The 144,179-nt window shown below is 40.7% G+C and overlaps 2 protein-coding genes and 2 long non-coding RNA genes across 7 annotated transcripts in view; all 4 read left to right on the top strand.

The window, feature by feature from the left end:
* Positions 1-1,278, top strand: part of LOC110741747 — a 5,547-nt gene extending 4,269 nt beyond the window's left edge. The window contains exon 3 of the long non-coding RNA XR_002518561.2: positions 591-1,278. This is a non-coding gene — a long non-coding RNA (uncharacterized LOC110741747). The remainder of the gene's footprint in view (positions 1-590) is intronic.
* A 23,803-nt stretch (positions 1,279-25,081) lies between these two features.
* LOC103879346 lies at positions 25,082-28,244 on the top strand. Its single transcript, XR_639941.3, has 3 exons — positions 25,082-25,121; positions 25,861-26,001; positions 27,607-28,244. It is a non-coding gene; the product is annotated as an uncharacterized LOC103879346 (long non-coding RNA).
* Positions 28,245-28,698: 454 nt separating this feature from the next.
* LOC101016732 (transmembrane epididymal protein 1-like) lies at positions 28,699-31,446 on the top strand. Its single transcript, XM_003893434.4, has one exon. It carries the CDS (start codon positions 29,023-29,025, stop codon positions 30,031-30,033), a length of 1,011 nt encoding a protein of 336 aa, XP_003893483.2. The 5' UTR covers positions 28,699-29,022; the 3' UTR covers positions 30,034-31,446.
* Positions 31,447-35,514: 4,068 nt separating this feature from the next.
* On the top strand, positions 35,515-140,198 carry RGSL1 (regulator of G protein signaling like 1). Of its 4 annotated transcripts, none has more exons than XM_009192054.4 (23): positions 35,515-37,387; positions 41,132-41,214; positions 46,227-46,301; positions 51,392-51,521; positions 59,681-59,785; positions 61,323-61,484; positions 62,511-63,478; positions 72,239-72,301; positions 72,720-72,942; positions 76,725-76,832; positions 100,067-100,172; positions 105,617-105,810; positions 108,255-108,372; positions 108,805-108,925; positions 110,704-110,830; positions 119,727-119,901; positions 128,161-128,299; positions 128,544-128,668; positions 130,955-131,064; positions 133,010-133,096; positions 134,183-134,249; positions 135,583-135,784; positions 139,877-140,198. In XM_009192054.4, exons 1-22 carry the CDS (start codon positions 37,375-37,377, stop codon positions 135,617-135,619), a joined length of 3,336 nt encoding a protein of 1,111 aa, XP_009190318.2. In that variant the 5' UTR covers positions 35,515-37,374; the 3' UTR covers positions 135,620-135,784; positions 139,877-140,198. The 4 variants fall into 4 exon arrangements, with proteins under 4 accessions (XP_009190318.2, XP_009190316.2, XP_017807051.1 ...); XM_009192052.4 differs by having other exon boundaries at positions 110,701-110,830; XM_017951562.3 differs by having other exon boundaries at positions 110,701-110,830; positions 140,029-140,114.
* The last annotated feature ends 3,981 nt before the right edge of the window (positions 140,199-144,179 follow it).

Genomic DNA, 144,179 nt, shown 5'->3' with positions numbered 1-144,179 from the left:
GAGCTACTGTAGTAGCACAAACAGAGAAATGTTTTGTTTGCAACTTTAGAACCACCTTCCACCTTTGCCCACCCTCTATGTCTCTGGAGGCCGCACTTTATGGATGGCAATAACAACCTTCTTCACATTCTGGCTTCTGGTTGGGTTTGTTAAAGGAAGGCACAGGAAAGAGGAAGGAGGGAGGTGAGCAGGAGGAGAATGGGTCTGACATATCCATTCCCAGGTAGCCTCTCTGCTGAGTGCAGAGGTTGTTTGCATCACCTATAGAGGGCCCCAGCTCCAGCAGGAGGCCAGCTCCTATAGCTAGAGCTACCCCTCAGGTCTGGTCAGCTGCTTCCCTGTGCCTAGGTGTGGTTAATGGCTCTTCACTGTCGCTAACTCTTGGATATGTTAGCTTTCCTGCCAACAGTGTTTTAAGTGACTCCTTTAGTTAACACGTAATAGTTTTACCCCATGTGAGTGTGCAATTCTAGATCAATGATTGATAGAGTAACAGATATCAAGAGTGGCCTCAGGAGTGGCGTTGAAGATAGAATTCTGGGACTAGGTTGCTCTCACACTTAGAAATGCATGGATAACCTCCTTGCCAGGGAAAAGGAGACATTTCCTTTCTAAGTTATGGTGGCATCACAATCACACCATTATTGCATGGACTGAAGTGCAAGTGGAGGACAAGGGGTTGGGAGAGGAAGTGACTTTGGCAAATTGGTAAGATGATGACAATAGTGATTATAAAAATTTGGGGTCAGCTAACTCCTTTTGGTGCCCTGGAGCTGCACTGTCCAGTCTGGTAGCCACTAACCACATGTGGCTATTTATATTAAAATTAAGATTAATTAAAATTAAATAAAAGTTAAAATTCAGTTCTTCAGTCACACTAGCCACATTTCAAGTGCTCAAAAACCGCATGTGGCTAGTGACTGCTATATTATAGGGCAGCACAGGTAGAGAACACTTTTATCCATGCAGAAGGTTGTATTGGACAGTGCTGCACAAGAGAGTGTACGGAGTGAAAAGAAAAATTGAAGGCCTTAAATACTCAATTCAGAAGATGGGTGGAAAATGAAAGCACTGTTATGCCAACTTTGAAGGAATCCCTCATTTCTTCTAGTTTCATGGCAGATATGGCAAAGATGACATCAAGCGCTGGATTGTATGACTTGCACAGTGGCGGAGCCAATTAAATGCTTGCCCCTGCCAGTCTCTAAGACTAAAAGGGCACTGGTGGGAGAAGGAGGGAGATCCTGAGATATGAGAGGGAGAAAGAGGTGAGGCTGAAAACTTTGGGTTTTTTGGTTTTGTTTTGTTTTGTTTTTTGAGACAGGGTCTCACTGTCACCCAGGCTGGAGTGCAGTGGCACAACCTCAGTTCACTGCAACCTCCACCTCCCAGGCTCAAGTGATCCTCTCACCTCAGCCTCCCGAGTTGCTGGGACTACAGGCCCACACCACCACGCCTAGCTAATTTTTGTATTTTTAGTAGAGATAGGGTTTCACCATGTTGGCCAGGCTGGTCTCGAACTCCTGACCTCAAGCAATCTGCCTGCCTTGGCCTCCCAAAATGCTGGGATTACAGGTGTAAGCCACTGCGCCTGGGCAGGCTGAAAACTGTGAACTCCCCAATTCCGTATGACCTACTTTTTTGATTGAGGAAACCCCTCTTCCCACCAGAGAGGGCACCTTCCTCTGTATAAACACCTTTCAATGACTGCACCTGGGAGAATGCCATCCCTATGGGATGCTGACTTCTGTAGGATCCATTCCCACTTCTCTAAGTACCTCCGGGATCATAACAACAGTAGGTCCCAGGTAAGGATGTACAAGATCTGGTCTGAGGTGGGAGAGGAAACTGACACACTACAATAATTATGAGGCTTTACCAATCAGTTTTGGCCAGAGTTTGGGGAGCACGGCTATGAATGAATCCTAAAGCTATTTAACCATCTAAAGTAAAATTGAAGAGCTGACTTAACCACATTTCTCAATATGAGTTTACTTCCTTGAGATTCTGAATTTAATATGTTGGCTTCAGCAAATAGAAGTAGTACATGCAGTCCGCTAGGTTGGCCAGTTGAAACCTGGACTCAGTGGTGGCCTACAGTCAGTGGAATTGACATTTTGGAATGTCCCTGGCAAACATTAGAGAAGCACTGCCAAACAGAACTTTCTATTTCTATGATGGAATGTTCTGTAGCTTGTGCTGTCCAGCACAATAACTTCCAGCCACCTGTGGCTATTGAGTACTTCAAATGTGGCCAGAACAACTAAGACACTGAATTTTGAATTTTACTTTACTTTAATTAATTAAATTTAGCACTTGGGGCTAGTGGCTACTGTATTGGATAGTGCCACTCTAAGAAGTCTGAAGGCTCAGGGGAATTGGCAATGTGGGATGAACCTATAAGGGGCAACTAGCTCAGCTATCCCTTACTCATAATCCCTGGAGGGTTTGGAGGAGACTTCCTTTCTCTCCTGATTCTACTCTGGCTGCAATCTAGAGTCTCTGACACATGGAGTTACCATTCACTTCTTACTAGTTTTTCCAGGTTTATTTTTATTTTCTCTTTAACACAAAAGTTATCTAGAAGAATGTCTTAATTTCCAAATATATTGTTTTGTTTCCTTTTACCATTCTTTTTATGTTGATGTTATTTCTGATTTGAGTGGAGTGGGGGAGAGCAAGGGGATGTATTTTTTTCTTAATAAATGTTCCTTGAGCAGTGTTCAAATCTTCAAAATAATTAATTCAAATCTTTAAAATTAATTCAAACACAATTAATTTTTATTAATTTTATATATGATATGATTATTTCTGAAACGAATGTATTATGTTGTTTGACCATGGCTCTGTATTATTTCTCTTTATTTCTATCAGCATTTATTTAGTGCATATGTTTATATATACAAAAATATAATGCCACATTGTCAATGCATTAAGATTCATAACTGTTTTATCTTCTTGGTGAATTGAATACAATTGAAAGACAAATATCTTTGCCCCTCTTAATTTTTAATGCTTCTCATTTCATTTTCTTTTGTCAGATATTAGCATTATAGCATGTGCTTTCTTTTATTATTTATCTAGTATACTTTAATGCCTGTTTTTCAGCCTTTTTGTGCCCCCTTAGTTTAAGAATATGTCTTTTAAATACTATATAGTTTAACACTATAGTTTAGGGTATTCAGAAGATCTGTGTTACTTTGACAAAGGAATTTAAGATACTTAAATTTAATGTGATCATTAATGTATTTAGACTTACTGATATATTTCGGACCCCAGTTCTTCCTTTAAAAAGAATTCCTTAAGAATGAGTAACTTACACTTACTAGAATTAAAATTTCCCCTAAAAAAAGATAAGTGTGTTAGAATGGAATATTAGAGAAGCCTGAGATTGGGGACAATTTACCATATTTCTGTGTTCTCCAGCTTTCCTCACTCCTCCAGCTCCAGCTTTGTCAAACTTTACAAACAATCCCATTGGATCTTAAGAGCCTTGACATGCAATAGAGGCATGTCACAGGCAAAGATGTCCTTGGTTTCTCGTAGCACCAATAGTTTGTGTGAAGCCCCTACTCTTTTGTTCCTCAAATAAATGAATTTTATATATGAGATTTAATTAACATCAAGGCCTCACCTCACTGGTATCTCACTCAGAGCAGCACCATCTAATGCAGCAGTTATTGGCTAGTGTCTTTTCTTCCTGTTAAGAAGGACAAGGTGTAATTCCAGCACTTTGGGAGGCCGAGGCAGGCAGGTCATGAGGTCAGGAGATCAAGACCATCCTGGCTAACACAGTGAAACCCCATCTCTACTAAAAATACAAAAAATTAGCCAGGTGTGGTGGCAGGCACCTGTAGTCCCAGCTACTCAGGAGGCGGAGGCAGGAGAATGGCGTGAACCCAGGAGGCGGAGCTTGCAGTGAGCAGAGGTCGCACCACTGCACTCCAGCCTGGGTGACAGAGCGAGACTCTGTCTCAAAAGAAAAGAAAGAAAAGGACATTATGAGATACCCTAACAAGCAACACAGTGAGGCGTTTAATGGTACAGACTCTAGGACTACTCTGCCATGGTGGGAGCCTCACCTTTGTCATGTTTTCTGCCATTCAGTAGTTACAAGAGCTCAAGCCAATAGCTTAACTTCTCTCACTTCAGAGGGTTACTGTTACTGTATGGATTAGAAAACATAATTTATGTAAAAATACTCAGCACAATCCTTGTAATAACTCAGAAAATGGTAGCTAATATTAATAATTGGTATCTTAGTCCTTTTCCAGGACTCTCAATGAGACTTTTTACAATAATTGTCGTTTCTCTTCCTCTTCCTCTTCTTCTTCTTTTTTTTTTTTTTTTTTTTTTGAGACAGGTTCTCACTGTGTCACCCAGGCTGGAGTGCAGTGGCACAATCAGCTCACTGCAACCTCTGACTCCTGGGTTCAAGTGATTATCCTGCCTCAGTCTCCCGAGTAGCTGGGACTACAAGCGTGCGCCACCATGCCTGGCTAATTTTTGTATTTTTGCTAGAGATGGGGTTTCACCGTGTTGTCCAGGTGGGTCTCGAACTCCTGACCTGAAGTGATCAGCCCGCCTCGGCCTCCCAAAGGGCTGAGATTACAGGTGTGAGCCACTGCACCTGGCCTGTTATTTCTTTAATACCTCAAGAATGAGAACTGAGGAGCTCCTTGAATATTTAAAATTTCTCTATAAAGAGACATAATTGGCTTCCCTTGATATTCTCAGCATCCCCCAAGCTGACTGAAGATATCAGTCCATGAACAGAGGGCCTGAGGTTTAAACAGGTGCCACATTTGCTGGCCTCATACTCAGAAGCTCTGCCCTATTTTTACCTGTTTTGTCTGCAGTTGCTGCATTAAGACCTGGACTTAATGAAATATTTGGTTCTGGATCTTTTCATGTCCCAAATTAACTTTAATGAGCAAATAGGGAAAGATCAAGAGAGCTGCGGCTGGGACTTAGGAGAAACTTTGAAGCAGAAGCCAGGATGGGGTAGATGCCCTCTGGCAACTGGCCAGCGTTTGCTTTTGATGACAGCGAACCCTCAGATCTAGTTCATCTGAGCTGCAAACAAGGGGCTGTGGTACCAGCATACCTGAGATTTCATCTTTTGCAATGCCTCTGTGTTTCTCATGCAACAAACATGTGTCAAACACCTACAGTGAACAAGAAACTTCTCTAATGCTCCTATGAAATTCTTTGGGTTGTACCTAGTTGAATAAGACACTGTCACTGTTCTTAAGGATTTCACATTCTAGGAGAGGAAATAAGATGTACACAGGTGGCCACATTAGGAGAAGACTGTGACACGTCATAAAAGAGGTACAAAGTCCCATCTGATAGAGGAAGATGCGCTTGCTTCCACCTTGGAGTCATCTGAAATGGCCAGATGCAAGAGTTAGATGAGAGCTGCCCTTTTAAGAATAATGGGGATTGGATGCAGTGGCTGACACCTGTAATCTCAGCACTTTGGGAGGCTGGGGCAGGAGGATCACTTGAACCCACGAGTTTGAGACCAACGGGGCAACATAGTGAGACCTTCTCCCTACAAAAAATAAATAAAAAATTAGCGGGGTGAGCGTGGTGATGCACGCCTGTAGTCCCAGGTACTTGGAAGGCTGAGGCAGGAGGATCACTTGAGCCCAGGAGGTTGAGATCGAACCGTGATCACACCACTGCACACCAGCCAGAGCAATGGAGCAAGACTCTATGTCAAAAAAAAAAAAATAGTAGCCCTTTAGGTGGAACACACAGTGTGAGCACGGGCAGGAAAGACCAGGGAATGTTCTGGGGGAAGCAAGTTGTACTCACCCTGTTTCTTCCATCTGTGTTTTCATGGGAAAATCTCCCAATCAATTTGAGCCTTTTTCCCTATAAGTTAAATGAAGCTAGTTCCATCCACTCCTCAGAATTGTAAAGGTCAAATGATTTGTATTGTAATAGGCTAGCGAGTTAGATCATTGTATGTGCTCAAATAATGGTGGTTACTGTCTCTCACATCTATTTCTGTTTCTCCTTCTTTATTCTAGTCCTCAAGCTGGTAAGAAGCAGATCTCTGAGACTTTCTACTGGGATATGGAATTTTGGGGCAAAAAGGAGAATGGAGATCAACACTGATATTTATTTATTCATTTTTAAATATACACTTTCAGGTAGAAGTTGAGAAGTACTGATCTTTAACTAAGGAGGGTTGGGATTGCCAAAGGCAGCCCCCAGCAGGGGCAGTTCCCTTCTGTCATAAAAGACCTTAGCGTCCTGGGGAGAATGAATTCTGGACTGGAACCTCCAGGCTGAATTCCCCCACTGTTCCCCTCCTTGTTACAACCTCCTGAGTGGTGTGATCTTTTTTTCCCAGTGTCCTGCCATATCCACATCCCCAAAGAACTCTTTTTTCAAAAACATTTATTTCCCTGCCTCCCCAGTCTGAAGATATTCCCAGCAAGCTTAAGAATTCATCAGATGCTCAGTTCTTGGCAGCACTGGTCTTCTGGGCATGGCTCGGGAGCAGCAGACCTCCTTTGGAGCTGTACCTTGTCATTTTCCATTTTTAGAATTCATTTCAACAAACATTTGAAACAAGATCTTCACAGTAGCCAACCCTCTTGTCTCTGAGTTTCAGCAGAAGCTAGTAATGAAAGTGTTGGTGGAAAGTCCCACCGTCATTCCAAGGCGTGGTGCTGGAGCGCCCATACAGGAGGTTGAAATGGAGGCGAGAGTCAATGCCGCCATTAGTCTTTGGTCATCCCCAGCTTTAGCCTATGTAAGGAATAGAGGTTGGCAAGAGGTTGACAAAGGAGATTTCTCTGCAAAGAACTATCAGTGTCCTGTGCACTCTCTGCAGCCCACCCTTCCCCTGATAGTGGGAAAGATGAAGGATACCCACCCCTGCCCTTCAGCCATGTGAGAAAGGCTTCAAGGATGCTGTGTGGAGAACAGGTGTGTGTTCTTCGGGGTCTGAGGGACCGAGAGGCTGTGTCTGACCCTTATGTGGGGCTGGGCCTGCCTGGTCAGAGAGAGGAGGGGCTCAGAGTGGGAGCTGGGCACACACCCACTGATGGGAGAAGGGCAGTGGCAGTTGTCTGTAGGGTGTACGTATGAACCCCAGGAAAGCCAGCCGCACTGGGATCTTCTTCATGGGTTCTTCCCCCAGAAGACATCCTGGAGGGATAAAAGGGACCTTTGGAGGTAAAGGAGGAGTAGAAGTCTCCTTCTCCTATTTCACTGTCTGGAAGAGGGGCATTGTAGACATCCAGGATGCCTCAGTGCTTGATCTCAGGATCTCTGCAGCAGCCACAGAGACACCTCTGGAGAGAGATGACTCAGAGGACATGAGCAAATCCATCAGCCACAGAAGACAGTGCTGTTTCCCCAGTCTCTCCTCCCTGGGCCCCAGGGGAGCAGGATAACAGGGAGCAGTTACAGAGTGGGTAGGAGGTGAAGCCAGGAAGAGAGAAGCTGACCAAGGCCCTGTCACAGCCACCTCCAACCTCTGCAGACTCCTCAGCCTGAAGCAGTCCAGCAAGGGGGAGGGGAGTATTAAGTTGGAAAGATGTTTATAGTTTAGATATTACCTTGAATTGGGATGAATTATTTGATAACTATACTGGACTGGGCCTTTGTTATCTGAGTGACTGAGGTTTTTGTCCAAGAGCAAAGAAAATTAGTTCCACAGGGCAGGTTTACAGGGGGCTGCGGTAAGAAAGATAAACTGCTTCCAGCTTGCACTGGGATGGGTTGAGCTCATTTCGTTAGCCACAGCTTGTGTCATCTACCATACCTTTCGGAGCTGTCTGAGCCACAAAGACAAGACCCAATACGTGCAATTTAGGAGCTAGTAGAGAACAGTGACAACTTTAATAAAAGGCACACCCTTGGGGAGAAAAGAATTTTGGGAAAAGACTAGGAGTTTACTTGGGGGCATTTAAAGTTTGAGGTGTTCAGAATAGTAGGAGTGATAAAAAAAATTAAAATAAAAAATTTGAGATGCCCGAATGATGTTTAAGTATTAATGGCCATTGCTGGTTATAAAAGTCTGGAGTTCAAGGAAAGGTCAGGAGGAGAGTATAGATAGATTTGGGAGTTAGCATATAGTTCTGGTGATTTTCAGTGGAGTAGGTATGAAGAGCGATGAAGAAACTGAGATTCTTCTCCAATCTGCATGCTAACAAGTTAGCCTGCCACAGGGTCATTAATGCTGCAGAAGATGTAAGACTCTCAGCTCACAGACCAAGGGCTTTACTGCAGCAATAGCAGGAGCCAGAGTATCTGCAGTTTGCTATTCCAGATCCCAGGGTCTCAATTCCTCAAGCAGCATGAAGAGTGCAGATGTCCGCACATGCAGTAAGTCGCATTAGAGGAAAGGACCCCAGGCTTAGGAGGCCTGAACTTTTTCCAATGAGCAAGAAACATACCTACCTTTTGCTCCAATGGCTCCACTCTTTCCACGTCCCAACGCTTTTTGCTATACAGTTATCCTTGAAAAGACAGTCCAGAATAAAGTCAGTCAGTGGCCCTGCTCATGAGCCATGCAGAAATGAGACAGATCTGTGGGAAATTGTCTCTCAACAAAGTATTACCTTCCTGAGGAGCACTGTGGAAATTTTAAAGGGCATTTTTGATTTTCACAATGACTGACAGTGCCACTGTCATTTCATGGGCCAGGGCCAGGTATATTAGATATTCCACAATGTATGAGAGAGTATCAAGCAAAATGAATTATCTCGTGCCCCACACAAGTTTTGAATGTTCTGGTAAGCATTTACTTAAGTGGGGAAAACAAAAACTCTGTAATTTTTTTTAATGTTCTGTTTTTTGAGACAGGGTCTCACTCTGTCGCCCAGGCTGGAGTGGAGTGGTGCAATCTCAGTTCACTGCAACCTCCATCTCCCAGGTTCAAGCGATCCTCCACCTCAGCCTTCCTAGTAGCTGGTACTACAGGTGTGCACCATCATGCCTGGCTAATTTGTGTATTTTTTGGTAGAAACTGGGTTTTGCCATATTGGCCAGGCTGGTCTTGAATACCTGACCTCAAGTGATCCACCCTCCTCGGCCTGCCAACATGCTGGGTTTACAGGCAAAACACCTGTAATTTCTGAGCCTACACCCTGTCTCCACTGTACAAAGTATTCTTAGTACATCTTAATATACACTTAAAATTAAATCATTTAAATCAAAGAAACATTGTACTTTGTTTTGTTCAGAATTCTATCAAAAGTTATTCAACACTGGGGAAAAAATACATTGCTAGCAGCAATACCAGTTGTTTGAATCACCACACTTGTATCAGACTCCAATTATAGCTGATATAATTATAGTGATTTTGTATATATATAAAAAAATGTATGGGCGCGGTGGCTCAAGCCTGTAATCCCAGCACTTTGGGAGGCCGAGACGGGCAGATCACGAGGTCAGGAGATCGAGACCATCCTGGCTAACATGGTGAAACCCTGTCTCTACTAAAAATACAAAAAACTAGCCGGGCGAGGTGGTGGGCGCCTGTAGTCCCAGCTACTCGGGAGGCTGAGGCAGGAGAATGGCATAAACCCGGGAGGCGGAGCTTGCAGTGAGCTGAGATCTGGCCACTGCACTCCAGCCTGGGCGACAGAGCGAGACTCTGTCTCAAAAAAAAAAAAAAAAAAAAAGTACTTATTCAGCCTTTAGTTCATAAGGTGAAATATAAAGAAAAATATTTTCTTGAACATTATCTTACTTCTCTTAAATAACACTTCTTCATTAAAATAACATGTTGTCAGATGCTTGTATCAAATATTGTTGAGAGGTTAATGAAGAAGAGGATTAAAAATTGACCACTGGATTTAGCAGTGTAGAAATCATTACCAACTTTGAACAATTTCAGTGGAGAGGAGGGGTCAAGACTCTGTTTGAAGTTGGTTCAAACAGCATGGAAAGACAGGAATTGAGAAATGACTATAAATGGCATATCTGAGATTTCCTGTAAAGAGGAGCAGAGAAACAAGGTGGTATGCAAGGCAGTTGGTGCCTAGCACATAAAAAAAGCTCAATAAATGTTGTCCAAAGAGGAGCTCCATGACCCATGGGAGGTGTCCAGTAACTGTAGGCCTACTGAATAAGTGTTAGTAAAAAGGACTGCAGGGATAGGAGCATCGTTTCATTTGGGTTTTAAAAGAAATGATGATGTTAGAGGAGGAACATAGAGGTGAAAGGGTGTGTTAAGCATAAGCCAAAGCATAGAGATGGGAGGGAGAGGGGTTTGGGGAGGAGCAGTTTGCCTGCCAAAGTTGCAGGGGGAAGAGGGGTTGATATAAGGGGAGGTGAAGGGGTGGGAGGACCAGAAGGCTTGAATAGAGGGACCCGGAGACACAGCTGACAAAAGACCTTGAAGGCCCAATTGTGGCGTTTATGTTGGGTCTGATCAATAACAAACAAGCCAGAGGTCTCGAGCAGTCAGGGACATAATGAGAATGTAGCAGTAGTTCTATTTTTCTGTGCTGTGCTTCTGTTCCAAGTGTTGAAAAGGGGTAGGTTACAACTGACACTCTGGACAATCTAATGAGAAGTGCATGTTTTTATGCTAACTCCAACCTTCAGTTTCTTCTCTGAGTTAGGGCAATCTTGAGAGTAAAATCCTGGAGATAAAGAGTAATAGGAAATAGAAACTCGCTTTAGGCATTTAAGGGTGGGCTGGGGAGAAAGGGTCCTCCTGAATGAGAGTATTGGATGCTGGCTTTACAACATACTGTGCAGAAAGCCAGGCACCATCCTTTCACCTGGCTGTCAGCAGCAAGCTCTGTTTTCTTTGACAGGGGCATGTATGCCTTAATGGTCCTCTCCCATTTCCATGGATCCGGGTGAACACACAGTGAAAACTCAGACCTAATTGAGTAGCTTAGAGGCACAGTAATTCATCTTGTCACATATGATATTGAGATTGGCCAGACGCGCTGGCGAAGTCCATTTACCCAGAGGATAGAGTGGTGAGGATGGGTCCGAGAGATAGTGAGTATGGCATGCCACAAGCAAACCAGGCTTTGGCCCCAGCTGGACCTGGCTTTGAATCCCAATTCCATCTCCTGGCTGCATGGCCTTTGACAAGTTGTTGAGCCTCAATCTCTTTGCATGTCAAATAAGAATGATGCTGATTATGAGGATTAACTATCTACAGTGTTTGTTGCATAAGAAGAATGTTTATCACCAATGCTGATTTTTAAAAATATCATCCTGTTCAGGCCAGTCGGTAACTGAAGGAGCAAGTGGAGAACTGCGGGAGAAACAGTGATGTTTTCTGGCCCAAGCTTGCCAATTCTGCCTGGTGAAGTCCACTCAGCTGCAGATGATAGTCTACTCTTTGACAATCCTATTTTGTTCATATGGTCCAGGTTATCAGGAAAGCTCTAACAGGAGGATGCCATCATTTCGGAATTCTTCAGACTATGACTCAATATTCTTTTTGATCTTGGGGATTCTGTTTGAACTTTTAGATTCAGGGGTATATGTGCAGGTTTGTTACATGGGTATATTGTGTGACACTGAGGTTTAGGGTACGAACGATCCTGTCACCCAGGGAGTGAGCGTAGCACCCAATAGGCAGTTTTCCAGCCTTTGTCTCCCTATCTTCCTCTCGCTTCTAGTAGTCCCCACTGTCTATTGTTTCCATCTTTATGTCCATGAATTCCCTATGTTTAGCTCCTACTTATAAGTGAGAATATATGGTATTTAGTTTTCTCTTCCTGCATTAATTAGCTTAGGATAATGGCTTCTAGATGAACCCATGTTGCTACAAAGGACATAATTTCATTCTTTTTTATGGCTGTGTAGTATTCCATGGTGTATATGTACCACATTTTCTTTTTCCAGCCCGCACTGATGGGCACCTAAGTTCATTCCATCTCTTTGCTATTGTGAATGGTGCTGTGATGAACATACAAGTGCATGTGACTTTTTGGAAAAATGATTTATTTTCTTTTGGGCATATACCCAGTAATGGGATTACTCTGTTTTAAGTTCTTTGAAAAATCTCCAAACTGCTTTCCACAGTGGCTGAACTCATTTACATTCCCAACAGTGCATAAGTGTTCCCTTTTCTCTGCAGCATCACCAGCATCTGTTATTTTTTTAGTTTTCAACAATAGCCATTCTGACTAGTGCGAGATGGTATCTTGTGATTCTGATCTGCATTTATCTGATGATTAGTGACATTGAGCATTTTTTTATACATTTCTTGGCCCCATGTATGTCTTATTTTGGGAAGTGTCTGTTCATGTCCTTTGTCCACATTTTAATGGGGTTATATTTTTGATTGTCAAATTTCTTTTTTTTCTTTTTGAGACAGAGGTCTCACTCTGTCGCCCAGGCTGGAGTGCAGTGGTGCAATCTCGGCTCACTGCAACCTCCACCTCCCAGGTTTAAGCAATTCTCCTACCTCAGCCTCCTGAGTAGCAGGGATTACAGGACTGAACCACCACACCCAGATAATTTTTTTGTATTTTTAGTAGAGACAATGTTTCACCACCTTGGTCGGGCTGGTCTCGAACTCCTGACCTCAAGTGACCCACCCACCTGGGCCTCTCAAAGTGCTGGGATTACAGGTGTGAGCCACCATGCCCAGCCGGCTTGTTGAATTGTTCAACTTCCTCGTAGATTCTGGATATTAGACCTTTGTCAGATGCAAAGTTTATAAATATTTTCTCCCATTGTCTGTTTACTCTGTTGATAGGTTATTTTGCTGTGCAGAGCTCTTTAGTTTAATTAGGTCTCATTTATCAATTTTTTATTTTGTTGCCATTGCTTTTGAGGACTCAGTCAGGAATTCTTTGCCAAGGCCAGTATCCAGAATTGTATTTCCTAGGCTTTTTTCTGGGACTTTTATAGTTTGAGGTCTTAATCTAAATCTTTAATTCATCTTGAGTTAATTTTTGTATATGGTGAAAGGTAGGGGTCCAGTCTCATTCATCTGCATATGGCTAGCTAGCTATCCCTGCACCATTTGTTAAACAAGAAGTCTTTTTCCCATTGCTTATTTTTGGCAATTTTGTTAAAGGTCAGATGATTGCAGCTGTGTGGCTTTATTTCTGGGTCATTGGTCTCTGTGTCTGTTTTGGTTACTCTAGCCTTATAGTATAACTTGAAGTCAGGTAATGTGATACCCCAACTTTGTTCATTTTGCTTTGGCTATTTGAGCTCTTTTTGGTTCCATATGAATTTTAAAATACCTTCTTCATTTAAAAAATTTTTAGTAGCCCGGCGTGGTGGCTCACGCCTGTAAGCCTGTAATCCCAGCACTTTGGGAGGCCGAGGCAGGTGGATCACCTGAGGTCAGGAGATCAAGACCAGCCTGACCAATATTATGAACCCCTACCTCTACTGAAAATACAAATCTTAGCTGGGCGTGGTGGCGGGCACCTGTAATCCCAGCTACTCAGGAGGCTGAGGCAGGAGAATCGCTTGAACCCAGTAAGCACAAGTTGCAGTGAGCCAAGATCACGCCATTGCACTCCAGCCTGGACAATAAGGGTGAAACTTTGTCTCAAAAAAAAAAAAAAAAAAAAAAAATTAATAGAGATGAAGTCTCACTATGTTGCCCACACTGGTCTTGAACTCCTGGGCTCAAGTGACCCTCCTACCTCAGCCTCTGAAAATGCTGGGATTACAGGCATCAGCCACTGTGCCTGGCTGAATTTTTTCTAATTCTGTGGAAAATGACATTGGTAGTTTAATAGAAATAGCACTGGAATCTGTAGATTGCTATGACCATCTTAGTAATATTGATTATTCCAATTCATGAGCATGGAAGGTTTTCCCTTAGTTTGTGTCATCTATGATTTCTTTCAGCAATGTTTCGTAGTTCTCCTTGTAGAGATATTTCACCTCCTTGGTTAGATGTATTCCTAGGTATTTTTTGTGTATGTGGATATTGTAAATGGAATTGTTTTCTTGATTTGACTATCAGCTTGATTATTATTGATGTTAGAAATACTGCTGATTTTTTACACTGATTTTATACCTTGAAATTTTACTAAATTTATTAGTTATAGGAGCCTTTTGGCAAAGTCTTTAGTGCTTTCTAAGTATATATTCATATCATCAGTGAAGAGACATAATTTGACTTCTTCTTTACCTATTCAAATGTCTTTTATTTCCCTCTCTTGCCTGATTGCTCTGGCTGGGACTTCCAGTACTATGTTGAATAGGAGCAGTGAGAGTGGGCATCGTTGTCTTGTTCCTCTTCTCAAGGGGAATGCTTCCAGCTTTTGCCCATTTAGTATGATGTTGGCTGTGGGTTTGTCATAGACAGCTCTTATTATTTTGAGATAAGTTCCTTCAATGCCTACTTTGTTAAGGGTTTTTAATCATGAAGCAATGTTGGATTTTATTAAAAGCTTTTTCTGCATCTATTGAGATGATCATATGGGTTTTGTTTTTAATTCTTGTTATGTGGTGAATCACATTTATTGATTTGTGTGTTTAACCAATCTTGCATTCCAGGAATAAAGCCTACTTTGATCTTGGGGCTTTTGATACTGAGAGGTTGGGCAGGCGCATGGGCAGAGGGAACAAGTAGGCAAAGAAAATATTTGTAAACTGGTGAGTTTGGGCTCTATCAGCAGCTCAAAACTACAGCTTTCTATTGGATTATTAACTGTTTTTTACTTTTCTATTCAAATAAACCTGTTTGACTTGGAATGAAATATCTAAAGCTACAAATTCTTATTGCAAATAAAAAAAAAAATCTGAAGTTTGGTTAGTAGCTGGGCTGTGAAGAGGTCTTAGGCCCTGGCTGGGATTATCTAGACATCAGATATATTTCCCTGAGTGCTATGGCCTTGCTTGTTTCATTCTGCCATGGAGAAGTTGCAGTGTCAGCTACATATGGGCAGGCATAGAAGCCCACCATGCCCTATGAGGGAAGAAAGTCTGACACCTCCTTCTAGAAGGGAGTTTGAATTCCTTCAAAGTGGAACTCTGAAGGCTGACTATGGGAACCAGCAGCCAGGACTGCCTCTGGGATGTGATCTGAGGGGCCTTTGCAAATTTCATCCCCTAAATCACCTCTTCTCTTTCCCTGATCCCCAGCCCCAACACCCCCAGCCAAGATATCTGAATTCTGTCATTATGCGGAGACTTGGGGTTGGGGTCTGGAATTGGTCTGCCTGAACTTAAACCCTGACTGTAATGTGTATTAACTGCATGAACTTTGGGTTAATTACTTAGGCTTTCTAAGCTTCAGTTTCCTCATTCTCAAAATGAAGATACTAATTGGCATTATTATTAACATAAATTAGGATTTCTTGTAAGATTAAATGAGAAAAAACATATAAAACCTAACTTAGCATCTGTCACAGAGTAACTCACAATAAACCTTGGCAAAGTAGCACTATATGCTTAAAGAATAAAACAGATAAATAGATAAAAAAGAAAGAATAAAATAGATAGAACATGGACATGTGAAAATGTTACCTTGGATAATGATAATATGTTTAGAAAATACTCTTACTAGCATTATTATTTTCCATTTTGACAACCCCCTAGTGACTAAGAAGAATTATCAATCTTCGAAAATAGATGATGATTTTTGAGGTTCAGAGTAGCTATGTGACTTTCCAAGTTTATGTAGTGAGAAAAATTAGGAATTCAACTGGATGGCCCAACTTTGAAAGCCAATTTTTTTATTACAATATGCTGCCAGCATGAATGCTTAGAGAGGAGAGGACAGGGCAATATTTGATGTCACACAAGAAGGAAATGCGAAAGGGTGCCCAGATTGACACTTTTGTGCATGGAATTAGGTGTTATCGTGGAATCGCTGAGAATCCACATTCAGTTGCACTCTACTATCTTTTAAAAAATCATATATAAGAAACTTCAATTATCCAAAATATAGAGAATGTTCAAGAAAGGACAGGCCAGACGCAGTGGCTCATGCCTGTAATCCCAGCACTTTGGGAGGCCAAGGTGGGTGGATCACCTGAGGTCAGGAGTTCGAGACCAGTCTGGTCAACATGGTGGAACTCCATCTCTACTAAATTAGCTGGGCGTGGTGGTATGCGCCTGTAATTTCAGCTACTGGGGAGGCTGAGGCAGGAGAATCGATTGAACCTGGAAGGCAGAGGTTGTAGTTTGCTGAGATCGCGCCACTACACTCCAGCCTGGGCGACAGAGCAAGACTCTGTCTTAAAAAAAAAAAGAAAAAAGAACAAAAGATTATCCTTAAAAACTTCAGCTAGATTCAATGTTCTAAAGTTTCAGGCAGTGAAAATTATGCAGAGAGCCACTTTACTCAGAGCCAATTTACTTTCTTTAGACACAACGTTAACCAGTTTGCCTAACTGACTCATTCCCTACATAATAGGAGATTATAAGAAACATACTAATGGAAGAAGAAATTTGGCAATGACAGCGGAGAGAACTAGACAGCAGTCTGACGAGAGAATAAACTCTGACAAGCAGAACAGAATCCTAAAAAATCTTAACAGTTTGGGGCTAAGTGTAAATAATCACAGCACTCACCCTATATCCTCCTCCCACCACTCATGGTGCTCCTGTATGATGTGGGACAGGACAAGTAAGTGAGAAATAAACAATTAAAAGTTAAGTAAATTCAACATACTTTATCAAAGATGGCAGGATAGCTTACACACTTTAACAATATTAATGTCTAAAATGGTTTTAAGACTAAAAAAACAAAAACTATTTTCATTCCAGATTCCTAAACAATTTGATGGAAGGTAAATTGAGGTTTCACTGTCACTAAAAAGTGATTCGTGTGCATAACCATTATTAAGCTCAGAGGACTAGCAGAAGACTCAAATCTCAAAGTCATCACACCTCATTTTCTGGTGTAATAAAGTGAATCACCAAAAACTTAACTTTAAATCAATACGATATTTCAAAAATAAATAAATAAAAATTTAGCAGAAATGGCTATTATGCCATCAAAGCATAAGTGGCACAGTATATTATATTTGATTTTTTTTTTTTTTTTTTTTTGTGAGACAGAGTCTTGTGCTATCAGCCAGGCTGGAGTGCAGTGGAACAATCACAGCTCACTGCAGCCATGACTTCCCAGACTCAAGCGATGATGCTCCCACCTCAGCCTCCTAAGTTGGTGGGACTACAGGCATGCACCACCACACCCAGCTAATTTTTTACTTTTTGTAGAGATGGGGTCTTGCCATGTTGCCCAGGCTAGTCTTGAACTTCTGGGCTGAAGAAGCCATCCTCCCATCTTGGCTTCCCAGAGTGCTGGGATTAAAGGTGTGAGCAACCATGCCTGGCCTATGTATGATACTTAAAAAAATTTTTTTTTTCTTTTTTGAGACAGAGTCTCCCTCTGTCACCCAGGCCGGAGTGGAGAGCCACTATCTTGTCTTGCAACCTCTGCCTCCCGGGTTCAAGCGATTCTCCTTCCTCAGCCTCCTGAGTAGCTGGATTATAGGCGCCTGCCACCACACCTGGCTAATTTTTGTATTTTTGGTAGAGACAGGGTTTCACCATGTTGGCCAGGCTGGTCTTGAACTCCTGACCTCAGGTGATCCACCTGCCTTGACCTCTCAAAGTGCTGGGATTACAGGCATGAGCTACCGCGCCCGGCCAAAAAAAATTAATTTAAAAAAACTGAAAAACTGAAAAACAAAAAGAAAGAAAGAATGAAAGGTCTTGTCCTGGGTATATCAAAAGGGTGGCAAATAGGCCTTTGTGTTCCTGAAGTCTGGATCCTTCCAGTCACCCAGTAGAGAAGACAGATTTTTTTGTTTTGTTTTGTTTTCTGTTTTTTCCCTAAAATGCAAGCCCCTTCTGGTGGTACAGTACTCAAACTATTGAAGAAAGGTCAAGATGGACATTTTGGGTTTTAGGAGTTTAAAAAGCAAACAGCAGTCTGCCCTGCAAGAAATCCCAAAGATTGGGAAGGCCACAAGACTGCGGGTTTGACTGACAGTAGATGCACTCACTCATTCTGAGCAAGACCTCAGAGGAAAGAGCAAGAGCTGATGGGATCCAGTGGGACAGAAGGCCCTGAGGCCCATGCAAGGAGCACTGGTGTCAGAGGTGGCCCAGGGTGAATGTGGTCACTCAGAGAGCTGTCCTCCTTCAAAAGCCCCTGTTGACTTGAGCAGGGACCAAGCTGTGGCAGTCCCTTTATTTCAGTGGGCTACCTCACTAGGGAGGTGCCCCGTGGTAGATGAGGGTGAGAGGTGGAGGGGAAGTGGGGTGGGGGCTTGTTACCGTAGCAACAACAAGAGCACTAATCATGCCTGTCCCTTTTCTAAGAATGGCTGGCTATTCAACAGATTTTGAGACTGTATTAGCTGTGGGTTTCTTAGAGAAAAGGGGAAATCGAGGTGGGATGATGAAGGGTCCATTTCCTGACAGTCTTGGGAGCTAAAGACTGAACCCGAGAGGCAGAGGTTACAGTGAGCCGAGATTGGGCCACTGCATTCCAGCTTTGGTGACAGAGTGAGACCCCACCTCAAAAAAAAAAAAAAAAGGTAAGTGACATTACTTCTGCTCAGAAAGTGTGAAAATGTTTATGTATAAGTTTTACATCTGCATAGGCAGAAAATCAGGAAAAACAGCTATGTCCTCTCTTGCCTGATGTTCACGTAGCCAAGCTGTTGATTCTTATGACCATTCAAATGATGAGAGTTATTTTGATGCACCTGAGTCAGCTTTCAGAATGACCCCAGTAACTACAAATTGTTGCTCTGGGTAATATGGAAGCTCTCACTTCTCTTGATGGGAAACTCAAGCAAGTTTCCTCTCGCAGTGGCGTATTCAGGGCCCAGGCCTGATTTTCAATGTGGTGTGGCACAAGGCTGTTCTGGAACATCTTGGGCTGGGTAACTATTAATACTTGGCTAAAGCATCACAGTACCGAATCTTGTTGATGCAGGGGAACTGTTAAGACCACCTAGGAGGGACTTCGGGTTCTCAGAGGCCTTAAAGTAGCAGACCCTCATCTGTTTCCCTCACCTGAGAAACTGGGCTGTCTCTTACGGTTAAGTCCGTGGTGGAAATAATGCTAAGGAGAGTGGGCAGGTAATCTTACTTTTGATCTGAAAAGGGTTTAGCAGGTTAAACCTTACACTGAAAAGGGTTTAGCGGGCGATTTCTCGTGCTCTAACCTTGACTTAAGTAGTCTGGATTTTCTGTACTTGGCTGTCTTATGTCTCTCCTTCCAAGGAGAGGACAAATGGAAATCCTTTTCAGGTGGCCCAGGAGTCCATTCCAGTCCAGCAATGTTCTCTAATTTGTCCTGAGTGTTAAAGGTTCCTGATGAGAATGGACAGGAGGAAAGAAAGTCACACTAAGGACCCTCCTGTGGGAGGAAACTTAGCCTCCAGGAGTAGCTCTTTCCATATTGTGGAACACCCCCTCCCCACCACATGCTCACAATGGCTTGACTGAACCATGCTCTAAGAAGAATGCAAAGCACCCATCTAGATGTGAGAGCTGCCCTGACTCAAACGCCCTTACTTTCTCTAGAAAACAGACTTTTCTGTAATACCTACTCCAAGGACTTCCATTTTCGGCAACATGGCTGGCTGATTTAGTCCCCTACCTCCCACCCCTGCAGGAAAAGACATACTGGATAAAATAAATAAGACGGTTTTAGTCAAGATCTAAAGAAGAAAACCAAAATCCCCAGGTGATGAACTATAACATGTGACTCATAGCTAGAAGACAAGTTCATGAGTTGATCCTGTGACTGGCAGGGTGAGACTGGCCCCAGATGTAAGTCCTAACAGCTGGGGTTTCCCTTCAAAAATGGGGACGGGCAGGAGATATGGTCTTAGAGAACTAAATCTCAGATTCCTGCATAACAGCTGGATTAGGAAATTTGGAAATGGGGCCCCTTCTTCGTAAGGGAGACTGAATGAACTCCTCTCACCAGCTCAAGAGATAGAAGAGAAACTGCTCTCTGCTAAGAGCTCCAGGTGGAAAATAAAACAAAGCTCCCATGAGAATCTGAAACCTCTCTGAATTCACACTCCATGTACAGGGAGTGCATACATCCTAAACTAAGATATCAATGTAAAATCTGATACTGGATTAGTAAAATCCAGTGGCGTCCAGCACAAGCAGATGAGGCTCCCAAAGGACAAAGCAATCCTGACTGAAGTGTGTTCAAAACTGCATTGAGAGCCCCCTGCCTAAGGAAACTATATTAGCTTGCCGGGACTGCTGTCACAAAGCACCTCAAAAGGAGTGGCTTAAACGGCAGAAAGTTATCGTCTCATGTTCTGGAAGCTAGGATTCTGAGGTCAAGGTGGCAGTGGAATTGGTTCCTTCTGAAGGCTGTGAGGGAGGATCTGTTCCAGGACTCTTCCTCCTTTTCTAGTGCTTTCTGGGCAATCTTTGACATTCCTTGGCTTATAAGCATTATACATATCTCTGCCTTCATTTCATATAACCTGTGTTATAGCTATAACCTGTGTTATAGCTATAGCAATCTACCTGTGTTGTCTACATTCTAAATTTTCCATTTTTATAAAGATACCAGTTGCATTGGATTAGGCACCCACCTACTTCAGTATGCCCTCATCTTAACTTAGATAATTACATTTGCAGTGATACTTTTTCCAAATAGGGTTATATTCTGAGGTACTAGAGGGTTCAACATCTGCATTTGGGAGGAACACAATTGAACCCATAACAGAGGCAATCCCAACAAGAAGGGTCAGTGACACACAAACATGGTAGGAGAGTAGCACCCCAGGAAGTGACAGAACAGTCTGAAAGAGGCAAGGCTCTGAAATTCACTCAGGCTCAGTTGCCCCAGTAGTCACAGGCGGAGAGCATCCTTCATCTAACACGGCTTTTATAAGGATCAGACTAGATAGTGTACTTGCAAGCACCTTGCAAACTGCAACATACTATGCTAACATTAGTTTTCATTTTTATTACTTTAGTTAATTAAAGACACTGTAATAACTCTTATTTATTCAGGGCTATGCTAAACTCACATTATCTCATTCAGTTCTCACCCATAACCCTGTGTGGTAGATATCTTCATTTTGTGGATAACAAGATTACAGTTTAGATAAATTAAGTCATTTGCCTGAAGCCATATGGCTAGTCAGTGGCAGGGCTAGAATTGAAACTTTGGCCTGTCAGGGTCCAAAGTCTCAGCCCTTCTTTATTCTGAATCTTTTCCAGGTGCTAAGGCTAAGTTTTAGGCAGTGGCCAGGGTGAGGAAGAGGCAAAAGAAAGGAGATGTACTCTATCCTGAGAAGCAAAATCCAGTGAGGAGGGTAGATAGAGACTTATTTAAAAAGCAAATAAGTATGATGTTGGGGACACGGGGCAAACAGAAAGAGAATGATGAATGAGACCCAGTCCCTGCCCTGGATGGGCAAACAGTAGATTTGCATGAGTGCTCAAGGGCGCAGGCGAGCCTTGTGACCCTGGAATGAAGAATGGCTTGGAGGTGCAGGTCAGGAGAGCTGCAGGATGAGGTGATGTTGGACCTGATCTGGAATATTCCAGAGTATGGGCTTGTTATGAATCCCAACTCTACTGTTTACAAGTTGTACGACCCTGAACAAGTTACTTAAATTCTCAAAACCGCAGTTTCTTGAGCTGTAAAATGAAAATAATTATTGGCCTTCTTAATAGCCACGTGCCTCTTCTTTCTTCTTATAGAATCCCCATTTTGGTTTTTTGTTTTGTTTTGGTTTGAGACAGGGTTACCCATACTAGAGTGCAGTAGAACAACCTTGGCTTCCTGCAGCCTTGAACTCCTAGGCTCAAGCGATCCTCCCACCTCGGCCTCCCAAGTAGCTGGAACTACAAGTGTGTGCCACCATGGTTCACTACTTAAAAAAAACTTTTTTAAGAGATAGGGTCTCATTCTGTTGCCCAGGCTTGTCTCAAACCCCTGGCCTCAAGCTATCCTCTTGTCTTGGGCTCCCAAAATGCAGGGATTACACCGTGCCTGGCTTACTTATTTATTTATTTATTTTGGTATCTATTCTCCTTCCTCTCCTGTGCCTCAGAGGAGGTGGCCTGGATGCCTGTGTGGCTGCAGAGACTGAAGCAGATGGAGCCCAGTCAATCATGGAGACTCCCCTTTCCTCCCATGGTGATACACTGAGGTGTGGGTGGGAAATCTAGGTCTAGTTAGGGAGATGTGAGAAGGGTTCTGCTGCAGGGTCTCTGGATGAAGTCCTCGCTTGTCATAAATGTGAAGAATATAAAGAAATATACTATCTAGTTTATAGATACAGATATATATTTATAGAATAAAGCTCTCTTTTCTGCCCCTGGACGTCTGTGAGGATGAGGTAACCAGAAGGGTTGCAGCCATCTTGAAACCACATTGTTTGCTAATCTGAAGATAAGGTCAGTGAGAATGACAGAGAGAAAGCCTCAAAGTAACCTGGATCGCTGATGACTTTGTTCAGCCGCTGAATTTAGCAGCTCAGGCTCTGTACTACCTCTAGAGTTCTTGATACATGAGAAAATAAATGTTTTACTGCTTAAGGTCCTCTATTATTTATAGCCAAAAACATCCTAAATGATTTACCTCATATATCTGTAGGGAGTAAATGAAGTAATCCCTATAAAGTGTTCAGCACAGTGAAATGTTAACAACGATCATTAATAGAATATTTTATGATGAAATTATATACTGCTTTCTTCTTTACTAACGTTGGGGCTGGGAAGCTGATGTCCTACAATATGGCACTTTGACATGCTGAACTGAAGAAGCCTCAAGGTTTCTGTGTTCTCCTCCCCACCCCGCTGTCTCTCCCAAAACCTTTATCTGCCTGAGATCCAGACCCAAGAGAAACAATTGTTTCTCCTTCCCCTCCCTGTAAGACCAAGAATGTAACCACACCTGAACAGACTTTTTCACAAGATAATGTACAAGTTAATCTTTGTTCACTGATCCATTCATTCACCTTAGTAATCCCCTCAACAGATCACTCTTCTCTCTGCTCCCATAACCTGTTTTGCCAGGATGGTATATAGGCTTCTGAACCCCGCTGGGAGGTGGACAGTCGCTCTGCGATTCTCACCATGTATACACAGTGAATAAATTTGTATGCCCTTCTATTAATCTGCATCTTGTCAGTGGTTTTTCAGCGAACCTTCAGAGGGCCGCAAGGAACATATTCCTTGCTCCTACACTAATATGTGTCCTATTTCTCCAAATATATGTGAGATTATTTTTGGCCAGAACCCAAGCGGCTGTTTCTTTGATATCCCACTCAGCTGACAAGCAAAATGCATAGTTGATGTTTAATATTTATTTCATCATTAATCACTACATATATATTTTCCCTAAGTAGTATAACCCTGATGGACAATCCAACCCAGATGCTGCCCAATTTTTTTTTTTTTTTTTTTGAGACGGAGTCTTGCTCTGTCGCCCAGGCTGGAGTGCAGTGGCGCGATCTTGGCTTATTGCAAGCTCTGCCTCCCAGGTTCACGGCATTCTCCTGCCTCAGCCTCCCAAGTAGCTGGGATTACAGGTGCCTGCCACCTACCACGCCTGGCTAATTTTTTTGATTGTGTCCCCAAGAATGTTTTATTTTGCCACGGAGAAGTGAATTCCAAGAGAATCAAAGTAGTTTGAAAAAGGGGAAAATGGCAGACCTGTCTTAAACTGGAAGTTGCCAGAATCACAGGTTATCAGGGCTAGAAAGGACTTGGGAATCATTTGGTCCATCCTCATTTTATAGTGGAGGCCCAAAGACTTCCTTAAAGACACAGCAAGGTGCCAGGCTGGGACTCCTAACCCAAACCCTTTTCATTATTTTTCATAACTTCTCTAATTTCTCCAGAGTCAACTTTCCTCACAATCCAAATGAAAGGGAAGCCCTCTCCCCAGAGTGTGTTTGGGCTGCCGGGAATCCCTGGGAATCCATGCATCTACTTCTTACCAAGGTCGCTCTGCAGAGTTACTGCCAGGGATCAGGTGGCCTGGCACGAGATCTGAGATTCGGCATCCTTTGCTGAGTGCAAACATCAGCCCCTCATGCCTGAGGGGTCACTGAGGGCGAGGAGCTGGGAAGAGCCCTCTCCCTGTCCACAAACTGATCAGCTCCTAGTGTGTTCTGGTGACAAGGATCATGAGAGACTCCCCAGCCTCGTCTGTATCAGTGCTAAGGGGAGCGTGGCACTGACAGGCTGGGTGCGACCATCCATCCGTGAGTGAGATCTTGCTCCCTCTGTCCTAGGTTGGCTCCTCAGGGGGCCTGTCTCCCACCTCACAACCAGAATGCTCCTATGCTCACCCGCTCCCCACCCCCAAGTTCTTGGCCTGTTCCACTTAAATTTCAATGCAAATGTCTACTGTTGCATAAGGATTTCCCTAACTTTCCCCCACCAAAATTAACCACATCCTCCTCTGTGTTCCCATTGCACTTTTTAAAAATACCACCATTATAAAATTAAATTCAAGATGATTTTAGTTCAGTCTTTTCTGCTAATCAGTCCTTTTCAAACTTTATATGCATACAAATCAACTAGGGATTTGGTAAAATGCAAATTCAGATTCTGTAGGTCTGGAACGGGGCCTGGGATTCTACATTTTTAACAAGTTCCCAGGTGATACTGGTAGTCTATGGACCATACCTTGGAAGCTGCTATTACAAAGATACATAAAATATGTTACTTAGCCTTAAAGAATTCAAAAGGTACTGTTCTTGAATTCCTGAAGAATATGGGTAACATATTTTATGTATCTTTTTAATGCCAGCTTTTAGTACAGGATCGGGCTGATTATAGTTGGTTAAGAAATATTCGATGAATAGTAGTGGAGTAGGTTAAGGTTTCTGGGGTGTTCCTTTTATACACAAATAAGTAATTTCTTTTCTTTCAAATTAGTTTATCTTTATCTTTATCTTTATTATTTATTTATTTATTTATTGAGACTGGGTTTGGGTGTCACCCAGGCTGGAGTGCAGTGGCAGGATCATGGCTCACTGCAGCCTTGAACTCCTAGACTCAAGGGATCCTCCTACCTCAGCCTCCTAGGACTACAGGCTAGTGTAACCATGCCTGGCTAATTTTTAATTTGTTTTTTGCAGAGATGGGGTTTTGCTTTTTTGTCCAGGCTGATCTTGAACTACTGGCTTCAAGCAATCCTCCCACTTCACACTCCCAAAGTGCTGGAATTACAGGTACGAGCCACTGCACCAGACCCATATTATCTTTAATAACCTGGTGTTGATTTAAAATATGAAGAAAAGAGTCAAACTTGTTCCCTTTATGGGAGATGCTACTATGATTGCCTCACACAAGCATGATCAAAGACCTTGATAAGACTGAATTCCAAAGGGCATGACTGGTAAAAAGGCTTCATGGCTCACTGATTGAAGACTTTGGTTACAGAGTTTCTGAGGGGTAGCAGGCATCAGAAGAAACAGGAAATTTAAGAGATCCTCAGAGGAGAGGTCACAATTATTAGGTCAGGAGCACCTTAAAGTGTTTCTTTTTTTTTTTTGGAGACGGAGTCGCCCATGCTGAAGTGCAGTGGTGCCATCTTGGCTCACTGCAACCTCTGCCTCCTGGGTTGGAGCAATTCTCTTGCCTCATTCTCTCGAGTAGCTGGGATTACAGGTGTGTGCCACCACACCTGGCTAACTTTTGTATTTTTAGTAGAAACGGGGCTTCACCATGTTGGCCAGGCTGGTCTTGAACTCCTGACCTCAGGTGATCCACTCACCTCAGCCTCTCAGCGTACTGGGATTACAGGCGTGAGCCACCGTGCCCGGCCGAAACATTTCTTAATGGTGCTTCGGTGCCACGAGTATTTATCACTTGGGGAGAATCCAGCAGAATGGGTTGAGCATGATTTTGGACTTCCAAGTAAAAAAGTAAAACAATAAGGGTGAGCTGAGCAACTCTGTTGTCCCATAGGGTCAAATTTCTTCGGCTTATAGACCCAGTCTCCCTGCTCATTAAGGTAATATGGAAAAACATGAGAACACTTAAGCCAGAGGTTCCAATTCTGTCTGCAGCTGCATCTGCCAGAGTGCCTCACACGTTTCCACATGTTTTGTAAGTACGTGATTTGAACAGTATTAGATACTGCTGTAGCTTAAATGGCAGAAAGAGGGGTGGGGATGTGGGGATCACAGAAGGCAGGATAAATTCTGAGCAGGACCAAAACCTCAGCTTTATAGCTCCAGAAACTCAATGTTTATCATTTGATTAGGGTTCTGAAGGACTGGCTGACACTAGTATATAAACCAGAAGGCCTGTTTATTCATTAACATTAAAGGAACTGTCTTTCCATGACTGAAATACTCATGCTTGCTTAGAAGACCCCCATCCCCCATTCACACCACCCACACATGCACACCTACCACCCACACTTTCCTCTTCTCATGCCCTGGGATTAGGGTTCCTAGGGACAACTTAATTAGTACCTCCTGGTGAACATTGACTCAGAATATAGACAACTGGGTACATACACAGGAAAAATACAGCAGGTAAAGGAAAAGCTAGACAAATTGTCCCTTCTCCAAAAAGATTTCACTTCTGTAATAATTAGTTTTTTCCTCCCAAATAACATCTTTCTCTTTGGGCAATACTGGATAAAGTCAGGTAAATTTTTACTTTTAAATATCTGTGTTTCTGGACCCCATGTTTATCAGCCTCTTCCCATCTGCCTTCAAAATAACTGGAGATCTTTTCATTCTGCAACTCCGTGCCCAAAGACAAAGGAGTCAAGGTTTGAACTCTCATATCATAGACTCTTCATCTTGTTAACTAAGAATGATCACATATGGCCTGATTCTGCAGTTGGAGTGAGCTCTCTTCTTTAATTGCATAGCTCTGGTCATTTTTTCCTCTCATTTGGCACTTAGCACTTAGCAAACAGTGACCTGGCATTGTTTGTATGTATCTGTTCTGTCTTCATAACTAGATTATAAAGCCTTTTACGGTAGAGACTACATGATAATTTGATAGTTTGCTCACTTATTCATCCATCAAACATTTATTGAGCACCTCCAGGCATGGGGCTAGATACTAAAGAGGCAAAGATGACAAGACATAGTATCTGACTTTACAGCCATCTCCATAAATAAACAGTTATGAAATGGCGTAACCAGCACAATGATACAGATATGTACAAGTTGCAGACAGAAGTATTCTGCCTGGCTGGGAGGAGGCAGTGCTTAAGCTGAACCTTGAAGGAAAAAGGAAGAAGAGGAGTTCTCCAGATATAGATGGTGTAGAGGACAGAAAGAGGATTCCAGGTTGAACTAGAAGCTTCTGATAAGCCTGGGGCAATGGCACATATGGGAAGGGACTGGAAATGAGACCAGGCCAAAGCATAAGGCTCCTTGAAGCTTATTCTAAAGGCATGGATTTTATCTACAAGGCCATGAGATTCCACTGGATAACTTAAATTAGTCAATATTGTGATTAGCTCTCAATTCCCAAAGCTCATCTATCTGTTATTTGGAAAGGAACAGATGAGTATTCGAACCTGATTAGACATGTTTCAATAACTCAGAGTTGGTGATACCTGAACATGGGCAGTGGATGGAGATGGAGTGGAAAGAACTGCCTGGAAAGCTTACTTGTTGTAAACTTAAAGTATTTATTTATTTATTCTTATTTATTTACTTATTCTGTTTTCTGTTGCTATAATAGAATATCACAGACTGGGTAATTTATAAAGAACAAAAGCTTATTTGACTCACAGCTCTGGAGGCTTGGAAGTCCACGAGCATGGGACCAGCATCTGGTGAGTGAGGGACATCACAGAAGGCATCACATGGTGAGTGAGTGCATGACAGAGAGAGAGAGGGGAGATTGGGCAGAACTCATTCTGTTTATGAGGGACCCACTAAGTATCCACTCCTGTAATAATGGCATTAATCCATTCTTGAGAGCAGAACTCTCATTATCTCATTGCCCCTTAAAGGTCCTACCTTTTAATACTGTCACTATGGCAATATTACATTCCAGCATGAGTCTTGGAGTGGGTATTCAAATCACAGTGAAACTGCCTTTGAAAAAATTATGACAGTGAGAGAAATCTAACCTAACTGACTCCATCTTGCATCTAGACTCACAGGCTGACTGTCCTTGCTCATTCCTGGGTATAGGCCAAGCTAATCGTGGGAGGAATTTAGTTTATAGTGTAACTTTGAAGCAAGAAAGATAACAGTCCCTCCCTAAAACTGACTCCCTCCTTGTTTGGAGACTGAAACTACCTTTGTTTTTCTTGTAGTTTTTTTGTTTGTTTGTTTGTTTGTTTGAGACAGAGTCTCACTCTATAGCCCAGGCTGGACTGCAGTAGCGCAATCTCTGCTCACTGCAACCTCCGCCTCCTGGGTTCAGGTGATTCTCCTGCCTCAGCCTCCTGAGTAGCTGGGATTACAGGCATGCACCACCATGCTCAGCTAATTTTTGTACTTTTAGTAGAGATGGGGTTTCACCATGTTGGCCAGGCTGGTCTTGAACTCTGGATCTTAAGTGATCCACCTACCACAGCCTCCCCAAGTGCTGGGATTACAGGCGTGAGACACCCTACCCAGCCTGAAACTACCTTTGTAAGACTAATGAAAGGCCACAAGATTAGGTGATCATGGCTCTCTGCAGCCTTGACCTCCTGGGCTAAAGGGATCCTCCTGCCTCAGCCTCCAGAATAGCTGAGGCTACAGATACACACCACTGCACCCAGCTAATTTTAAAATATTTTTTTTGTTTTTTTATTGGGTAGAGATGAGGTCTCACCATGTTGCCCAGGCTGGTCTCGAACTCCTGGGCTCAAGCAATCCTCCCACCTCAGCTTCCCAAAATGCTGGAATTACAGGCATGAGTCACTGCATCTAGCCAAATTTCTGGTGTTTATAAGTTATAAGTTTATGGTATTTTGTTATAGTAGCCTGAACAGACTAGTACAGGAGTGAGGTAAGGAAGATAGTGATGTGGTCAAGGGTTAGCGGGAGAAGAGGCAAGAGGGGGACCCTCTAAACATGATCTCTGAGAATGGCAGATGCCCAAGCATTATGCTGGAGAATATGCTTATTTCATTGTTTGTCAACGGTTTGCTGATTACCAATGAACCAGAGCAGAAGACCAGACGGAAACCATGACACCCACCCCACCATAGGTTTGGGCCTCCTCCAAAACCATTTCCTTTCTGTATGTGGATTCAGTGGGCTGGATAGAGAATATAAGTCAGCCGCAGGAGGCTCCCTCCACATCCTAGAGCCTGAGGCGGCCCTGAGTGAATGGTCATTCCTGAGCCTTTTGCTTCTGCCTTTGATCAGACCTACTTTCAGTTCAATGGGAGGCTTTGAGGGTCATCTGTACCCAGGGCTGTCTTTCTTCTTCTATGGACTTTATCATGCACAACTTGTCTCCAGAGCCTTGATATGCAATGCCCCTGTCCAGTATCCACCACGCCATCCCTGGAGCAAAGGAAGATGGGCAAGGCTATGGCAAATATACTACATTGGGTTGCTGAAGATACTGAGTGCCTGCATTTTAGTAGCCCAAGAATTGCACAGCATTCCTAGACAGTTTGTACTTATCAGCAAGATGTATCATCAGAGAAACTTTATGTTCCGCAAACAGTGGCAGCATCTCACTCTCTATATGACTTTCTTGCTGAGTGGGTGTGTAGACATGGTGAGCCAGAACCTGCTGCCTAAGAGATGTGCTGCTCTGGAGCAAGGTGCCCAAGCTCTGGGCATGTTCATATTTCTGCCCCTGATGGTGTCTCACCTGCAGGACACAGAAGGAGTGGAGCTTCAGTCTCACGTGCTGCTCACCCAGGCCATGTTCCTGCTGACTCTGGTGGTGACCGCAGAGCTGTGGGCTCCCAACATGCTGCTGCTCTGGATCATGAAGGCCTTTTTGTATATGATCACAGGCTCTTGGCTGATGCACATAGGCTTTATGCTGTTCAAACCAATCTCTGGCTATCAGTGGATGGATGATGACAGAAATGACATTATGTTTGTCACCACCTTCTTCTGCTGGCATGTGATCTTCAGTGCCATTTTGATGATCTGGATCTATGGCTTCTCCTTTTGGTGGTATTGCTACATTTTTGTTAAGGCCTGAACCTGGATGTGCCACTATTGGTTCTCATTGCCTGCATACTCCAGGACATCTGCATGAGAAGTTGTGGGAGATGGAGCTGCCGGAGAGGAGAATCCTGCATCCTTCTTTCAGAGGTGTCTCATCCTGAGGCGTCAGACTCCTATGGGACAGGCATACCCTCCTTCCCCTTCTGGTTTCTCTCAGTCTCATTTCCTGAGCAGTGTGCAGAGGACAGGAGAATGAAACAACTGTGAGCCTCACTCTTAGATCCCCAAGTATTTCCTTCCCCTCCCCTCTGTCCTCAATTCCAGCAACAGTAATCTGTGTGCCCTGCACATCTCTGCATCCCTCATTCTCCTCCCATGAGGACATTAAAATAAATTCATGATATCCTGCCTTTGGGCCTTTTTATAAATATCCTTCACCCAGCACACAGAATTCCTACCACTAGTCATATTTAGTACATAATAATCTACCCATTACAATAACCACTTCTTCATTCTTTCTTGTTCTGGACCTCTTCAATTCTCATATTGAAGAGACTGGTTTTGACTCTACAAAAGTCCTAGAATGTTCTTGAGGTCTTTCCTTTGATTACTTTGTGATTTATCAAATGAAACATCGAACCCTTGAAGGTAACTACTTCTGCAGGATTTTTTGTTTTTGTTTTTGTTTAGACAGGGTCTCACTCAATTGTTCAGTTGGAGTGCAGTGATGCAATCACCACTCACTGCAGCCTCAATCTCCTGGGCTCAAGCAATTCTCCCCTCTCGGCTTCCCCAGTAGCTGGGTCTGCAGGTGCAAACCATCATGCCATGCCCAGCTAATTTTTTATTTTTGTAGAGATGAGTTTTCCCTACGTTGTCCTGGCTGGTCTCGAACTCCTGGGCTCAAGGGATCTGCCTGCTGCTGCCTCCCAAAATGCTGGGATTACAGATGTGAGCCACCATGCCCGGCCCTCTGCAGGGTTTAATAGAGCAAAGCAACACCCTGCATGTAGTGAGAGCTCAGAGGCTCGTCTGCTTCCAGATTTTCCTCAGCCCAGTCTCCCCATGTGTAGAGTCTGGAAAATTCTTCTTCCAGGCCTTTCAGCCCATTGCTCTGTACATATCTTATTGATTCCCAAGCAGTAGACTCTTCTGGAACCACTCCTTTCTGGTTCTCATGTATAATAAAGTTCAATGGCTTGTTTATCCTGCATATTTTTCTTTTTAATCCTCACAAATGTCTTATCAGAGAGGTTTAGAGCTGAGTAATCTGAAACTCAAAAGGGTTAAGAAAGTGGCTTAAGGTAGCTAGATATTTAACTATGTCACATAATGCTATAGCTGGGTGTCAAGGAGGGTAGAACGCCAAATAGAGTTAAATTATTGCGGACTTGCAAAGAGTGCCTTCATGCCTCCCCTTCTGCCTCTCCCCTGCCTTTTTTTTTTTTTTTTTGAGGCAGAGTCTCACCAGGCTGGAGTGCAGTGGCATAGTCTCGGCTCATTGCAACCTCTGCCTCCTGGGTTCAAGGGATTCTCCTGCCTCAGCCTCCCAAGTAGCTGGGATTACAGGCTCCCGCCACCACGCCAGGCTAATTTTTGTATTTTTAGCAGAGGTGGGGTTTCACCATGTTGGCCAGGCTGGTCTTGAACTCTTGACCTCGTGATCCACCTGGCTTCGACCTCCCAAAGCGCTGGGATTACAGGCATGAGCCACTGTACAGGGCCACTCCCCTGCTTTCTCCAGGACATGAAGAATCTGTCAAGCTTCCCTCACTCCTGACAAAACTAAAGCATCCAGTTAGGACAGAAGAGGGTGAGAGCAGGGACTCTCGAGGGTTATCATCCTTCTTGTTTCCTTTTTTTTTTCTAGTTCCTAGAGCAAATGCATCCTTTGGTTCTGGCCTTACTCTTCCTTTTTAATTTTCTCAGTCAAAAGCGAAGGTGCAGCAGGAATGAGTTGTTTGATTGTCAGGGACCTTCACCACCTGGTTTTGGGGGTTGGTGGGCATTCTGAGTTATTGTGGGGGTGCTTCCCAATGTCGTTGAGAGGTGGGGACTCAGCCACGTCTCAGAATGTGGGAGGCATGCGTGTGCTGGATGTTCGGCATGTGACCGGCAGGCAGCTTCCACAGAAAGCTGACACTTGCGTCGTTGGAACAATCAGGCAACAATGCTGCTTCCCGCTGGAGATGAACAGTGGTGCCTGGTGTGGAAATAAAATATGCCTCAGGTGCAGTTCAGCTTCCATGCTTTTCTCTGGTCCTGGGGACCAGTGGAGCTCTGCAGCATCCCCTGTAGGTTCTGCCCTTTTCCTGGTTGTCACCTCTGGCTCCCAGCCCTTTGCTTCTCCCCCACAACCTTGGATATATTTGCCTTGGCCAAGCCTTGCAGCTCCTTCTTCCTCTAGCTTTGTTGAACCTCCTCTAGTACCCTTGAGGCTGAGGGGGCAGGGAATCTGCTCCTCTGTACATGCTTTCCCATTGATATGATAAAGTTGGTTTCTACTTCACTCAGGCCTCCCCCTGACTTTTTTTTTTTTTTTTTTAAGACAGGGTTTTGCTCTATCACCCGGGCTGAAATGCAGTGGCACCATCTCAGCTCACTGTAGCCTCAACCTCCTGGCTCAAGCAGTTCTCCTGCCTCAGCTCCCACACAACCCACAAGTCACCCCCAGTAGCTGGGATTACAGGTGGCACAACCACACCCAGCGATTTTTTTTTTTTTTTTTTTTGTAAAGACTGGGTCTTGTCATGTTACCCAGGCTGGTCTCAAACTCCTGGGCTCAAGTGATCTTCCAGCCTTGGCCTCCCAAAGTGCTATGAGCCACCATGCCTGGTGACATTTCCCCTTTTTGATATTAAGAGCATATTTTAGATTTTTTAACCTAAAATTGACTTCTTGTTTTTTGCTATTATAATCTGACCTCATCTTGATGCAATATCTTTGACTAAATAGAGGAAAAGTCATCTGTAAGGGTTGGGAAGCAAAACCCACCCAAGTATTAGTATTTCAAGATATTATTCCTCCACAAAGATGAAAGTTGAAGAAATACCAAAACCACGTGTTAACCCTTAGAACCGTTCCATTTTGAGCACTTTTGAAGCCTTGTTAAATACTAACAAATTCATCTTTTGTAGTAAATGATTGCCTCTAAATATTATATCTCACAACATGTGTCTTCCGGGTAAAATAATATTAGCAGGGGCCTGCAAAGCCACAAAGAATTATAGTTAAGGCCAGATACGATGGTGGAATAAGCAGATCTACTATTTGGATGATAAGGGCCTTTCTGTACTCCTCATGTCACAGCAGGTGTGAGCACTCTGACAGTGATCCTAATTACTTTGGAAAGTAAAACGAACTGAAGATTATGTTCGGAGAAAAACAAAAACAAAACCTTCAAATTCCAGAGTGGAGTTTTGAAAAGAAAAGTGTAATGTTCAACACCATGCACCAGAGGGCACCATATTCACATGAGCCTGGAAAGGGCACTTGCTCTCCATTTGGTATTGAATGACCCATTTAAACGAAGTGATAGAGGAATAGAGAGAAGAGCAGGAAAAGTATGTAAGTATTGTCCAAGCACCCAGTAAACATCATGTAGTTCTTCTTCCTGTTAAACTTAGATGCATATGACTCAGCACAGAATTCAGTTAACATAGAGATATGTGTGTATATCTCAAAAACCTTTTGGTCACTCACTCTCTGACCATCTGTTTTATTTGGAGTGAAAATGTATTGTGTGAGTCTTGGAGGGACTGTCTCCCACTATGGATGACAGAGGAGACCAGACAGTCCCTCTCTTGGCCCTGGCAGTAAGGACATGGATACCCTGTCCTAGACCAGCAATCAGACCCTCCACTCAGAACTTTTCTTTATGTATGTACATTTATATTTATAAATTCATATTTAATTATATATAATGCATATTTAATTTTTAAAATTAAATATATGATATACAAATTTAATTTTCAAAATTAAATATATGATATATGCATTTAATTTTTATTTTATTTTATTTTATTTTATTTTTTTTGAGACTGAGTCTCGCTCAGTCGCCCAGGCTGGAGTGCAATGGCACGATCTCGGCCCACTGCAAGCTCCGCCTCCAGGGTTCACGCCATTCTCCTGCCTCAGCCTCCCGAGTAGCTGGGACTACAGGCGACCTCCGCCATGCCCGGCTAATTTTTTGCGTTTTTAGTAGAGATGGGGTTTCACCATGTTAGCCAGGATGGTCTCGATCTCCTGACCTCGTGATCCACCCGCCTCGGCCTCCCAAAGTACTGGGATTACAGGCATGAGCCACCCCACCCGGCCTGCATCTAATTTTTAAAATTAAATATATAATATATAATTAAATATAGAATATATATACATTTAATTTTAAAAATCATTTTTTAATAGAGGTGGGGTCTTACTATGTTGCCCAGGCTGGTCTCAAACTCCTGGACTCAAGTGATCCACCAGCCTCAGCCTCCCAAAATGCTGGGATTACAGGCGTGAGTTACCATGACCAGTCCAAAACTTTTCATCTTGAAGGGAGACTCAGAAGTGCAGGAGCAATGAGAGGTTATACACGGCAGTGCCTATGACAACAAACACTCAATAGTGGTGGTGCTAGCAGTAGTGGCACAATGGGGATAACCACAGATGCTGAAAAAGAAGTGTTGTAGTTGAAATTGGCTCTGATTTTTACTGGAGATCGTGTTAACCATCAAAAACAAAATAAGAGTAGTTATCATAATAGGCAGTTGAGCCTGTGCGGATATCTGAATGATCTAACCCATAGATTCTTTGTGGTGGCTATTGGTCATGGGGTTCCTTAAAAAAATGTGTGGTCATTCAATAAGATTCTACTGGAGAGTATAAGCTCTATGATGGCAAGGATTTTAGACTGTTTATTCAGTGATGCATCCCAAACACCTAGAACAGTTTGTGTCACATAGACATGCCCAATAAATATTTGTTGAGTGAATGAATGAATGAATGAACAGGAGCTTAAAATGAGCCATCGTGGCAGAGAATCAGGCCCCTCATCCAATTTTCAGCCCCGAGTCAGACCTAGAAGCTCTGAAATGAAAAAAACATTTTACCCATTAGGAAGAATCTTGCAATATTTTGCAAGTGTTTACTGTGAATATTCTTCCTAATCTTTGCCAAAGAGACCTGCTGTCATTTCCAGGGTAACTGTGCACTTGAGAAAAGGAGATGCCCAGAGTTTTGCATACCAGATCAGATCTAGTAAATGTCAGATCTGAGATGTGAATGCAGCTTTGTTTCAGTTAGAAACCACTTTTTTTTGTTGTTGTTGAGACACAGTCTGGTTCTGTTGCCTGGGCTGGAGTGCAGTGGCGCCATCTCAGCTCACTGCAACCTCTGCCTTCCAGATTCAAGCAATTCTTGTGCCTCAGCCTTCTGCGTAGCTGGGATTACAGGTGTGCACCACCATACCTGGCTAATTTTTTTGTATTTTTAGGAAAGAAGGGGCTTCCCCATGTTGGCCAGTCTGGTCTCAAACTCCTGTCCTCAACTGATCCACCCACCTTGGCCTCCCAAAGTGCTGGGATTATAGATGTGAGCCACTGCATCTGGCCCCAATATTTTCTATATTTGCCTGATGATAATAATTATCTGGGGCACTTGGAAAATATACAGACTCCTGAGCTCCAGCCCTTCTCAATCAGAATTGCCAGGGGAAGGTCCTGGCAGTTTAGGTTTTTAACAACAACCCTATCAATAAGATAACTCTTATTACCACACATTTGGGAGACATCTGGTGCCCTTTTCTTTTGGGAACTAGAAGGTTATGAAAGGGTCAGGGATCTAACCATTATGCATTTCAAGTTTTAGCCAGTGATACTGGCTTTTCCTCTTTACTGATTTTAGAGTGACCCCATTTGGTTGTCAATGGCTCCAATAGTCAGCCTTTTTGAGCAGTGGGAAAGATGGTGGGGCAGCAATTAGGACTCAAGAGTAGGTGCACACAGCTTGATTGAAAACATGCTGAAAGCATTCCGTCTTAAGGAATGTGAGCATATGTTACTACTGTATATGCCATTATTTTAGGAGGAGACCATGACTCTATTTATTTTGCAAAAGAAGTGATAATTCATGGAATTATCCTAAACCTAAACTGCCGGGACCTTCCCCTGGCAATTCTGATTGAGAAGGGGTGGAGTTCAGGAATCTGTATATTTTCCAAGTGCCCCAGATAATTATTATCATCAGGCAATACGATGATATGTAGAATCCATATGTATTGTATGGAATCCGATATTGTAGAACCATGCAGTGCTTCACACTGAACTCTCTTAAGATGTGTGCATGTTAATCTGACTAATGAATAAGGTAACTGATAACAGACTGAAGAAGTATGGTAAGCTACAAACTCATCTTGCAATACATAAAACATCAAGATGTAAAGCAAGAATCTCTTCTCACTAAAATCACTGTAGAATACAGTATTTGGTCTTTATATATTCTAAAGAAAGTATAGCACTTTTTCAAATGTAAGTGATATTTTATTGATGATTCATTATTAACAATAATCCTTCCAGTTTTCAGTTTTCCCCCCACCCCCCATGGAAAGGCCTTTTGGACATTATATAAGCTTCCCTACAATCCCAAGACTTTCAAATTCTTTAAACCCTCTCTGGTTGAAGAATTCTATTCTCAGTAATTCTTGGCTAAATTTTGAAGGGTTATAGGGCTTTTAGTCTTTCATCTTAATATTTACTTCCTATTAGGGAAGAACAGGAGAAATGAAGAGTTGTTTAATGAGAAAACCAAGTGCCTGAAAAGCCTTCAGAGAAAGGGAATTCAAGCCTCTTGGAAGCTGATGTTTTAATTTTAATTTTTTAAAGATGAGGTTTCACTCTGTTGCCCAAGCTGAAGTTCAGTGGTGTGATCATAGCTCACAGCAGCCTTAAACTCCTGGGCTCAAGCAATGGAGGTTGATGTTTTAAATGGGCAGAATATCCAGGAGATACTGCTTATTAAAATTACATCAAATGTAATTGTTTACAAGACCCTTAGGAGCTGGGTTTAGCAATGCAAAAGTCACCTTAGCATGAGAGAGGTTGGAACAGACAAGAGATCTTGGGCACAATTATAAAGAACTTGTCAAATAAAATATTATGAACTAAAGGCTTAAGTATAGGAGGAGTCTTGTATGTCCAAGGGGATTCAGCAGATTAGGTAAGATAAAGACTTATCTTCAGATTAAGGCCTACACCAGAAGTAAGTAGGTCACGCCACATAGAATCTGGAATCCCTTAGAGAAGGCGTCATTACCTGTTCACAATGGATAAAGTTCTGTTGACTGGGAGATAATTCTGCCCCTAACAAATTACTGTGTCAGGAAAAGCATGGCAACATGAGCAGTGCTGGTGAGTCTCTGCGAGGGATGTCTCCAAGGCCTTGAGTCTCTCAAATAAGGCAAACCATTCATCTTCCCAGTGGTTAATAGATCTGAGCCATTCAGGGGCACCATGGGACACTTTTGTGTTATTCATGTGTTTGTTTTCCTTCTCTTTCTCCTTCTTCCCCTTCCTCCTACCTTCTGCCACCAGATCTTTGAGGGTAGGTCAGGGCCTTATTCATAAGACAACTAAGAGGGAGGAAGTAAAATGTGGATTGGGCCACCTCTCCTCCAGAGAGAAGACTGGTATGGGGTTTGAGATTATGCAGTGATTTAATTTGTTGCCAAGTCAATATTATTATGGTGTGGAATGGGTGCTAAAAGCCTTCTCAAATTATTAGGAAGTTTGAAGGCGGAACAGGTAAGAAGGAAAAACAAGAATGGAGAAATGAGAGGATGAGGAAGGGAAGGATGTACAGAGTCTTGTTTCTGTATCTCCTTAAGACTGTCTTGTCAGTGGCATAGTCAAGCCGCTTGCCACCAGCAGTGTGTGTAGCTATGAAAAACAGTCACTGGGGAATTTCTGCCAAACCCCACTGTTCTGCATTCAGATGAGCTCAGTAATGTACTCGTTTAACAAATCCATCTTAGACTCTATGAATGATAAACAAACAAAAGTCCAAAAGATTGAAAATCATCGACTGGGAGCATTGGCTCATCCCTGTAATCCCAGCACTTTGGGAGGCTGAGGCAGGTGGATTGCCTGAGGTCAGGAGTTCAAGACCAGCCTGGCCAACATGGTGAAAGCCATCTCTACTGAAAATACAGAAATTAGCCAGGTATGGTGGCGGGCACCTATAATCCCAGTTACTCGAGAGGTTGAGACACAAGAATCACTTGAATCTGGGAGGCAGAGGTTGCGGTGAGCCAAGATCATGCCACTGCGTTCCAGACTGGGTGACAGAGCGAGACTTTGGCAAAAAAAAAAAAAAAAAATTGAAGATTATCTTTTGAAAGAACAATTTATTCTACATTTACAGAACTTAGACATTGTGGAAACACTTTTAGAGCCTAGAAAAAGGAAGGTGAAAAAACAAAGTCCCTCCTCTCACATGCTCAGTTTGATGAGGAAGACAGATATATCAATGAATGAAAACAGTAAGACTTGTTAATTGTAATAATGGAGGATATACGTGATCGTGTAGGGAGATAGTGATGAATTCTACCATCGTGGTAGATTCTACCATTCTTGGTTCACCAAGAAGATTATATGTAAACCAGTTCTTAATGGATGACTATTAATTTGTGAGCTGAATGTGCTTGAGAAAACATTTTAAGCAATGGGAATATGGGAACAAAGATGTGGAGGTTTCAAGTGAGAGTACCTAGCATATGCAGAAAATAGCAGTGCCTTGGCTTAGCTTGCAAACAGGAGGCAGAGTGTGTGGAGAGGCAGGAAATGAGGCTGGGAGGAAACCCCAGATGGGGTGAAGCCTCAGATACTGCACTAGAAAGTTTGGATTTTACCTTCCAGGACATCGAGGAGATTTTGAAAGACTTTAACAATAATATCAACAGATTGTGGTGGCAGTATGTGGAGGGTGGTTGGAAGGACAAGAAATGGGAGCTAGGGAGACCATTTAAGAAGCTGATGCGATAGTCTAGGTGAGAGAGCATAGAGACCTATAATGGAAGAGTAACTTTATGGATGGAAATGAGGAGACAGATTCCAGAGATAGGTACAAAGAGAAACCATATAGCATGGTCCTCCATTGCATGTGGGGGGTGTGAAGGGGAGAGAGAGAGAACAAGAGAGCAAGAGTGAGAGAGATTGAGAGTGAGAGTGAGACAGGGACAGAGACAGAGAGAAGAGTCTCAGTTTTCTGGATTAGATCATTTATAGAATGATGATTCCAGTAACTGGGACTGGGAATGTAGGAAAAGAAGCAGGTGGGAGGTCTGCACACATTGAACAAGTTGGGATGAAAGTGCCTGCTGGATGTGCACGCAGATCTGGCCCATAGCTCATGTATATTTAAAACCAGAGTCAAGAAGAGAAGTCTGGACTGAAAACATAGATTTTGGAATCATCCATATGGAATAGATTAAATAAATCAAGGACTGCTTATAAAAAGAAGAGCAGAGGGCTTGGGAAGGGTACAGATAAAACACACATAACACTTAACAGCAAGAAAAAAGATGTATGTGAACAGAGGGCAAGTGCTGACACCAGCTCTGTCACTCACGATAGTATTTGTCTGGGTTTCCTTTTTTTTTTTTTTTGAGACAGAATCTCACTCTGTCGCTCAGGCTGGAGTGCAGTGGTGTGATCTCAGCTCACTGCAACCTCCACTTCCTGGCTTTAAGCAATTTTCCTGCTTCAGCCTCCCAAGTAGCTGGGATTATAGGCTCCTGCCACTACCCCTGGCTAATTTTTCTATTTTTAGTAGAGACAGGGTTTCATGTTGGTCAGGCTGGTCTTGAACTCCTGGCCTCAAGCAATCCACCAGCCTCAGCCTCCCAAAGATTACAGGGATAAGCCGCCGTGCCTGACCAGGAGTTTCTAATTCTATTTCTATTATATGAAGCCAACAACCACCCAGTGTCATCAGGAAAAATGATCATTTAGTTTTCTTATGTTATCATAACTACATGTTTGTGACTGTGCATGGCACTTACTGTCCTCATCAGATGCTATCCTCATCAGATGCTTAGATTGAGAGATGAGCTTAGGGCATAATATTCGGACCCATTTTTCAGTCTTTCATTATGAACTTTGGGTATGACTGAGTAATGTTGGGCCATTGATCAAACAATTAGTTTATTATTCACTAGTTGACCATTGTCCTCTAAGGAGCATAGACAGTAAATTAAAGGAAGGAGTTAGTTGCTTTGTTCACTTGGGGTCTCCGTGTTTGGCTTTATGACATTCAACATTCATCTCCTTGATTTAACTTGGGCAGCATGATGATCACACCTGAGAGAAGTAATAAGTATGTTGCATGATGAAATTAACATTCAAGAAAGCTCTTGTCAGGCTGTAATGCTGGACCAAACCTACCAAGCTGAAATTTGACTGGAATAAATGTACATTCCTGCCCCTGGTTTCTGAAATGTGACTGCATAAGTAAAAGCATAATGGAGTTAATAGTGTAATATGAGAGCCCCCAAAGCTAACCCCATTTTAGGCCCCATTACATTAGCATCAGATGCAACCTAGGCAAGAGTTCTCTTATGTTCTGCTCTGGGAAGCAGTTGAAGTGTTTCAGTTGTGAGTGCCACTCCAGCCAATGAGAGAACCAGATGGAGAGAAGGCCGTGTGAGGAATGGGTTGAAGAACTGCTTGGTGACTAGCCAGTGGGGTTGGTGGTAAGCAGACGTCTGTGGTGTCTTTAGAAATACTGGAAGCACTGTCTCTTTTAAGGGGACTTAAGTGAATTCTGTCAAGCTTCAGAGAGCATAATCTTTACATATAGAAGGTAAAGGATTATAGTCACAGTAGGAAAGAAAAAATCTACCACTTCGCCTTCTTCATAAACGGAATGGGCATACCTGTGAGTGAGTGAGCTCCCCACAGCTGGGAGTGTTTAAGCAGAACGATATTGAAAAAGAGAGTCCAGGAGAAGGGGAGAAATTGAATTGGATGACCCTAAAGGCTGTCATCATGGTGAGATTTGGCAATGTGAAATGATCCATTCAATTGCTTCATTTTCTGAACCTGAATGCAATTCTGATTCACGTTTTGGTTTTTTATTTCTCTCTCTCCATGTAGAGATAATCGGTTCTACAAATCTTATAATTCTGCTAGAGGATGAAATCTTTGCCGATTTTTTCAACACATTTCTTTCCCTCCCGGTAAGCATTCTCAGCTTTAAATACAAATATTTCATTAGCAGCTGAATAGTGAATCTCACAGAACTGAGTGACTTTTTTGTTTGCTTATTGTTATTTGGGGTTTTACTAAATTTCTTCTTAAATAAAAAAACTCTTTTAATTTGAGCAAATAAACATGAACCAGAACCACCTTTAAAATCTCCAAAAGCTTCCCATTGTTGATGTCGTCAGATCCTAAATCCCCAGCCTCCTTACTTGCTTTTACCTGTCCAAAGTTACTTCCCATCACACCCTCTGCTGATTCCCAGTGCTCTGGTGACAGAGGCTCTACTCTCACTGGGTATCCCTGGCATTCACCCACCTCTGAATCTCTGCTTGGGCTATGTTTGTTTTCTGCCAGGAATACCTTTCCCATAGTTCCACCTATGAAAATCTTTTTTTTTTTTTTTAATTTATTTATTATTATTATACTTTAAGTTGTAGGGTACATGTGCATAACGTGCAGGTTTGTTACATATGTATACTTGTGCCATGAAAGCTGAAACTGGATCCTTTCCTTACTCCATATACAAAAATTAATTCAAGATGGATTAGAGACTTAAATGTTAGACCTAATACCATAAAAATCCTAGAGGAAAACCTAGGTAGTACCATTCAGGACATAGGCATGGGAAAATCTTAAATATTCTTCAAATACCTGCTTAAATTCCATTCTCCTTAAGGAATTCCTAGGTCCTCAGCATTGGAACCTCCTGATGGGAACTTCTCTGCTTCTGAGCCCCTTGGCACTTTGCAACTCTCTTGAGTTGCGTGTGTGTGTGTGTGTGTGTGGACCCCAGTAGATTATGAGACAGTGAATTCCTGCAGGACAAGGACTGAGGATTATTTATTCTGCTTTACTCCCTTTACTAGGTGTTTAGCACATAGCAACGGTTGTTGACTGGAACAAGCCTATCTATTTCCTTAATCTATGCAACTAAAACAAACCTCAAACATCCAAGTATTCTTAAACCCAAACCTGGACTTATCCTGAATCTGTTTTGGTTTAAATGCTCGGTGACATTTTAACACTGGTGCCTTTTGAATTGTGGCTCCTCTTGATGCACCATTTCCCGTGAGAGGGTATATAGTAAAAGGCGAAATTTCAGTCAAGTGGGAAAAACACCCTCTATATGCCACAAGTGGTTATCGGGTGGTTACTTTGTGCCAGCCCCTGGGCTGGGCTTAGTATTGGGGAGGCACATATTAATGACACCATCCCTGCACCCCTGTCCTCATGGAATTCCCAGTCTAGTGGGAGAGAGATTTAGAAGGTCTGGGTGACATGACAGAAGTTTTCAGGAGGCAGTGAGAGTACAGTATGCACGAGACAGAGATCATCCCTACCTGGAAGAGTCAGGAAAAGCTGACACAAGCCAAATATTAAAAGACAAGGAGGTACTTGGCAGTTAACTGGAAGCAGAAGGTGAGGAGGAAAGGATGCATAAAGAAATAGGAGGAGGCCGGGCACGGTGGCTTATGCCTGTAGTCCCAGCCATTTGGGAGGCCAAGATCAGGGGATCACCTGAGTTCGGGAGTTTGAGACCAGCCTAGCCAACATGGTGAAACCAGTCTCTACTAAAAATACAAAAATTAGCCGGGCGTGGTGGCGGGAGCCTGTAATCCCAGCTACTTGGGAGGCTGAGGCACAAGAATCACCTGAGCCCAGGAGGCGGAGGTTGTAGTGAGCCGAGATCGCACCACTGCACTCCAGCCTAAGTGAGAGCAAGACTCCACCTCAAAAAAATAAAAAATAAATAAAATAAATAAAAATAGGAGGAAAAGACTATGGAGTGAGTAGCAAGAAAAGCAAAAGCCTTATAGACAGAACAGAAAGTAAAGGCACCAAAGAATACAATCCTTTGATACTTTGGGGCAAATCGTAAGTAACTCAGAAAGGCTGAAGAACAGTTGTGAGGGTGAGACACCACAAGAGATCACAAGACACCACAAGCTGCACAGGCAGGCTGCGCCAAGCCCTGGAGATCAGGCAAACTATGCCTAGGAGTTTGGACACTACCCTAAGGCGTTAGAGAGCCATCGAAGGATTTGAAGTAAAGGAGTAACATGTTCAGGCTTTCATTTGAGAAAACTACTCTGCAGAGGTCTGGCCAATGGGTGGGCAGGAGACCTTAAAGGAGGAAGGGAAAGTGGTTAGGAGGTTGTTTCAATCATCTAGGTGGCAAGTAATGAGGGTCTAAAGGGAAAGGGGAGAGGAGGATGGGATAAGTAGAGGAGACTGTTAACAAAACAAAATATAGGACCATGTCACTGTTTAAATATTGGGCGAGGTGTAACAGGAAGAAAGGAAGCAAGGGTAATAGGTTTGGGTGCTTGGATGCATGGTGGTGTCAGGCAACAGGATGAAAATCAGGATAAGGAAGAGGCCTCTCTGAGAGTGGGTCTTTTCTGTGTTTCTCACTCTTACTATTGTCTCTGCCACTGTCTTAATGAAGGTTTCAGAAGTAATCTTTTTTTTTTTTTTGAGACAGATTTTGCTCTTGTTGCCCAAGCTGAAGTACAGTGGCACAATCCTGGCTCACTGCAAACTCCGCCTTCCAGGTTCAAGTGATTCTTCCACCTCAGCCTCCCAAGTAGCTGGGACTACAAGTGTGCACCACCACGCCCAGCTAATTTTTTGTGTTTTTAGTAGAGATGGGGTTTCTCCATGTTGGTCAGGCTGATTTCAAACTCCTGGCCTCAGATGATCTGCCTGCCTCGGCCTCCCAAAGTGCTGGGATTATAGGCGAGAGCCACCACGCCCAGTCAAGAAGTAATCTTAAGACCTGTTAATCAGTCAATTCACCAACACAATTAAAACAGCTCACAATAATGTTCTAGAAATAGAGAGTGATGTGGGGAGGGAGTTCCAGCCAAGAGTATAAGAAAGTCCTGGCCACTTAGGCAGCTATGGCCTATAAAGAGAGACAGCAGTAGTAGTTCATATTGAATACTCCTTAAGTTTACAAATTTCTACCACTTAATTCCCATAGTCACCGTGTGAAGTAGGAAGTATTTTCCCTTTTTACCAATGGATCCCAGAAGTTAAATGATTTGCTGTAATCCCAGCACTTTGGGAGGGCAAGGCAGGTGGATCACTTGAGGTTAAGAGTTCGAGACCAACCTGGCCAACATGGTGAAACCCCATCTCTAATAAAAATATAAAAATTAGCCAGGCGTGATGGCAGCTATTAGGGAGGCTGAGGTAGGAGAATCACTTGAACCCAGGAGGCAGAGGTTGCAGTGAGCCGAGATTGTGCCACTGCACTCCAGCCCAGGTGACAGAGCGAGACTCCATCAAAAAAAAAAAAAAAAAAGTTAAATGATATGCTTAAGATCACACACTGAATCTGGGGCAGTTCTAGGAGCTGACCAGGTCTGCTGGCTCCAGGACTGATGTGTTTTCCACTGTAGCCTCTGCCCTCTGTGGTATAAATGTCGGGTAGTGAAACTGCTTCCAAACCCCATTCCCACATAATCTCACAACTTCACAGTCCTACGGCCACTCCTTAAAGGTAGCTTAACATACCAGTCAGGGTGTATTGTGTTACACACTGAGTGCAGAGCAGAGAGAGATCCCTAAGGACTGAGTCTCCTTTACAGACTTTTAACTGTAAAATGCAGACAGCAACATCACCTTCCTTCAGCACCTCACAGCCAGGGACAAGGGACAAATGGGATTGAGGGAAGAGGGCCATATACTAACAAAAGTGTGGAGCTGTTTACCTGGGGAGATGGTCAGACTGACATGATGTGCTGAGAGTTCAGTTAGGAATTAGAGCTTCAGCCCCTCTAGTTTTCTGCAAATACTTCTGGGACACTTTGAAGACATTTTGTTGTCCATGGTGAGACTGCTTAAGTTTACATAGCTGTAAACACTGAAGTCCTTTCCCATCTATTTCAAAGGTGGTTGCCTAGGTGACAGTCTCTTTTCCATGACAAAGGGGGATGGTATACTAGAATTAACGTTATCAATTTTGGACACTCTCAATGCCTCCCTGCCAAGACCAGCTCGGTCAGGGAGACCCTAACCCAGCAGCACCAGAGGAATTAAAGACACACACACAGAAATATAGAGGTGTGAAGTGGTAAATCAGGGGTCTCACAGCCTTCAGAGCTGAGAGCCCTGAACAGAGATTTACCCAAATATTTATTAACAGCAAACCAGTCATTAGCATTGTTTCTGTAGATATTAAATTAACTAAAATATCCCTCAGGGGAAAAGAAGGGATGGGCCGAATTAAAGGAATAGGTTGGGCTAGTTAACTGCAGCAGGAGCATGTCCTTAAGGTACAGATCGCTCATGCTATTGTTTGTGGCTTAAGAATACCTTTAAGCGATTTCCACCCTGGGCGGGCCAGGTGTTCCTTGCTCTCATTCCAGTATACCCACAACCTTCCAGCATGGGCGTTATAGGGCCATTATGAACATGTGACAGTGCTGCAGAGATTTTGTTTATGGCCAGTTTTAGGGCCAGTTTATGTCCAGATTTTGGGGGGCTTGCTCCCAACACCTCCCTATGTAATCTGTATCCCCAGTCTCCACATCTTTAGTCCTCTCTGTCTTCTCCAGTTTAGGTAAATCCAAAGCTATTTTTCACTGGGAAAACATTTTAGACATTTGCTTTAACTCTCTAAATCCAGGGAGAAAAGTGAATACTGAATACACAAAGTAAATACATTCTAATATCATGGGCCTTGGCCTTTGCACACAAGCAAATAGCTCTCAGGTCGGCTCAGGCTCCAAAGGAAAGACAAGTCCCAGGTTGGGGCATTGTGGAGTCAAAAGATAAATGAATCTTGCAATTCAGTCTGTTTAGAGCTTTTTTGCATGTGTGCAGGGCAAGATGATGCAGTAGAATAAATTTAAGAATTAATGTCCCTTGAAAGAAAAGAGCCGTGGAACCTCCCTTCCTCTGTGGCTGCAGATGGACTGTGTCATATGCATGAAGAGAAGCTCTACTCCCTTGACTGTTTCCTAGCTTTCTTTTGCAGGTTTTTGGTCAGACACCATTTTATACTGTTGAAAATTCACAGTGGAGCTTGTGGCCAGAAATACCTTGTAACTTGGTGAGTAAAATTCTTTAGAGGTACAGGGTTTAGGGTGGAGGATACAGGAACTATATCTGGTTTTTGTTGTTAATTTGTTTTTGTTTTTGAGACGGGAGTCTATTCGGTCATCCAGGCTGCAGTGCAGTGGTGCGATCTTGGTTCACTGCAACCTTTGCCTCCCTGGCTCAAACAATCCTCCCACCTAAGCCTCCCAAGTAGCTGGGACCACACAGGCACATGCCACCATGCCTGGCTAACTTTTTGTATTTTTGGTAGAGACGGAGGGCTGGTCTCAAGCTACTGAGCTCCAGCAATCCACCTGCTTCGGCCTCCCAAATTGCTGGGATTATAGGCATGAGCCACCGTGCCTGGCCTGAGGGAACTATTTGATATGTGAATTGGGAGGGGGAGAAAAAGAGGAACTCCAGAGGGTAACTATAGGAGAAACTAAAGCAGGTGAGTAGAACTAACAACATCAATCCAGGTCGACATTTCTTCTTTTTACATTTTTTACTTCTTATCCAAGGAATTGCTGGTGAATTCTTTCCATTATATTCTAGTCCATAGTTAGCAAATGCAATTCTCACATCTACCATGATAGGTTAGACACTTGGGAAACTGTACTGAGAAGAACTTTAAGGGCACATCTAAGCAAGAAAGAGTCTGGGAATTGACTGGCAATGTCTGCAATGGGTGTGGGATGGAAAGTGGCAGCCTATGGGCCACATAATTATTATCAGTATGCATTATCAGGTGTAGATTAAGATAAGATGCTTCTCTGCAATTTCATTTTTCTTTTTTTTGGCTAAATAGTTTAGCATCTTGTTTTTTATTATTCTACTTTATGTTCTAGGGTACATGTGCACAATGTGCTGGTTTGTTACATATGTATACATGTGCCATGTTGGTGTGCTGCACCCATTAACTCATCATTTACATTAGGTATATCTCCTAATGCTATCCCTCCCCTCTCCTCCCACCCCACAACAGGCCCCGGTGTGTGATGTTCCCCTTCCTGTGTCCAAGTGATCTCATTGTTCAATTCCCACCTATGAGTGAGAACATGCGGTGTTTGGTTTTCTGATCTTGCAATAGTTTGCTGAGAATGATAGTTTCCAGCTGCATCCATGTCCCTACAAAGGACATGAACTCATCCTTTTTTATGGCTGCATAGTATTCCATGGTGTATATGTGCCACGTTTTTTTAATCCAGTCTGTCAGTAATGGACATTTGGGTTGGTTCCAAGCCTTCGCTATTGTGAATAGTGCCGCAATAAACATATGTATGGATGTGTCTTTATAGCAGCATGATTTATAATCCTTTGGGTATATCCCCAGTAATGGAATGGCTGGGTCAAATGGTATTTCTAGTTCTAGATCCTTGAGGAATCCCCATATTGTTTTCCACAATGGTTGAACTAGTTTACAGTCTCCCCAACAGTGTAAAACTGTTCCTATTTCTCCACATCCTCTCCAGCACCTGTTGTTTCCTGACTTTTTAATGACCGCCATTCTAACTAGTGTGAGATGGTATCTCATTGTGGTTTTGATTTGCATTTCTCTGATGGCTAGTGATGATGAGCATTTTTTCATGTGTCTGTTGGCTGCATAAATGTCTTCTTTTGAGAAATGTCTGTTCATATCCTTCACCCACTTTTTGATGGGGTTGTTTGTTTTTTTCTTGTAAATTTGAGTTCTTTGTAGGTTCTGGATATTAACCCTTTGTCAGATGAGTAGATTGCAAAAATTTTCTCCCATTCTGTAGGTTGCCTGTTCACTCTGATGGTAGTTTCTTTTGCTGTGCAGAAGTTCTTTAGTTTAATTAGATCCCATTTGTCAATTTTGGCTTGTGTTGCCATTGCTTCTGGTGTTTTAGACATGAAGTCTTTGCCCATGCCTATGTCCTGAATGGTATTGCCTAGGTTTTCTTCTAGGGTTTTTATGGCTTTAGGTCTAACATTTAAGTCTCTAATCCATCTTGAATTAATTTTTGTATAAGGTGTAAAGAAGAGATCTAGTTTCAGGTTTCTACTTATGGCTAACCAGTTTTGCCGGCACCATTTTTTAAATAGGGAATCCTTTCCCCATTTCTTGTTTCTCTCAGGTTTGTCAAAGATCAGATAGTTGTAGATATGTGGTATTATTTCTGAGGGCTCTGTTCTGTTCCATTGGTCACTATCTCTGTTTTGGTACCAGTACCATGCTGTTTTGGTTACTGTAGCCTTGTAGTATAGTTTGAAATCAGGTAGTGTGAAGCCTCCAGCTTTGTTCTTTTGGCTTAGGATTGACTTGGCAATGTGGGCTCTTTTTTGGTTCCATATGAACTTTAAAGTAGTTCTTTCCAATTCTGTGAAGAAAGTCATTGGTAGCTTAATGGGGATGGCATTGAATCTATAAATTACCTTGGGCAGTATGGCCATTTTCACGATATTGATTCTTCCTATCCATGAGCATGGAATGTTCTTCCATTTGTTTGTGTCCTCTTTTATTTCATTGAGCAGTGGTTTGTAGTTCTCCTTGAAGAGGTCTTTCACATCCCTTGTAAGTTGGATTCCTAGGTATTTTATTCTCTTTGAAGCAATTGTGAATGGGAGATCATTCATGATTTGGCTCTCTGTTTGTCTGTTATTGGTGTATAATAATGCTTGTGATTTTTGCACATTGATTTTATATCCTGAGACTTTGCTGAAGTTGCTTATCAGCTTAAGGAGATTTTGGACTGAGATGATGGGGTTTTCTAAATATACAATCATGTCATCTGCAAACAGGAGCAATTTGACTTCCTCTTTTCTGAATTGAATACCCTTGATTTCTTTCTCTTGCCTGATTGCCCTGGCCAGAACTTCCAACACTATGCTGAATAGGAGTGATGAGAGAGGGTATCCCTGTCTTGTGCCAGTTTTCAAGGGGAATGCTTCCAGTTTTTGCCCATTCAGTATGATATTGGCTGTGGGTTTGTCATAAATAGCTCTTATTATTTTGAGATACGTTCCATCAATACCGAATTTATTGAGAGTTTTTAGCATGAAGGGCTGTTGAATTTTGTCAAAGGCCTTTCCTGCATCTATTGAGATAATCATGTGGTTTTTGTCTTTGGTTCTGCTTATATGCTGGATTACATTTGTTGATTTGCGTATGCTGAACCAGCCTTGCATTCCAGGGATGAAGCCCACTTGCTCATGGTGGATAAGCTTTTTGATGTGCTGCTGGATTCTGTTTGCCAGTATTTTATTAAGGATTTTTGCATTGATGTTCATCAGGGATATTGGTCTAAAATTCTCTTTTTTGGTTGTGTCTCTGCCAGGCTTTGGTATCAGGATGATATTGGCCTCATAAAATGAGTTAGGGAGGATTCCCTGTTTTTCTGTTGATTGGAATAGTTTCAGAAGGAATGGTACCAGCTCCTCCTTGTACCTCTGGTAGAATTTGGCTGTGAATCAGTCTGGTCCAGGACTTTTTTTGGTTGGTAGGCTATTAATTATCACCTCAATTTCAGAGCCTGTTATTGGTCTATTCAGGGATTCAACTTCTTCCTGGTTTAGTCTTGGGAGAGTGTATGTGTCCAGGAATTTATCCATTTCTTCTAGGTTTTCTAGTTTATTTGTGTAGAAGTGTTTATAGTGTTCTCTGATGGTAGTTTGTATTTCTGTGGGGTCGGTGGTGATATCCCCTTTACCATTTTTTATTGCATCTATTTGATTCTTCTCTCTCTTTATTAGTCTTGCTAGCGGTCTATCAATTTTGTTGATCTTTTCAAAAAAACAGCTCCTGGATTTATTGATTTTTTTGAAGGTTTTTTTGTGTCTCTATCTCCTTCAGTTCTGCTCTGATCTTAGTTATTTCTTGCCTTCTGCTAGCTTTTGAATGTGTTTGCTCTTGCTTCTCTAGTTCTTTTAATTGTGATGTTAGGGTGTCAATTTTAGATCTTTCCTGCTTTCTCTTGTGGGCATTTAGTGCTATAAATTTCCCTCTACACACTGCTTTAAATGTGTCCCAGAGATTCTGGTATGTTGTATCTTTATTCTCATTGGTTTCAAAGAACATCTTTATTTCTGCCTTCATTTCATTATGTACCCAGTAGTCATTCAGGGGCAGGTTGTTCAGTTTCCATGTAGTTGAGCGGTTTTGATTGAGTTTCTTCGTCCTGAGTTCTAGTTTGATTGCACTGTGGTCTAAGAGACAGTTTGTTATAATTTCTGTTCTTTTACATTTGCTGAGGAGTGCTTTACTTCCAATTATGTGGTCAATTTTGGAATAAGTGCGATGTGGTGCTGGCTTCTCTGCAATTTCTAATGACTACTTGACTATTCTCCAGAGGCATGTTTTTCTCCCAGTTTTTTTTCTTTATGGCCTTTTTCTTTTTTCTTATTTTTCCCCTTGTCCCCACTCCTGTTTTCCTTTTCCACTATATAGACCTTAGACTTACCAGTGGCCTCCACATCCCCTACAAGGGGCATATAGGATCAGAAAGACCACTCTAAACCCTGATAACAACAAGGTTTTGCTTTCCATGAGTTCTGGAGAGTTGAGAAGAGACATTCTATGCTGATGCTTACATTTGATTTCCCAAGGATAACCCTGAAAACTGAAAAAAAATTACCTCCTTTCTCTGCGGCTTGATCCCTCAGGAATACATCCTGTGTTCTAAATGATGGTATGTGTGAATGTTTGTTTTTGTACATGTTGTGCAATTGATAGGGGTTACGAGCTTGTTAGAAATTATGAGTGTGTTTACAAAGAAGCAAGCTGAATAAAGTTGTGATCTGACACCACAGACCCAAATCTTTTCTGCTTTTCTTCTGTCAAGCAAGACTTAGATTTTTGCTTTAACAACTTCACTCAGGAATAAGAAATAATTTTTTCATGAGAGATGAAGCTTTTTATTTTCTACGGATCCATTTACTTCTTTGCAAATCTCTGCTCCTCTTTGATATTACTTTTTTTTAAGTCCAGGTTCTAGGTTTATAGAAATTATTTTTAATCAACGCACCTCTCCTTCTGGCCAGACACTGCAAGTGTGAGAGGATTAGTTGCCCCTTACTAAGTTGTATTTTTTTTAGCAATTCAGTTTCATTAGCATTTTTGTTTCTATTTTGCTTCGACTCTAGATTGCCAAATACAAAGGGTTATTGACCTGGTTGGAAAAACACCGATTGCCTTTCTTCTGTAAAACAAACTTGTGTTTCCATTACATTCTCTGTCAGGAGCTCATCAGTTTCATCAAGTCCCCAGAAGGAGGTAAGCATTGGTGTGCATGTGTGTGTGTTTGTGTGTGTAGAAATATAGGAAGTCACATTTCATAATGATCTTATGCCTGTCAGTACTATAGTAAGGTATAAATATTGGCTGAATTTATAGATATGTGCATAGCTCAGCCCATGTTATGGCAATAGGTAAACTCTTAGCTGGAAATATTGGTATCTAGAGAAATATGCAGTAATCTGATGGACTGGGCTGTTTATCTCACTGTAGTCAGAAATGAGAAAATTAATGGTGGCCACAGAACATAGTAAAATTGCCTAATCTAGAACCAACAGATTTCACCACCTTCATTACTACCATCTGGTTTAAGCCACCAGAATTTCTTACCTAGTTAATGAAATCATCTCTTAATTTGTCTCCTTGCTTTTACTCTTGCTCTCTTGCTCATAGAAGCCATAGTGAGCCTCTTAAAAATTAATTGGTGGTGGTGCTGGAGGGACTCCTAGGAAGATGATGAAATAGGAAGTGCTAGGAATCTATTTCCTCATCTAGACAACAATTGCACTGGCAGAATCTATATGATGTCAATATTTTGAAACTCTAGAGTCTATTGAAGCTTGAAACTTTCAGGGGGAAAGTTTAGACAGTAAATTGTAGTTGATCTCATTCAGTTTCAGCTCTTTGCACAGTAGTAGCTACTTACGCTCAACCCCAGCCCCATGGCACAGAGTTGTGCACATGTTCCTGGGGCAGCTTACAGGAGCTAGGGTGGGCAAAAAGAACCTTGTCTTCCAAATATTAAGGATCTGTGATTTGATTGCTACTTCTGATCACAGAAGTCCAGGCAAAGATGTTGGCAGTCATTATTGTTGGACTTTCCCATTGTTGTAAGCCCCTCTCCCTCTAGCTGAAATGATTTTTAGGGGATTTACAGAGCTGACATCTTCCCCTTTCTTCATTTTTCTTTTTTTTTTTTTTTTCTTTTGGGAGGCAGATCTTAAGGATTAGGGCATTCAAAAACAACTGCATATATGGAGAAAATTAGAAAGTAACTGCCTATGCTTAAAGAAAGTTGCAGGCTCGGAAAAGATATAGGAAGACAAGTTTACACCTCAAGCCAATTCTTGGCACAGAGATATCCTACAATAATAATAAAAAATTAATAAAAATAACAACAACAACAAAACCCCAGCAAACTCTGTGAAAAGGAGGGAATCTGATTTCCAGAGTTAACACATCATTAGGTTCAAATACTGAGTTTTTAACAACAACAACAACGAAAATCAGAAGGCACACAAAGAGGAAAGTATGGCTAATTTAAAGAAAATAAAGATAAACCTAAAGAAGTTGTCCTTAAGAGAGTTCTGATGGTAGATCTACTAGATAAAGACTTTAAAACAACTGCCTTAAATATGGTCAAAGAGAAAGTCGGGAAAGTGATAAATGAACAAAATGGAAATACTAATACAGATAAAAACCTTAAAAAAAAGTAATTCTGTAGCTGAAAAGCATGACTAAAATGAAAAATCTACTAGAAAGATTTAAAGGCAGATTAGAGCAGGCAAAAGAAAGAATCAGTAAACCTGAAGATAGGACAGTAGAAACTATTAAATCTGACAAACAGAAAGAAAAAGGTTTAAAGAAAATTGAACAAAGCCCCTTGATGGGACTTGTGGGGCACCATCAAGCAGGTCAACACTCACACATTATGGAAGTCTAGAAAAAGAGTAGAGAAAGAAAGGTGCAAAGAGAATATTTGAATATATAATGACTAAAAACCTCTCAAACTTGATGGAAGACATGAATATAGACATTAAAGAGCCCAATGAACTCCAAGTAAGATGAAAGCTGAGGGAGATTTCCTGCAAGAAATGCTCAAGAGAGTCCTACAGGGTGAAATAAAAGAACACTAGACATTAACTTGAAGCCATATGTAGTAAAGATCTCAATAAAAATAAATTTAATACCAACACCATAAAATAATAAAAATAATATTTAAAAGCTATCATCATTATAATATTTATAACTGTACTTTTTTTAAGATTTAAGAGATTAATATATGTTTTAAAAGAATAACTACTAGTCTAAAAGATAGTATTATTGTAACTTTGGTTGGTAACTCCACATTAAATTTTGTTTTCCACATAATTTAGGATGTTAATGCACGTTAATGAATTATTAGTTTATATTTTGGGGAACACAATGTAATTTTGTGACATCGACAACCAAAAGAGGTGGAGATAGAGCTGTCAAAGAAGCAAAGTTTTTTTTTGTGACTGAAATTAAGCTGGTATAAATCAACTTAGAATGTTATAAACTTAAAATGTTAAATGTAATCTTCATGATAACTGCAAGGGAAATAGCTACAGAATTTACACAAAAGGAAATGACAAAGGAATGTAAGTGTTTCACCAAAAAATCAATTAAACACAAAGGAAGACAATAATCCTGGTAATGCAGAACAAAAGAGCTATAAGGTGTACAGAAAGCAAATAGCAGCATGACGTAAGTTTCTTAATAGTAAATTACTTTAACTGTAAATGGATTAAACTCTCCAATAAAAAGACAGAGATTGGCAGAATAAATTTTAAAGCAAGATCCAATTACATATTGTCTGTGTAAGAGACTCACTTTACAGTCAGAGACATAGATTGAAAGTGAATGGACAGAAAAAATATTCCATGTAAATAGTAACCAAAAGAGAGCATGGGTGCCTATAATGATATCAAACAAAACAGACTTTATTTAATTAATTTATTTTTATCCTTTAAAACATAGACTCCCCTTCCAAAGTAGACTTTACATTTTTAAAAAAAGTTTACAAGAGACAAAGAAGGATATTACTGGTTAATGCAAGGTTCAACATATCAAGATGTAACAACTATAAACATCTACACACCTAATGACAGACTCTCAAAATATATGAAGCAAAAATGGACAGAACTGAAGAGAAAATAGACAATCCTAAAATAATCATTGGAGACTTCAATACCTCACTCTTAATAATGAATAGAATAGTAAGACAGAAGATAGGTAAGGAAATAGACACTTAAACAATACATTAAACTAGCTAGATCTAAGACATATACAGGACACTCCACTCAACAACAACAGCATACACATTCTTCTCAAGTGCATATGGAACATTTTCCTGGATATATTATATATTAGGCCAGAAATTCTCAACAGATTTTAAAAGATAGCATACAAAGTATCTTCTCTGACCACAAACGGATGAAATTAGAAATAAATAACAGAAGTTAAAGTAGAAAATTCACAAAATTGTGGAAATTAACACAGTCTTAAACAATGGGTCAAAGAAAAAATTACAAGGGAAATTAGAAAATACTTAGAGATAAATGGAAATGAAAATATAACAAAACTTGTGGGATAAAATAAAAGCAGTACTAATGGGAAAATTTATAGCTATAAATGTTTACATTTTAAAAAGAAAAATCTCAAATAACACAACTTTACAACTTAAGGCTCTAGAAAAAGAACAGCAAATTAAACCCAGAGCTAGCAGAAGAAAAGAAATAAAGATTAGAGCAAATAATGAAATAGAGAAAATCAATGAGATCAAAAATTGGTCCTTTGAAAAAGTCAGCAAAATAAACCTTTAGTTAAGTGGATTAAGAAAAAGAGAAGACTGGCCCAGTGTGGTGGCTCACACCTATAATCCCAGCACTTTGGGAGGCCATGGGGAGACCAGCCTGGCCAACATGGTGAAACCCTGTCTCTACTAAAAATACAAAAATTAGCCAGGCATGATGGTGGGGTCCTTTAATCCCAGCTACTCATGAGGCTGAGGCAGGGGAATCACTTGAACCTGGGAGGCAGAGGTTGCAGTGAGCCGTGGTCATGCCACTGCACTCCAGCCTAGGTGACAGAGCAGGACTCGCTCAGAAGAAGAAGAAGAAAAAAAAAAAAGACTATAAATCACTAAACTCAAAATGAGTCTGGCCATGGTGGTTCATGCCTATGATCCCAGAACTCTACAAAGCCAGGGTGAGAGGATTGCTTGAGGCCACAAGTTCAAGACCAGCTTGGGCAACATAATGAGACCCAGTATCCACAAAAAATGAAAATAAAAAATCCAGACAGGTGTCATGCACCTGTAGTTCTAGCTAATTGGGAAGCTGAGGCAGGAGGATTGCTTGAGCCCAGGAGTTTGAGACTGTAATGAGGAGTTTGATCATGCCACTGGACTCCAGCCTACGTAACAGAGCAAGACCCTATCTTAAAATGAAAATAAAATGAAAGTGGGGACATTACTATCAATTCTACAGAAATAAAAAGGATTATAGAAGAGTACTCTGAACAACTGCACACCAATAAATTTGGTAGCCTAGATGAAATAGAAGGATTCCTAGAAACACAAAATCTACCAATGCTCAATCAAAAGATACAGAAAATCTGAGTAGACCTATAACTAGCAAAGAGATTTAAATGGTAATCTAAAATCTCCTGACAAAGAAAAGTCTTGGACCTGATGGTTTTACTGGTGAGTTTTACCCCAAACACTTAAAGAAGAATTAATGCTAAACTATTCCCAAACTGTTCCAAAAGATTGAAGAGGCAGGACCACTTTCTGACTCATTCTTTGAGGCCAGCATTACTCTGATACTAAAGTCAAACAAGGCATTATAAGAAAAGAAAACTATCGGCCAATATTCCTGATGAACATCAATGCAAAAGTCTGCAATGAAATACTAGCAAATCACATTCAACAGTATATTAAAAGGATTAAACACCATGACCAAAAGGAATTTTTTTTTCCTGGAATGCAAGGACACCTCAATATATGAAAATGAATGAATGTAATATACCACATTAACAGAATGAAAGAAGAAAACTACATAATCATCTCAATAGGTGCAGGAAAAGCATTTGACAAAATCCAACACCTTTTCATTAAAAAAAAAATCCAATAAACTCGGATTAAGAGGAAACTATCTAAACATAATAAAAGCTACATATGAAAAACCCATAGTGAACATCATACTCAATGACAAAAAACTGAAAGCTTTTCCTCTAAGATCAGGAATAGGAAATGCCTGCTTTCACTACTTCTATTTCACACCATACTGGAAACTCTCACCAGAGCAATTTGGCCAAAAGAAGAAGGAAAAATAAGAGACATCGTAATTGGAAAGAAAAAGGTCAAATGATCTTCATTTGCAGATAATTTAGTATTTTATAGAAAAATCCAAAGATCACACACACACACACACACACACGCAACTGTTAGAACTAAGAAATGAATCCAGCAAAGTAGCAGGATACAAAGTCGACAAAAAAGAAAAAAAAAAATCAGTTGCACTTCCATACACTTACAATGAACAATCTGAAAGGAAAATTATAGGAACAATTTCATTAACAATAGCATTAAAAAGAATAAAATACTTAGGAATTCACTTGAGGAGGTGAAAGACTTGCACAATAAAAACTACAAAACATTGCTGAAAGAAATTAAAGAAGACATTAAAAAAATGCCTCCCATGTTTATTTATGGATTAGAAAACTTAATGTTGTTAACATGCCAATACTACCCAAAACAATCTACAGATTCATGCAATCTCTGTCAAAATCCCAATGACATCTTTTGCAGAAATAGAAACGTCAATTCTAAAATTTCCAAGAAACTCCAAACAGCCATAACAGTTTTGAAAAAAAGAACAAAACTGGAGGACTCACCTTCTGATTTCAAAGCTTACTACAAGTTTATAGCAATCAATACAATGTGGTGGCATAAACACAGACATATGAAAAGATGGAATAGAATAAAAAGCCCGGAAATAAACCCTCACATGTATGGTAAAATGATTTTTGACAAGGGTGCCAAGACCATTGCATGGGAAAAGGATCATCTTTTCAACAAATGGTCCTGGGTAAACTGGATGTCCACATGTGAAATAGTGAAATTGGACCCTTACATAACACCATATATGAAAATTTACTCAAAATGGATCAAAGACCTAAATTTAAGGCATAAACTGCAAAACTCATGAAAAAACATACGGAGGGCAAAATCTTCACAACATTGGAATTGGCAGTGATGTCTTGGATATGATAGGAAAGGAAGAAGCAACAACAAAGAATTGGGTTTCATAAAAAATTTAAAAAATTGTGCATGAAAAGATACTATCAAAAGTAAAAAGGCAGCCTAAATAATGGAAGAAAATCTTCAAAATCATATATCTGAGAAAGTATTGATATCCAGAATATACGGAGAACACCTAAAACCAACAACAACAAAGAGCAACATGATTCAAAACTAGGGAAAATACTTAATTAAACAACACATTCCTCCAAAGATGATATACAGATAGCCAATAGCACATGAAAAGATGCTCTACAGGACTAATCATTAGGGAAACACAAATCAAAACTATAATGAGATACCATCACACACCCATTGTGTACCAAGAAAAATAAAATAACAAGCATTGGTGAGGATGTAGAGAAATTGGAACTCTTTTGCATTTGTTGGTGGGACTGTAAAATGGTACAAACTGTGGAAAATAGCATGGAGGTTTCTCAAAAATTAAAAATAGAATTACCATATGGTCCAGCAATTTAACTGCTGAGTATATACTCAAAAGAATTGAAAGCAGGGTCTGGAGAGATATTTGTACATTCATGTACATAGGAGCATTATTTGCAATAGTTAAGTGTGGAAACAGTCCAAGTAACCATCAATGGATGAATGGATAAGCAAAATGTGTGAGAGAGATATATATATATGCAATGAAATATTATTCAGCCATAAAACAGAAATTATGACAGACTATGACATGAATAAAACCTGCAGACATTATGCTTATTGAAGTAAGCCAGTCACAGAAAGACAAATACGGTATGATTTTACTTATATGAGGTACTTAGGATAGTCAAAGTCATAGAAAAAGGAAGTAGAATGGTGATTGTCAGCAGCTGGGAGGAGGGGGGGAACAGGGAGTTACTGTTTAATGAGTAAAGAGTTTCAGTTTTGCAAGATGAAAAGAATTTTGGAGGTGGATGGTCATGATGGTTGTACAAAATTATTAATACACTTAATGCCACTAAACCATGCATTTAAAAATAGTTAAGATGGTAAACTTTATGTTATATGTATTCTCCCACAATAAAAATATTGGAAAAAATGTATTTCAGATCACATTATTTCCTCACTGTCTGCACTGCTTCTCAACACCTCCAATACTACCAATGACTCCTGTGTCAATGAGAAATTCAGCACCCCTACAGTGATCTTCAAGATCCTAGAGAGCTGGCCCTATTTCCTCTCTTACCTCGTCTCCTCCTACTTCCCTCCTCTCACTCATTCCATTCCAGTCACATTGGCCTCCTTGCAGTTCCTCAAACATGCTGGACACATTTCCACTTAAAGGCTTTGCACTGGCTTTTCCCCCTACCTGGAATGCTCTTTCTGTAGATACTCACATGGCTCCTTCTCTCACCTCCTCAACTCTTTGTACAAATCTTGTCTCATCATTGAAGCACTACCAATTTCTTTTATCCTGCTCCACCTTTTTTCTATTCTGATTATAACCTTCAACCTCACTAGATAATGTTCTTATTTATTATGCTTATTGTGTGCCTGTCTCCTTCACAAGAATACAGACTCCTTGGAGGCAGGGATTTTTTGTTCTGTTTGCTGATGTATATCAAGCACCTATATTGGTGCCTGATACTTAGTAGGCATTTAATAAACATGTATTGAAAGAATGAATGAATAAAATTTTCACCTAAAGTTGAATTAGTCACTTTTGGCTCACTAGCCAAAGGAAACTGAATATATTTCACCCCAGGCAAATTTAAGATTCAGGAGTATTCACAGAGTAAAATGTTGTAAGAAATCACCTGCTATATTCAACAGTGTGGATTAAAATGCACACTAAGGGCAAAGTCCCTGTCAGGTTGAGACTGTAGAAGGGAAGGGGCTTTGGTTGGAGGGTGTTTATGAGCTGTGAATTGTGCACATGCTTGTGTGTCCCTCCCCATGAACCTTAACATGTGTCACCGGATGGTGCCTAGCTTCAAAAGCACCACATAATCTGTACCCTATTCATCTAACTGGTCACAATTTGTCCTCACCACATTAAACAAATGGGGGTCTGGCAGTGTGCAAGGCTGGGAGCGGGGCCAGGGGACGAGTTCATTCTTTCTCTCTTATGGTGGAATTTTCCTGGCAGCCAAGATGATGAGATGGAAAAAGGCAGACCAGTGGCTACTCCAGAAATGCATTGGCGGGGTCAGAGGGATGTGGCGCTTCTATTCCTACCTCACAGGCAGTGCAGGTGGGTTCTTGGGTTGTTCCTGGGGCTTTTGCAAGTTCTTAATGGTTTTCAGGTTGCCCTAAGCCCCAGTTAACAGTTATGTGTGCCTATGATGAATATAAAAATGTTTAATAATGCAGTTTGGATAATAATCTTTGAAAACTGAGGTCCATAGTGTAGGTTAAGGGAAAAGCAGTCAGAGACCCTTTTACTCTTTTATTCATTCATTCATTTAACAATATCATTGAGCACTGCTATGTGGCAGCCACTGCACTGGTAGCTTGGGTTACAAAGTTGAACAAGAGCCATAAGTCCTTGCTTCACAAAGCTGCTATTTTGGTGGGGAGACAAACAAGGAACAAGTAAACAAATCCCGGTAATGGGAGTGATGGGAACACTGGCTTCTATGCTATTGAGTCCAGTAGTTTCTGAGTTCTGGGAGACTGGTAGCTGGCCCTGGCTGACACTCCAGCTCAACAACATTAAGTTTTATCCAGGCCTTAGGCCTAATTTTGAGGGTGAAATCCTGGATTTCCAGGGAGCAGGTAGGGAAGATCTAGACGGACTACATCTTTCACTTTGCCACTCAGAGTTCAGGCCTTGCCAAGTTTTAACAAAAGGGGATGTAGTCTTTGACATCTTTTGGCTCCAGTGTCCTTCTGCAGGCCATTCTCAGTCCATGATCTAGGAAATGTGGTTTTTTTTACCCCATCTTCATTTTTTTGGACAAAATTTAATTATTTCATAATCCACCACGAGAGTCTTGCAGTTTTCCCTCCAGTGATGGTTTTTTTGAGGCGGGAATGCAGCTCTGTCGCCCAGGCTGGCGTGCAGTGGCGGATCTCAGCTCTGCAAGCTCCGCCTCCCGGAGTTCACGCCATTCTCCAGCCTCAGCCTCCCGAGTAGCTGGGACTACAGGCGGCTGCCCTCGCCCGTAATTTTTTGTATTGTTTTAGTAGAGGCAGGGTTTCACTGTGTTATGGGATCAGTGATGGCTTTTCTTTTTTTTTTTTTTTTTTTTTTTGAGGCGAGGTCTTGCTCTGTCGCCCAGGCTGGAGGTGCTGTGGCCGGATCTCCAGCTCACTGCAGCTCCAGCCTCCCGGTTCCCGTATTCTCCTGCCTCCAGCCTCCCGAGTAGCTGGGACTACAGGCGCCAGCCACCTCGCCCGGCTAGTTTTTTGTATTTTTAGTAGGAGGCGGGGTTTCACCGTGTTAGCCAGGATGGTCTCGATCTCCTGACCTCGTGATCCGCCCGTCTCGGCCTCCCAAAGATGCTGGGATTACAGGCGAGCCACCCGGCGCCCGACCAGTGATGGCTTTTCTAACACCAGCAACAAAAAGTCAAAGGATTCCCATGCATTAAGCCTCTTCTCCCCATGCCTCCAATTCTCCCCCACAGTAGAACTTTTCTAGAGATGATACCTTGAACCAATCACCAGGAATGATGATTGATGCAGTGGAACAGGCTGGTGGGGGATGTCAGCTGATTCACCCAGATGCAACCACCAAAGGGGCAAAACTAGGGTATAGCTCTGTGCCTCTTTTGTCTCACCTGTAGGTGAAGAATTGGTGGATTTCTGGATCCTTGCTGAGAAGATCCTGAGCATAGATGAGATGGACCTGGAAGTGAGAGACTACTATCTGTCCCTCCTCCTCATGCTGAGGGCCACCCATCTGCAGGAGGGCTCCAGGGTGGTAACCCTCTGCAACATGAACATCAGTAAGAATTATAAAGCATATTTTGGGGGGGATGCAACAAAAAAGTAAATCCAGTGTCTGATAATCCTCAGTCTCCTTCTTTGCAGGAAACCCCACCTTCTTTCCATCTTTGATGTATCAGAGATGCTAGTGGCAACGCCAACCCTTAACCAGGAAAGTGTTGAAAGACACCAGTTGTCTTTAAACTGGCACTTGCCTTTCTGTGAGATATTACCTGCCAATGAAGGCTGATTGGAAGAAAAGAGGAGGAATTGGGGCAGGATACTTGAAAAGCACCTGTAACATTTAAGCCTACATACTTTTGTATTTTATTTTTTTAATTGGGATTCTCTAGAACAAACTGCAACCCACCAGCCAAATGCAGTGTACGTGGCCTGTGAGCTAAGACCATTTTTACATTTTTATAGGGCTTTTAAAAAAAGAAGGAAATTTTATGTGATTTACAGAGCCAAAATATTTACCAGCTGGCCCTTTACATAAAAAGTTTGTCAACTTCTTCTATAGAACATAAGATTTATTTATATTTGTTTGTTCATTGATTAACTGAGGAGGCATTCCGAACTTGAATACAGATATGTTCCAAAAGATGTGCAGTTTGGGATTATTCACACTCCTCTCTACTCACATAGGTAATTGAGAATTGACAACATTAAATCAGGGCTAGTTCTACTTATCCAAACCTCTTCATCAAAAATCCTGTTCAGACATAGATATCTCTTGTTCTTAATCATTTTTCTTGTGCTTTTGCTCTTCTTTGAAGTAACATTTAATAGTCTAAAAAGCAACTAGAAGAATCCCGTAACATGGCTTATTTCTATGGAGAATAAGATAAAGGGATCACTGTGTGCCGAGAAAACCATAAAAATGTGTCGACTCTATATTTTAACTCTTCATACTCCAGGATTGTGTGATGAACTAATAAAATGCTATACAAAGACATGTGAAAAAACTTAAAAACCTCTCCAACATCATCATCACTGCCATCATCACATCATTTTCACCCATCATTTCTCTGTATTATTTCCAGAGTCCCTCCTGAGCATCTCCATCTGGCATCCCAACCAGTCAACCACTAGGAGGGAGATCCTGAGCCACATGCAGAAAGTGGCTCTGTTCAAACTCCAGAGCTACTGGCTTCCCAACTTTTATACCCACACCAAGATGACCATGGCCAAGGAGGAAGCATGCCATGGTCTGATGCAGGAGTACGAGACTCGCTTATACAGCGTTTGCTACACCCATGTAGGAGGGCTCCCTCTGAACATGAGCATCCAGAAGTGCCACCACTCTCATAAACAGTACTCAAGCAGGAAAGCCAAGAGGAAGATGTGGCAATTGGTAGATCCTGATTCTTGGTCTCTGGAAATGGACCTCAAGCCAGATACTATTGGTACGCCCCTACAGGAGACATGTCCTCAAGAGAAAGTGATTATACAAATGCCTTTCCTGAAAATGGCTTCTTCAAAGGAAACAAGAATCAGTTCCCTGGAAAAGGATATGCATTATGCAAAAAAATCCAGCATGAAGAATAAAGCCAAGAGCCACCTCCACATGGAAGGCCTCTTTGAGACAAAGGTCTCTACTCACCTGAGGACCGTCACCCCCATCATCCATCACTCCTCCAAGATGACAATTCAGAAGGCCATCAAGCAAAGCTTCTCTTTAGGATACATCCACTTGGCCTTGTGTGCTGACTCCTATGCAGGGAACCCTTTCCGGGACCACCTGAAGAAGCTGAATTTGAAAGTGGAGATCCAACTTCTTGACCTTTGGCAGGACCTGCACCATTTCCTCAGTGTCCTTGTGAATAATAAGAACAATGGGAATGCAATCTTTCGTCACTTGCTGGGTGACAGAATCTGCGAGCTCTACCTGAATGAGCAGATTGGTCCACGCTTGCCACTCAAATCCCAAACCATTCAGGGCCTGAAGGAACTGTTGCCTTCTGGAGATGTGATCCCCTGGATTCCCAAAGCCCAGAAGGAGATTTGCAAGGTAGGCCATGCCTCACAGAAATGAGTTAGTATCTGGCAAATTAGGACAAAACTGACTAAAAATCCCATCTGGTCACCTATACTGGCTAAGTAACTACATAATTATCCACATAAACCTTCACATATTGAAGAGTTGGTTGTTGTGTTAAGGCAGGGGTCCCTAGACCCTGGGCCACAAATCTGTATCAGTCCATGGCCTGTTAGGAACTGGGCCGCACAGCAGAAGGTGAGCAGCAGGTAAGCAAGCATTACTGCCTGAGCTCCATCTTCTGTCAGATCAGTGGCAGCATTAGAGTGCAAACAGTATTGTGAACTGTGCATATGAGGGATCCGGGTTGCATGCTTCTTGTGAGAATCTAATGCCTGATTATCTGAGGTGGAACAGTTTCATTCTGAAATCATCCCCCCAGCCCCCAGTCCACGGAAAACACTGTCTTCCACAAAACTAGTCCCTGTGTCAAAAAGGTTGGGGACCACTGTCTTAAGGCACACATTTTGCAACTTTCCCCAAATCGGCCAAAAACTCTAAAGTACAGTGGAGGTAGGGAGTGGTTGATGTCCATTCCTTCTTCACTTTCTTGTTATATGAAGCCTCCCCAAACCATGAACCTCAGAGTATTCTATGAGGAAAGTTTTAAATTTCTGTTATAAACATTATGTATTGAAAACAAGGTCTCCTTTTACTAGACTAGCCATCAAGGAAAAGTCCAATTAGGATGAGTTTATTCTCCACAATAGATCATGTGCTAAGTCACAAAAACGTCTTAACAAATTTAAGATTAAAAATATTCCATAGCCAAATGTGGTGGCACATGTTTGTAGTCTTAACTGCTTAGGAGGCTGAGGTGGGAGGATCACTTAAGCCCAGGAGTTCAAGGTTACATCTATGATCACACCACTTCACTCCAGCCTGGGTGAAAGAATGAAACCCTGTCTCTAAAATAATAAAATGAAATAACATTACAAGTTTTTTTTTTTTTTTTTTTTTTTTTGAGACAAAGTCGCTCTCTGTCACCCAGGCTGGAGTGCAGTGGCGCAATCTTGGCTCACTGCCACCTCCCTCTCCTGGTTTCAAGCAATTCTCCTACCTCAGCCTCCCGAGTAGCTGGAATTACAGGTGCCCACCACCATGCCCACCTAATTTTTGCATTTTTCTTAGAGACGGGGTTTCACCACATTGGCCAGGCTGGTCTCAAACTCCTGACCTCAGGCAATCCACCCCCATTAGCCTCCCAAAGTGCTGAAATTACAGGTGTGAGCCACCGCACTTGGCCACAAGTATTTTTTTTTTTTATCATCAAGTGCAATGGAGTGAAACTAGAAATCAAGAATAGAAAATGGAAAAATAGAAAATTTGTAAATACACAGAATTAAACAAAACACTTTTAAACAACTAGTAGCTCAAAAAAAAAAAAATCAAAAAGGGCATTTGAAAATACTTGAGACTAATGAAAATAAAAACAACATACCAAAACTTATGGGATGTAGCAAAAGCAGTACTAAGATGGATGTTTATGGCAATAAATGCCTACATTAAAAAAGAAAAATCTCAAATAAACCACCTAACTTTACACCTCACAGAACCAGAAAAAGAAGAACTAAACCTAAACTTATCAGAAGGAAGAAGAGGATAAAGATTAGAGAAGAAATAAATGAAATGGAGACTAGAAACTCAATTTTTAAAAACATAAAACTAAGTTTGTTTTCTTAAGCAATAAATGAAATCAACAAATCCTTAGCTAGGCTTAAAAAAGAGAAGATTAAATAAATAAAATTGTAAATGAAAGAAGAGACGTTACAATTTATTCCCACAGAAATAAAAAGGATAATAAAAGACTATTATTAATAATTATACACCAACAAATTGGACAACCCACAAGAAATAAATTTCTAGAAATATACAACTTACCATGACTAAGTCGAGAAGAAATTGAAAGCCTGAACAGACCAGTAACAGTTAAAGAGACTGAAAAAGTAATAATAAACTTCCCAAAAAAGAAAAACCAGGGACAAGATGGTGTCACTGGTGAATTCTATCAAATATTTTAATAATTAATACTAATCCTTCTTAAACTTTTCCCAAAAATATAATAATAGAGAACATTTTCAAAGTAATTTTGTGAGGCTACGAGCTACCCTGACACCAAAGTCAGACAAAGACACAAGAAGAAAAGTAAACCACGGGTCAATATCCCTGAGAAAACAGATGCAAATATTCACAAGAAAATACTAGCATGGCCGGGTGCAGTGGTTCATGCCTGTAACCCCAGTCCTTTGGGAAGCAGAGCTGGGAGGACTGCTTGAGCCCAGGAGTTCGAGATCAGCCTGGGCAACATGACAAAACCCTGTCTTTATAAAAAATAAAAATATTATCTGGGCATGGTGGTGTGTGCCTGTGGTCCCAGCTACTTGGGATGCTGAGAAGGGAGGATTTCTGGAAGAATTTGAGGCTGCAGTGAGCCATGTTCATGACACTGCATGTCAGCCTGGTGACAGGCAAGATGCTGTCTTTAAAAAGAAAAGCAAAAAATACTAGCAAACCAAATACAACAGCATATTAAAAGAATTATACACAATTACCAGGTAGGATTTATCCCTGGGTTATAAGGATGGTTTGACCTATGCAAATCAATCACTGTGATGCAACACATTAACAGAATTAAAGATAAAAATCACATCATCAACTCAACAGACACCAAAAAATTACTTGACAAATTTCAAAATATTTGTCTCTCAAAAATTACATATATAAGGAAGGTACTTCCACACAATAAAGGCCATTTATGAAAAGCTTGCTGCAACATCATACTCAATGGTGAAAAGCTGAAATCATTTCCTCTAACATCCAGAACAAGCTAAGGATCCTCATTCTTGCCCCTCCTGGTCAACAGAATACTGGGAGTCCTAGCCAGAGCAAGTAGACAAGAAAAATAAAAAATAAAAGGCATCCAAATATAAAAGGAAGAAGTGAAACTATATAGAAAAAGTAAAACTATCATGCCTCTGTTTGCAGATGACATGATCTTATATGTAGATAACCCTAAAATTACCAAAAAAAAACCTGTTAAAACTAATAAGCAAATTCAGTAAAGTTGCAGGATAAAATCAATATTCAAAAACAGTTGTGATTCTATACACTGACACTAAACCTGCATACTATTTTTCACGCTGGATGCCCAAATTTACATTCGTTTGTGGGAGTGTAAATTGGTATGACCAGTATGGAAAACAGTATGCAGGTTTCTCAAAAAATGAAAAGTAGAATCACCTTTTGATCCAGCAATCCCACTTCGGGGGATATATCCAAAGGAATTAAAATCTGGATCTTGAAGAGATATCTGCACAATCATGTTCATTGCAGAATTATTCACAATAGCCAAGATATGAAAACAACTGAAATGTGCATCAAAAGATGAATGGATAAAGAAAATGTGGTGTATATGATGCAGTACTATTCAGTCTTTAAAAAGAAGGAAGTCCTGCCATTTGCAACAACACAGATGAGACCTGGAGGACATCATGCTAATTAAAATAAATGGACACAGAAAGACAAATACTGCGTAATCTCACTTATGTGCTGAATCTAAATCAGATAAATTCACAGAAGCAGAAAAAAGAATGACAGTTGCCAGCGGCTTCAGGGAGGTGTTGATTAAACTGTACCATGCTTCAGTCATGAGAGATAAATTTACTGTACAACATATGAAATATCATTTAACAATTCTATATTGTATACTTAAAATTCACTGAGAGAATAGGTCTTGTGTTAAGTGTTTTTCCCACAAAAGAAAAAAGAAACACAAACAAAACCAAAGGGAACAGGAAGAAATTTTTGGAGGATATGTTTGTGATATTGATTGTGATGACAGTTTAATGGGTGTATACTTATCTTCAAAGACATTAAGTTGTATACATTAAATTTCTACAGGTTTTTGTATGTCAATTATACCTTAATAAAGGGCTTAAAAATAATTTTTAAAATACATACATAATATATGTGTGTATATATATAATAAATGTATAATTTTCATAATGTATATGAATACATATATGCATATAATGTACATCTATTATGTACACATAAAATATACTAGTATTATATTTCAAATGAGACATAATATGCATATGTAATATTTATAGACATGTATTTCTATTGTTTTGCTTATTTTCGTTTTTTAACTTTTATTTTAGGTTCGGGGGTACCTGTTCTGGTTGGTTATATAAGTAAACTTATGTCACAGGAGTCTGTTGTACAGATTAGTAGCGCTTGGGTCTTGGGGTGCACGTTCACTTATGTAGAATGGTTGGATGTAGGCTGCCCACAGAGCCAGGATATGTGACTCTGCAGCACTGCCTAGTAGCTCAAGCCCAGGGGTTCAGTTGTAACTGTGATTCTACCCTGAGGGACAGAGCACAGCCCTGGCCCAGCGTTGGGGAAGACGGGGTACTCTGGAGGTTTGGGCCCACAGAGTGGGTTTGGGAACCTGAGCCAGTAGTGCTCAGTGGCAACTCAGGTCCCTAGGGATGAGGCACCATGTAGTCGTGACTCTGGACCCTGGGATGGTGGGGCTCAGAAGCATCCCATACTGTGAAGCCAGCTACAGTGGCACCAACTATCCTAGAATACTTGGGATACAGTGAAAGGGATGTCTTAGCAGCTAGGACTCTGGAGGGCTAGTTCAACTCCAGGGAAGCACGATACTATAATTCTTTTGGCCTGTAGTGTGGGGTTCCTCAGCTCAGCCACTGTTCTGTGTCCCTGGGACCCGGGGTACTATGCCATCTTAGCCGTGGAATGCACAGCTGCTCAGTGCCACGTCAGCTTAGGGCCAGGGGTGTGACTATTCCAGGTAGCCCAGGCACTATTTCCCTGGGATGTAAGATGCCACTCAGCTTAGGTATTGGTGTACATGACCACTCTTCTGGAAGGCAGGACACTGTTTTAAATCAGGCACTGAGAAGATGTGACGGCTCTGAACAGCCAAGGTTCTGTTCTCCCAGGGGCCAGGGTACAGCAGCAACTGGGAGAGGTAGATGGAGGAGTTCCACCAACGCATCATTTTCCCAGGAGGGCGTGTGAAACTTTGGCTTCAGTTCACAGGTTCCGGGCTCAGCAGTGACTGGGAGAGAAATATGGCGCAGCTGCACCAAGGCGGTGTTTCCTCAGGAGGCAGTATGCCATTCCAGTTCAGGCCCCTAGGGGCAGAGTGCAGCTGCGGCTGAGAGTGGTAGATGAGGCAATTCTACCAAAGTGCCATTTCCCCAGGAGACAGTGTAGAGCTTCATGTTCAGCCTGAAGGAGTTGGGTAGAAGTGGGCAGAGCAGTTCCACTTGTGGTTGGCCCCAAGGGAAAGAGTGTGACAGCTGCCTGCAGCTTGGCTTGGGGATGTTAGACCATCAGGTGGGGGTAGTTTGGCAGCAGTTTACCCTCAGGGATGAAGAGAAGTTGTGGCTGCTTGCCCCTGGAGCAAGATACATTCCAGCAGTAATATCAGGTCCAAGATGGTATAGCACAGTAGTCTTGCAGGCCACAGGGGGCAGGGCACAGTGTCAACTCCTTCTCTTGGGGGAGCATAGCTGTGTGGCCATTAGGCAGCTCCCTCCGCTGGGCTTAGTGCCTGTGAGGACTGCAGGGGACCCCAGTGGTGAGCACTGTAGGTGTCTAATGTGTTAATGAGGGCTGCTGAGATCCTCTAGCCTAGCTTTTCACAATAGGGAGAGGTTCCTCCTGGTCCCCAGCTGATCTAGGCTTGGGGAGTGGGTGGTGGAGACCCAGTGTTTCCTTTCATTCTCTCTGTGGCTATCCTGAGTTTCTGTGTTCATCAGGGTTTCTGTTACTCCTTCAATGTACACTTCAATGTACACTTTCCTTTTGTTATTTTTACTTTTATTAGAATGAAGTTATTCGTGTATTGTTTCAGTTGTGTTTATGGAGGCATGGGCAAGTGCTAGGGGCTTCTAGTCAGCCATCTTGCTGACATCACTCAACCTGATCCTTGGTTTTCTCGTCAGTACATTGGGGATCATAATGGCTGCTTCAAGGACACTCTACATGCAGCGCCTGGTAATGAGTAGGTAAATACATGTTCATCCTCTTCTGACCTCTTTTCAGACACATATAACCTTAGAATAAGTCATTAGAGGTTCTGTCATCCCTTCTTTCATTGTACAGCTGATGGGTCAAATTCTCAGGTCTCACTGCTATTTACTGACAAGTGCAGAGCCAGTGTCCAGATTCCTGTTCAGTCTATTGCAAGGTTAGCAAACTACAGTCTGGGCATCAAATTCAGCTTCCCAAATGTATTTGCATGGCCAGCAAGCTAGGGATGGTTTAACATTTCTTTATAGTAGAAAAAAAATCAAAAAAAGAACATATTATGGCAGATGGTTAATACATGAAATTCAAATTTTAGTGTCCATAAATAAAGTTTTATTGCAACAAAACTTTGCCCGTTTGTTTACATACTACCATGTCCTACAACTACACAGTTGAGTACTTGCAATAGACTATATAGCCTATAGTAAATATCATAAAATATTTACTATCTGGCACTTTATAGAAAACGTTTGCAGAACCTTGATCTATTGCATCACACACTGCTCTGAGAAGGGGCCAGGAGAGTTTATCAAGTGATGGACAAGCTCAATTCTAAAGACAATCCTAATACATTCTAACAAAAAACTATTATAGGGTTCTTAGATGCTGTTTTATCATATTTATTATTTTTGGCTACTATTTTAATGCATATCTGGTTGTTTCTTTTAATAGAAAATGCTCTATTAAGCTTTGTTTCTTAAGAAATAAATGTATTTATCAATTAATTATTAGGTAGAGTCTTAATTTTTTTTTTTTTTTTTTGAGACAAAGTCTCCCTCTGTTGCCCAAGCTGAAATGCAGTAGCATGATCTTGGTTCACTGCAACCTCCACCTCCTGGGTTCAGGTGATTCTTCCACCTGAACTCTCCAGTAGCTAATTTGTGGTACTCCCTGGGGGTGGCATGCGCCTCCCACAGGTGCACGCCACCATGCCCAGTTATTTTTTTTGTTTTTTATTTTTTGGTAGAGCTGGGGGTTTCACCATGTTGCCCAGGCTGGTCTCAAACTCCTGGTCTCAAGTGATCTGCCCACCTCAGTCTCCAAAAGGGCTAGGATTACAGGCGTGAGGTGTGAGTCACTGTACCCAGCCTGAGTCATAAATCTTTTTTATTTATTTATTTGTTTGAGATGGCATTTCACTCTTGTTGTCCAGGCTGGAGTGCAATGGCATGATCTTGGCTCACTGCAACCTCCGCCTCCTGGGTTCAAGCAATTCTCCTGTCTCAGCCTCCCAAGTAGCTGGGATTACAGGCATGCATCACCATGACTAGCTAATTATGTATTTTTAGTTGAGACAGGGTTCCTCCATATTGGTCAGGCTGGTCTTGAACTCCCGACCTCAGGTGATCCGCCCGCCTCAGCCTTCCAAAGTGCTAGAATTACAGGCGTAAGCCACCGCGCCCGGCCTAGTCATAAACCTTTTAAACCAAACGGGATGTTAATAGGGTGCTCATTTCACACATGCTTTTTTATTATTTATATTTAATGCATATTTACAGTTACTTATTAATGAGTAACATTATATTACATTACATATTGCTCAGATTCAATCACTGAACTGAATTGTCTCAGGAATATACTTCACTCAAGTTTCCCAGGAGCCAAGGAGATTTGTTAAAGCTACTAAAATTTATATCCCTAAACTCACCTTTTGGCTGCATGATTGAGGCAGTTGGTGGAGATAATCTTACATTCTTAAAAATTACTATCAACAATTCATTGCCTACAAAATAATCCCCAGATTACTCAGCAAGTCATTCAAGTCCCTTATATATAATTCCAACGCATCTCTGCTTCCTCTCTTGCCACTTCCCCATCCCTGGGCTCTTCACATGAATGCTACATTTCAGCCCACACTGGAGTACTCATCATTCCCAAACATGTTCTTTCCCATCCCCATGCCTTTGTTTAAGCTCTTTCTACTGCCTGGCATGATCTTTACTCAACTTCCCTATGATGAGCTCCTACTTATCCTGCAACGTGCACATTAGATTAAACCTCCTTACCTTTATGAATTCTTCCTGGATTTCCCTGACTGAATCAGAAGCTTTGTTCATACCCCTGTTAGAGCATGTGTTATGCTGCTGTTCATGCTGGAAGTTGAGCTCCTTGTACCAACACTTGCAGCATGTTGATCTCTGTATTGCCAGCAATTCGTAAAGTGCCTGACACATAGGAGGCATTCACAAAGCATTTGTCAAATGAATGAATGAGTGAAACTGAGAGCATGGGTTAAAATATCTAGCTAAGCACTAACTCACAGGTTTTGTTGTAAGTTGGTGTGGGAGATATGAGTAGACACACCGAAGAAAGACGCTTGATTTTCAGGGCCATTTTGAGAAAAAATGGGATATTACTTTGGAAAAGAATGAAATAATATGCAGATGTTAAGTAATAGTTCTGTAAATTATTTGTCATCTCTCTTCTTAAGTAAATATTTAGTACTTTTCTCTGAGACTTAGAGAGAGGCTGTGTTAGCTGCTCTATTCAGAGATAAAAGAATGCCTCCTAGTTGGTCATAGCTAATGTTTGCTGTTCCATTAGATCTCCCAATTACAGAACCCAGAATCTTCAGCCTACTCTGCTCCCAGGTGAACATATTCAGGAAAGATGCAGCAAGCTGACCATCCACCTCATAATGCATAGGCTGTGTTTGGCTTTCAGATGCTGAGTCCCTGGTATGATGAGTTCCTGGATGAAGAGGACTACTGGTTTCTCCTTTTTACGGTAGGAAGGACTTTGAGTTGGGAAGGAATCATGAGGATGAGGGAAGAAGAGAGAGTAATTGCTGTTTTAAAAGGCCTATGTGTTAAAGTAAATGAAATTGTTATTTTTCCTAGAGTCAACCAAAGATTGGCATGGTCCCTATTGTTCTAAAGCTAAACCTCTCAAGGAAAAGGACTCAGTGCATAAGATGACTTTGAAAAAGTCACAATCATAGAAAATTTCTCCCTTATAGAAAATGAGTTCGATTAGAAAAGGGTGGGGGTTGGCATGTAAAGAAGCAATGGTTCTTAACACATGAAAACAACCTGCGTAATAGCCGTGTGACAGGGAGGCATGGAACACTGAGTTATTACAAAACTATTGCTTCTGGTCTAATTCCTGTAACAAATACAGTCTTCCCCTCACCCTCTTCTCTTAGACACAGAATAAGTTCATCAGCTCCAGACAGCATAAAAGAGAATTTATAGGCAAAGAAGAGAACATTCTTCTTTATAAGAGGATTCAGCATTCTCTAGAGTTAAGCCAGGCTTTGGCTGACATGAAGGAAATGGACTATATGCAGTGGCGAAAGATAGCTACTGAGGACCTGAAACAAGGAGGGTCTCTTCAGGTAGAGCTGACATCTCCAGTGTTTCTAACAGGTCAGAGCAGTCACTGTAATTTTTTTGACCTTTACATATAGGCAACTGGAAAATAATATTTAACATTTACTAATTATTTACTAAGCGTCAGCACTATGCAATGCAGAGATTACCTCATTTGATCATCAAAATAGCCTATGAGGTATGTACTAAGTAACTGAGGCACAGAGAGGATGTGACCTCCCCAGGATCAGAGTAAGTTGCAGTCAGGATTTGAATCCAGACAGACTCACCATGGAGCTCCCTGCTGGATCTGAGGGAGCCAGGGTGCTCAAGTGTAGCTGGACTCTTGCCCACCAAAGCATCACCACAGTTGATGCTGAATACTTTGTTTCATGCATCTGATAAGCATGTTCCACCTCACCACATTTCCTCCAGAATAGGGTCCAAGTGCATTTCTGTGAACATATTTTACAGTCGCCCGCTTCCCTAACATAACACACCAGCCCACCCAGGCAGTGGAGAGATGTCGTTAGGAACAAAAGGCTTTGCTGTCCCAGAAGTCTGGGGTTACCCCCGTGCTCTCCTATTGACTTGTATGCTTGAGCAGTGTATTTAACCTCTCTTTGACCCCCAGTTTTCTCATCTGTAAAATGAGAATAACAACAAACTTGTTGTGCAGGTGACCTGAGATCATCTATGAAAGCTATTAGTACAATGTTTGACAATCACTTAAGAGTTCAATACTGTAAATGTTAGTCATTATTATTCAAATTGAGCTTACTGCTTTAATTATCTATGTTGAGATAGTTGGAATACTGCATATCTCTCAAACTTTGATCCACAATAAATATGTTTGACTTCATAATTACTTAAACGTAAGTATATACGTGTGCACATATATATGGAAAAAAATTTCCAAAGCAATACTTGCCCTTATTACGTAAGATGCTGTACTCCAACATTCTTTATTCTATTATGTTTCATGTCATATAAAAGCTAACAATGTCACCATTTATTTTTTGGCACACTTGTGAGTCATGACCTACACTTTGAAAAACATGGATAAAGAGTAAGCAAAAGCTTTGAAAATTCAGTTGTACCATTCATATGCTCTGTGAGCTTTGGCAAGCTACTCTATCTCTCTGAACCTAATTTCTTTATCTGTGCAGTGGAGATAATGGCCCCTAATTTGTTTAGGATTAGAGGTAATGTATTTACATAACAAGCAGGCGCTAAGTAAATCCGACTCTTTTTTAAAACTTTAATATGCACTCTATATACAAACCAAGATGCCCTGGATGCTTGCCCCTCAGAGCCATGCTTGGGCATAAAATATTTAAATCTAGCATGAACAGGCCCTCTTTTTTAACCATAGAGATTCCACTCTCTCTCTCTAAATCCTGAGGATCTTAGATTCTTTCCCAGGAATCAAGACCAAAGTAGAAGAAAACATGGCTGGTAAATTTCACCACACATATGTTGGGCAATGGGCATTACTTTGGGTGGCTATGGGGCACCAGGGATAGCCAGTAAGAATGTGAAGCACCCTCCATGGAAGCTCCTTGTCCCTCTCCAAAGCACATATCTTTACTTTCTCTATCACTGCTTTTTTGGAGCACAAATCTGGCCTAATAAAGGGCCTTCTTTGCATTTGGCCAAGTCAGGGCCCTGAATCCCAGGTAGGCTGGTGTCTCAAGCTGTACCCTAAACTCACAGAGTACCAGAGCTAGAATACTATCCTTTTTTTTTGAGATGGAGTGCAGTGGAACCATCACAGCTCACTGCAGCCATGACTTCCCAGACTGAAGTGATGCTCCCACCTCAGCTTCCTAAGTTGGTGGGACTACAGGCATGTACCACCACACCCAGCTAATTTTTTATTTTTTGTAGAGGTGGAGTCTTGTCATGCTGCCCAGGCCAGTCTTGAACTCCTGGGCTGAAGTCATTCTCCCGTCTTGGCTTCCCAAAGTGCTTGTATTAAAGATATGAGTGACCATGCCTGGCCTATGTGTGATACTTTTACAAAATTATTTTTTTTGTGATGGAGTTTCCCTTTGTCACCCAGGCTGGAGTGCAATGGCGCTATCTTGCCTCACTGCAACCTCTGCCTCCCAGGTTCATGCGATTCTCCTGCCTCAGCCTCCTGAGTAGCTGGGATTACAGGCAACTGCCACCACGCCCTGCTAATTTTTGTATTTTAGTAGAGACAGTGTTTCACCATGTTGGCCAGGCTGGTCTCGAACTCCTGACCTCAAGTGATCCACCTGTCTTGGCCTCCCAAAGTGCTGGGATTACAGGTGTGAGCCACCATACCCAACCACTATCATCTTTTATACAGGGAAACATGACTTCCAGAAAGGTGAAAAGACTTGCCCAAGGTTGCTCAGCAAGGAAGGAATTGATACAGGACCAGAAACCTGGATCCACTGCAGAAATAATCCACTGCTCATAACACTTATGGTCAGATTCCCCTTGATTATACATGATGAAGATGATGATGATGATGATGGTGATGATGATGACATAAGAATAACTCACATTCACGAGTCCACACCCCAGTACTCTTTTTAGACTTAAATAGTATAGCTTCAGAAAGTACTGAACTACCTAGAGAGTTCCAGGAGAACTCTGTGCATTTAGATATACTCTAAATCCCAGAACTCACAACCCAAATGAATATTTCTCCTCGATAGGAAGTAAGGTGCTACTATTCTGCTTCTGTTACCCAGATCATTGTTAAAACTTCTCTTGCTATCTCAGCCTCATTGTCTCACCACATTTTGGATACAAAAACGTATTCCCTCTCAATTCATGATGCATAACTTAAAATGATATATGGCTCTTTCTAGAAAACAATAATCCACTCCAAAGGACAATGATTTGTAACTATTGATAATATTCAGATATGTAAGTTAATTCTGAAAGTAATTCCTGAAGTCAGAGCTGAGAAAGGGAAAACATAGCATAGCATATTCTTTGCCATTTGTTATTCTTAGGGGCTTCAATTTTTTTTGAAGCAATAGTAGAATGTTTGAAATGCATTTGTAGGTATGGTCTCACGCCTTTAATCCCCACACTTCAGGAGGCCAGGGCAGGAGTATTGCTAGAACCTAGGAGTTCAAGACTAGCCTGGGCAACATGGCAAAATCCCGTCTCTGCAAAAGAACAAATACTCAATCCCTCAACAGATGGATGCTTTGCAGGAGAAGCCATTCATTTGTATGAGTTACTTCTCATATATGAATTAAAAAATAGTAGCTCTTTCAAGTCATATCTTGGTTACTCTAGCATCTCTCAGGCAAATAATCTCCATGGGTCAGTTTTCCTTAAGAAGGAGAGGATCTTCTCATTTTGGAGGGGAGAGGAGGCTTATTTCCTTGCTTATAATTTAGCTTAGGGAACTTGTATTATTTCTGTAAACATCCCATTAAAACACTATTGGCCTCTTTAAATAACTTTTTTGTTTTGAGACGCAGTCTCCCTCTGTCGCCCAGCTGGAGTGCAGTGGCCCGATCTCGACTCACTACAAGCTCCACCTCCCGGGATCATGCCATTCTCCTGCCTCAGCCTCCCGAGTAGCTGGGACCACAGGCTCCCGCCACCACGCCCAGCTAATTTTTTTGTATTTTTAGTAGAGACGGGGTTTCACCATGTTAGCCAGGATGGTCTTGATCTCCTGACATAGTGATTCGCCCATCTCAGCCTCCCAAAGTGCTGGGATTACAGGTGTGACCCACTGCGCCCGGCATTTTAAAGGCAATACCTCAACAAAAGTATATGAATCTTTGAACCTAGACTTTGGACAACTAAACTCTATCTCTGTTTTCCTTACTTCACAGACGTAACTAAAATGTCCTTTGAGGAGCTTTGCTACAAGAATCCAAAGATAGCCGTAGAGAAGATCAGTGACGACTACAAAGTATACTGTGAGAAAGCACCTAAAATAGGCAAGTGTTTAAAATCAGGGATAGACAAGGCAACTAGGTTTTTTCAAATCTAAGAGAACATCTGTAATCTTATGTTCCTTAAGGAACATAAGCCAAAGGAGGAACCATGCTTTGTTGGAAATGGAGAGGTGGTTAGGGGGTAATGACTATGTCTTTTTTCTCCTACAAAACCATAGAAGGGCATCTTGAAAATAAGATGTAATTGTAAATGAATGAAGTGATGATGGTCAAGATTGTTCATTTCTACTTTCTTATCTAGTTCTCACTCTGGGGTTTTAAATAATGTGGATTCTTCTTCTGTCAAGTTACTTGGAGGCTGAGATTTGTGAAGGGATGTTTGTTAAGGAGTGCTCTCGGGAATAATACCTATAAGAGAGTGAGGAAGGCAGGACTGGGGAGAGGCAGATGCTCATCTGTGGAGCAATCACAACAGGCCTCAGCAGATGCCATGAGAAGCTCTGATGCCAGCGTGGCCCTTCAGAGTTGTCCCTCGGTGAGGTAAGAAATTTAATTTGAGCTTTAGTTCTTCCACACTGATCCATAGGAGATGTGAATGCCCCTGCGGAGGATATAACCTAGGGTTTATAGCCAGGCAGTTTCCTTTGGCTGAAGCAACTTCCAGAAGGGGCCTCATCTCTGGGTCATTAGCAGAAAACACTCAGGCATCTAGGGAAATGAGCGCTTTGGCCCTGAAGGGAGATTCTGGGTAGTACCCAGTACCACCCACTACTGTCCATTTGCTTTGTATAGAAATTTCACCTCACCTTGGAGTAGCTCCTCCAGGAATCTGATGGTTTCTTGTCCTGGGAAATGTATTTGAGAAAGGCAGGCTCACATTACTCTACCTTATCTGAAGACCATTGCTAATACTCCTCTTCTTCCTCTCCTGCTCCCCATCCTAGATTCCTCTCATGCTCAGCTAGCACCTCTGCTGGTCTTGGGGTCTTACTAGACTCTCATCTCTGGGATATCTGAGCCCCTAGTCATCATGACTTCTCAGGCTGTGGCTGCTTCACTTGTGAACCTATCATACAAATTGGGCCAGGGAATACCAAGAGTGGCAAGTGAATTGTCCAGTATCCCTGCTATGTACCATGATCTTAATGATTAGGATCAATTACCCTATCAGTACAGTGACTCCTTTGCTTGCCTGCTGACTTCTCAGCATAAGGAGCTTAACGCGACTGAACACCTACTATTTCCACTAGTAGAAGCATTCTGCCTCTAGGAACTAGGATCTCTAGACTGGCACTGTCCATTACAGCAGCCACTAGCCCCATATGGCCATTGAGCACTTGAAATGTGACTGGTACATGTGGGTAAATAAAATACACTGTTAAAATTAATTTCACCCTTTTCCTTTTAGCTTTTTCAATGTGACTACTAGAAAATTTTAGATTATATATGTGGCTCACATTGTATTTTTATTGGACAGCCCTGGTCTAGACCTACAGAACCTAAAGGTATAAAGATGACAAATTTCTCTAAGTCAGTCACTGATACTGAGAGGTAAATGGAACACTTCTTTCATTCCTTGGTATCTGGGCCCATGTATTCTACTACTGAAGACATACCTTATAATGGTCTTTGATTTATCCTGGAAGATGATGCCTCATTTTCCCAAGGTATGATCATTCACCCCCAGTATTCCGGTAGCTCCAAGCTGCTTTCACAGCTTTGCCTTCAAAAAGTGGCTCCATCACTCTATCAAGCCAGTAGCTCTCAAAGGAAATAGAATTAGTAGATCTCATCCTCATGGTACCCATTGGCCATTGCCACACCTTCTTTGCTATGAAGTATATCCTTTGGTCAGAGGCAATGTTATGTGAGATCCCATTGAGGGATCAATCACTTGTAAGTCCCGAGGTGGTGATGCTGTCTGAGACCTTGCAGGCAAGATACATGTCAGTTCCAGTCAAAATAAATTGCTGCTCCTTCCAGAGTAGAAGGGGTTCAGTGTAATCAGTTTGTCACTAAGTGGCTGGTTTTTATTAGGGATGTTACTATACTGGGGGCTCTGCATTTGTTTCTGTTGCCTGCAACTTGAGTGTTTGGCACTCAAACATGGGCACATGCTGTTGGTCTGTACATAGCCTCCATCGCTGCCACCTAGAGCTCTGTCCATGAGCTCACTGTGCCAGCACTGGAGTGGCTTATGACAGAGCCTTGCTGGCATCAACCGGCAGAGTGTCATTTTGTCTGCTTGGTTGTTTAGTGCCTCTTTCATGGTAGTTGTTTTTTGGTGGGCTTTAAGACAGAATACAAAGATCTTCCCACATCATGTTTATTCTCATCGTTCCATCCACATGTGTATATTCCCAGACCTGTTCTTCCCCAGTATTCTAATCTTCCTCCTTTTAAGCCCCTGGCTTACCAGCCAAGCCATTCATCACTGCCCATGAGTATGTATATGTTCTTACCCTGGGCTACTTCTCTTTCCACACAAACGAATGCACAGGTTCACTGCCCAAAGTTCTGCTCATGGGGTCGCAGGGGATTTTCTCTCCCCATCATCTTTCAGGATCACCACTGAGAAGGGCTTCAGCTATTCATTTTCACCAACATATTGAGATGGTCCATTCATGAAACAGGTTCAGCTTTTTTCCTCTCCTGTCAGCTGGTCATCAATGTGACCAGCCATAGATGTGAAGACAGTGAAGTGGCAGTGCCACAGTGGTAATGACATGGGTGTCTGGGTCACCTGCTTAGGTAGTTTCTTGTACCTTCTGACCTGCCTCTTGCCTGATTCCAGATGTACCATTTCTATTTTATGATGAATTACTGTTGGGCCACCTATGACTGGGTGATCTTGAATAACCCAGCTTATGATGGTATAGTAGTCTATTCTCACACTGCTATAAAGAAATACCTGAGGCTGGGTAATTTATAAAGAAAAGATATTTAATTTAGCTCATGGTTCCACAGGCTATATGGGAAGCATAATGCTGGCATCTGCTTGGCTTCTGGGGAGGCCTCAGAAAATTTACAGTAATGACAGAAGGTGAAAGGGGAGCCAGAACTTCACTTGGTTGGAGCCAAAGGAAGAAAGGGGTACGTGCTACACACTTAACCAATCAGATATCATGAGAGCTCACTCATGATGGTGAGGACAGTACCAAGGATGTGATAATCCATTCATAAGAAACCGTCCCACGAGCTAATAATCTCCTACCAGGCCCCACTTCCAACATTGGAGATTACATTTCAGCATGATATTTGGGCGGGGACACAGATCCAAACCATATCAGATGGGTAGGTCTGTCTTTCTGCTCACTTGATATCACATGGACAGGCTCTCTTACTTTACCATAGCTCAATAGCACATTCAAGTATTTTTTGAGTAGTGTAGTTTTTTGCTGCAGATAACATGGTCTTACTCCAGAACTTTACGGATCTATTCCAAAATTATCCTTTTCAGGTTTGTCATAAACTCCATTGTCTTTTCCCACTACTGATACTCCTAAAACCATGGGCTCTGTTGTGTTGTATGGCCTAAGTGATAGGGCTATTTATACCAGAACCTTGACTTGCAGCAAAAATACTTTCCTACTCTGGGTCCCCCTAACATCTGGCAGCCTTTTATTTCAGAAAAGTATTTTCAAGTGTGAAATATGCTGTTTCTAAAACATAAAGAAGTCTACCAGATTTTATGCTTCCTTCTTAGTAGTGAAAGATGAAATGCAATCTATGTCCTTTATTTTGGAGAGGATGTCCAAATATGCACCAGATCACACTGGATTCTAGAACCTTTACTGATATGGTGGACCATTCAGTCTTGGTAGGATTTATTCACCTCTGGAGCATATGTGTCTTACTAAGGCCCCAAAAATGCTTAACCTTTATTGTTTATCTTGCCTAATGTATATGGTACATGTGATACGATGCATATCATACTATTGATAATGTGGACTAATATAGTATCTAGATGGTTTGGGGCCCATTGAATTACATTATGTCAGAGGATAGAAAAGTTAATATAATAATGGCAAGACAGTAAATACATATGCTGTCCTTCCTACATCAATGTGAACTGCTTCTTGTCCTTCTTTATGATAGGAATGAAAAAGAGATAGAAAGATAGACAGATAGATAGATAATAGACTGTGTGTATGTGTGTGTGTGTGCATGTGTGTGTGTCTGTGTATCTTTTTCAGGAGATATATATTTTATATATATATTTTATTGTTTACTCAGAATTCACTCAGGAGCAGGTTGTTTAGTTTCCATGTATGGTTTTTAGTGATCTTTTTAGTGATTTTCTTAGTGATTTCTATCTTTATTGTGCTATGGGCCAACAGTGTGGTTGGTATAAATTCAGTTTTTTGTTTGCTGAGTTGTTTTATGGCTGATTGTGTGGCCAATTTTTTTTTTTTTTTTTTTTTTTTTTTTTTTGAGACAGAGTCTTGCTCTTGTCGCCAAGCCTGGAGTACAATGGCACGATCTTGGCTCACTGCAACCTCCACCTCCTGGGTTCAAGCAATTCTCCTGCCTCAGCCTCCTGAAGAGCAGGGATTACAGGCGCCCGCCACCACACTTGGCTAATTTTTGTATTTTTAGTAGAGATGGGGTTTCACCATGTTGGCCAGGCTGGTCTCGAACTCCTGACTTCAGGTGATCTTCCTGCCTCAGGCTCCCAAAGTGCTGGGATTACAGGTGTGAGCCACTGCACCTGGCTCTTATGTGGCCAATTTTAGAGTATGTTCCATGTGCAGATGAGAAGAATGTATGTTCTGTTGTTTTGGGGTGAAAATGTCTGTAGATGTCAGTTAGGTCCATTTGGGTCAAGTGTTGTGTTCAGGTCTGGAAAATGTTTGTTAGTTTTCTGCCTCAAATATCTAATACCATCAGTGGGGTGTTGAAGTCTCCCACTGTTTTTGTGTGATTGTCTAAGTGTCTTTGCAGGTCTCCAAGAACTTATTTTATGATCCTGGGACCTCCTGTATTGGTTGCATACATATGTATTTAGGATGGGTAAGTCTTGCTGAATTAAACCTCTACCATTATGTAATGCCTTCATTTGTCTTTTTTGATTGTTGTTGATTTAAAGACTGTTTTGTTTGAAATTAGAATAGCAACCTCTGCCTTTTTTGTTTGTTTTCCATTTGCTTGGTAGATTTTCTCCATCTCTTTACTTTGAGCCTATGGGTATCATTGCATGTGAGATGATTCTCTTGAAGATAGTAAAGAGTTGGGTCTTGCTTGTTTGTCCAGCTTGCCACTCTGTGCCTTTTACTTGGGACATTTAGCCTATTTACATTCAAGATTAATATTGATAGGTGTGGATTTGATTCTGTCCTCATTAGCTGGTTATTAAGCAGACTTGATTCTGTAGTTGCCTTATAGTGTCAATGGTCTATGTACTTAAGTGTGCTTTTGTGGTAGTCAATAACAGTCTTTCATTTCCATATTTAGCACTCCCTTAAGGACCTCTTGTAAGACAGATCTGGTGGCAACAAATTCCCTTAGCATTTGCTTGTCTGAAAGGTTAGATACTAGATTCTTATCAGATATATGATTTGCAAATATTTACTTCCATTCTGTGGGCTGTATTTTCACTATCTCGATAATGTTCTTTGATGCACAAAAGTTTTCAATTTTGGTGAAGTCCAATTTGTGTTTTCTTTCATTTTTGCTTGTGCTTTTAGTGTCATATTTAAAAATTTTTGCCAATTCCGTGGTCTTGAAGATTTACCTCTTTGTTTTATCCAAGAGCTTTAAAGTATTAGCATCTACACTTAAGTTTGTTATTCATTTTGAGTTACTTTTTTTGTGTGGTGTGAGGAAAGAGTTTAACTTCATTCTTTTGTATATGGATAGTCAATTGATCCAGCATCATTTGTTGAAGAGACTCTTCTTTCCCCCCATTGAAAGGTGTAGACATGCTAGTCAAAAATAAATTGACTGTATATGTATGTTTTTATTTTTGGAATCAAAATTCAATTCCACTGATCTCTATGTTTATTTTTATGCTAGTACCACACTATTTTGATAACCGTATTTTGTAGTAAGTTTTTAAATCAGGAGATGTGAGTCCTTCAATTTTATTTTTTCAAGATAGTTTTGGCTATTTGGGATAGCTTGCAATTCTATGTGAGTTTTTGGACCAACTTTTCCATTTCTTCAAAAAATAATCATTAGGGTTTGGATTGAGATTGCACTGAATCTGTAGATCATTTTGGGTAGTATTGCCGTATTCAATCTTCCAATTTATGAACACAGGATTTATTTTTCTTTAATTCTTCTTTAATTTCTTTCAGCAACACTTCGTAATTTTTAGTTTACAAGTTTTACATTTTCATGATTACATTTATAAGTATTTAATTCTTTCTGATGCTATTGTAAGTGGATCTATTTTTATTTCATTTCAGATTGTTCATTGTTAGTATATAGAAATACAACTGATTATTGCATATCGAACTTGTATCCTAAAACTTTGCTTGATTTGTTTACTAGGCTTAATAGTATTTTGTGGATTCTTTAGAATTTTCTATACATTGGATCGTGTCACATGTCACCTCTGAATAAAATAGCTTTGCTTGTACCTTCCCAATATGGACATTTTTCTTTTCTTTTCTTGCATAAGTGCTCTGGCTAAATGCTCTGGCTAGAACTTCCAGTACAATGCTAAATAGAAACAGTGAAAGAAGACATCCTTGTCTTCTTCCTGAGCTGAGGGGCAAAACTTTCAGTCTTTCACCATTGACTATGTTTCCTGTAACTTCGCCCTTTATCATGTTGAGGATGTTTTCTTCTTATTTCTAATTTGTTGGATGATTTTATCATGAAAGAGTGTTGGATTTTGTCAAATGCTTTCTCTCCATCAATTGAGATGATTATTTTTCATTGAGTCTTTCTTTCTCTCTTTCTTTGTTTTTGTTTTTGTTTTTTTTTGAGACAAGGTCTTGCTCTGTCACCCAGGCTGGAGTGCAGTGGTGCAATCTCAGCTCACTGCAACCTCCACCTCCCAGGTTCAAGCAGTTCTCCTGCCTCAGCCTCCGGAGTAGCTGGGATTACAGGTATGTGCCATTATGCCTGGCTAATTTTTGTATTTTTAGTAGAGATGGGGTTTCACCATGTTGTCTAGGATGGTCTTGAACTCCTGACCTCAAGTGATCCTCCTGCCTCTGACTCCCAGAGTGCTGGGATTACAGGCATGAGCCACTACGCCCGGCCTTGATGTGTAAACTCCTGTTAATATTCTACTGGATTTGATATGTTCACATTATACGTATTGAGGATTTTTGTGTCTATATCCATAAGGAATGTTGGTCCATAGCTTTTGTGGGTTGCCTTTGTCTGATTTATTATCAGGATCATGCTGACCTCAGAATGAGTTAGGAAGCATCTCCTCTTCTTCAATATTTTGACAGAGTTTAAGAAGAATTGATGTTCATTCTTCTTGAAATGTTATGTAGAATTTATTAGTGAAGTCATCAGGTCCTGAGCTTTTCTTTGTTGGGTGGTTCTTGATTATTGGTTCAATCTCCCATTCTAACTGTTTATTTTTTCTTGGGTAAGTTTTAGAAGTTTGTGCATTTCTTGAACTTTGTTTATTTAGATTACTTAATTTGTTGCCATAAAATTGTTTATAGTAGTCTCTTATAATCCTTTTTATTTCTGTAAGTTTGGTTGTAATATTTTCACTTTTATTTCTGGTGTTAATAATTTAATTCTTTTCCCTTTTTTCTTGATAAGTCTAGCTAAATGTTTGTCAATTTTGTTATCTTTTCAAAAGAAAAAGCTGTTGTTTTTGTTGATGGTCTCTATTGCTCTCAGAGAGTAGACGCTTCTGCTCCCTATTTTGTTTACCTCCATTCTGGTCTTTATTATTCCTTTCTTCTGCTGGTTTTAGATTTAGCTTGGCTGGGTGCAGTGGCTCATACCTGTAATCCCAGCACTTTGGAGGCCAAGGCAGAAGGATACCTTGAACCTAGGAGTTTGAGACCAGCCTGAGCACATAATGAGACCCTGCCTCTACAAAAAATTAAAAAATTAACCAGGCGTAGTGGCACATGCCTGTAGTCCCAGCTACTTGTGAGGCTGGGGTGGGAGGATTGCTTGAGCCCAGGAAGCTGAGGCTGCAGTGAGCTATGATCACGCCACTGTACTCCAGCCTAAGCAACAGAGTAAGACCCCATCTCTAAAAAAACAACAACAAAAACAGATTTAGCATCCTCTTCTTTATCTAGTTCCTGAAACTGTAAGGCTAGATTATTTACTTGGTATCTCCTTTTTTAATATCTGCATTTATAAGGTTTTTTTTGAGCAGTGTTTTCACTGCATCCCATAGGCTTTGGCATGTGATGTTTTTATTTTCGTTTAGCTCAAAATTAATGTACTTTTCAAGGTGCCCAACATCATTGATCAGAGAAATGCAGATTGAAACTACAATGTGATGTCATCTCACCCCAGTTAAAATGGCTTATATCCAAAAGACAGGCAATAATAAATGATGGCAAGGATGTGGAGAAAAAGAAACCCTTGCACACTGTTGGTGGCAATGTAAATTAGTACAACCACTATGGAGAACAATTTGGAGGTTCCTCAAAAAACTAAAAATAGAGCTATCATAAGATCCAGCAACCCCACTGCTGGGTATACCCAAAAGAAAGGAAATCAGTTATCGAAGAGTTATCTGCACTCCCATGTTTGTTATAGCACTGTTAACGATAGCCAAGATTTGGAAGCAACCTACATGTCCATCAAGATGGACATGGATAAAGAAATGGATCCAGATGAATGGATAAAGAAAATGTGCTCCTATACACAATGGAATACTATTCAGCCATAAAAAGATACTATTCAATCATGTGCAACAACATGGATGGAACTGGAGGTCATTATGTTAAGTGAAATATGCCAGGCACAGGAAGACAAACATCATGTGTTCTCACATATTTGTGGGATCTAAAAATCAAAACAATTGAATCCATGGAGATAGAGAGTAGAAGGATGGTTACCAGAGGCTAGGAAGGGTAGTTGTGGGGTTGGGGGAGGGTGAGTTGTGTAGGGTGGTGAGGGGGAGATAAGGATAGTTAATGGGTACAAAAAAGTAATTTGAATGAATAAATCCTAGTATTTGATAGCACAACAGAGTGACTATTTTCAATAATAATTTAATCATACATTTTTAAATAACTAAAAGAACATAATTGGATTGTTTGTAACACAAAAGATAGATGCTTGAGTGGATGAATACCCCATCTTTCATGATGTAACAATTATATATTGCATGCCTGTATCAAAACATCTCATATATCCCATGAATATATACACCTGAGTACTCACAAAAATTAAAAGTTTAAAAAAAACAAAGTTATCGTGCTTTTCAGCCCCACAATTTTTATTTGGTACCTTTTGTAATCTCTCTCTCTTTTTTTTTTTTTTTTTTTTTTTTTAGACAGTGTCTCACTCTGTCACCCAGGCTGGAGTGCAGTGGTGCAGTCTTGGCTCACTGCAACCTCTGCCTCCCAGGTTCAAGCGATTCCCCTGCCTCAGGCTCCTGAGTAGCTGGGACTACAGGTACACACCACCATGCCCAGCTAATTTTTGTATTTTTAGTAGAGATGGGGTTTCACCATGTTGGCCAGACTGGTCTCAAACTTGTGACCTCAGGTGATCGCTTACCTACAGCCTCCCAAAGTGCTAGGATTACAGGTGTGAGTCACCATGCCCGGCCAGTTTGGTACTCTCTTTTGGTGAGACATCATTCTCCCGGGTATTTGTAAGTTTCTTTGTCCATGGTTTCCTTTAGTTCTTTGAGCATATCTGAGACAATCGATTTAAAGACTAGTAAGTACAATGGCTGGACTTCTCATGGACAATTTCCATTGGTTCTTTTTTCCTGTGAATGGGCCATGCTTTGTGTGTGTGTGTGTGTGTGTGTGTGTGTGTGTGTGTGTGTGTGTGTACCTCATAGTTTTTTGTGAAGACTGGACTTTTTAATATCATAATGTAGCAATTGTGGAAATTAGATTCTCCCAAGGAAATTAGAAACTCCCCAGGATTTGTTGTTCTGCCTTTGGGGTTGGTGTTGTTTATTTAGTGACTTTTCTCAACTATTTTTGTAAAGTCTGTATTCTTTGTCATATGTGGCCACTGAAGTCTTAGTCCTGTTAGCCTGTGGTCATATAGTGTTTTGACAGTTTCTGTAAATTCTTGGAGCCAAAAAAGAAAACAAAAGAAGAAAAAAATAAATTACCGGTCTTTGTAGATTGGCTCTGTGTTGGGATGCTCTTTCAACACGTAGCTAGCCAGGCCACTTATGTAACTCTTCTTTAGCCTTCACTCCTCGCTTGCCTGGAAACTAAATTTCGGCCAGAGGTGAAAGTTTGGGGTCTTCTAATGCCTTTTCTGAGCATACATCCAGTTCTAGGTATGTATATGGACTTCTTGATTCTCTGGTATACATACAAGCTTTGAAAACTCTTATTACCCCCTATGTATCCTTCCCCAACTTCATCTTTTCCCAGCTTTTTGGTCTGTCAAATGCTATCCCAACTGTTGTCCCTAGGCCCAAGCCGTGGTGGTCAGTACTTGTGTCCTTAAATTCTTTTAGTCATTTCACTTGGGAAGCCTCCCTAGCCTTGGAAACACTCCAAGTATGGCAAAATAAAGGCTAGTCCTTGTGTCAGTTGTTCAGGGAGCCAGATAACTTTAGGTCAAAACAAACAACCACAATTTTTTGAAAATAAGATTCATATTTTGCCTTCTGGCACTAGCAACCTGCATTACAATATAGGCTGCTGTCATCATGGCCACCACTGATGTGGAGATTGGGGGTAGGGGGTATGTGGACAATTTAAAATGCCACACTTTCTTTACCACGATGCATCCTCATCTTTCTTCACCAAGACTTTCCCTGGTTGTCATAAGTTCTTGACTAGATTCAAGAATTCTCCAAAGCTCTGATTCTCACCATTTTTGTCATATCCTTAGTTGCTTTTGTGGAGGATGAAGTCTGGGAGCTCCCTCCTTTGCTATTTTCTGTGACATCATTTCCTGCTATATCTTTTAATCCATGGATTTGGCATATTCCTCCATTTATTCATGTATTCATTAATTTCTATTTAAAACTAATAATTTTTATAGTTTTCCACTTAATATTATTATATATTTTCTATTATATTTATTTCTAGACCTTTGATGTTTTCTGATGCACTTATAAATGATGTTTTCTGATGTACTTATAAATTTTTAAAGTTTTATTTTTAACTTTGTCTGGCATATAGAAATATAATTGATTTTTATGTAATAGACCAGTGTTTCAAAACTGTACTGAATTAGCTAATTCTACAAGTTCATCTGCAAATTCCTTTGATACACACAATTATGTCCTCTGTGAATAAAGAGTTTCATTTTTTAAGATATTTATATATTTGATTTTCCTTTATTACCTTATTGCTCTTCCTAGGTCTTCCATTACCTTTTTAGATAGATGTGGCATTACGTTGAGACACCCTTGCCTCAATCTCAAACTCAATTTAATCACAGATTTGATCTCTTCAAAATATATAGGACTGTTTAGATTTTCTGTTTCTTTTTATGCCATTTTAGTATGTTGTATATTTTATGAATTTGGCAATTTCATTTGACATTTCAAATATATTGACATGAAGTTACTTGTGATACTCTCATTATATTTAAATGTCTATAATACATGTAATGTTGAGTGCAGTATTCTGTATATGTTAGGTGTATTTGGCTAAGCACATTCACATTTTCTGTATTTTTACTGATAGTTTTCGTTTTCATTTCTATCAGTTAGAAGAACATTACTAATCTCCCACTCTGGATTTTTTCATTTATCTTTTTAGTACTTTCAATTTTTGCTTTATTTGAGTCTACATTGTTAGATGCAAGCGAATTTGGAATTACAGAACCCTGCTAGAATAATTCTTTTTCTCTAATAACACTTCCTGCTTTATAGTCTTTGTCTCCATTTGAATAGTCATTACCTTTTTTCCCATCTTTTTATTGTTTAATATCCCTTTGTTCTTATATTTAAGCTAAGCCCCTTTTAAGCCTAATCTTGTTTCTTACATTTTTGTTTCCATTTAAATCCAATCTGACAATTGCCTTTTAGTAAGCATATTTAGTCCAATTACATTTGATATTATTACTCCTACATTGGGTTTAAAATGCTACCTTACCATTTCAAGTTTTTTTTTAACGCTGCTGTAATAGATGTACATAGTTTCAGGGTACATGTGACAATTAAACACATTCACATAATTTGTAAAGATAAAATTAGTATACTTGGGAGATCCATCACCCTAAATATTTGTTTTTCTTTGCACTGGAACCATTAACATTCTTCTCTTCTGCCTAGCTTGAAATATATAATAGATTATTGTAAGCTATATTGCTATATTCACCCTGCTCATCTTTCTCTTTTTTTTTTTTTTTTTTTTTGAGATAGAGTTTCGCTTTTGTTGCCCAGGCTGGAGTGCAATGGCACCATCTCGGCTCACTGCAAACTCCACCTTCCGGGTTCAAGCGATTCTCCTGCCTCAGTATCCCAAGTACTGGGATTACAGGCATGTGCCACCACCACGCCCGGCTAATTTTGTATTTTTAGTAGAGACACGGTTTCTCCATGTTGGCCAGGCTGGTCTCAAACTCCTGACCTCAGGTGATCTGCCCACCTCGGCCTCCCTAAGTGCTGGAATTACAGGTGTGAGCCACTGTGCCTGTCCAGTTATATAGGTTTCTTAGCACCATTTAATGAAGAGACTGTAATTTCCCCATTGTATCTTCTTTGCACATTTGTTGAAGATGAGTTGGCTGTAAAGGCATGGATTTGTATCTGGGCTCTGTGTTCTGTCCCGTTGATCTATGTATCTGTTTCCATGGTGCTGATTTGGTTACTGTAGCTTTGTAGTAACTTTTGAAACCAGGTAGTATGATGCTTCTAGCTTTGTCCTTTTTGCTTAGGATTGCTTTGGCTATTGGGGGGTCTTCTGTGATTTCATATAAATTGTGGGATTAAAAAAATTTCTCTGAAGAATGTGATTGGTGTTTTGATAGGATGAATCTATAAATTACTCTGGATAGTATTGTCATTTCGACAGTATTAATTCTTCCAATCCATGAGCATGGAGTAACCTTTCGTTTGTGTATATCTTCTTTTTTTTTTCTTTCTTCAGTGTTTTGTAATTTTTCTTGTATAGATCTTTCATTTCTTTGGTTAAATTGATTCCTATATATTTTATATTTTTGTAGCTATCATAAATGGGATTCCTTTTTACTTTTCAGATTGTTCACTGTTGGTGTATACAAATGCTACTAATTTTTGTATGTTGATTTTGTATCCTGAAACTTTACTGGATTTGTTTATCAGTTCTAACACTGCTATTATTGTATTACGGTCTTTCTCTCCTTTTACATCTATTAGTACTTTGATGCTTTGGTGTTAGGCACATAGATATTTATAATTGCTGTATCCTCTTGCTAAGTTGACCTCTTTATTACTATATAGTGACTCTCTTTGTCTCTTTTTATAGTCTTTGATTTGTTGTCTATTTTATCTGATGTAAGTATAGCTATTCTTACCTCTTTATTTCTGCTTGTATGGAATATCTTTTTCCATCCCCCCACTTTCAGTCTGTATATGTGAAATGGGAGAGTTCCCTGACGCCCCTCCCCCCGCCGGCCCCACTGCAGAAGGTGCAACAGGGGTGTGGCTCATCTGTTCAGCTGCTGCATGCTCAAACCCCTTACAGAAGGAGGGGCATGCAGACAGGCAGGTGCAGGAGCCAGGGCGAGCACTTCTGGGCTCCAGCCCCACAGTAGCTTTGACAGGTGGGTTCCTGCAATTATCAGAGCCCCAGTGGGTGCGCCACAGTGCCGTTTTATCTCTACCGTCCAGAGACAGCTTAAGTGTTAACCAGCTCAGTGCCCTCTTTGTACCTGGGTTCTTGTCTGGTGTCCGGCAAGAATCAGGGCACACACAGATTTGAAGGATGGTGCATGATGGAGATGGCTCTCAGCAGAATGGAGGTGGAGGTGAAAAAGGGATGGAGTGGGGAGATGATCTTCTGACTGTCCCCAGCTGAACTCCTCTCAACATTCTGGTGCTCCTTCTCTCCTCTCCTTCTCTGCTGTGCCACTCTTCTGCTCCTCTGCTCTTCTGTTTATCTGCCCATGGAGCCTGGGGTTTGGGGTTTATATGGGCACAGGACGGGGAGGGGGGCATGGCAGGCCAAAAGGCAACATTTGGGTACGAAAACAGGAATGCCTGTTCCCATTGAGCAATGTGGGTTTCCAGGCCTAGGGGTAGGGCCTTTGCCAGGGAACTGCCCTCTTCTGCCCAGTATTTCCCTATCTCCAGTCCATATCATTTTCCCCCTCTGAAGAGGCACATCTAACTGCCATTAGAATATGGATGATGACCAATCTTAGCTACTTCCTGCTGACAGGGGCATTGTTTTGGGGAAATCAGAAGTCAGATTCCTCCCAGATCTATCTAAGGGTCTCTGGAAAAACGAAGCCATCATCCAAGGCTCTGGTTGCCTGACCATTTGGAGTTTGATAGCCTAGGTGAGAGAGAAAAAACAAGTTTTATAAGGTTAAGTACGCATGGGTTAAACATGTGTATTATACAAGGAAAGAATCTAGTGCCAAAGACTACAGAAGTAAGAAGTGAAATATACTAACAACTTGTACCCCAAGCTGTTTTACCCTAGTGAAAGAAATTAAACCTTGTACAGGAGCCGTCATACTTTAGAAGAGAGATAACTATTCTTGCCACATCTGTAGCAGTTAACAGATGCATTCTGGGAATTCTGGGGTTTGCGGACTTGCATGGTGGCCCTTAAAGCTTCTGCCTCTTTCTTGTGTCTCCCTGTCTCTATTGTAAAAGACTAAGGCAGCCACTTCCAGGAGGTTCTCCAAAGTACTATCTGATCCCAGGGCCCGTTTCTGCAACTTCTTCCTTGTATCAGGGGCTGCCTGAATAATAAATTTATCCTTTGGGGTTAGCTGTCACTTGACAGAATCAGGAGATAGAGAGCTGTACTTTACCAGGGCCCTTCTTAGCCTCTCTAAGAAAGCAATGGGATTTTCTTTTCTCTCTCTCTCTTTTTTCTTTTTTTTTTTTTTTTTTTTTTTTTTTTTGAGACAAAGTCTCGCTCTGTTGCTCAGATGAGAATGCAATGGCATGATCTTGGCTCACTGCAACCTTCACCTCCTGGGTTCAAATGATTCTCCTGCCTCAGCCTCCTGAGTAGCTGGGATTACAGGCACCTGCCATCATGCCCGGCTAATTTTTGTATTTTTGTAGAGATGGTGTTTTACCATGTTAGCCAGTCTGGTCTTGAACTCCTGACCTCAGGTGATCCACCCACCTCGGCCTCCCAAAGTGCTGGGATTACAGGCGTGAGTTACCATGCCCAGCCTGCAGTGGGATTTTCATTAAATCCCTGGTGTATCATGGATAGCTTGCTGTAATTGAGAGGCTTGGTCCTCGTCCTACATAAGCCTTCCATTATGCATACCTGAAAGTGTCTCCTCTTCTAGTCTCCCATCTCATCACTGGGATCCCATTTAGGGTCATTCACTTGTACTGCTTCTCTTCCAGTTGGATGAAGTTTGCCCCCTTCCCTGATGCTATATGTGATACAAAGCTTATCCCCAAATCTCTCTGCCGCTTGCAGAATGGCCTGCTTCTCAGTGTTCCTCAGGGTCCATTCAAAAGTAACATCACGTCTCTCCAGGAGACTGCAAATATTTGGGTTAAATTCTGGAAAGCCTCTATATATCTGTCGGGGTCATCTGGAAACCTGCTAAGATCCCCCTTAATTTGCTTCAAGTCCTGTAGAGAGAAGGGGACTTGGATCTTATTAAAACCAAATTCACCAGGCATCTGCTGGAGGGTAAGAGTGAGACTGGGGGTCTACAGGGAGGACTTCTAGGAGGGGGCAAGCATGAGACTGAAGCAGGATAGGACCTTTTCTACAGAAAAGGTCCAACCGCCAGATGGTGTCGAAATGAATGGTTCCTTCCTGAGACCAAGCCAATCCTTCATAATTTGGCCAAACTTTTGTGCAGAGGGATATGAGGCATTTTTTCCTCCAGATTCTGAGGGTCAAAGCAGTCCCAGAGGTTCAGCATACACTCCAGAGGAGTATAAGCTGGGGGTGGTGAAGAGAGCAGGTTGCCCATTTTGAAAGACAGGAAACTAGAAGTGTTCCTCATTTCCTTTCCTTCTTTCAGTGAAAACTCAGGATGTAAGGGAGAGAGAAAACAGGGAGTCCTCCTTTCTCTTCCATCTTTTCGTCCCCGAGTCCCAGTAACCACGGCAGGCGCCACCCATGGGTGTCACTGAGTCCCAGTAACCATGGCAGGCGCCACCCATGGGTGTCACTGCAGCCTGCACCCATGAAGCAGGGAGGGCCTAGAGAATAGGAATTGTCTGCATTCACTTATGTCTCCATCCCACTACTGTTGGCAACTTTGGGTTCCCTGGGCCTTATCTATGCCATGGAGCATGGCCTCCTTCATGAAGCAGGGATTTAGTCGGCAGGAATTGGTCTTGCCCATTTACATTGTGCCTGTTGCCTGGCTTTGAATCCCTCAGATCTGGTTTTCCTTTCTAGGGCCGCAACCTGGAGCCTGGAATCGAGTTTGGGACAAAAAAACTATTTCAGAGGCTGCATGGATCTGTTTAAGTCTCAAATGGGCCCTGGTGAATTTGCAGTTATCAGTCAACAGGGGTTGCTCCTCCCTATCATAAGCAGAGTGCATGGGGGAAGGAAAGAAAAGAAAAGAAAACAGTTTAAAGTACTAAAAAAAAAAAAAAGGAAAAGAGAGACAGAGAGAGAGACAGAGGGGGTGGAGGGAGAACTTCTTGCTTTGAGCAAATGAGTTCCTTTAATTATTGTATCTTTCCCCCAGTTTAGACCAGTGAGGATCCTTCAGCCATGGGGGGAATGGCTCTGCTGGCACGGCAAACAGGAGGCACTCGCCAGCTGCCTATGCAGGGTCCCAGCGGCAGCCGTGGTTTTTTCCTACCCCCGCCCCGCCCCCGCACCCGTGGCCATTGGGCGCAGCGGGTACATGCTGCAGACTCGCCCAGGTGCCCTAGCCAGAAGGGGAGGGGATAAGGAGAGGAGCCACTGTGCGTGGGACCCTGTGGCCATGGGTTGGGCTTCAGGGTCGCACCAAACAGAAACCACATCGTTCTGAATTGTACCTCTGATGGCTGGGCCAAATGCTCATTCTATTTAATGTCATTGCCACAGTCTGTAGCAAAATCCTTTACATTATAAAAGAAGAGATAGGAGCCATTTCAAACCGTGAAAGAAGAGAGAGCACAGCAAAGTCCAGGTATCCTGGCTGATGGAGTTCAGTCTTGGAGTCTTCCAGCAACAAATGATGCCTTTGTTGCCCCAGGGATTTACTTCAGTCCTCTGTGATGGCTAGGCCTCCGTGAAGGGAAACAGCCAATATTCCTTTACCCACAGGAAAGAGAGAGGTGGCAGGCCAGAAGGCAACATTTGGGCACAAAACCAGAAATGCCTGTTCCCATTTAGGGTCGTGGGTTTCCAGGCTTGGAAGTGGGCCCTTTGCCAGGGAACTGCCCTCTTCTACCCAGTATTTCCCGTCTCTATCTCCTGTCCATATCATCTGTATGGGTGAAGTGAATTTCTTGCAGGTAGCATATAGTTGGGTATTGTTTCTTTATCCGTTTAGCCACTCTCTACCTTTTAATTGCAGGATTGAGCTCATTTACACTCAGTGTTATCAATAAGTAAGGACTTACTACTGCCGTTTTGTTGCTTATTTTTCTGGTTGTTTTACAACTCCTTTCTTCCTTTTTTCCTTTCTTACTGTCTTTCTTTGTGGTGAAGTGATTTTCTCTTGTAGTATGTTTTAATTTGTTGCATTTGATTTTTAGTGAATGTATTATAGATTTTTGCATTGTGGTTACCATAAGGCTTACAAAAAACATCTTATAGATATGTTATTTTATAAAGAAGTTAATCTATCTTAGATCGTAAAGAATAAAAACAAGGAAAATATCTTTAACTCCATCCCTACCACAGTTTGACTTCAGTTATCTTAATTTACTTATTACTAATGTTTTAACAGTTTCTGTAGCTGTTATCATTTTTGATAGTTTTGCCTTTTGGGTTCATACTAAGTTATGAGTGGGTTGAACACCACAATTATAGTATAAAAGTATTCTGGGTTTGTCTGTGTACTTAATTTTATCAGTGCGTTTCATACCTTCAAATGTTTGCTTTTTTAAGTTTTCTTTTCATGTTAGTGTTTTTTTCTTTCAGATCAAAGAATTCCCTTTAGTGCTTCTTGTAAAACGAGTCTAGTGTTAGTGAATTCTTTCAGCTTTTGTTTGTCTAGGGAAGACTTTACCTCTCCTTTATAGTTGAAGGATAACTTTTCCAGATACAACATTCTTGCATGGCAGTGTTTTTCTTTCAGCACTTTGAAAATCTTGTTCAACTTCCTGCTGGTCTGTATGATTTCTATTGAGAAGTCTGTTACTAGATGAACTGGAGGTCTCTTATATGCTATTTGCCTCTTTTCTATTTCTGGTTTTTATTTATTTATTTTTTTGTATTTTTCTCTCTGTCCTTCACTTTTAGGTGTTTGATTATTATAGTCCTTGGGGTAGTCTTATTTGGGTCAAATCTGTTTGATGTTCTCTGACCTTCCTGTACCTGGATATTTATCTCTGTCTCAAGTTTTGCAAAGTTTTCAATATTGTTTTTTAAATAAATCTTCTATCCCTTGCTCTTGCTCAAGTCCTTCTCAAACACCAGTAATTCAATTTTCTCTTTTGAAATTACTTTCTATATCTTGTAGGCAAACTTTGTTGATTTTTATATTTTTTCTTTTTTCTCCTCTGACTGTGTATTTAAAATAGACTGTCTTCAAACTCACTGGTTCTTTCCTCTCCTTGATCCATTTTGCTTTGAGAGCCTCTAATGAATTTTTCAGTTCAGCAAATGTATTTCTAAGTCCCAAGATTTCTGTTTAGTTTCTTTTATTATTTCAACTTCTTTGTTAAATTTCTTCAATGGATTTCTGAATTGTTTTTCTGTGTTATCTTGGAGATCACTGAGTTTTCTTAAAACTGCTGTTTTGAATTCTTGGTCAGAGAGCTCACATATCACCATCTCCTTAGTGTTATTTTCAGGTTCCTTGTTTTGGTCCTCGGAAAGGAAGATTGTGGTTCTCTGTTTGCTCTTGTTTCTTGTGGGTCTACATATGTGTCTTTGCATTAAAGGGTTATTTATTCCAGTCTTCTCTGTCTGGCTTGTTTTGTTTTTTATTGAATATATTTGCTTAGAGGATTTTTTTTGTTGCTTGTTTGTTTGTTTTGATATGGAATTTTGTTCTATCACCCAGACTGGAGTGCAGTGGTACAAACATGGCTCACTGCAATCTCAACTTCCTGGGCTCAAGTGATCCTCCTGCCTCCACCCCCCAAGTAGCTGGGACTACAGGCAAGCACCACTATACCCAGCTAATTTTTTTTTTAAATAGAGATAAGGTCTCACCATGTTGCTCAAGCTGACCTGCTAGGTCACAGCCTCCTTTTCAGCTCTAGGAGGTATCTAAACCTCAGAATTGCCTCAGTTCTAGTAAAGGATTGGAGCACTGCTCTTCCCAAATGGAGGGGATCCCAAAGGGAATATCCTGGCAGTGTGGGAAGGCTAGTTAGGGGTTTGTGCCTATGGGACCTGTGGGACAAACCTCCTACAGTGTGATGTTGCTGAACAATCACTCTAATTTGATGTCTCCTTTGACTGATTTATAGAGCAGAGTTTCCAGAACTGGGGATGGTGGTCCCACCTCCCCGCTTTGCCTGTCCTCAGGAACAAATTTCCCTTCAGGCACTCTGAGTTCTTCCCAGGAAGATGTTTCCCCTGCCAGAAAACCCAAGATGGTGGAGAAGCTGGTTTTAAACCTCAATCTCACTTTTTCCATGGTAGAAACAGCAAGTTGGGGGAAAATTTTCCATGTACTTGTTGCTGGGCATAATGTGGGGAGGGGTGTCTCAGATGTGGAAGTCCAATTCTCTTACCATCTGCTCAGAGTTTTTTCACTTCTCTGCATCCCTGGGAACTGTCTCATATTATATTTGAGTTCCAGGATATTTCTGGCAACAGTCTTAGCCTTGTCCATTTGTTTTTGTTTTTCTGGGTTGTGGTGGGTGGAGAGTGAAGCCAGCATCCTTCCATGCTGCCATTTTGGTACTCTATGTTACTATTTTCTATTTGTCCCTTCTGTTCTATATTTCTTTTTCTTTCCTTTTCATTTTCTTTTAGATTAAGATGGAGGGGTAGGTCAATAATTTCTGTATTTTTTCTCTAGTAATGTGTTTTCTTCTTCTTTTAGAGATTACCATATCGATTTCCAAATGCATCCCTGACATACTGGAGTTTGATGTAAACCAGTATTCCTAATGAATATGTATTATTGTTTTATGAGTCAATATTTATTTAGGCTAACTCACATATTTACCTTTTTCTTTCTTTTTCATTGATTTTTGCTCCCCCAAATTGCCATCTAGAAATTCTTTTTATGTCTAAAGAACACCCTTTGATATTTCCTTTAGTGTTCATCTGAAAAATGTCTTTATTTTGCTTTTATTTCTGAAGAATATAATTTCTGGATGTAGAATTCTTCTTGGAGTTGTTTCCTATTAACACTTTGAAAATGTTATCCCATTGTCTGTTGGCTTCCTTACTTCAATTTGAGGAGTCACCTGTCAGTTTTCATTGACATTGCTTAGTAGAAGAAAATAGTTCTTTTTTCCCCCTTTTCTCTACTATAATATGCCTCAGGTTTTATGCTGCTTGTAGCTTTGGAACTTCTGGACTAGATATCTTTTGTCAGTTTTAGGGAATTTTCAGTTATCTCTTTGTATTTTTCCTGCTCCATTCCATCTATCCTGATAATTTTATTTTACATATTTTTGACTTTTTAAGTGTATTTTGTATACTTTTTTCTGTATTTTTTATTTTTTCTCCTCTGTGTGTTTCAGTCTGGATATGTCCTTTGCATCTAACTCCTAGTTCAACAATTTTCTCTTTAGTTGTGTATAATCTGTCATTCAACTCATCTGCTAGTTATTACTTTTCTTACTTGTAATCATTAAACTTTTTATTTCTAGAATTTCCATTTTTTATAATAGTATCTATTTTGATATTTTTCTTTTTGTCTTATAATTACTTGAACTATACTAATAATAGTCACTTTAAAGTTCATATTTGAATTTTCAGTGCTTATTTCAAGTACCATTTCCCCCCTCCCTTGGTTTTTGGAGAAGTCTTTTAAAATATCTTGTTATTTCTGCTTGATTTATGAACATCATTGGTGAAAATTTGTAGAGCCAGTTTGAACCTCTGGATGAAGTTATTTTCCTCCAGAGAGGATTTTTACTTCTGACATACACTAAACTAGTAGCATCCAAATAACCTTAATTTACCCAGGGATTAAGTTGTTTCAAAGCTAGTTGTCATTCCCTTTATGATGAGCTATTTCTTGTTTTCTTTACTCTTTGGAGTTCCAACTGAAAGCTTGGGGTGTTTATCAGGGCCTCTTCTCTTTTGCTGTTTGGTAATTCTTGCCCCCTTCTGCCCTGAGAATCTGCCAAAAGCTCTGCTAAATTCCCCAGTAGCAATTTGTTTACATAATTGTCAAATGTCTTAAGAATAAAAGCTACGTCCAATGTTTTGCCCATTTGCTAAAGACCTATGGCTTTGTCTTGTGTCCCGTTGTGACTTTAACACTGGAAATGCCTTTAGGGTGGCGAAAGTATTGTTATAAACTGACATTCCTGGTTTTTAGCATCCTCCTTGTTTCTAACCTCTATATATTGATTGTTTTGTCTTAATTTTTTATAAATTTACTTTCACTTGGAAAGCATATTATTTTTATCCAGTATTTCTAGGTGCTTTGTATTGGGAGGGTTTTTGTTTTGTTTCATTTTAATTTTATATCTGGTCTTCCATAGTCTAGATTTTATTTTTTCACTTAGTTGCATTTGTTTAGATCCAACATATGTTTCTATTGCTTTTAATACTTTTTGTATGCTTTCTGAAGGTATTGCCAAGCTACACACAAATTTTCTGTGTGGGTACATTCTATTTAAAAATTGTTTTAAAACAATAACTATATAACTAGGTCATGTTCTAATTTCTATAAGTCAGATGGGTAACACACCATCTATACCTTTGATGAGTTCATAGTCTATGTTTTCTTCTACAACATCAACCGCAAAGGGCACTTATAATACTGAAATTCATGAAATCTATTGTTCTTCAATAATAATGTTTTGTTTTTATTATTTAAAATTATTTTTATAGACAGAGTCTTACTCTGTTGACCTGGCTGAAATGCAATGGTGTCATCATAGCTCACTGCAGCCTCAAACTCCTGGGCTCAACTGATCTTCTTGCCTGAGCCTTCCAGGTAGCTAGGACTGCAGGTGCACACAACCACACCCAGTTAATTAGAGATGGGGTCTCACTGTGTTGTCCAGACTGATTTTAATATCCCAGCCTCAAGTGATCCTCCCACTTTGGCTTCCCAAAATGCTGGGATTATAGGCATGAGCCACTGTGCCCAGGCAATAATGATGTTTTGATATATGCGAGAGAATAATGGTTTCTAAATGGCAATAGGGAACCAGACACCCATTCTGAATTTGTATGGTGTGCTAGAATATCATTTGAGAAGCTTACAGGGGAAGCAGCATCCTTGGGAAAGAAAATGGTTTTTATTAAAACAAGAAGATGGAGGGAACTCTTAAAGAAGAAGTCAACAATCTGTGAAAGCTTGCTTATTACAAAGCAGGGATTCCAGGGGACAAGTGGAAAGATTTAGGGTAGGATAATAGAAGTGTCAAGGAAGACAGAATGTCATGTGGAGTATGGTCTAGTAAAAACAGCTGATCGGAGGAGGCCTGACATTTGGCATTAACTAATGTAACGAGGAGAGAGACAATCTGTCTGAGGAAGGTGGGCGCTAGACCTAAAGGCCAACATACTTACGTAACATAACCGGGACTGATGTTCATGTCAGGGGTATCAGTCATTCCTAAGTCTGTTCTTAACACTAATGACCTGAGATGGCAGCAGTTGTGGGGACAGTGGTTTTTTCACATGAACTTAATGTCTGAAAAATGTCCTTGCTACTTTTTCTCTTTTCATTGCTTATAATATAGTGTTCTCCAACTTAGTGACTTTTTTTTCTTTTAGATTTTAAAGTGGAAATTATCAAGGAACCAAAGATATTTTCACGCTCAAATAGGAAAATGTCCTTCCTCAAAAAAGCTCTTGTAAGGAAGCCATCAATGAGACCCAGGTGAGATATAGAATCTGGCTACAGCAACATCTTCAGGCACACGCTTTTGAAAAATCTCAATATGTCTAATGGTAAACTTATCTCTCTACGTGTAGGTTTTCAGACCCTTTTCCATATACAATACATAAGGCACAGATACTCTTAGTATTTTAAATCATTTATTTTCTAAAATCAGCACTATGCAATGTATATATGTTATACAATAACTTTTCAAACTTAAACTATCATAGACATCTCATGTCAGTCTGTGCAGATCTACCTCCTTCCATGAGTGTACTACAACTTATATAGACATTTACATTGTCTTTAATTTTTTAATTGCCATAAACTGTATCACAATAAACATCTTTGTCCCTGTTTCTTTGCCTATTTGTGTCTTCTGGATTATGTACTGCTGTAGTAGCCTCCTAACTGGTTCCTTACTTCTTGTCTCTCTCCACTTATAATCAATCTGAGAATCAAACTCTGATAAGGTCCCACACTAGGCAAAGATCCTGTGGCCTTTTCTTTCAGGAGTGCCCACCCACCTTTCTGTCCATGTACGTCAGCATAAGTGCCACCTATACATAAAAATTTCTCCAAATATTATGTTTGCTATAACTTCCTTCTCTTTTGAAACCCTAAATGTCTAAAGTACAGTATCAAGCATTTATATGTACTACTTTTTACTGATCTTTAGTTTTTAGGTATATTTTCCAACTTCTTGACTTGACCATAATTTTCTTGTGGGCCACGGCATTCACTTACTCATGTATTCATTTTCATTCAGTTACTATCTATTATCTGTCATGGCTAGCTATATGAAAGGTCCTCTTCTAGATGAGGATATGGTAGAATATACACATTTGCTAGTCAAAATCTCTGGTGGAATATTTTGCATAGAAAAAACTCCCACAAAACATTTTTTTTTAATTAATTTGTTTTTCTTGAGACAGAGTCTTACTTTTTGTGTCCCAGCTGGAGTGCAGTGACTCAATCACAGCTCACTGCAGCCTCAACATCCCTGGGCTCAAGTGATCCACCTGCTTCAGACTACAGGCACATGCCACCATGCCTGGCTTTTTTTTTTTTTTTTTTTTTTTTTGGTAGAGACTGGGTCTTGCCATGTTGCCCAGGTTGGTCTCAAACTCCTGGGCTCAAGTGCTCCTCCCACTTCAGCCTTCCAAAGTGCTGAGATTACAGGTATTTGGACCCAGCCAAGAATGTTTTCCTTTATTGATGACATTCATTGAGGGTGATAAGTCTTTTGTCTCATCTAACCACTGTAGATAGATCTTCCTCCCTTTCAGCAACTGAAATTATTCTCTGAGGTTCAATCATTTGTTGTTTTTGCTTTTCCAATTTGTTCTAGTCACTGATCTCCAGTATGTCTATAGAAATACTTAGTTTTCAATTTCGTTAAGCATGAATACCACGGAAGTCTTAAATCACGTATCTGTAAGATCACTGAGTCCTAGAAGACATATCAGGGTCATATCGTCTAGTTTCGTGATTTCAGTTAAGACCAAGCAGAATAGCTCACAGATACCACAGCTGCAATTCTCTTAAACCTTTTCCCTATCCCTTATTCAATAAGTAAATGGCTATTGATTATATACTGTATTCTAGACACTCTGAGTTCTAATGATGTAAAAATAAGACATAGTCCTTGCTCTTAATCTAATTATGTAACTAAAGAAAATGCAAGGCTGACCTTAAAATGTCATGATACAATATTAGCTAATTACTATGGGAGTGAAAGGAGAGAGAAATTTTGAGTGAGGATCAGGAAAAGTTAGAATATCAGAAGATGCTCAGAATAGCATGTGCAAATTCAATTGCAAAGAAATTAGAGTATTTTGTAGGTAGGGATAAACCCTACTCAAAGGTGAAGATAAAACACAAAGCTATAAATTCATGAATATAAATGTAATATTCAAAGACTTGAAAATAGTCCAGTGATGTTGAAGTATAGAGTGCATGTGGCGAGGGGACATAAAACATAAGAAGCCAAATTGAGACCAAATAATTAGAAAAAGGTATTGGGTAGATTATTAAAGAATTTGCATTGATTAAATGGCAATGATGGTATTCTTTGGGGTTTGCTGGAGCAGTGGGTGGCAGAAATATCTACTATATAGATTTTTAAAATATTACTCTGACAGAAATGAGAGTATAAGGAGTCAGACATCCAGAGGTTGAAGGCAGAGATAATGTAGTTGGAAGGTCTTTGCAGTGTTCAGGAAAATGATAAAGATTTGAGGTAAACAGTGGAAGTAGAAATGGAAGGGAAAATACAGATGTACAAAGCAATGAAGGGAGAAAATCAGACTTCTGGAATGGTAGAGCAAGAACCTTGTAAGTAGTCTCTCCATAAAAGTAAAACTGGGAAAACCTGTCAAAAAGAATTTCAGAACTCTGTAAATTAACTGAAGGCATATAACAAATAAAAAATTGCTCATCCAAGAAAACTACCAAACCTCAGTAAGAATAGTGTAATCTGTGCCATTTTAACTTGTAATCACTCAGATCACCAACAAGCTTCATAGTCATGAGTACCAGCCATCTTGCTGCCAGCAGAGGGCACTGATATGGTCTGGAGCTCCACAAAAAAGCCAATGACCAGGAGCACTGTCAAAACCAATAGTAAGCCTCATGGCCCAAAAATTGGGAGGCCACTATCATAGCCACTTAAGGCAGTGATACTAGTTCGGCAAGCAGTAAAACATTTAAAAGTAAAAAAGGGAAATCTGGGAGCAAGATATTCCCAAGGGACTGTGCAAATGCTGTGCAGACGCTCAAGAGAGACCAAAGAGGAACCCAGTTATCTATTTATCATTGGGTTATCATGAGGCCCTGAAAACTAGTATATAAAAGAAAATTAAGAATTAAAAAGAAAAAACTGAGCAGACACTTTAGTAGCCACACACTTCAGGGGAGATATACGCCACAGAACTAGCCCAAGTAAGACATTTAACAAAAAAAAATATATATATAAAAAGCAAACAAAACCATCGACAGCAGCAACCTTTGGTGGATGAGGGATGGGGTGTAAATTCAGACTCCAGGGTTGCGATAATATATTATCCCAAATTCAACTTTAAACAAAAAATTATAAGACACACACACAAACAAAATCCCAGGAAAGTATGGTCCATTCACAGGGAGAATAAAGGCAGTCAACAGAAACTCTCTCTAGGGTAATTCAGATGTTGGACTAAAGACTTCCAAGCAATAGGTTCAAAAAACTAAAGAAAATCATGTCTAAAGAATTAAAGGAAAGTATGATGATAATTAATCAAATATAGAATATCAATAATGAGATAGAAATTATAAAATATAATGAAAAAATCTGGAGTTGAAAAGTACATAACGGAAATGAAAAATTTACTGGAGGCAATCAATAACAGATTTAAGTTGACAAGAGTCATAGAGATCCACACATAAACACATCATAATCAAACTGTTGAAATATAAAGACAGAAAAATCTTCAGTGCTGCAGGAGAAAAAGAACATATATTCAATGGAACTACAGCAAGATTAAAGTTTATTTCACATTAGAAACAATGATACCAAAAGTAGTGAGATTATATATTTAAACTAAAAGAAAATTAATAATAACTGCTAGTGTGTAGTACATAAAACAAAGAGAAAAACATAGAAAATCCAGGTAAATAAGTTAATTCTTTGTAGAGATCAATAAAATTGTTAAACTGTAAGATGTATTGACCAGGGGAAAAAAGATGACACAGATAATCAAAATCTGAGTTTAAAGAGGGCATATAATCACTGGCCTGCAGAAATTAATAAGATTGTAAGGAAACACAAGAAACAAACTAGGCAACTTAGATGCAATATATAAATTTCTAGAAACACCCAAATCATTGAAGTAAGCTAGCTACTTTTCAAGGAAAAGTAGAAAATGTTAATAAATCTATAATAAGAAAAAAATCAAATTAGTAATTTAAAATTTTCTCACATAGAAACACTCAGGCACAGATAGCTTCACTGGAGAACTCTATGAAACATTTAAAGGATAAATAATGTCAATATTCCATGAACTCTTTGAGGAAACAGAGAAAGAAGGAACACTTGCTAACTTTTCTATGAAGCCAGTATTTTCCTGATCCCAAAGCCAGACCAAAGACGTCATAAGAAAAGAAAACCACAGACCAATACTCCCTCTAGTTTCTAATGAAAACCTTCAATACAATATTATCAAATCAAATTCAGCAATATATAAAAAAGATCAGTGGACAGGCATGGTGGCTCATGCCTATAATCTCAGCACTATGGGAAGCCGAGGTGGGCAGATTGCTTGAGCTCAGGAGTTTAACGCAAGCCTGGGCAACATGGTGAAACTCCATCTCTACAGAAAAAAAAAAAAAAAAAAAAAAAAAAAAAGCACACATTATTAGCGGGGAATGGTGGTGCATGCCTGTAGTTACAGCTACTTAGGGGCTAAGCGGGGAGATCACTTGAGCCTGGGAGGTCAAGGCTGCAGTGAGCTGTATTCGTGTCACTGTACTCCAGCCTGGGTTACCAAGTGGAATTTATCCTAGGAATACAAGGAATGCAAAAACCAGTTAATACACCACATTAATAAAATAAGGGGGGGAGAATTCACATGGATATCTCAGTTGATGTAGAAAAAAAGGCTTTTACAAAATCCAACATACACGTGTGACTTTTAAAACTCTCAATAAAATTAGAATAGAAGGGAATTATCTCATTCTGATAAAGGGCATCTATTAAAAATCTATGGCTAACATTATACTTAATGAAATAGGTGTATAAAGGAAGAAGTTGTTGGTCAAGATGTGGGCGTATGTAGAGAGGTTTAAATAATAACTATAACATAAAGATGAAGTTTGATGTGGGCAGTTGAAATGTGGAAGTGGAGCTCATGGGAACTGGAGATATAAATTCACTATATCAATAAAATTTAAAATCACTTCCTCATATCAATAAAAATTGAAATCACAGAGGCGGCACAGATTACCCAGGAAAAACCATAAAGCAAAAGAATAGAGGATTAAGGATGAAACATTAGGGGCACCTTTATTCGAGGAGCAGTGAAAGAAGAAATCAGCAAAGAAAATTTAGAGTCATTAATTGAAAACTGCTAATCATGCTCCACCTCACAGAAATGACTGCTAATTAGGAGTTGTTTTGAATCCATAATGTAAAAAGAGAATTCCCTTAAAAAAATTGTCCCCGTTAAAATATCTACCTTCATCTTCCATTGGGAAGGAAGATATTGGACCAAGCTTAGAAACGGTACATAAAAGTTCAAGTTAATCACCAAAGAAATAGACAGATTTAGCCAATTCATCCACAATGCTCTTCACATATGGCTAAAGGTCCTATAGCCTGGGCAATGCCCTTCCACATTTTCTAATTGAAACAGAATCCAGAATCATCATTCCTTTCTCTCTACCAAAGATGCTTTCTTGTTTTCCAGAAACTTGACAGAAGTCCTCTTAAATACACAGCACTTGGAGTTCTTCAGGGAGTTCCTCAAAGAACGGAAGGCTGAAAGCCCATTGCAATTCCTCATAGCTGTACAGAAGATCAGTATGGAGACCAGTGAAAAGATTTGCAAGTCTCTCATAGAAAACGTAATCAAGACTTTCTTCCAAGGCCAACTCTCTCCTGGTATGCATCCTCTTCTGATCCTGTTTTCTCTCTCTCTTTAGTGTCTTAAGAGAATAGCCTGTCTCGTGTGAACCCCCAGAGAGAGTGGTACAGAGCAGCAGCCACATGGGGCAATATTGAGACAGATTAAGAGGGAAGGCAAAAGCAGAGAACAGTAAAAATAAATCCAAAGTCTTAATACAAGTTGTATTACTCTGTTCTCACACTGCTGTGAAGAAATTCCTGAGACTGGGTAATTTATAAAAAAAAGAGGATTGACTGACTCACAGTTCCACATGGCTGGGGAGGCCTCAGGAAACTTACAATCATGGCAGAAGGCACTTCTTCATGGAGCAGCAAGAGAGAGAATGAGTGCCAAATGAAGGGGGAAGCCCCTAGTAAAATCATCAGATCTCATGAGAACTCACTCACTATCATGAGAACAGCATGGGGGAAATCATCCCTATGATTCAATTATCTCCACCTGGTCCTGCCCTTGACACGTGGGGATTATTACAATTCAAGGTAAGATTTGGGTGGGGTACTCAGAGCCAAACCACATCACTCCACCCCTAGCCCCTCCCAAATCTCATGTTCTCACATTTCAAAACACAATCATGCCCTTCCAACATTCCCCCAAAGTCTTAACTCATTCCAGCATTAAGTCCAAGTCCAAAGTCTCATCTGAGATAAGGCAAGTCCCTTCTGCCTATGAGCCTGTAAAATCGAAAGCAACTTAGTTACTTCTAGAAACAATGGAGATACAGGCATTGGGTTAATACACCCATTCCAAATGGGAGAAATTGGCCCAAACAAAGGAACTCAGTTCCCATGCAAGTCCAGAATCCAGTAGGGCAGTCATTAAACCTTAAAGTTCCAAAATGATTTCCTTTGACTTCATATCTCACATCCAGGTCACACTGATACAATAGGTGGGCTCCCACAGCCTTGGGCAGCTCCACTCTTGTGGCTCTGCAGGGTGCAGCCCAACTCCCAGTACCAATTTACTGTATTAGTCCATTCTCATACTGCTATGAAGAAATACCTGAGACTGGGTAATTTATAAAGAAAAGAGGTTTAATTGACTCACAGTTCCACATGGCTGGGGAGGCCTCAGGAAACTTTCAGTCATGGTGGAAAGCACCTCTTTACAGGGTGGCAAGAGAGAGAATGAGTGCCCAGCGAAGGGGGAAGCCCTTGTAAAACCATCAGATCTCATGAGAACTCACCCACTATCACTGAAACAGCATGGGGGAAATCACCCCCGTGATTCAATTATCTCCACCTGGTCCTGCCCTTGACACATGGGGATTATTACAATTCAAGGTGAGATTTAGGTGGGGACACAGAGTCAAACTATATCGCTAGTAAAAGGAGCCAAGTCTAAGATACTTTCACATGTATCCTCTCATTTCATTTAATTTTATTTAATTCTAAAAATAGAATTTTATTTAATCCCTGTAATATAGGGATAGGCAGCTCCACTTTACTAATGAAGAAAAGGAAACACAGAAAAGTTAACTAGCTTGTACAGTTGGTAGAACTTGAATTCAAATTCAAGTCATTTGACCATTAAACCAACTAGCCTGAAGTTAGATACAAAAAGCAAGAGTTAACTGCCTGCAAAGGTGGAGTATCCACCACCCATGAACTGTGAAGAGAGTTGTACTGGGAAGGAGAACTGTATGCCTGAAAATCTTTGTTTCATAAGTTGTGTCTTATATTGTTTCCTAAGGTGGGAGGGTAAATATGGTAAATAAAATCTTGTCTAAAAGCAGAAATTGCAAGTAATGCAAAGCAGTGAAGATAAAGCCTCCTGTTTTGTCACAGATGGTATTTTCGTGTGTTTGGTTTTTGCTTGTAGTAAACCAAGATAAGAAAATACATTTTTATGAATATAGAAAATATAGAAAAATAGGTCAAATTAGCAAATCTTTATTTGTAAGCAATATTTATTTGTTGATCTCAGGATGTTGAGATCTGTACAATATTTTGAATGAGCTAGAAGAGGAAGAGCGTCCACATCCTATCTTTGATTATTTTCAAGTCTCATTAATGAACACAAGTTTCTGAACAACTGGAGAACCATACTGCCCTCACAATACTTACCTGGAATCTTGGATTCCCCATCTGCCCAGCAATCTAACTGTAATCCTTCTACTCTCTCTCTAAATCCGAATTTTTCAAACCAGCTGCAGAAATAAGTCCTTTGAAAATTTCTTTCCCCTTAAGCACTCATCCTCAAAATTTGAATGAAACTAAATGAGGAAAAGCTTTTGGTTTACAAATGCATTTGCACATAACATTTCAAATACGCTTTGGAGATTTTCAAACAAACTATGGCGGGATCAGAGTCTAGCCAGATTGAAAATGGGGGCTGTGAGACTCTAAGATAAAAAAACCACCAGCTATCTCAGAAATAGTAGATGAGGATTACGGCTTCTTTTCTCTCTTGCATTTTCTAGAAGAAATGCTGCAGTGTGATGCCCCTATTATCAAAGAAATCACTCCCACGCGTCATGTCACCACAACCACCCTATTAATTCTCCAGGGATATATTATGAAATCTATAGAAGAAAAGTGGTGAGTATATTCAATGAAGGAAAGGATTCTTCCTGGAGTTGCTCCTTGGCTTCTGAAAGCCATATTCATCAAGGGTTTCATAATCCATTTTCATAGTTCATTGCCAGAGCCTCTCTACAAAATAAAAAGTCAAACTTATCTTGAACTTTCCTACCTATCTACCTGACACACACACACACACACACAAACACACACACACACACACACATTTCTGTTCATTTGCATTAACAAGAAACAATACAGTGTTGCTCAGGAAGGTTTGGCTGACATTAACAAAGGTCTGATAGAGTAAGAAGATAATTTTTCAATATTTTACCATTCCCCAATTACCACTGAGACTTCCTCTAGAGGCTGAGGTAGGTTTGCCTGGACCGTTATCTTTTATGTGCTAGATTTTTGTCCTGTTTGATATTCCTGATGTCTTTCTGGCAGGTTTAAAGATTATCAAGACCTGTTCCCACCTCGCCCTGAGGAGGTGGAAGTGCAAAGTGAAGTACAAGTTTCGTCTAGGAAGCCCTCAAAGATAGTGTCAACTTACCTACAGGAATCCCAGGTTAGTGAAGAAGAAAGTGAAACAAGACATTAGAGACAAGAAAACCATCGTCTTGGGGGTAGGTTTTTAAATCCCCATTTTGCAAAGGAATCTGAGACTCAAATTATTATACTAGGGATTTAAGAAGTCCCTCTCTTCTCTACCTGTGATTGGAATCAACTGAGTAATACGTACAGGGGTTGGACACATGGAGTTCTTCTAGTTGAAAGTTAGTGTGGAGGACATGGATTGGCAATGAAGCAAAGTGATTTTGCTGGTCCTCTGCACCCAAATTAAACTTACAAACCTAGTCACTGGTCTAACGGAACAACTTAGACCTCCATTTACCAGGGTGAGCCTCTTACTGTATAACAAAAGGTGAGCTTGAAACAGGTGTCTTGCAGACAAACAAACCAGAGAGAGAATGCAAAGTACTGAGAACACCATTTCCTTCTTTCAAACTATCTAGCTCATTCTTTGTCCTATGGGAGGACAGAAAAAAAGGAAGAAAGAGGAGACAGGAATGTTACTCAGGAAAGTCTCTATATGGTTTGAGAACAACAACAAAAAATACATGCCCTGTTAGAGAATCACTTGCTCACTGTGTTTTAGAGTTGGTCAGTATCAGAAAAATTTTAGCCCAGCTTGATCTGACTCCAAAGATCATTTTAAGATATCTCAGAAAATAATGCCTAAGTCCATTGATCCAGTACTCAGGGATGAAAATGTGTTACTCTTCTTTTTCTCCTCTGTATTTCCTCCATATATGAATAAACTCCATGTCAGGGCACCATGAATGGTCATATGGACTACTAAAAAGAATACTGTACCCAGAACCAGTGCACTTGGTTTAATTTCAGACCTTCCAGTTCTTAGAAAATAAGATAAAAGGAAACCAACATGTACTTAATACCTACTCTTTGTCAAGCATTGCATTGGGGTTTACATATAACCATTAAGTCTCACTGCAACCCTGAAGGGCTATTGTTTCTAGCTTACACATGGAGACATGGAGACATAGGTTAAGCAACCTGACCCAAATTACACAATTCGGTTCTGAGAAGCTGAGCTCCAGACTCAAACTTTTTGATCCCAAATTCAGTGCGTTTTATACTTCACTGCTTTCTGTCTAAAGCCATGCTTATGTTGTTTCCCTCTCTGTAGACTGAGATAACTGAACTAGTTAATCAACAAGAGTCTTTCTGGCTCTAAGTGTCAATTTCTTGAAGGACAAATGAAATGTACAGTGGTTCCTAGGTACCTATTAAAAAACAGATGAAGAAACTTATGAAATTCATGTGTGTGCGCGCGCGTGTGTGTGTGTGTGTGTGTGTATGTAGGTGTATGAGTGGGTGCAAATAATTATATTTTCTTTTTTAAATGCTTAGAAACGGTTTTGCTCATTTCCTTATTCCTTCAGTGTTTCCAAATTTGCCTGAGCCTTTGGTTCTTTATTTCTGTCCTCTTTTCTTCCAGTTTTTAGCTCTCACGCTCCCTCTCCCAATCACAGCATCTCACATCTTCACTGTTGAAAGGCTATGGTAGAAGGAGCATGGGCAAATGGCTCCAGTCTGTTGAAGCTGAAATCTTTCACCCACCAGCTACTTAATTACGGGCAGATTATACAAGCTCTCTAACCTGAGTTTCCTCACCTTTAAATTGGAGCTGAAAATTATTCCTTTATGGAGGTGTTGTGAGGATTAAATGGAATGAATGCCAAGTTTTGGCACACAGTAGATTCTCAGTGAACAGCAACTATACTAATGAACATGTTATACTCCTCTTTCTTTCCCCAGAAGAAAGGCTGGCTGAGAATGATCAGCTTTATCAGGAGCTTTTGCAAGTACCGCAGATTTATGTTGAATCCTAATAAGCGCCAGGAATTTGAAGACTATCTTCGCCAGGAAATGCAAAATAGCAAGGAAAGTAAGTCATTTCTGTATTTACCCCCGCTCCCTGTTGATATTTTAGCCATGAGGGTCAGCCCACCTAAGAAGCTTATTGCTTTGTGTCATGCCTGTGTCAGCCTGGAGTCTAGCAAAAAGACCCCAGGTCCTGTGTGCAAAACCAAGCCCAGGCCTGCCTAGAGAGGATGCAAGCCCGGAGGTCTCTGCTTAAGGAACCAGCAAGGGTAGGGAATAATTAACCTAAGGCACTGCAAAATCTTTCATTTTACAAAATAATTTCCTTATGTTTTTGAATTTGGTCTTTAAAAATTATTTTCAAAATTTTTCTGCTTATAAAGTAATACATGCTGTTAATAAAGAAAGAGGTAACAACAATTACAGAAATATGTAGTATAGAAGTGAAATTCCCTCAAGAGATAACATTGTTAATGCTTGTAAACTTACCTCCTAATTATTTTTCTGTATATGTATCTTAATATTTACTTTTCCCACAAAATTGGTCCCACATATTTGATTTGTAATTTGCTTTTTTTTTTTTTTTTTTTTTTTGCTCAATAATGTATCTTGGACATCATTTTATATCAGTAGACATATATCTGACTTGTTTTTGACTGCCATAAAATGTCCATTATATGGATTAATTCAACAGCTTCACTCATTCATTCATTCATTTAACACACTTTTCGAAAATCTGCTATGTGGCAAGCAGTTTGCCAGGTGCTGGAGATACAGTAGTGAACGGTAGTGAGCCTGCAGCAGAGGATCTGCCCTGTAGCACCTACAGATTTCAAACAGAAAATACAAGCCACAGATACTGGAGCTGGAGTGCCTGGATTTGAATCTGCTACTTTCTAGTTGAAGGACCTTGGGAAAATTACTTTGTATCTCTGTTTTCTCATCTGTAGAATGGGAATGAGAATTGTTTCTATTTCACAGGGTTATTAGAACTATGCTTGGCAATAGTACATGCTATAAGAGGGTTAGCTAGTGTTACTGCTGTTATTATATAATTGTGATGAGTGATCCCAATGATAATTGCAGGGAGATCCTATCAGTTAAGGCACGGGGCCAGAGAAAATGTCTCCCAGAAAATGACATAAAGTTGAGTTTTCAGAAATGACCAAGTTAAGTAGGTGGGATGGGAGGAGGGTGATTTCTAGGTGTGCACAGAATCATTAAACAAGAAAGAGGACGGTGCAATTCAGAAACTGCAATCAGGCCAATTGGACTAGAGATTAATGAGATGGGGCAAATGCTTGAGATGAGACTGGAAAGATTGGCAGTGACAAATCATGACTCTTTTGATGACATTTGAGTTGTTCCAACTTTCACTTAAACAATGCTGCAACCATAAAAACCTTAGAAGAAAACCTAGGCAATACCATTCAGGACATATGCATGGACAAGGACTTCATGTCTAAAACACCAAAAGCAATGGCAACAAAAGCCAAAATTGACAAATGGGATCTAATTAAACTAAAGAGCTTCTGCAAAGCAAAAGAAAATACCATCAGAGTGATCAGGCAACCTACAGAATGGAAGAAAATTTTTGCAATCTACTCATCTGACAAAGGGCTAATATCCAGAACCTACAAAGAACTCAAACAAATGTATAAGAAAAAAACAACCCCAACAAAAAGTTGGAAAAGGATATGAATAGACACTTCTCAAAAGAAGACATTTATGCAGCCAACAGACACATGAAAAAATGCTCATCATCACTTGCCATCAGAGGAATGCAAAATCAAAACCACAATGAGACACCATCTCATACCAGTTAGAATGGTGATCATTAAAAAGTCAGGAAACAACAGGTGCTGGAGAGGATGTGGAGAAACAGGAAGACTTTTACACTGTTGGTGGAACTGTAAACTAGTTCAACCATTGTGGAAGACAGTGTGGCGATTCCTCAAGGATCTAGAACTAGAAATACCATATGACTGAGCCATCCCATTACTGGGGATATACCCAAAGGATTATAAATCATGCTGCTATAAAGACACATTCACACATATGTTTATTGCGGCACTATTCACAATAGCAAAGACTTGGAACCAACCCAAATGTCCATCAGTGACAGACTGGATTAAGAAAATGTGGCACATATACACCATGGAATACTATGCAGCCATAAAAAAGGATAAGTCTGTGTCCTTTGTAGGGACATGGATGCAGCTGGAAACCATCATTCTCAGCAAACTATCACAAGAACAGAAAACCAAACACCGCATGTTCTCACTCATAGGTGGGAATTGAACAATGAGATCACTTGGACACGGGAAGGGGAATATCACACCCCTATTGTGGGGTGGGGGGAGTGGGGAGGGATAGCATTAGGAAACATGCCTAATGTAAATGACGAGTTAATGGGTGCAGCACACCAACATGGCACATGTGTACATATGTAACAAACCTGCACGTTGTGCACATGTACCCTAGAACATAAAGTATAATAATAAATAAATAAATAAAATAATGATTAAAATTAAAAAAAACCAATGCTGCAAAAATACATATTTTGCAATTGTGTGCTTCTATGAAACAAGTTCCTTAAAATGGGAATGATGGGTAAATGGTTAAAAACAGTTAAATTTTGACCCTCTAAAAACATTGCACTAATTTAAACTCTTACCAACCATATAAACTAGTGTCTGGTTTCTCACATTCTCATCAACACAGTGTGTTGTACATTTTAAAAAACTGTCAACCTGGTAAATAAAAAATAATGTGCCAGATAGTCTATTCTTATTTATATTTCTTTAGTAGTTGAGCATCTTTATTTACTGGCCATTTGTATTATTTCTTGAACTGTTTATGCCCTTTGTCTATTTTTCTATTGGTATCTTAATATTATTTATTTTAATTTGAAAAAAGTTTGTATATATCTTTTATGAACTGCTTCACAACCAAATATTTTGGCTTCAATAATAGTTCTAGCAGACCAGGCATGGTGCCTTATGCCTGTAATCTCAGTACTTTGGTAGGCCAAGGCGGGTGGATCACTTGAGGTTGGGAGTTAGAGACCAGCCTAACCAAGATGGTGGAACTTCATCTCTACTAAAATACAAAAATTAGCTGGGCGTGGTGGTATGCACCTGTAATCCCAGCTACTCGGGAGGCTGAGGCAGGAGAATCGCTTGAACCAGGAGGCAGAGTTTGCAGTGAGCCGAGATTGCACCACTGCACTCCAGTCTGGGTGACAGAGCAAGACTCTATCTCAAAAAGAAAAAAAATAGTTCTAGTTCTTTTGTTTCTTCTTTTAAATAAAACCAGCTCAAACCCTCATGCCCCAGAATGGTAGGAAGTCCTGTTTCATCATTCTTTGACTACCCACTTCCTCAATATTATGTAAGAACCCAAGACCTGTACTTATCCAATTCAATAGGAGGTCTACCAGACTTCCAGTTCCCCTTAGATACAGGGAAGAGCTTGTGACACTCAGCCTGCCACTGGTCTAAGTTCTTTTATTTGAAATATAGCATACTTATAAGTGACTATATGAGCAGCTGAATACCCATCATCCAAGCCAAGAAATAGAAAATGACGTAACTCAGATGATACCTGGTGCCCCTTTACCCATCACAGATGCAACTCCTATCTTGAACACAAGCATTTATTTTACTATTGCCTTTTAAAATGTACATGTGTTTTCATACTCCTTCTATAGTGGTCCTGCCTCAAACAAACTTTGATTCCCATTGGAACTTCCACTCCATTCATCTTACTGATTTTCTTAGGAGTGTGTGTGTGTTTAGTATCTGAGAAAACAGAAGCAATCAGAAGAGAAGTTTTACAGCTTCCCTCCTCTGAATCACCTGGTCAGCCTCCTCTGTATTCACAGGCTCTGATCACTGAGTAGGCTGCCTGTCCTTGCTCCTAAAGAAGCATCCAGGCCCTCATCTACTCAAGGGCATTCATCCAGTCATTTTTACTTATTCTCCTGCATCATTTTTATTTTCTCTGCTGGATTACTCAGTTGGCACCAAATATGACATAGTACCTCTCAAGCAAAAATTAATAATAAATTCTCCCTGATTCTACATTCTCCTCAAATTATCTGGCACATTTGTCTGTATCCCTTTTAAACAAAAATCCTCAAGAGTTATGCATTCTTGCTGCTTTGTTTTCTTTTCTTTCCATTTATTTTTAAATTACTTTTTAGAATCACTTTTTAAGCTACAATTTTATACAGTAAAATTCACCAATTTTAATTGTGCAATTTGAGAATGTAAGTATCTCTGCGTCATGATATAGAATACTTGCTTCATCACAAGAAATTCCTTTATGTGTCTTTTTAATCAACACCCTTCCCCTTCCACTACTACTCTCTGGTCTGGCAACAACTGACCTACTTTCTAATACTACAGTTTAGTCTTTTAAGAAATTTAATATAAATGGAATCAAGCAGTAGTCTTAGTGCATGCATGCAATAGTCTTTTGTGACCAGCTTCTTTTATATAGCATGATGCTTTTGAGATTCGTCTATGCTATTGCATATATCAGTAGCTCATTCCTTTTTATTGCTAGGTAGTATTCCATTGTACCATAGCACACTTTGTTTATGCATTCACCAATTGTTACATATTGGGTTGATTCCACTTTGAGGCTGTTATGAATTACCCTGCTATGAATATTCAAGTACAAGTATTTGTGTGGATATATGTTATTTCTTTTGGGTAAATATCTGAAAGTAGAAGTGCTGGGTTATGTGGTAAGTGTATGTTAACTTTATAAGGAATTGTCAAGCTGTTTTCCAAAGTGGTTGTACCATTTTTGCATTTTCACCACCGATGTAGGAAAGTTTCAATCGTTCCCCATCCTCACCAACCTTTGGTATTATCCATCTTTTTAATTTTAGCCATTCTAGAGGGTATGTAATGGTATTTTGTTTTCGTTTAATTTTTATTTTGTCTAATGACTAATGATGTTGAGTATGTGTTCATGTGCTTGCTTGCCATGTTAGTCCATTTTCACACTGCTGATAAAGACATACCCGAGGCAGGGAAGAAAAGGAGGTTTTAATGGACTCACAGTTCCATGTGGGTGGGGAGGCCTCACAATCATGGCGGAAGGCAAGGAGGAGCAAGTCACATCTTAAGTGGATGGCAGCAGGCAGACAGGAGCTTGTGTAGGGAAACTCCCCTATTTTAAAACCATCAAATCTCATGAGATTCACTATCATGAGAACAACACAGAAAAGACCTGCCCCCGCGATTCAATTATCTCCCACCAGGTTCCTCCCACAACACATGGGAATTCAAGATGAGATTTGGGTGAAGACACGGCCAAACCATACAATTTGCCATACATATTGTGCTATTTTTAGTGAAGTGTCTGTCCGTATCTCTTGCCCATTTTTTAAGAACTTTGTTGTCTTATTATTGGATTATAAGAATTCTTTACATAATCTGGGAATATTTTTGATGGATATATTTTGAAAATATTTTCTCTTGGTTGATGGCTTGCTTTTTCATTTTTTAAGTAGTGTCTTTTGAAGATCCAAAATCTGAAATCCTCCAAACTCCAAACATTTTTGAGTACTGATATGACACCACAAATGGAAAATTTCACACCTAACCTCATGTAACAGGTTGCAGTCAAAATGCAGGGAGAGGTGCAATACACAATTCATTCAGTGTCCCCAAGAAAAAAAATAAAATTACCTTAAGGCTATATGTATAAGGAATATACAAACATAAATAAATTTCGTGTTTAGATTTGGGTTCCAGGCTGGGCGCGTTGGCTCACGCCTGTAATCCCAGCACTTTCAGAGGGCGAGATGGGCGGATCATGAGGTCAGGAGATCGAGACCATCCTGGCCCTAACAGTGAAACCCCGTCTCTACTAAAAATACAGGCCAGCCGAGGCGGTGAGCCTGCAGTCCCAGCTTCTCGGGAGGCTGAGGCAGGAACAGTGAACCGAGGCCCAGGCTTGCAGTGAGCCCGAGATGCAGCGCCACTGCACTCCATCCAACCTGGGAGACAGAAGCTGAGACTCCGTCTCAAAAAAAAAAAAAAAAAAAAAATTTGGGTTCCATACCCAAAGTGTCTCATTGTGTATATGCAGATATTTCAAAACTTCAAAATCTGAAACACTTCTGGTCCCATGTATTTCAGATAAAGGATAAGAACCTTAAAATAGGTTTCCAGACATTGTAAATTTTATCTTTTTAGGTGTTAGATATTTTTGTCTTCCTATAAAATATGCCTGAACATTGTTCAGGGATGCAGTTAAGTTACTCGAAAATAGTTTTATTCTTTTGGATCTTCCTTTAATCATTGGTTAAGTGAATCCAGAGCCATGTTATTTGTATGGCTATTCTCCACTACTGAGGTAAAACCTTCCTGAGTATTCTACTAGATTCCTCATAAATTATGAGTTTTTCTAGTCTCCCGGTGGAAACAGGCACTATTTCTGCTTCTGTGTGAGCACCAAGGACCCTTCTTTAATGCTTGCAGATCCCCCTACGCTCAAGCTTTGGGTAATTTCCTCATATCTTGAGCTGGTCAGCACTCTGCTGAGTACTTGAGGGAACCTCCACAGATTTCCGGGTTCTGCCTCTCCTCTTTGAACTCTATCTTGTAAACTCTAGCCATATTGGTCTCACTGGACTCTCAGGTCCCTCTCCTCAATTCAGAGTCCACCGAACTTGATCTGGGTTTTCCCTCCCTGACTGTGGAAAGGATCCTATCTCAAGGTGGTAACGTGGGGCAGAAGTAGGATTCACTCATTTTTCCCAAATCTTAGTGATCACTGTCCTTAATTCTCTGATAGTCAGTGTCTTAAAAACTGTTTCAATATATTTCGTCTGATTTTTAAAAATCGTTTCTGGAGGGAAGATAAATCCAGTCCTTGGCACTCTATCTTGGACAAAAGTGGACATTCTGATAAAAAAAAGTTTCAGTAGGCTGGGAGTGGTGACTCAAGCCTGTAATCCTAGTACTTTGGAGGGCAAGGTGGGTGTATCACCAGAGGTCAGGAGTTCGAGACCAGCCTGACCAATATGGTGACACCCCGTCTCTACTAACAATACAAAAATTAACCAGGCATGGTGGCACATGCCTGTAATCCCAGCTACTCAGGAGGCTGAGACAGGAGAATTGCTTGAACTCTAGAAGCGGAGCTTGCAGTGAGCTGAGATCGCACCACTGCACTCCAGCCTGGACAACGGAGCGAGACTCCCTCAAAAAAAAAAAAAAAAAAAAAAAATTCAGCAGATTAATAATAGTAGCCATTTAGAATGATCATCCTGACTGTAATGTAGGGAATATACTACACAAAAGCAAAATTAAGTGTAGGAAGCACAGTCAGGGCTGGAACTAGGGTAAGGCAAGGGAGGCATCTAACACAAAAAAATTAAGGAGGCACTGACCGTCAGGCTCATGCAGATGCCAACCCCGCACTTGTAACACGTTGATCGTGAATGCTTCCTTAAACTGTGTCCTAGGCACCTACCTCACCTTAGCAGGTCAGGGCCCTAGTCCTGACCCCGAGAATACTAAAGCGGCTTTTGGAACAAGTGAAAAATGATGCTTTAAACAAATGTCACTGCAAGAAAGACCAATAGTGGATACACTTGAAATATATGTAGAAAGTAGAATCAACAATATTTGGTGACTAATTGGATGTGGAAAGAGGAAGAAGTCAAATACGATTCCCAGGTAATAGTGAGTTGGCGCTGCTCATACTGGCTGGTAAGAGCCAGCTGTTAAATATCCTGAAATTTTGTGAGCTACTGAACAAACGTCAGTAGCTAAAAATCTATTACAGTGAGAATATTTACTACCTAAATTAGCGAATAATACAAATTAGGTCTCCCCCTCTACTACCAGAGCCAGTTTACAAGCATCCGATGGCTTCCAGGTTTATTGGGTGAATTTATCACCCTCTTTTCCTAGAATCCCTAACCATCATATCAATTTCCACTGTTATCTAGACTTTTTTTTCCCTTCAAACTCAAGTCTAAGAGAGAAAGATTGAAAGATAGTAGGTGAGGGATCTTATGTCTTATTCAGTATAGTAACCCTAGGGTCTAGCACAATGTCTGAGACACAACAAGTGCTAGGTATTTATGGATTCTTGTAGTTACCCTCCCATTCTATATACAATACTGCACCAAAAGGAATCCCACCTGCGCCATAGGAAGCACCACACCAACTTCAATAAATCCTGAACAGCACTCCAGAATAAAGGATTTGCAGGCAGAATGGTAAATTCTAGAGCCAGATTAGACATTCGTCTGAAACCCAGCCAGATAATTAACCAGGGTCTATCTGTCAGATCCAGCCCAAACCTGTTCTTTTCTCAGACCTGAATCCCTATGAAGAGATGTCTTTGGATATAATTTAGTCAAGAAACTTTCTAAAGGAAGCATTTTATTTTTCTGACACACAATCCAAATCTTCTAGTGGCTCTTGTGCTCTCCTGTACTCGTTACTCTCTTTTGTACTCTAGCTTTCTACCTTCAGTTTCCTTAATAAACTTCTTTACTCCTGATATTTTGACTTTTTCTTTGTGCTGCTTTCCTCATTTGCTCCTAAATTACTTCCTGATAAAACTTGAGTAAGCACCATCAGTGCTACACACTCCATTTGGAAGGTCACATCTGCATGTTTCATTTTCATAGTCTCTGCAGAAACCTTAGGGATTAGCATAACTGTGGTGTGATTCTATTTCTATGAGATAAGCACCTTCAGTGCTCAGTTGACATATGTTTTATGTGTGTTGTCGTACTATCTGAGTAGTTGGATTTTTCAAGTCCAAGTAAAAGGTTGAGCCCAATGGCAGAAAGTGACTATTTCAGTAGGCCAAAAGGGTAGATTCACAGTCTCCTTTCTTCTTTTTGTAATGCCCAGGTTGAGGGTAAGAGTGACTTGATCAAACAAGATTGTAATTCCTTCTTCTTTCTCTCTCAGATTTCACCACATCACACAACACATCGGGACGTTCAGCTCCACCCTCCACAAATGTCCGGAGTGCAGACCAAGAGAATGGAGACACAACCCTTGTAAAGCGTCGTGTATTTGGCCACAGGATTATCACTGTCAACTTTGTGATCAATGATCTATATTTCTTTTCTGAAATGGAAAAGTAAGTTTCCCACCTCTCTTTCGTCTGCCCTGAAAATGACTTTTCATCCTTAGGACTACCCAGCAGAAACTGGCTTGATCTGTTAGAGACACAGTGATTTCAGCCCTGCCCAGTAAGAATCTCTCCTTCTGAAAATCTTACTGTATGCCGTCACTCAGTTGATTTCCATCTTTCTATTCTTTGGGTCCTAAAAGCTCTTCAGTATTCCAGAAATTCCACTGTTAAAATGCAGTTGCTTAGTCCCAGAAAAGGGAAGCATGTTTTTCTCCATTATTTATAAATGTGGAAAAGTCCTATTATGTAACACCATGGGACCAATATTCTTTAGTTAAAGCCAGGAATTATGATAATACAAATTGTGTGTGTGTCTGTATGACATTAAACAGATATTTTTAAGTTAAGACATACTAGTGTACATTAATTCACCTGTCAAATTTTTTATGTAAAACCAAAGTCAATCCACAATGGAAGGTCTGTAAATTTTTCTTGTATAGACTATACCCCGAAAGCTGTCTACTAATTTTTTTAATTGATACATAATAGATTTACATATTTTGGAGGTGTATGTGATATTTTGATACATTCATATAATGTGTAAAGATCAAATCAGGGTACTTGAGATATCCATCATCTTCTTTATTTTTTTTTTTTATACTAGACAGATTCAAATTATTCTCTTCTAGATATTTTGAAATGTACGAGAGATGATTACTAACTATAGTCACCCTACTGATCCATGGAACACTAGGTCTTACTTCCTCTATCTAACTGTGTATTTGTACCCCTTGATCAAACTGACTTCCTTCATCCCCCCACCCCCTACCCTTCCCAGCTTCTGGTAACGACCTGAGATCCACTTTTTTAGCTCCCACATATGAGTGAAAACATGTGATATTTGTCCTTCTGTGTTTGACTTATTTCACTTAACATAATCACCTACAGCTCCACGCGTGTTGCTGCAAATGACAGGATTTTGTTCTTTTCTGTGGCTTAATACTATTTTATTGTGTATCTGTATACACCCACATTTTCTTTAACCATTCATCCACTGATGGGCACTTAGGTTGACTCCATATTCTGGCTATTGCGAATAGTGCTACAATAAACACGGGAGTGCAAATATCTCTTCAACATACTCATTTCCTTTCCTTTGGATATATACCCAGTATTAGGATTGCTGGATCACATGGTAGTTCTATGTTTAGCTTTTTGAGGAAGCTCTATACTGTTTTCCACAGTGGCTATACTAATTTACATTGCCACCAACCAGGTACAAGGTTTCCCCTTTTTACATATGCTCACCAGCATCTGTTATTCCCCATCTTGTTGATAATAGCCACTTTAACTAGGGTAAGATGATATCTTGTTGTGGTTTTGATTTGCATTTCTCTCATGATTTGTGATCTTAGCAGTTTTTCATATACCTTTTGGGTATATGAAAGACAAAAGAAGACAAGAATGTCTTCTTTTGCGAAATGTCTATTCAGATCTTTTGCACATTTAAAAAATCAGATTATTTGGGTTTTTTGTTATTGAGATGTTTGAGCTCCTTATATATTCTGGTTATTAATCTCTTGTCAGATGGATAGTTTGCAAATATTTTCTCCCATTCTGTGGGTTATCTCTTTACTTTGTTGATTGCTTCCTTTGCTGTACAGAAGCTTTTTAGCTTGATGTGATCCATTTGTGTATTTTTGCTTTGGCTCCCTATGCTTCTTACACAAAAACCTTTGCCCAAACCAATGTCCTGCCATGTTTCCCCAATGTTTTCTTCCAGTAGTTTCACAGTTTTAGATTTAAGCCTTTAATACATTTTTATTTGATTTTTGTATGTGGTGAGAGATAGGTGTCTGGTTTCATTTTGCTGCATATGGACATTCAGTTTTCCTATCACCATTTATTGAAGAGACGGTCCTTTCTCCCATTGTACATTCTTGGTACCTGTGTCAAAAGTGCGTTGGCTGCAAAGGCATGGATTTATATCTGAATTGTCTATTCTGTTTCACGGGTCTATGTGTCTGTTTTTAATGCCAGCACCATGCTGATTTAGTAACTATAGCTTTGTAGTATATTTTGAAGTCAGCTAGAGTGATGCCTCCAGCTTTGTTCTTTTTGTTCAGGATTGCTGTGACTATTCAGGGTCTTTTGTGGTTCCATGTAAATTTTAGGATTGTTTTTTCTATTTCTGTGAAGAATGCCATTAATGTTTTGATAGGGATTGCACTGAATGTATAAATTTTTTTGGGTAGTGTAGACATTTTAATAATAATATGTTTTCCAACCCATGAGCATGGAATATACTTCAAGTGTGTGTGTGTGTGTGTGTGTGCCTTCTTCAATTTTTCCATCAGTATTTTCTTGTATGTATTTTTCAGTTCTTTGTTTAAGTTAATTCCTAGGTATTTTACGCTTTTTGTAGCTGTTGTCAATGAGATGGCTTTCTTGATTTCTTTTTCAGATTGTTCATTGTTGTTGTATATAAATGCTTCTGATTTTCATATGTTGATTTTGTATTCGGCAACTTTACTGAATGTATGAGTTGTAACAGGCTGTTGGTGAAGTCTTTAGGTTTTTCTAAAGATAAGATTATGTCAACTGTGAACAAGGCTAATTTGACTTCTTCCTTTCCAGTTTGGATGCCCTTTATTTCTTTCTGTTGCCTAATTGTTCTGACTAGAACTTCCACCACTATATTGAATAAGAGTAGTGAGAGTGGGCATCCTTGACTTGTTCCAGATCTTAGAGTAAAAACTTTCAATTTTTCCCCATTCAGTATGATGTTAGCTGTGAGTTTATCAAATATTTGCATTTATTATTTTGAGGTATATTTCTTATATACCCAATTCGTTGAGGGTTTTTATCATAAAGAGATGTTGAATTTTATTGAATGCTTCATCATCTATTGGAATGATCATATGGCTCTTATTCTTGATTCTGTTAATGTGATAGATCACGTTTATTGATTTGCATATGTTGAATCATCCTTGTATCCCTGGGATTAATCCCACTAGATGATGGTGAATGATCTTTTTAATGTGTTGTTGAATCTGGTTTCTAGTATTTTGTTGAGGCTTTTTGCATCTGTGTTCATCAGTGATATTGGCCTATAGTTTTCTTTTTCTCTGCTGCATCCTTCTCTGGTTTTGGTATCAGGTCAATGTTGGCTCTGTAGAATGAGTTTTTAATATTCTCCACTTTTGCATTTTTTAAGAGTTTGAGTAGAATTAATATTCGTTTTTATTTAAATTTTTGGTAGAATTAATGCCATCAGGTCCTGGCATCTTCTTTGATGGGAAACTTATTATGGCTTCAGTCTTATTACTCATTATCTGTTCATTTGAGTTTTCTGTGCCCTCGTGATTCAACCTGGTAGTTTTTCTGTATCCAAGAATTTATTTATTCATTTCTTCTAGGCTTTCCAATTTGTTGGTGTATAGTTGTACATAATAATCTCTAATGACTATGTCTCTTTTTTGTTTCTGATTTTATTTATTTGGGTCTTCTCTTTGCCTTTATCAGTCTAGCTAAAGGCTTAATGATTTTGTTTATATTTTTAAAAAATCAACTTTTTGTTTCATTAATCTTCTGTATTTTTTAGTCTTAATTTCATTTATTTCTGCTCTGATATTTATTATTAATATTTTATTCTTTCTACTAATTTGTGTTTGGTTTGTTCTTGTTTTTTAGTTTCTTGAGGGCATCATTAGGTTGTTTATTTGAAGTCTTTCTACTTTTTTGATGTAAGTATTTATTTTCTAAACTTTCCTCTTAGTACTGCTTTTGTTGTATCCATAGATTTTGGAATGTTGTATTTCCATCTTCATTTGTTTCAAGGAATTTTTAAATTTTCTCCTTTATTTCTTCATTGACCCATTGGTCATTCAGCAGCATGTTGTTTAATTTCCATGTACTGTAGGAAACAGTTTCCAAGGTTCTGCTTGGTATTGATTTCTAGTTGTTTTCCATCATGGTCAGACAGGATGCTTGATTTTATTTCTACTTTTGGAAATTTGTTGAGACTTGTTTTGTGGTATATTTTGAAGAATGTTCCATGTGCTGATGAAAAGATTGTATATTCTGTAGCAGTTGGGTGAAATGTTCTGTAAATGTCAGTTAGACCTATTTGGTGTGGTGTGTAGTTTAACTGCAATTTTTTGTTGTTGATTTTTCTGTCTGGATGATCTGTCCATTACTAAGAGTGGGGTATCAAAATCTCCTACTATTATTGTATTGCAACCTTTCTCTCCCTTTAGATCTTTTAATGTTTGCTTTATATACTCGGGTGCTCTCATCTTGAATGCATCGATATTTATCATTGTTATATCTTCTTACTGAATTGACCCCTTTATCATTATATAATAACTATGTCTCTTTTTAGAGTCTTCAACTTGTAGCTTATTTTATCTGATGTAGCTAAAGGTATCCCAGCTCTTTTTTTGGTTTCTACTCACATAGAATATCTTTTTTCATCCCTTCACTTTTAGTCTATGTGTGTTTTTATAGGTGAAGTGAGTTTCTTGTAGGTAGCGTGTAATTGGGTCTTGTTTCTTTATCCATCCAGCCACTGTATGTCTTTTAATTAGAGAATTGAGTCTATTTATAGTCAACATTCTTGTTAATAAGTAAGAACTTACTACTGCCATTTTGTTGCTTGTTTTCCAGTTGTTCTTGAACTCCTCTCTTCCTTTCTTACTGTCTTCCTTTGTGATTAAGTAATTTTCTGTGGTACTATATTTTAATTCATTGCTTTTTATTTTTAGTGTAACTATTATAGGTTTTGGCATTGTGGTTACTATGAGGATTACCAAAAATATTTTGTGGAAATAACAAATTATTTTAATGAGATGACAGCTTATCTTACATCACAAAGAAAAGAAGAGAAACAACAACAAAAAAAAAACTAAAATGAACCTCTACACTTTAACTCCATCCTCTCAACATTTGGACATTTTGTCTCAATTTGCATATTTTTTATTGCTTGTCTCTTATCAGATTGCTTCAGCTATTGTTCCTTCTGATAAATTTGTCTTTTAGGCTTCATACTAGAGTTATGAGTGAATTGCACACCACAATTACTATATTAGAATATTCTGGGTTGGTCTGTGCACTCACTTCTACCAATGAGTTTTATACCTTCAAATGCTTCCTTCTTGCATGTTAGTGTCATTTTCTTTCAGTATAAAGAACTCTCTTTAGCATTTCTTATAAGATATGTCTCTTGGTCATGAATTTTCTCAGTTTTTGTTTGTCTAGGAAAGGCTATCTCTCCTTCATAGTTGAAGGATAGCTTTACTGGATACAGTACTCTTGGATGGTGGTTTTTGTTTTATTTTGTTTTGTTTTTTTAGCACTTTGAAAATGTTTTCTCATTTTCTCCTGGCCTTTATGGTTTCCATTGAGAAGTCTGTTGCCTGATGAATTGGAGCTTCTTTGTATGTTATTTTCTTCTTTTTATGCTTTTAAGATTATCTCTTTTTCCTCGACCTTTAAGAGTTGATTACTATAATACTTGGGGTAGTCTTATTTGAGTCAAATTTATTTAATGTTCTCTGACCTCCCTATACCTGAACATGTATGTCTATGTCAAGTTTCAGAATGTTTTCTGTTGTTGTTTTGAATAAGTTTTCTTTTCCTTGCTCTTGCTCAACTCCCTCTTGAACACCAATGATTTTTAGATTTGCTCTTTTGAAGTAATTTTGTATATCTTATAGGTGTCTTCATTACTTTTCATTCTTTTTACTTTTTTCTCCTCTGTCTCATTATATTTGAGTTCTGAGATATTGCTGGTAATAATCTCAGTACTATTTGTTTGTTTTGAGTTTCCATATGGGAGAATGAAGCCAACTTGCTTCCATGCTAACATTTTGGAACCTAGAGTGTCTGTCTACTGATTTGAATTTTTATTTCTTTAAAGTGGAACAGAATTTAAAGATTACTGTGAAGCAATTCAATCCTTCTGGATTTTTATACCTTTTTCTTATGTTTTAAACTGCCTGGCCCCACCTAACTCAACAGTCTTTTGTTTTTGTTTTTATGAGACGGAGTCTCACTCTGTCACCAGGCTGGAGTGTGGCACCATCTTGGCTCACTTCAACCTCCGCCTCCCAGGTTCAAGCGATTCTCCTGCCTCAGCCTCCCAAGTAGTTGGGACTACAGGCGCATGCCACCACGCCCAGCTAATTTTTGTATTTTTAGTAGAGACGGGGTTTCACCACGTTGGCCAGGATGGTCTCGATCTCCTGGGTCTGATCGCCCACCTCATCCTCTCAAAGTCCTGAAATTACAGGTGTGAGCCACTGCACCCAGCCAACAGCACTTTTTTAAAAAGCTACTTGCCTTCATTAGAATTTCCAAAACAGGCCGGGCGCGGTGGCTCAAGCCTGTAATCCCAGCACTTTGGGAGGCCGAGACGGGCGGATCACGAGGTCAGGAGATCGAGACCATCCTGGCTAACACGGTGAAACCCCGTCTCTACTAAAAAATAAAAAAAAAATTAGCCGGGCGAGGTGGCGGGCGCCTGTAGTCCCAGCTACTCGGGAGGCTGAGGCAGGAGAATGGCGGGAACCCGGGAGGCGGAGCTTGCAGTGAGCTGAGATCCGGCCACTGCACTCCAGCCCGGGCGACAGAGCGAGACTCCGTCTCAAAAAAAAAAAAAGAATTTCCAAAACATTCTAATTTGTTTTCATAGAAATAATAACTTTTCTTTCATGTTCATATTTTATCAGTTTTCACAAGTTACTAATTATAGAAATTATAGTTACTAATTATCTTTACAATAGGGAAAGATACTTGGGAAGAAACACAACTCCTGGTACACATTCACTTCTACTAGTTTGAGAAAGGTGAGAGTGTACTAAAGATGTCCCTCTAATCTATGCAGTCAGCATATCATGGGCATCAGTCAGTGTGTTTTTCAAAAATGTAGACACCTGGTAACTCATGCATCAGTTAGAAGAGTTTGGTTAAGAGATCTTCTACTGCACTCCAGTGATGGATTTAGCTCATTTCCACAAATGCTTGTTGATTGCTCACTCTTTACTGAACACTGGGTTTGACACCGGATATACAAAAAACAACTAAGACGTGCTCTCTACTTCTAAGATCCCACAAACTAACGAAGATGGCAGAAAAGACACAAACAAAAGTTAGGAAGTGTCTCAGGATGATAGGTGCTATGGGAGAATCAGACGCAGGAAGAGTATTTAGACAACTGTGAGTCCTCAGGTATGGTTTCTCGGGAGACCCAAAATTCTTGGGTAATCTAAGCTAAGGAAGACTAGGGGTTAGTCAGATAATAAAGGATGTAGGGGGAGGCAATGGAGGAGCAGAGGGAGATACTAGTCAGAGTGCATAGCCTCACCTGCTGCTGCTCCCATTCCCACCACATTGCCTCTTCTTCCTCGCTTGACCTTTACAAACTATTCTCTGTATAACAACCAGCATAGCCTATTAAAAACACAAACCAGACTAGATCATTCTCCTGCCTAAAATGTTCTACTGGTGGCCGGGCGCGGTGGCTCACGCCTGTAATCCCAGCACTTTGGGAGGCCGAGGTGGGCAGATCACGAGGTCAGGAGATCGAGACTATCCTGGGTAAAAAGGTGAAACCCTGTCTCTACTAAAAAATACAAAAAATTAGCCGGGTGTGGTGGCGGGCGCCTGTAGTCCCAGCTACTCGCAAGGCTGAGGCAGGAGAATGGTGTGAACCCAGGAGGCGGAGCTTGCAGTGAGCCGAGATCGCGCCACTGCACTCCAGCCTGCACGACAGAGTGAGACTCTATCTCAAAAAAACAACAAAAAAGAAAATCTTCTACTGGCTTTCCATTACCAGTGGAATTAAGTCCAAACCTCCTTTCATTGCCTTTAAGTGCTCTACAGGAGTGGGACCTGCTTGCATCTCAGGGCTTGCCTCAGGCCAGCACAGGAGAGGGAAGAGCAAGACAGTCCTTAGGCCTTTAAGTCATTAGAGGTGCCAATGCTGCAGGGCCAGAATGGGTGAAGAAGGGAAGGTGGGATGAACAAGGGGATTTGTGGTGAAGGAATTCAATGCACTTGAAGGGGCACTTGACGTGTTATCTGACCTGTGGTAAGTGCTCAGTATTTGCCAATGGATGAATTATGACTGAATGAATAAAGTCACAACCTGGCCTAGAGCTGGCCTTGCCTTTTTTAGGTCAGAAATGAGTCTAGGCTGGGGGCCTTGTTAGTCACTATTTTCATCTTCTCCTCCTCATTTCCTACTTCACATTTCTTTTTTAGATTTAATAATCTGGTAAGTTCAGCCCACATGCTGCAGGTCAACCGGGCATACAATGAGAATGATGTGATCCTAATGCGGTCCAAAATGAACATTATCCAAAAACTCTTCCTGAATTCTGACATCCCTCCAAAGCTGAGGGTAAGAAAGACTCCCACTCCACTCTGGCCTTTCACCAAGAAGCATTTCCCCCACAGGGACAATTAGAAAGCTAATTATCAGGCACCTTGTAAGTCCTGGCCAACTAAATATCCTTTACCCAGCAACTCCATGAAAACCATCTGCCTTTTGGAGAGGGGGTGGTCATGGGGTTCTGGGGGCCAGGAGAGGTTTTCTGCCTTCCCTTGGAGCTTCCGTCAGTGACAGGCTCCCACTCTGCGGGTAGGTGAATGTCTCTGAGTCCCAGAAGGATGCCATCCTTGCTGCCATCACAGAGGGCTACCTAGATCGGAGCGTCTTCCATGGGGCTATCATGTCTGTCTTCCCCGTCATTATGTACTTCTGGAAAAGGTAAGTATTTCTCCTTATTCAGTGACTGCCAGGTCAGGAAAACACACTTAGTTTGGAGAGAGTTTTCTGTCTTCCTCTAGCACTCTGTTTCATTTTTCCAGTATCTAGGGGGAACTGAGATGGTGTTTTCTTATCCTATTCACCTCACTTCATCCCTCACCCAGAACACCAATCACTGAATCCACAGATGGAAGGCAGAGTAAGACTGAGAACCAAAATGCCTGGTTTCCCACCCCTCCTCTTTCTATGCTTGCTTGGAGCAAGAATGTGAGATTTTCATAGGCCTGGGTTTCTCACAAGAAGGTAAGACTGAACCACAGCCACTTGGGGAGAAATTCTGTTGAGGCTAACACAACTGCTTGTGCTTAAGGAGCTGCATGAAGAAAGTAAGCCAGAAGTGTTTTGCTCTGCTGTGCTCAAATCCCCATAATTACCACTGAGGGGGACACAGTTGCTAGATACTGCAATTATCAAGAGGAGCTAGACATTCAAATGTGTATTTCATCTATTCCAAGGTTAAAGTGGCAAATATGGCAACTAACAAAACTAAAACATGGTGAAGAAACTGTGAAGGCCAAAAATCAAAAATGAAGCAAGCAAAATATATGCAGATATTTCGTGGCCAAATGCAATCTGTGGCCCACTGGTTTCTAACCTGTCCTGTGGAGATTTGGCCTGAGCCCTCTCAGCTGGTTATTTCTTCTATTTATTCCTGTGGTCTGCCAGAGTTTCCGCTCATATCTTCCACATGGTGAATGGCAGTGCCTTGGGTGGTAGTGACCAGAGGACACCTGACTGAAATGTTCCCAGACAAAGATAATCAGGACACTTAGATTATAAAGTGACTTTGACTCTTAGAATTTCCCATCTTCCACCAAAAAAAAAAAAAAAAAGTTACTTTATTAAAGCAGAAGTGTGAAATTGCTTACCAGTCTCTAACCTTTATTTTAAAATCCCTAAGACAATTATTTAATACAGAACTGAGAGAAGTACAAAAATCTAAGTTCAAGACAAGCAATTTAACATTTTGATCATCAAATGTTGTCTAGAACTTAATTCTAGTTCTCCTAGCAAGGACTAAATAGATATTCACCCAGAGACTTTTGGAGGGATTGGGAACCTCTGAGAAATATATGCTTCTCTTGAATGAACCAGTGTTCAGCTGTCTCCTATGTGCTTAGAAAAATGAGACATGCTTTAGGGAGGCTTTGGATTCCTGTTCCTCCTGCAGTTTCTTTACTTACTTTCCTACATACTTATAAAGAAATTTATATTATGCAAACTGTGTTTACATATATTATCTTAAATGAACCTCTCCACAACCCTATGCAGTGGGTGGGGAGGAGTATTATTATCCCTGTTTTACAGATGAGACTGAGGTTCAGAGTGGTTGAGGGACTTGCCTACAATCACTTGGTAAGTGGTAAAACCAGCATTAGAAACCAGGTCTCTTGGTCTCTCATCACCATAAGTAATGCATGTGTGGCATATTGGGAGGTCCATTAGGGGAAGGAGACCCAGTTCAGCAAGTGAAATGGGAAAAGTCTACTGGGATAGAACAGACTGTCCCTCAGAGAGAGGGGAGGAGGGCAGCAGGCAAAACCACCAGAGCCAAAGCGCCAGAGAAAATAAATTCAGTCTTAGCCAAGATTGACCTCCAAGGGGTCCAGTCCAAAGACTGGCTGAAGGTAGGGATAACAAGGGACTTGGAACCAGGAAGGAATGAGATGGTGGTGAGTATTGCATAGGCTTCTAGAGAACATAAAAGTCATAAAGAGTATTTAAATCTGAGTTCACATGAGAAACCAGGTCTATTCTAGGGAAGGGCCTGCTGGGAATAGAGTGAGGTGGTCAAGGCTCTCAGTAAGGGTCAGGGTGGAAACTAGGATTAGGACCTGAGCAAAAGCCCTTCGGACACTCTGGCCATACCAGGTGGGGTCAGATAGGGATGACAGAGTCTGATGCTGGGGTGCACCTCAGGGGTGAACCTCACCCCAGGCCTCGGGATAGCAGGCCCTTTACAGGCTCCATTCACTGATGGTTCCAGAAAGAAGTCCCAACAAACTGCCCATGCCAGGCCCCCACTGGAGCCAGGTCTGGACAAAGAGGAGGCCTCAGAACAAAGGCCACTGGCAGGTAGTACTCCAAGGCCAGGATGCTCTCCTCTTCTCTGTTGGACACCCATATTCTCTGAGGACTGGCCTGGTCCCATTTCCCCTGTGCTCGGTGCTCCAGCCCCCTCCACTGGGGGTTCCCTCCTGTGACCAGAAGCCTTTCTTCCCACAGGTTTTGTTTCTGGAAGGCGACCCGCTCTTACTTACAGTACAGGGGGAAGAAGTTCAAGGACAGAAAAAGCCCTCCTAAATCTACAGAGAAGTATCCTTTCTCGAGTGGAGGTAAGCTCCACCATGACTCACAGCCCCATTCTCTAGCAACCAAGACTTGCGAAGAGAAAGCAAGGACCCAAGGGGCCAAATTCAAGGCTTCCTCCAGGGTGTTTGCTGGAGCCGGGACAGCTCATTTACTTGGCCCTCAGGGAGACGGAGGACTCAGGGTAAAGCACAAATTATCTGTCACTAGCAGTGCTAGCAGAGGGTACCTCTCCCCAGCAATAACTCTGGGACACTTCTGTGCATGTTGGTCACAGTCTCTGTTGAGGGTACATGGAGAGGATGATCTGCTTTCCTGCTGCTGAAGACGCCCCCTGCTCTATCTCCATTAAACCCTACCATTTAGAAAGCATTTATTTTATAGCATTAAGCGACAACATTAAAACATGCATATATAGTTTTAATGTGATAAATGTTTTTATATACATATAATTTTTATGAAAGCAGACATATATATATATAAGCAAATATATGAAAGCATACACGTATTTACTTATGTACGAATTCACAAAAAATAAATATGCATATACACACACACACACACACACACAGAACCATGCACCACATAATGATGCTTCAGTCAATAATAAACCACATATACAATGGTAATCTCATAAAATTATAACACTGTACTTCTACTGCACTTTTGCTATTTTTAGATATGTTTAGATGCACAAATACCATGGGGTCACAACTGCAACAGCATTCAGTACAGTAGCTTGCTCTATAGGTTTGTAGCCTAGCAGCAATAGGCTATTCCATAAAGCCTGAGTGTGTAGTGGGCTCTGCCATTTGGTTTGTGTAAGGACATTCTATGATATTCACACAACCACAAAATCACCTAATGACACATTTCTCAGAATGTATCTCTGTCATACAGCTGTGATTGGTACTTGAGCACAAGGGAATTTTAACAAGGAAGAGGATAGTAAACAGGGCAGTGGCTGGTGAGGACAAGGCTGAATGTCTTTCAGGGGAAAGTTCTGAAAACCAAAGAAATCAGGTCTGTGAATCTGGGAACAGCATCAGAGAATCATCATGTACAAGTTGCGAGACCTTGAGCATGGTGCTCCCCTCTCTCAGCCTCACGTCCTTGATCTCATGTCTCAGTCCATTTTGTGTTACTAAAACAAAATACCTCATATTGGGTAATTTATAAAGAAAGAAATGTATTTGGTTCATGATTCAGGGGACTGGGAAGTCTAAGAGCATGACACTAACATCTGGCAAAGGACTTTATGCTGCATCACCCCATGGTGGAAGGCAGAAGGGTAAGAGAGTATGAGAGAGAACAAGAGACAGCTGAACTCACCTTTATAACAAACCCACTCCCATGATAATGGCAATAATCCATTCATGACAGCAGACCCCTCGTGGCTTCATCATCTTTTTTTTTTTTTTTTTTTTTCCCGAGACAGAGTTTCACTCTTATTGCCCAGGCTGGAAATGGAGTGCAATGGCGTGATCTTGGCTCACAACAATCTCCACCTCCTGGGTTCAAGCGATTCTCCTGCCTCAGCCTCTCACATAGCTGGAACTGCAGGCACACACCACCATGCTCAGCTAATTTTGTATTTTTAGTAGAGATGGGGTTTCGCCACATTGGTCAAGCTGGTCTCAAACTCCTGACCTCAGGTGATCCACTCGCCTCGTCCTCCCAAAGTGCTGGGATTACAGGCATGAGCCACTGTGCCCGGCCAGCCTCATCACCTTTTGAAGGTCTTGTCTCTTAATACCATCTCTGCGGCAATTAAACTTCAACATGAGTTTTGGAGGTGACATTCAAACCATAGCATTTCACATACAAAGGTTTAGATTTAGATAATGTTTTATCATTAACATTTTGTAATCTAAGGTGTGTTAAACAAGAGCTTTATTACTTACTTAGAAAGATTTATTTCAGTAAGAGTTGTTGCAAGTGTTTTTAATGCTTGTTTTTGTCCTTCCCCAGGAGACAATGCCATCTTAAGGTTCACCTTGCTCAGAGGTATTGAGTGGTTGCAGCCTCAACGGGAAGCAATAAGTTCAGTTCAAAATTGTGAGTTGGAATTGGATCCCCACTGACAGCAAAAGTTTGCTACTCAATCAGAGGGTGACTTTTAAACCAGCTTGACCAGTCCCCTTATTGACCGTAAAGAGACTGAGACCCCCAAAATGTGAAGTAACTTGCTGAAGATCACATAGTTTGTGAGTGGCAGAGAGGAGGTGAAAATTGTGTCTCCTGACCTCCTTCCATGGCTCTGTGGGCAACTCTCATCTAAATAATTCTATCTTCTTGGTTTTTGTAACCCCAGGAAGGCAGGTACCTTAAGCTTCTCTGTATCTCTGCTGACTCCTCATTTCCAGGCATGGTGTATGATCTTTATTAAGAGACTATCACAATGTCCTAGTTGTCACTTCTCCCTCACACTGAGACTAACTGCTGGTTTGAACACACCATCTCATACCTCCTGCTTCCTGGAGGCTCCTGCTATGCTTCTCTTCCCTGTCACAAACCCTTCAGTTCTAATCTCACATACTGAGGCCATATTATATCCTTTTTCTTCCCCATCTTCAGTCTTAAGGAGACAACCCCACTCCCACACACTAACCCTGCCTTTGTTTCCACATGGTCTCTCCTAACAAACCTTCCCTTTCTATCCCAACTGCCAGCTTCTATTATGGGAAGAAGTTGGAAATACTGCTTTTCTGCATCTCACAGGCATGAAATGCCAGCGCACCTGACCTGCCCATTTGTACATGTTTCCTCATTGCTTCAGGGGGGAGGCCACTATGGAACACTGCCTGTGATCCATAGGCTCCAAACAGTCCTAAAGTCTTGTGATTCTAGTGTTCATCCACCCTAATCTCCTATTTTACTTCCCTGGGTCTATGTGATTGACATCATGGGCTTCGTGTCCAGCCGAAAGGTCTCCTGGGACACACACAAACACACAAATTGCAGTGTAGAAACCAGGTCTCCTGAATATCCCTGGAACAGGCCTGCTTTACCTTCACTTTCCAACCCCTGCCCTGGAGGTATCCATGGAAGCCCTCCCGGCATGGTCCTCCAGGCTGGAGACCTTTCAGTGACTGAGCCTGTGTCATGAGTTCTGATGCAGTTTTTCTCTGTATTTCTCTTTAGCTTCATCAAGCAACCTTACTCAGCCAAGACTCGTGGTATCTGCCTTACAGCTGCATCCTGTCCAAGGGTAGGCATGAGCTGGGAATCCTCTTCTTCAGTTCAGAGCTGCTATGTCCAAGCATGCAATGGGAGATGGTATAAACTTTCCAGAGACTAGCCTCGTACCCTGCCTCTCCTCAGCATGCAGAACCTAGAAACTGAACTTGCTGCCTCTGGTGGGAAGTTAAGGAGGTGTTTCTCTGTGGGGGTCTTTTCTCACCTCCAATAGGACAAGCACTTTTAAGAAGTTGGAGTCTCTGACCCACTTTTCAATAGAATACTACTGCTGTGGAAGTGTCCCAGATGATCTTTGATTTGTATTTTTAATTTTTGTTGATTTAAGGAGTACAAGTGCAGTTTTGTTACATGGATATATCGGGAAGTAGTGAAGTCTGGGGTTTTAGTGTAGTCGGCATCCAAATAGTATACATTGTACCCATTAGGTAATTTCTCATCCCTTACCCACCTCCCACTCTTGCACCCTTCCAAGTCTCCAGTGTCTATTATTTTGCTGTCTATGTCCAGGTGTACATATTATTTAGCTCTCACTTATAACTGAGAACATGCAATATTTGACTTTCCTTTTCTGAGTTATTTCACTTAAGATAATGGTCTCCAGTTCCATCTATGTTGCTGCAAAAGACATGATTTTATCTTTTTATAACTGATTAGTATTATATTGTGTATATGTATCCTACATTCTCTTTATTCAGATGATCTTTTATTGCCAGCTTTCCAAATAGTCCAGGCTGCTCAGGGCAGGGTGCATAAGGTGGGAAAGAAAGAAGATCTGTTCTTCTGCTTGGCAGGATATTGGCAATAAGAACAGAAGGGACTTGAGTCTGTTAAAATCTGCTTCAGCTTAACTCACTTCTGCACAAGCTTCCAAGTGAAACTGATGCTAAATTAGGGCTCTGAGAGAATCCCCAGGGGTCATAAAAACCATAGCTGATGAGTGCCAAAGAGTAATTTGAGGGCCAAAGTGGTAGACAGCAGCCTCTGAATGACAGGCCTGGTGTCCTTGCCAGCCATGTCACTTATCAGGCCTGTTTCCAGACCTGCCCTTCCAACAGGGACTTGGAGCTGCCCAGGCATTATTTGCCAGTGCCAGTGCCAGTGCCCAGAAGACAAACCAGATACTTTGAAGCTCTTTACACTGGAAAAGCAATGCATGGCTTCAGAGTTTATAAGACCTTGGGGAAGGTGAGATTAAGAATGTGAGAAGCCCTATTCTGAAACCTGAAGGTTTCAGTTTTGGCTCTTGCCATTCCTAAAGGAAATGACAGCGACAAACCAACAGAGAACACAACTTCAATTACTGCATCATAATTGTGATAACTGGTTGTTCTCTCTCCCTTCAGACAAAAATTATCCTACACCAAAAAAGAGAAGAAGTAATCAAACCAGATCCCCAGCAGGGGCAAATCATCTCTCAGAGGCCTCCTAACACTGACAGAACCTTTTCTGCTCAAAAATGAAAGGCCCCGGTGCCATCTTCCCCAGAAATGATCAAGAAGGGCAATGGGGTGACAGCCCAGATATGGCAGGACCAGACTGCAATGGGTAAGACTTGGGCAGAGCATGAGAGGAAGCGCTTCTTTCCACAGTGAGCTGGGTCGGGAGACCTGGGCTCTAGGTCTTGCTCCACAGCTTCGCAGCTGTGTGCAAACCCTGGCTCAGGTTGTTAAAGAATCCCATGAAATGGATGTAGAGATCACTGAAGGCAATCAGGAGCAAGGTGCTATAATTATCAGCAGGGACAGATGGTGTCTTTTAATGGTAGGATCTCTCATTTAGACAGTGACTCACACCCATTGTCTCAGTAAGTCCTCACAACAACCCTGTGGGCAACCATGTCAGAAATCATTTATTTTTAAACAGTTAAAGAATCTGACTCACAGAGAAGGTAAGTGACTTTCCCAAGATTACTGGGCAGTAAATGTCAGCATCTGGACTAGAACACACCATTTCTGATTTTTTGTCCTGTTTTTGTTCTATGCCAACCATTTACGCAACTTTTCATGCACAAAAAGAATAGTTCTTTCTGAGAGTTCTGTTCATTTGCCAACTAGTAGATTAAAAACCTTTAAGGTTTTTGACCTAAATCCCTAAACTGTTGTCATAATTTTAAATGAATAGGCCTATTTTCTCTCCTTTGAGAAAAAAAATCAGAAGTAAAATGAGTCAGAATTTCCTGAACAAGCCCTCCACCTGAGGTCACTGAGGTGAGGTTGGCTTGTCATCTCTGTAGGTTACAGAACAGGAAAGGGCTGGAAAGCTTTTTGGAGAATCCTTTCAAATTTCCAGCCAAAACTTCCTGCTATGCCGATGTTTTTTATTTCCCAGACTTTTCACAAGGGTGAAAAAGGCGCTGTTGGAGCAGAGCTCGTGAATGCCTGAGACTCTGAGGTCACCTGGTGGGGCTGTGATTGCAGGAGATCCAGGCAGACTGTAGGCAGACGTGACTCTAGAGGAGGCTGAAGAAAGGTCAGGTGTGGAGAGCCCCCTGGGCCCCTGGGAGAAGGCCCAGCAAGACAGGAAGGCCTGGACAAAAGGATATGAGACTTCCCTTCCCTATCAGGGCTAGAGCTTTAGAACAGGACTGCAATTAATAGAAGGAAGAGTGGGCATGAAACAGAATCCCACTTCCTAAAAATCAGGCAAAAAACTAAAGCAAGAATCCAGGTAAGGAACAAAGAAGAGCTCAGTTAGTGAAATTGAGGTAACAGGGAAGCGCTTCATCAAAAAGGAGCAAGTCACAAGCCCCATGCATGAGACTAGAGGGGATGTTAGGCCAGCAACAAGGTGACTGACGAGGATCTAGCAAAGTACTAACTCATGGTCACATACTGAAATACACTCACATTGGAGTGGGACATGGCTGAACCTGCATCTTGGCAATAGATGGGCCCCACTTAAGGAAAAGAAAGGTACTTTTCCTGATCCATTTGAACTTAGATCTTTGCCCCATCTTCCTATTTCTTAATTTTCTTTGTCTCCACATTCACCATGGGTATACTCATGTGTAGGTATACAAACACACAAACATGTTATTTAAGAGGATTCACGGTACTTAATAGGTCATCCCTGAGTTGGAAAAAAAAAAAATCTTCTCCTTCATTAAGTCTTGGTGATTGCTTCTTTCAGTTTCTTACATGCTCCCTTCAAAGATCCCAGATCTAACATGTTCTAATGCCAGTTAGGCTAGTGTCACTAAGTCAGTCACCTGTAGAATACAGGCAGGGTGTATAAATGAATACAGCAGTCCATGAGAGATAGGAGGGAGTGGTAGAGACTGCGGTGAACTGGAGAACGTGTCCCAAAGGGGTCAGAGACAGTCCGCTCAAGTCAGCCAACCTAGTATTGCCAGAGCTTCTACTTAGGAAAAAAAGGAAGGAAGGAAGGAAGGAAGGAAGGAAGGAAGGAAGGAAGGAAGGAAGGAAGGAAGGAAGGAAGGAAGGAAGGAGGGAAGGAAAAAAGTGAGAAATTAAAAATGTCTGTAACATTACAGTTAAAACAAAACTTAGCTAGGGACAAGACTGACCCACAGCCCAACAAATTGCAATCTTTGCTTTAATTTTTTTCTTTGCCCTTGAAATTAGATTTGGGTCTTGGGTCTAGTTTGAACAAAAAATATGAGAGGGGAGGAAAAGGAGTCCCAATAACAGATCCAGGGGCCACTGCCATCTAAGGAAAAGGCCAAGAAAGAGGGACCAGGTAAGGAACCTGGCCCACTTCAGTTTCTGTGTTAGTTTCCTTTTGCTACCATAACAAGTTACCAGAAACTTACTGGCTTAAAACAACACAAATTATTCTCATACAAGTCTGTAGGTCAGAAGTCTGACCTGAGACTCAAGCTAACATCAAGGTGTCTGGAAGGCTGTGTTCCCCTCTGGAGGCTGTTGGGGAGGATCTGTTTCCTGCTTCATTCAGGTTGTTGGCAGAATTCAGTCTTTGTAGGTGTAGGACTGAGGTCTTGCTTCCTTCCTGGCTGTCAGCTGAGAGCTGTTCTCAGTTTCTGAGAAGCCACCTGCATTCCTTGGTTCAGGGCCTCCTTCCTCTGTCTTTAAATCCAGCAATGGTGGGTCAAGTCCTGCCCATTCTTTGAATTTCTCCTGCCTCTTCTATCATCATATCTCTCTGGTTCCTTCTTCTGCCTCCCAACTCCCTTTTAGGGCCCACCTGGACAATCCGGAATAATGTCTCTGTTTTAAGGTCCTTAGCCTTAATTCCACCCACCAAATTCCTTTTGCTATGTAAGGTCACACATTCACAGGTTCTGGAGATTAGAACATGGATATCCTAGGGCGGTCACCTGAAATTCTACCTTCCACAGTTCTAGACCACCTTCCTTAGAAAAGAATGTATGAACTCACAATCTGGGCCTCTGATGTGATTACTGCCTCCTAGAGACTTGGGAACACCATTTTTTTCTTTCTCTTGTCATACTTCTGACTATTCTTTCCCATTCTTCTTCGCATTCTTCTGCTTCTTCCTTAAATGTCAGTGCCCCCTGTGGCTCTCCTGTTGAACTTACCTTCTTACAATGCACTCTCCCATTTGCTTGAGATCCCTAGCCCCTTGCTTCTCCTCTAATAGGAGCCACTGCAAATTTAATCCATTCTAACAGGGTCCACAACACAAACTAAATGTGTGCCAAATCAATTTTGGCCCCTTTATTTCTTTTCTCCAATCAACCCCATCTTCCAAGCTAGAAAACTCAGAATTATCCTCAACTCATTCCTCTGCCTCCCTTCCCATGTTTTACCTACAGGAATGGAAAGTTCTGCCACTCTGCCGTGGACATGTCACTGCTATCCAGGCCTTCCTCTCTATCCCACTGGCACTGCTTCTGTCAGGCCCTCGTTGCCATCTCTGGCCCTGTGAAGTCACCACACTCCCCTCTCCACACACACCCAACACACTCTGCTTCATCCCACACACTGAGAACAAATCTGACCTGCTCATTTCCTCAGTGTGAAAGCTTTTATTCCCCTCCTTCACCTGGTTGGAAAAGTCTCAACTCCTTTGTGGGACATACAAGGCTATTGCTAATATGGTCTCAGTCCAGGTTTCCAGCTTTATCTTTCCCTCTCTGTGTCTCATATACCCCATTCTGCAGCAACTTGGTGATCATCTAAAGGGCCCTTCCCTTTCTTCTCTGTCACACAGACATCACACTGTGATACCTCCTGATTCTCCTTTCTCCTCTTACTCTCTCCTCTTAGTTTTGGAGACACCTTTTTTCCTCTCCTTGAGATACTTATTCATGTATGTGTCTCACCTACTAGACTACATGCTTTTGTAGTGCAGAGACCAACTCCTATTTTTATTTGTACCTAGAATAGAATAAGAACTATTTTTCACCTTACCTAGCACAGTGACATGCAGATAATAGTTGCCTCATAAATACATATTGAATGCATGAGTAAATGAATTGTGCTGGGTGCTGGAAATGCAGTGGAGAAAACAGAATGTGAAGTTCATGCTTTCACTGACCTTATAGTCAGACTGTGCTATTAACAGAAAATCAATTCGACTATCAATCACAGTTGTGGCTACCACCATAAAGAAGAAATAGCAAATGCTATTGTCTTCATGAATTTTTTTATATTCCAATAAATCTTGATGCTTTAAGAACTCTTTGTTTTTTAGGAATCTCATACAGAGCATTCAGACTAAAGGGTGACAGAAAGAGGCAGAGGAAAGCAGAAAGAGCAAGAGTGACTGAGACCTGCCTTCATCTTCGTAGAAGCCTTTTCTGATACATGTCAGAGAGTGACATGAAGTCTCCCCTCTTTATACAGAAGTATGAAAAGACATCTATCCCTCATTTTGAGAGCTTCCAACTGATCCAAGTGTCATCCAGAAGAGGAAGTGGCCCATGTGTGCAGGACCTCAGGGTGCCAGCCCTCACCCATACACCTCCAGGGCTGCAGGTCATTAGCCAGAATAAAGGATGTCCACATTCACAATCTGTGGGCCTGCCATCCTCTTCTTAAGTAAAAGAGCACAGGGAAAATGATAAGTTGCTCCCAAGAGGGCTCCCAAAGCCATTTCCAATCCAAATGATTCGTGGATACAATACTTCTCTTCCCAGATGAAGATCACAAGCCAGCTAGTCCCACCCAGTGACTTTGACAAGTGGTCCCCCCGCCAACCAACAGAGTACAGACCAGGAGGCCCTGCACCCTCCTTCAGAGCTCATGGTTTTCCATGAGGCAATCTTGTTTAAATCCCATCTCTGCTCCTAGCAACTTTGTGATCATCAGCAAGTTGCTTACCCTCGCTGACTCCCAACACTGTATTGTGAAATGGAGCTGATGATGTCTACCTCATAGGGTTGTTTGAGGACTGACTGCATATAATGTAGTCCAAGAGCACAGCATAAGGCCAGGAACAGATGGAGGGTGGGGGACTTTATTTGCTTTCCCTCCTTCTATCTTTTCCCCAAATTTCCCAGGACATGAAGGAAGTGGTTGATCAGGAGTGGTATAGTGAATAATTTATTCCTGGGAAAATTCTGAATGTATTTTCTCCAACAAATTATATGGTCCTTGGGGGCAGAATGAAAAGGGCATCACAAGTCCCAGCTACATGGGAGGCTGAGGTGGGAGGATCACCTGAGCCTGGGAGGTCGAAGCTGCCATGAACTGAGATCGCACCACAGCACTCTAGCCTGGGCAACAGAGTGAGATCCTGTCTCAAAACAAAACAAAACAAAACAAAAAATAACAAAACCCCACAAGATCCATTTAATTCCTAACGCAGATGTAGTCCTTCGGAGGATACCTATGTGTTATATGTTTATTATTAATAGGGAGCAATAAGACTTCTTTCCATACCCTCTACATGCACACCCTGAGTTACTGACAGATACGTGCTTTAAAAATATTAGTGAGCCTTTATTGCACACTTACTATGTGACAGCAGGGCTAGGAATTGCAAGCCTCATTCTACAGGCAAAGTAATGGAGGCAGGAAGATGCCAGCACTACACATCTTGTCAGTGGCTTCAAAATATGTCATGCTTACTGGTGTCACATGGAGATTCGGAACACAAAGACTCAACAATTTGCTTAAATGTCAGAGGAAAATCAGAGAGTCTATACGAGTCATTTTTTCAAGAATTGTATTTGTGTCAAAATATGGATTTGGGTAGGTGGAAATGGGAACAGTAGAAAAAAAAAAAAGATTGAAGAGATGTAGGACTGCCAGACTTAGCAAATAAAAATACAGGCACCAGGTTGAATATGAATTTCAGATAAGCAATGAATACTTTTTTAGCCTGAATATGCCCAAATATTGCATGGGACATATTTAGCTCATACTAAAAAAGTTATCTGTTGCTTACTTAAAATTCAAATTTAACTGAACATCCTATGTTTGATCTAGCAACACCCCCTGTTCCCCGCCTCCAACCAAAATGGGATGGATCTGGGAATTTGAATACTCAACATTGGAGCTGGGACTGGGGTTGGGATAGGGTCCCAGCAGAGATGAGAGGAGAATCTGCTTTGGTGGGGGAATTACTCTTCTCCAGTCCTGCCTCCCGAGGCCCCATCCTGGACTTTCTGAGGGTGAAAGTGAGCTGTGAGTGCTGAGTCCCTGCAGGTGAAGGGAGGAGCAAGAAGAGTCCAGGGATCTACAGAAAGTGGGGAGGGAAGGGGAACCACAAGTCCTCTGGGCACCTTCAGGAGGGGAGAGGATGGCTGGGTGTAAAACTTCAATTATACTTGGTCTAAATGGGCACTGATGGCCTCATCTGACAAATTCAGTGCCAGTGATGATATTGTTTCTGTGAGACATGATGATTCTACTTCCAGCTCTCATCTGTCGAAGAAATTTGGAAATTAAACCCATTCATATGCTGCGAACTAGGGACTGGTGTGGCGCCATGGATAGTGAGGAGGGATAGAGGCCCCAGAAGAACACAGGAAAGGTCCCAGCAGAGGAGAGATGGCACTCTCTGATTAGGGTAATCTGAGGTGGTTTAATAAAGGGACAATTTACAAAGGCAGCAGAGAGTGCAGGGAGGTTATGAGGGAAAGTACAGTACCCAGAGCTAGTTACACAGGGGCTCCAGGACCAACACTGGGCTCTGAGGATAGGGTGCCTAGTAGCTGCATCCAAGGACAGCATTGGGAAATCAGACCTCTTTGCCAGGGGTTTGGGCCATAATCATGAAAGACACAATCCCAAACACTATAATCTTGAAGGCTGAAATCCTGAAAGATCACAATCCCTAAAGTCTAAAATTCAAAAAATCACAAGCCTGAAAGATCAAAATCCTGAAAACACAATTCTGGAAAAAAAAAAAAAAAAAAAAAAAATTTAATTCTTTAAAAACATTTATTTACATTTTAAAAGGGGATGTATTTGGGAGACATAAAAGCACAACAGAACTCTTCATAGGCCACTTGACAAGATAAAATAGACAATAATAACATTTTTGTCAGTGTAAATACTCAGCTATACTAATGACAGTCACACAAACATTAACAGTATGAGCAGATGAACCATAGTCATAAGGAAGTCAGTCAAAAGCAAAATATATAATGCATATCACTATGCTTAGTAATGGTGTGCACCCAGCTTTATAACTGCAGTCATCTGAAATATTATGACACACAACCTAAGTATTTTGACAAGATCAATCAAAAACCACACTAGGCCACTACTACCATATACGCAGTTGCCCGAAGAGCTAAGATCTTGAGAAATGTTATCTGTCATAAAAGCAGGTATACAAAAAGGACATCTCTTTATTTACTGAGAAAGTTCCAGTGTTTTTACATACATGGACAAAGTCAATGAAGGAGTCAAATTTGCAAAAAATGCATAAAATAAATTAGAATTCTCTAAAAGTCTTTACACAGTTTATACCCCCAGTATTGGAAATGATGCAAAGATGGAATACATAACAAATTGTCAAAAAAAAATGGTGACATTTTAAAATAGTAGGGGAACAAAACAAAACAAAAAAACTTTAAAAATTCAACATATGTAAAAGTATATTACATATTATGGGCAATTGCTCGGAGGTAGTCCATAAGAGTGGACCAACTTTTAGGATCATGATATTTTGAAGTCTTGCATCTTGCATAGCTGTTTTCTTTTTATCTTTTAGGGTGTGTCTCTCCTTGGAGAATTGCTCACACTCATTTTCTGTATGGCACTACTTTTTTAAAAATTCTTATATAATTTGATATAAATGGACATGAGTGCTCCCTATTAAATTTTCTCATCTTCTATGGCATGTTTCTATGTTGCTTCGGGTATTCGTAAATCCCTTCTGCACGCATTCATATATAAGACCACAAATTTGGCAGAAACAATCTAGTGTGCAAACAGCAATACCTTTGTGTGTCTTCTTATTCTACTGTGTATGTAACTGTTTTCAAATCTGTCAGTAACTTTGCTGGTTTCTTCAGGCAAATGCAGCTTTAATTCATTAAAAGCTCCTGGAATTTCAACAGTTGGAAGGAATGCCAACGCAGAAAAATGATGCATTTTTAAATGGAGTTTTTGTCGTTGCTATGTAGCGTGGTCAATCCAACTTATCTGAATTTTCCGCCAAATTCAAATAAAGACAATAGTAAGGTGATAGATTTGCCTAACCTGATGCAAATAATGATGCAACTATCTTGTGTTTAACAGAAAATTCACTAACCCGTTCCCCAGAACTCAGCTTTCAGGATTTCAACACTCAGGATTTTGTTCTTTTGGAACTGTGATTTTCCGGGCTTTTAGATGTTAGAGATTTTGATCTTTAGGAATTTTTATCTTTCAGGATTTCAATATTTGGGATTATGGTATTCAAGATTGTGTTTTGGAGGGTGATGAAGGGCAGTACTTTCAGGTGACTGAATCTTCACAGCTCCAGGAAACCCTGGAAGGGGGAAATAAGTACCCAGACTTTGTCCGTCTCCTTTTCTCGGATTTCCTACCAAGACTTC

This window comes from Papio anubis, chromosome 1 (genome assembly GCF_008728515.1).
Source record: "Papio anubis isolate 15944 chromosome 1, Panubis1.0, whole genome shotgun sequence".
Taxonomy (NCBI): domain Eukaryota; kingdom Metazoa; phylum Chordata; class Mammalia; order Primates; family Cercopithecidae; genus Papio; species Papio anubis.
Note: the sequence above shows the minus strand (reverse complement) of the source record. Positions and strands in the feature narration are given on the sequence as shown.

Bases quoted from the DNA above. Each gene is read 5' to 3' on its own strand.
- LOC101016732 (XM_003893434.4), top strand. From the start codon at position 29,023: ATGAACCAGAGCAGAAGACCAGACGGAAACCATGACACCCACCCCACC.
- RGSL1 (XM_009192052.4), top strand. The intron at 105,811-108,254 runs GTATGCATCCTC...TGCATTTTCTAG, and splicing joins CCAAGGCCAACTCTCTCCTG to AAGAAATGCTGCAGTGTGAT. The intron at 110,831-119,726 runs GTAAGTCATTTC...TTTCTCTCTCAG, and splicing joins AATGCAAAATAGCAAGGAAA to ATTTCACCACATCACACAAC.